General features: G+C 36.1%; 1 protein-coding gene across 1 annotated transcript; it reads right to left on the bottom strand.

Annotated features, from left to right (window-relative positions):
• Positions 1 to 9,222: 9,222 nt before the first annotated feature.
• On the bottom strand, positions 9,223 to 109,517 carry LOC145294067 (exocyst complex component 3-like). The gene is made up of 24 exons (XM_080141068.1): positions 109,325 to 109,517; positions 106,614 to 106,759; positions 103,580 to 103,636; positions 102,949 to 103,061; positions 100,797 to 100,887; positions 97,798 to 97,904; positions 96,736 to 96,817; positions 91,171 to 91,319; positions 84,472 to 84,585; positions 82,887 to 82,992; positions 79,570 to 79,653; positions 73,595 to 73,668; positions 68,518 to 68,613; positions 62,695 to 62,761; positions 59,852 to 59,944; positions 59,076 to 59,169; positions 56,968 to 57,038; positions 54,806 to 54,990; positions 50,521 to 50,598; positions 46,168 to 46,320; positions 22,186 to 22,297; positions 21,048 to 21,125; positions 11,472 to 11,564; positions 9,223 to 9,455 (listed from the first exon to the last, which is right to left on the bottom strand). Exons 2-24 carry the CDS (start codon positions 106,713 to 106,715, stop codon positions 9,381 to 9,383), a joined length of 2,274 nt encoding a protein of 757 aa, XP_079997194.1. The 5' UTR covers positions 106,716 to 106,759; positions 109,325 to 109,517; the 3' UTR covers positions 9,223 to 9,380.
• Between the last annotated feature and the right edge of the window lie 9,440 nt (positions 109,518 to 118,957).

Consider the following 118,957-nt stretch of genomic DNA (forward strand, 5'->3'; position numbering starts at 1 on the left):
TCCTGGTAATATATAACAATCAATAGAGGATTTATTCTATAATAATACATACGCAATCTGCATAAATATCATGTGTAAGCATATGGTATGACCGGGTAATGCCAGGTGGCCAACTAATATATATATATATTTATATAGTTTTTAAAATATAATTATCCACTGACATGTGTTTTGTCGTCTATGACTCATCAGAGTGGCTGAATCAAGCAAGATTCGAAATCGGGACCTGATGACAAAACATGTGTCAGTGGATAATTATATTTTAAAAACAATATATATGCCACTCCCCATTAGGGGGTACCAAATTGGTCAAAACGAAAATTATTCCTAACTCGCATTTAGGTAAAAATGTACTTTCGTATAAATAATTGAATCCATTCAAAACATATTGCAAAAACAAATAAAAAATAAACACACACACACACACACACACACACATATATATATATATATATATATATATATATGACAAAACAGCTATATTCCAAGATGTTATTCATCTTACCATTCATTTCTTTCCACATATCAAAATGTCCACTCTTGACAGTATGTGTTTCATAGCACAGAAACAATCATATAATTATTGCATTAATTTTGAATTTTTCCCTTACAGATTCTTCAGAAAAGTAGGAATTTTTCAACTCTAAAAAAAGAAAATAAAAATAAAAGAGCATGATCACATAAATCCGATATTGGATCCAAACAGATAATGTTAAGCACAGACATTTTGACATATGGAATGAAATAAATGGTAAGATTACTTACATATCGGAATTTGGAATACAGCTGTTTTGTCATCTATTTGTATATGCTCTTTGATTACATTTAACATAAGTTGAGCTTTATAAATAAAAGGATTGGTATAAATAAAGGGTGGGATACAATTGAAAAAGCATATTTATTCCCATAAACATATATATATAAGATTGGACAGTTAAAGGCGCGTTTCTCATTTTTATTTACTGTTTAATTTTTAATTTTTCGTTTATATGTGTATATGTACTGTGTGCATGTGTGTATGTGCGTACTTATATGTGTATATATATAAAACTGACGTGGCACCTTCTCATTGGCTATACCTCCTCCTCCTCCTCCTCCTCTTTCTTCCTTCCTTTTCCATTCCCCTTTTCCCCGTGCATTCTCATACTTTCACTACACCGATGAAGAATGAAGGATCGGTCGAAAATTATGTACCTGTAAAAAAAGTTTTTTAATTTTTTTTCATAATATTATTTTGTATTCCTGCACGTCACCAATTGAAAACGAATAAAGAAAAGTTATAAGCTTTTATACTTTTTGTATTCTTTTTTATACATTTCCATTCATATATATATATATATATATATATATATATATATATATATATATATATATATATATATATATATTACATTATGTAGCCAGACTTTATGGGTACCGTGTAGATTATGTAGCCAGGCTTTATGGGCACCCTGTATATATATATATATATATATATATATATATATATATATATATAAAATTATTACTATGATAATTTTTTTAATACCTATGGACATTAATGTGTCATCCTTTCAGGAATCTATCAATGCAGGGAGTTATGATTACAGCTGGTTGGGAGATTCGAACCTGGCCACAAAACCATCTGACTCTATTAGCAAGGAACAAACCACACGGCCAACGTGCCCATAAAGTTTGGCTACATAATGTAGTCAGACTTTGTGGACACCCTGTATGTATATATATATATATATATATATATATATATATATATATATATATATATATATATATATATATATATATATGAACAAATGATTAATAAAACATGTTAAAAGACATCTTGAAAAAGAGTTAAAAACATATTTAATTTTAAAAAAGGAAACACAAGATAAGTGGATAGTCCTTAATCAGCAGAGTTTCGAAGAAATACTCTCCTTCTCATCAGAGGGCAGGAATTAGCAAAATGCAGGATCGGATTTTGCATATAAAAGTATTTAATGAAACTACAAGTAAGTCACAGATCTTACTTGGTTAAAAAAGGGTGAGGTAAGGGGAACAGGAGGCAAAATAAAAATAAAAATAAAAAGATTTCACATGAATGGACAGTCCGGTGAAGGGTAAAAATCCAAAAATGGTAACATTTAACATGTTTTATTAATCATTTGTTCATATTATAAGCTCTATTTCCTTTTCGGTTTTATTGAGCTTTTACATCTGGCTGAGTTTATTTTACTTGTAAATATTAACTCTTTAATATTTATAATATATTTTAAGTTTACCATTTTGATTACCTTGGTAAACTTATTGTAATTTTTATTATTATTATTATTATATATATATATATATATATATATATATATATATATATATATATATATATATATATATATATATATATACGTATATATATATTTCTGTAGAAAATGTAAAGGAGAATGTGTGTGTAAGGACATTTCTCAACCTATATACACAACAAATTTTTTATCTACAGACTTGAAATTTAGTATAAAGGATATTCAGATATGTAGAAAAGTTTTTAATCCGCTTTCATCATGAAAAACGGGATGCTAAGGGATCAAAATTGAAAAATTGGTACATGAAGCGGGTTATCGGATTTTTATGTTTGACAACAGTTTCATGAAAGAGAAAGAAAATTAAAAAGTTGAACTTTACAATCAAAATTTATTGTTGGACTGAATACGCCAAAAAACAATTTATAAAGTCTTTATTCCGCGGAGTTTCAAAGAAAAATATCCAAACAATTTCTATTATTTCAGCTGCTTTGAAAATTTTTCAATCAGACTATATGCATTACACTGGATTTAATTTTGGACTTCATTCTCTCCAAAGAACTATTTTCGCCTTTCGGATTACCTTGAGAGGATCTTCATGCAAGCTGAAGTATTATGCCCGGTTTGTTTTTATATTTTTTTTTATATATATCCAACATTTTTTCACTTGTTTTTCTTAGCAATTTATGACTATAATAAATTGCGGTTTCACTTAATGCCATAACCAGCAAATTCTAGCATTACTACAAATATAATTTGCTGATTTCTTTCTGTCCTCTGATAAGAAGAATAACAAGAATAGCATTCTTTGAAACTTTTTTGGGGGGAATATTCAATCAAACAATAAGTTTTGATTGTAAAGTTCAACTTATAGTTTTAATTTTCTTTCTCTTATAATAAGCTCTACTCTCTATTGCGTATTGAGCTTTTTTTATTTATTAAGTTTGGATTAAATTTTCTATATATAAATACTGTTATTTATATTAGATTGAAGTTTACCATTGCGTATATCAGGTAAACACTACAACCTTTTGATTTCATTACTATATATATATATATATATATATATAAAATATATTTTTAGTCATCGACATCACTATACTACTATATTACAAGAGAACTCAAATTATGAAATCGATTCCTAGTGTTCTCTCTCATATATATATATATATATATATATATATATATGAGAGAGAACACTAGGAATCGATTTCATAATTTGAGTTCTCTTGTAATATTCTTCAATATTCAACTAATATATATATATGGTGGTTGTCTACTACTCTTCAGAGATTTTTCAGGCTTTGTGCTCTTGTGTATCAAAGACACCATACACAGAAACTCAAGAGAAGTAACTGCGCATGATTTTCTTTACAGTGGAATTAAGCTTGCATGAGATACAGAAAGTCCAATGACATTGAATGAGATGATTAGTTCATACCACAGTCGAGTTTTTAGTCAAAGTTTACCTTTTTTTTAGATAGTCTTGAGTTGTAAGCCATGTTTAGTTTCAGAACAGTTTCTGATGAGTAGTTATTCTTTACAAGCACTGGAGATGAAGAATTCTCAGTGGACAGTTGTTCTGTACAGGTTACAGACTTTATAACTTTGCAGCTAAAGTGCAAAAGATCCTTCTCGTGTTGACACAAAAAAAATATGTGCAAGATTGCTAAAAAGGTTTAATTTTTATGGAACCATTCTGGTTTCTGATTGGTTGATGGCAGAAGATGAATTAATTTGATTCGTCAGTTCCTAGCAGCAGCATTTATAAATAAAATCTCCCAACTCTGAGGGACAATACCCCCATTACTCGTGATGGGGATGAGTTTCCTAGTGGCTTCGGCTGCAGGGAGACTGAGTAGAGTACACGTCAAGGATCTGTTCTTGACACTCGGCGAAAATGTGTGTTTTTGCGTGCATTTTTTTTGTATGTCCGACAAAAGCTTTTTTCAGAAGCGGGGGGGGGGGAGGGGACCATTTCTAAGAACTTTTTATATACTCCCTAGATTGTAATATCTGTGATTTATGAAAGGAGGTAATCTCTATCTTTTATTTGAGCGACTTTTATTTTATAAAATTCCCGCTATTCTGCCTTCTTGCGTGTTTGTTCATGTTTTTGGTATAAAAGCGAAACTAAATCGAAAGCATGTTCTCAGCCTTTTGGGCTGGGCATCCAGAAAGCAATGAGCTTTGATCACTCTGTGGAACACCCCTCATATCAGACAACTGCTATTTATTTGGATACTTGGGAGTGACCTTGTGGCGAAGAAAATAAATACCACGAGAGATTTCATTTCTTCACTGACTCCTGACCTAATTATCAGTGAGTCAACAGCTTTTCATTAATGTCGCTAAATTTAAAGGCTTTTCACTTCCTTTGTTGTCATAGTGCAATGGTAACATCTCAGGGTTTCCACCTTTGCATCACAGGTTTGAACCTTTCTGCTGACCAACACTTTTCTTTTTCCTTCTCTTACACCTCCAAACACCCCAGACAATGTTGGGCACCCCTGCTAGTATATAATAAATCCCTATACCTGTTAGTTTGTTTATTAGTTTACAATGACATCATGGATGACGTCATATCATTGTGTATATATAATATATATATATGCTATGATATCACGTAATGTCATGTATGGGTGACTAAAAATGAAAGTAAAGTTTCCCCCTGGCAATAGAATATACATATATAAAAAAAACGTTTATATATATAAAAAAAAAATTGAACCACTTCTCCATGATATGTTTTTTCTGGAAGCATTATTTTACTCTGAACATTTATAATTCTATTTTTTTATGGATTATCAATGGATTTTCAATGGACCTTTTCTGGATGTTTTCTGTTCTGGATTTTACCGTCCTTCTTATTGTATTTTGACTATATCCGTTTTTTTCCTGTTTCTTGCTTTCTTAATTTCCTAAACTGTCACTAACTGTTAAATAACTGTTTTGATGCAAGTATGATTAATTTCATATTGTTTGTTTACTTCAATGCATTAACCTGCAAAATTTCTTGTATATTTTGCAAACCTCTTCCCTCTAATGAGAAGAATTTCATTCTTCAAAACTCTATGGAATAAGGCTTTTCTTGTTTATTTGAACTCCTTGTCGGATAATTAAAGATAACAGGTTTAAAATCTTTTTTTGAAAATTTATTCAAATTTTCAAAAAAAAGATTTTTAATCTATATTATATATATATATATATAATTATATATATATATATATATATATATATAATTATATATACCAAGTTAAATGTATTCAAGAGAGAAAACTTGTGCATTTAATGAGGTTATTAAGAGTGCTCAATAAAAAAGAACAAGATATATTTTTATTGGAATAGACAAATTTACATGGTTGCGACACTAGACATGCTAATGTTTTGGACAGGTGGTCGGTTAAGACAAGTCCTCGTTAATGGAAGACAAACTTTATTAAGTCACCTGTCAAGGACTTGTGGTCTTAACCAACCACCTGTCTGAAACATTAGCATGTCTAGTGTTGTGACCACATAAATTTGTCTATATCAATAAATATATACGAGGGGCGTGCAATAAGTAATGCGCTTGAACCACTTCCAGTTGTCTGATCTTGCTGAAATTTTGCATGTGCAACGATTTATATCTCTACGAGTTATGTGGCAAATTACAGCTCTGAACTAATTGTGGTTTCTGTTTTACAGGTGTTTGAACTGAGTCAGGTGTGAAATGGAGCCTGTTGAATGTTGACCAGTGATCCGGTTTTTGTATTTGAAAGGATGCACACCACAGGAGACTTTTGATGGAATGAAAGAAACTTATGGTGATAATGCCCCATCATATGACCTTGTAAAATGCTGGCATCGTGAATTCAAACATGGCCGGAAGTCTGTGGAAGCAGCTCCCAGACCTGGTCGCCCCCCCCCCTCCCTTCTGCCATTGATGAGGCATCTGTCAGTCAAGTTGAGGCTGCCCTTTTGGAAGATCGGTGCATTACTATTCACCAAATAGCCCAAGATGTCAAGATTAGTACAGAGTCTGTGGAAACTATCATTCATGACTGACCATTTGCATATGCATAAGGTGTCTGCCAGATGGATTCCCAGGTTGCTCACACCATTCCAGAAGCGAGAACGCGTCGAGTGCTCGAGGATGAATTTGGAGATGTGCCAAGAAGATGAGTCAAAGTTTTTCAAAAGACTGATTACACAGGATGAAACCTGGGTCCATCACTATGATTCAGAGACCAAAGCCCAGTCAATGCAGTGGAAGCACTTGGACTCACCACCTCCAAAGAAGGCAAGGGTGCAGCCCTCCGCTGGCAAGGTCATGCTCACAGTCTTCTGGGACCAGGACGGAGTAGTGATGACAGATTTCCTGGCAAAGGGTAGCACAATTACAGGAGCCTATTATGCTTCACTTTTGAGGAAATTAAGGGAAGCTATCAAAATCATGAGGCGGGGCAAGATCAGCAAAGGTACCCTCCTCGTGCAGGACAACGCTCCAGTCCACAACTCGCATGTTGCCAGATCAGAAGCACGAGCGTGTGGTTATGAAATCCTCTCCACTCTCCTGATCTTGCACCCTCTGACTTTCACCTCTTCCCAGCCATGAAGTTGTTTTTGAAAGGAAAGCGTTTCCTAGATGATGCAGCCTTGATTTCTGAAGTCACATTGTGGTTGGAGGACCAACCTGGGGTGTTCTAAATTGTCTATAAAAGGAAACTTTAATGGATTTAAATAATCTTTGACTGCTCACAAATGAATTTTTTTACAAACCTGAATTACACATATTTGGATTATTACAAATATTTTGGATTTCTGGTACTAATGATAAAAAGTTTTGTATTATTTTTAACAACCAGTTGAAGTAAAATCTCCCACCCACCAGTGTATTTTTTACATTTTCAAAAATATAAGCATATAGTATGATGATTAAAAAAAAAAAATAATAAAGAACTTTATAGCTTAATATTTAGAGGTTTTAAAAGAATCGGAATCGATAATTGTATTGGAATCAGGAAAAATATTGGAATCATCTCATCATGAACTCAAAACCCTATTTTACAAATGTGCAACTGGCCCTTTTTTGTTTTTTTGTTTTCAATCTTTTTAATTTTGGAAAAAACTGTTAAAAAATGCATTACTTCCAAATTTAGTATGAATTACAGTTGACTCATACAAAAATCAAAGCTATAATACTACTACCACTATTAGTAATAGTAGTAATAGTATTAATAATAACCGCTAATGATTTAAAACTATTGAATAAAATTTCCAAGTTAGCATAAAGAACCCTTAATCATTTATGCTGTGAATTATGATGAAGACAATTAAAAAATATGTATTGTTAATTTTAGTTAGTTTAAAGAGTAATGATACTATGATTTTAAGACTTTTACTATAGCAATCTTTCATTATGAAGTTCAATAGTTAAACTATGACTGAGAATTTTTGCATTTCATAAACTTACCTTGATTATTATCTATAGTGATTGAAACAAGTGTATTTATGATAACAAACGAAATTCTTCATTCTCTGAGACAGATGATAGCATACTAAGTGTAAGCAATCTACAGGTATCTGGCATCTACCCAGATACTGAACTAATACATAAGGCATGTTTGAATCAATTCTCACTTTATTTATGCCGTTATATTTATATATTTACAACTGAACAAATTAGTTCAACCAGGTCATAAACGGTTAAGATGTCAGATGGTTTCAATGCTGATATAAACATACAAAGCTACAGTCAGTATATGCATTTTCTCCTTTAAGAGATCAAGGTTGACTTTTTTCATCATCATCCATTTTATGGTCTTATTTCCCTTGGTCAGAGCTGTGACTTTTTCTAGCATCCTGCAACCTGTGTCCAAGTTTGATGGCCTTGATGATTAATTTTGTTCAAATTCCACCATCAAAGATCTTTGTTGTTGGTTTGCAAGTTTTCTTGAGTCATCCAATTTTCCACCAATCAAAGTCTCTGCATTTTTATCCAAAAGTTGCTTCTCTCAACGTAGCCAAACCAATGTAGCTGACTGATCGTCAAGAATTAATTAAGCTTTTATATATTCAATCTCGCTTGATCTGACCTGACATTGCTTAAAAATATCATTTAAATTTAAACAACAAAAAGAGTGAAAAAAAAGTTAAACAAACAAGACATTTGGTTTTCAACAGAGTATTTCTTTTTTACATGTTTTAGCAAGCAATATAAAGTCAATATTTGCGTAATTGGACTATTTTTCAAAATCAATCTTACCCAAGGATAGTCATGATTTTATTAAAAAAAATTTTTTATTTATTTTTTGTAGACAAAGCAATTTCATTAATTAGCTATCTGGGCTAATCAGAGCAAATTCAGAGAGCAGTTTAAAAAGAAATGCCCACAATTAAAAACTGACCTCAGACACCATCATTTTTTATTTAACCAATCAAATCAAACTTGGGCACTAATCTGTTTCAGCAAATTAGTCGTAATATTTGAGATTACCTTTCGTATATTGGGAAAGTCTAAAACTGAATTTTTACACCACCAGCAAAACGCACAACTCTTCATCTTCAGATTATTAACGTCTGGTTTCAGAGGATTTGATAGTTTTGTTTTATGGCATATCAACTCTTTTCAGGTTATTAATTGTCAAATCTGTTCATTTTTGAAGAAAATTTTTATGCTTCAAGTTCTTTATATCTTCAAATATTTATTCATGGTGTTTGGTTTATTTTAGTTGTTTTGTAGAAGAAAATTGTTGTTTTTGTTTTTGATTTTGTTGAACATGATTGAGTTTTTCAAAGGAAAAGGAAAACATAATATCAATGTTTGGTGCATTTTAGGTTAGGGAGTTGGTATCTTCAGGCAAGCTGAATTCTGTGGATCAAATCAGATCAGATCATGCATTTTGATTCTCCAAAGCTGCTGCTAAAAATAATAATGGTAATAATAGTAATGATAATAATAATAATATAATAATAAATAATAATTATGTTTAATGTTTCAATATTGGCCATTGACGCACACATAATAAATGGAATTTTCCAAGTTTTGATTGTATGCATATTTTATATTGGGGGGGAAAAAGCAAGAGGATATTCATCACAGCCTCAAGATCGGAATGGTATGGATCAGTTTGGAATATCCGAGAAGATTCCCTTCTCCTTTGGACGCAATTGTTCGTCTCCTAAGGTGTCGCGTACCAACTGAAAAATGAAAAAAATGAGTTCATTTAAAATCTCGGAAAATTGAAAATCAGATTTACTCTAAATATGAAACCCTTTTAACAATGCCGTGCATATGTTCGTAGAGTTACATTTTGTAGCAATAAATCGAAACATCGGAAGAGAATTCTGGAACTACTTTCACATAAAACTCCAGCTGCAAACAAAAGCAGAATTTTTATAAACTGATACATCATGAGTATCAAAGCCAGGGTTTTTCCCTCGGCACCAAAACTAATAGACATTCTAATCATTGTTAAAATTACTGTTTTCCTGGTGACTGAGGTATGATTCTATAAGGTTTATCCTCCCAGGCTTTGCTCTCTTCTTTTGAGAAAGGGTTAGTTTATTTTTAATCGCCTGACGTGCTCCTACTGGTGAATGCCAACAGAGCTGCTCAAGCATTTATTGCAGGTAAAAGGGCCCTTCCTCTACGAAGCTGGCTTTTCACAGTCCGCTTTCAGAATCTTGCGTCACATTACCCCATTATGGGTAGCGGGAATGAAGATAACATGATGAGTAAAATAAAATACATATCAGGTACATTTGAAAAGCAAATCACAACGCAATATTACGAAAATAAAACAAATATTTTACTTGTTTGAAATTTATAATTTAACTATATTTCGGAGTCAAACACCATCCTCAGTATTTTGTACATCTTTTTTTTCTTTTTCTTTCTTGCCATGTTATAAAATCGGGGAAAAAAAAATCTGTTAGTAAATATCCGTGTGTTTTCTCCCAGCGGTTGTATTTTGAAATGCCGGAATGGTGTGATGGCTATGCGAGATTAACGTCCAGGGGGTGAGTTCAGTTATTCGCATGGATCTTTACTAACAAACTGGCAAGAAAGAAGAAGAAAAAAGATGTACGAAATACTGAGGATGGAGTTTGACTGAAATATATTTAAATTATAAATTTTAAATAAGTAAAATGTTTGTTTATTTTCATAATATTGTATTGTGATTTGGTTTTCAAGCATACCTGATATGTATTATATTTTATTCAAATTAAATCAATGCTTCTATAACGGAATTCAAACCCCTAACATGATGAGTATTATATTAACCATCATCATCATCATCATCATCATCATCATCAATTCCTACATTAGTAAAGAAGCACTGACATAACTTATGAACCTATTTAATTCTTTCATTCTTAGAATCGATTTTATAAGAGAGTGATATAGTCTGCTTGAAGCATTGTGTGTAATATATATATAATTTACAATGTGGAAATATACCAGGTTATAAGAAGGAAAAAAATTAACACTTAATAAGAAAGCATTTTCTTTTTTATATAATTAAATCTTACTTTCTTCCAGATTTCTCAGCGGTTACTAGAGTTGCATATGTGATGCTTGAATACGACAATATTTCGTGAGTATCACCCCTTTCTCAAGTGTTACTATTTCTTTATCTCAAGGGCAGCTACAATGATAGATTTTATTTTTTGTTAAATTTTATAAATGTAAATCTACGTATAATATTCATACTAGTTAACATAATCTCTACCTACTGGCATAGGTTCCCAATATAGAACAGCACATACTAACATGTAAAACCAATATTAAGTTGAATATGATGATGCTGTTTTTTGCCTCAGTCATATATTTGATGACTATGGAGTTACTGATATTAAGGGCCACAACAAACAATATGTTGCAGTAAATCAAAGATTAAATTCATTGTGTAATGAAAACATATGTGAAAGGTGAATATTATTTTAATTTATGTTTATTTCATTTTATTTATTGTATTTTATCTAATTAGGTTATTTGTGCATTTATTTAATCATATATTTTGTTCATTATCTTATATTTGCAATATCTGATGAAATTGGATGGAAATTAAAGCAACGATATTCAATGTTATAGTATACTGTTTGAGGATATTCAATATTATAAATCGATTTTATGATATTTTTGTACAACAAAAAAGCATTCTGATAACATTCACAAAAACAAAGAATAAAATTAAAAATCAAACTAATCACCTGCTGTGCTTCCGATCGAGACAGATCTCCACGGAAAAGCAACAAGTTGATCAACTGATCACGACGCATGTCTGGAAATTTTTTAGCCAAGCCCTGCACAAAGAAAATATAAAGAGCCAATAAAATAAATAAAAATATAAATTTAAACTCAAATATTCTCTATATCCTGATGACGAATTATGTAATTTGAAAACGACAAGGAGAAGGAAGAGGATTGAACACATGATAAATGTTGGAGATTTCTATAAAAGTAGTTAGCTCCCTGGACAAGTTGATAAAATCTTAAACAAAATTTTGATTCTTCAAAACGCGTGTACATAAAGAAAACGTTTTGAGTATTTCTTTCTGGAAGTTGATCCAAATATTGGAAATTCTTATTAATATGTTTCGAATTTTTTGTATTGTAGCCTATTATTAATATAAAAAAGACCTAATCGATAACCTTTTCATTATTAAGCTTATGTTTAACTGCAATATGAAAACGTTTCATTAGTATAAAATAATATCATTTTTTTCTTTTACATAAAATATATATGCATGTGTCTGACTTGAGAGAATTCAACAATTTTAGTTTATCAACTTAAATTTTACTTATATATATATATATACACACACACACACACACATTTCCCCCCAAAATTCTAGCCTTGACGGAGGGGAGACTAAAGCTTGATAATATGATTTCAAATGATCTGAAATAACAGCAAGGGGTGACTTGATTCCAAACTTTTTAGATTATTTTCAATGCTTGTCAATAGTTTTGTTTAAATAAATGTATATTAAATCATTTCTATATTTCAATTGATAGATTTAACACATATTTATTTCACCAAATCTTTAGACAAGCATTGAGAATAATCTAAAAAGTTTAGAATCAAGTCTCCCATTTTCTGTTATTTCAGATCATTTGAAATCATATTAGCAACTTTTAGCTCCCCCCTCCATCAAGACCAAAGGTTTTGGGGAAATATCAGATATTTTGTAATTCAAATGCAAAACTTGAATAACAAATAACAATGATTGAAACATTTAATGTGCGACAGAAATGGCAAAGTTTAGACTTACTATTACATGAATTAACCTAAAGACTTTTCAAAAAACGTTAGTTTGTAAAAATCTAATGATCAGTTGTTTTATTTCTAAAAGGTTAAAAAAGTGCTAAAAATATGCTCTAGATGATGGATGATCCCCTTAATGTGCAACCTTAAGAGCAAATGTCACGTAGCACACTACACAATTCAGGTCATTACCTTTCCAACAAGCCTTTATTTGTTAAATTCTGACCAATAATTGAGATTTGGAACTGATAAAATTGCCAAAAAAGTGGTATATCTATGGATGGATGGATATATATATATATATATATACATACATACATTGGTAGCCAAACTGAATATTGAAATGTTCATATCTTTGGTTCTATAAGGCGAAACTACATGAAAATTTGAAGGATTTTTGAAAATTATAACACTATTCTATGGTTAATATTTTATGATAATTGATTAAAAAGAACCTATATTTTCAAACCAATAAAATATACCCAAATTTGCCTACACTTGTACATATAGTGTCCTGGCAGGCTAGCTTCAGTTTTACTGCTTTGGGATGAATTTTGCTTAGGGTTTTTTTTTTGCTTGATTGCCTCCCCTGTGGCCTTGCCAGGCCACAGATATATAGTAATTTATGAAGATGTATATGGCAATTAAGATACATAGAATTTTCCGTGCTTTATCTCTGTAAGGACTTGTTGGTCTAAAATACATGGGATTATTGTTACCAGGTCTCCATCGAATTTGGTATGTTAGTTCATCCATTTTTTTAATTAATTTAACAATGTATCGATGCTTGCTAGATGTTGGGATGTTTTTAAGTGATGTTTCTAAGTTAACCTCCTCTATATTTATTTTTTCATGCGGCGAAAAAATATAAGCGTTTCGCAGATGAAGAGATGTTACGAAGGCCAAACAGTGACTTTCACATAACAGTGTAACTAAGTACTCGCACTTCAAATGACTCCCAAGAATGGTTGCAGGGACACTTTGATGATTGTCTCATTAGTCAAAGTTTGGATTCTGAACATGATTCACATTTATCGGGCGGTAATTCACCAGATATTTAACCATGTAGTTATCGCAAAGATCTCACTCCTTTTCTACATGTTTAATGATTTACCAGAATGGCTAATTGTGTAATGTTACCCACATGTTTACACACGGGACCCACTCATTATATTCAGTCTATGTTGCAAAAGAGACCAAGACAAAGAATAACTAGAAGTCACTTTTTCATAGCAACAACATTTATTTCATTTTCCCACCTCACATGACTTCTCATTACGGCAGTGACGTCACCCACCTCTCTAACATGCTCTCTCTCTCCTTTTTATAATCCTTTTCCTTACAGTGACGTCATTTTGTATTTTGTATGCATTTACATGTGTGCATGCATGCTCTGTTATATTTGTTTGTTTGTCTGTTTATTAGTTCTTTTTCTTCTTCTTCTCAATGTACAGATCTCTCTCATTGCATAAGTCCCCGCTATGGAATCTCACGGATGTTCGTCTGAGGTGAGGTCTTTGATGCACTCCACTTCCTATTTGTTTTTATTACCGTTCTTCTTCTGACAATGACTGCTCTGCTGTTGATGCTGTATCCAGAAGTATTGATAATGTGTAACAAAGCTGTCGACACTGGCAGCAGTAGATAACATATTTTTGTGATGTTAGTATTTGAATAATTGACGAAGGAGAACGCAGTAACAGTTAAATAAAATTGAATTAACGAAAATACATGAAAAAGGTAAATTGAGCAATATCTTTGTTCAACTACTGAGCTAGTTGGTGGCAACCATACTTTCTGTGTGTCCATCTCTGACTTCCTCAATCGGTCCTCATTACCCGGAAGTGACATCATGGAACAGTTCATTCTTCCAGGCAGTAGGGGTGCGATCCCAATACATATGGAAATCACCAAGTCAGCTGCACAATGTTACTGCTGTAACATCACCAACGTCTCTAACATGATTTTGAACATCATGTCTATCGAAACAATACCCAAACTATTCTAGAACTGAAGAAGCTAATACAGCTCAAATCAGGGTAATGCCAGAAGAACGTTTCAGAGTTATTGAAAAATTGTTCGTATAATATCCAGTAGGAGTGTACAGATTAATCGGCAGGTGATCAGTAATTGGCCTAATTGGCCACTTTGCTGATTAATCGGTTGATTATTTACTTTTCTCTTTCCTATTAAATTTAAATCATTTCATCACTGCCAAGTGACACATCAGATAGCTTTGACAGATTAACATAATAACTGATAATTTAACTTAACAGTTAATTAAATGTCTGGCCACTATTATGGCTTTTTGCTTTTATTAACTAAAATTACAAAATACAAAGTACAATTTCCAATTCTTAAATGAATATAATTAAACAATCAGATAAGAAAAAAGAAATTACAAACCAACTACAAAGTACAAATTGTAATTTTTAAAATTATTAACTATAAGCTGAAGTTCCTCACATGCTGCTGATCTACTTCTATTCTTGCTGCCTCCTCTGCTCTCATAATTTCCTCAATATTTAAAGTTGAATACTTTTAAGTTGTAATGTAAATTCTCAGTCTGTTTCTCATAGGTTCATACACAGATTAAGGTGGTGCGCTTAAATATTTTGAAGCCAGTTTACCCAGCAGTGGTAAGGTCTCCTATGTCTTCTTCCATTACTGAAATGGATCATCACCTCTTGCAAGTAGTTGTAAAGCTACATAATAAAGTTCTTTTGTGCGCTTAACTATAAGGGATTTACTCCTTTTGAGTTTAGATTGTGATTCTTGTATTTCTGTTGTAGTTGCAGTCTCCAAGTTTAACTCAGTTTCTACTTGCTGTAAGTTTTGATTTGTTAGTGTAGGTTTATTTGAAGTTAATTCATCAAACAGGTTTGAAAGAGGTGCAGTTTTACTTTCACTTTGATCTTCTTGACCTTCAACAGAGCTTAAAGAAATGTATCCTGCTGATTCTGCTTCATTATCATCAGTGGAAAGTAGATGTAGAATCCAATTCTTAGTGTTTTCCATGTCATTCTTTGGAAATTTAAATTTGAATCTTGGATGTAGGAAAGTAGACACAGGTTTTTATCATTTAGATGAGATGAAAATCTTTTTTTCATTGAATTGTTCAGCAGCAGTAAGGATTCCACTAAAGTCAGAAATATCAAAATTAGATTGGACAACTTTTGAAAGAAATAACCTCAAAGTTAAAATTATAGGTGATTTCTTCAAATTGACTCAGTAACTGGGCAATTTTTTGAACCAGTCCGCAATGGTAGGAATTTTATAGCGCCACAAATTCTTGTTTGGAAAAAAAAAAAAAAAAAAAAAATGAACAAATCTTTTATTAAAAAATCCAGTTTGTGTGCATCATTCTGCTTCACATATATGCCATGGAAACGTCATTTCTGATTAAGAATATTTTGAATAACAGCCAAGTTGGTTTGCTTATTTTAAAACTGGTAAACATTAATCAGAAGGGCCTTTTTCTGGGCATTCAATGTAAAGCAGAATGCACAAACCGGAAATAAATCATGTGTAAACAATCACAGCATTAAGCTGAACACATTCAATACAAAAATAAAACAAAGATGTTAAAACAATAAAAAAAATAATACTTATGCAGAGAACTTTTTGGCAATTCATGTGGAGGAAAGAGTGTTTTTTTTTGTTGTTTTTTTTTTAACTAGCCTGTACTTTCACCTAACAATTTAATAAACAATACAAAACAAGTGATTTGTGCCACAAGCTTTGAAGAAGACAATTGAAGTTTTTTCTCTGTATGTGTTTGACTGGGGAAGGTGTTGAGGGAACCACCTCAAATGGACGAATGTGATCAGTGCCAAGTGAAGAATTCAACAGAATCACAAAGAAATACTAATTGTTTAAAGAACTGTTGATGACATGCAGCTCTCTCTCTTTTATTAAAGTTAAATTGCTGTTGAACATCTACAATTGATGTTGAACATCTACAATTGATTAGGCATGCAATATCTGTATCTTTTAATAGGTTTTGTCATATGTGCTTTTGAAATTAGTATATGTTTATGACATTTGGTAATTTATTTCTGCCACTAAAATTTAACACCTCAGCATTTTTATCGACTTATAATGAAGTAAATTGCAGCTGGAATTGTTTTTAAAAAAAATAGGCATAATAATCATTATGTATGGAATTATATTGAATGTTCATATTTACTGTCATTTAATTCAATTTTATTTGATGATAATTGAAAAATTGTCAATCAGTGCAATTTTGCTATTATAAATGATTCAATGTTCACTTTTCACATCTCAAAAATTGAAGGCCGAAATTGAGTTAGAAATAATTGTACTTTTTACTTCCTATTGTCTTCTTATACTTGGAGTGATGAAAACATCTTTTGTGACATTTTTACTGTTTTCTTTTTGGAAGTTGGTTTCAAAGTTAGACGAAGGCCAAAGGAATAGTTGGCCGAAATGTTGTGAAACAACAACTAAGAAAGATGAGGATAATAGTCCACAATGAATTAATAAATAATACTCATCTCAATAATGAATTCCAATTAAATGAGCTGTATTCTTAATCTTTGGATTGACATCAAAATACTTCCAGCAGAAACTGGTTGCCATAATGGTTGAAGGTTGTTGTCAATATTCAGTTAATTTTTTACATATTTAAATTACTTATGTCTGATATCTAATTAATAATGTATTTCAATAAAATATACATCATGTAAACCAGAAAAATAAAAATATGTAATGGTAATAAGAGTCCGAAAATGAGGAACAAGAGTATGACTGATGAAGAATGCTTTATTTTCAGTTCACACATCATCACAATTTACTATACAATTCCTCAACACAAAAACTGAAAGATGAAGCAATAATTTTCTTTGACAAATGATTTAAAGTAAAAAATAATAATGTTAATTCGATAGAAAGAGAAAGGAGGGAAATTTTCCACATGCTTACATCTATTTGCCTCAAATTCATTCCAGTGGTAAAAGTCACAGTGCATCATACCTATTATTTGATAATAAGATGTAGACGATGCATGTCTTTTTGTTAAATTTTCACTGGCAAGCAAACAAGAGATTAAGTTATCTTTGTTTATAATATAATTAATATTAGTATTATTTATGACGACAAAATTTTCTGATAAATTGTTTTTTTTTTTTAATTTTTTTTTTTTTATTCAATTTTCACCCCAAACAAGGCACAGTGCCACTTTGAAGTAGGGGGCTACTATCAGGGACTTAATTAGCAGGGTCATTATGAAGGGAGATGAGTAGAAAGATGCTTGTTCATATTACACTTGAACTTCTGCATATCAGTACAGTTGGGAAAGCAGAATCCCGGAAGGGAGTTTCAAAAACCTGCAGTTATGGGGAAGAAACTATTGGAGTAAAAGGCTTTCTTGCACCTAGGGATCTCTACTGTAAAGGGATGAGACTTAGTAGTTTGTCGGGTTTGTTGGGGGTAGTTACGTCGAGTGAGTGAGTGTTTGCAGTTCGTCAGAGCATTCGCCATTAAAGTATTAGAAAACCTGTTAATCAGCTGATTATCAAAAGCCAATTAATCGGTAATCGGACAATTCGATAATCGGTAAATCCTTAATATCCAGGTGTGCGTATCATTAAATGGTGATAAAAAGACTTGGACATTCAAATTAGTAATACCAAATTGTTTAGCGCTGGACAAGATACATTTTGCTACAACCATAGTTTTTAAATCAGTAATTGGTAGATTTCTCCTACGTCAATCAATACAAAACTTACATGACTGGATTCAAAATAAAATTTTATTTAAAACTAGCAGGGGTACCCGGCGTTGCCCGAGTGTTACAAGGTGTGTGTGTGCTCTTAAATCAAAAAGAAATCCAAGGGGGAGGGGGGGAGGCTAAAAAAAAGTTTTGGTAAGTTGGTAGGATCAAACCCGAAGCCCTGAGGCGAAGTTGGAAAATAAAATGTGAAAAAAAACATGACACGTTAACCGCTCGGCCAGCCAGAATGAGTTACTAAAAGATGTTTGAATTTATTTAAGAAGAGAATTGACAGGTGCCCACACGGAAGTCGTAGAGTTAACATTTTGTGCAAGCGTTACGACGATGACGACGTAAACAATAGCTATTTAGCAGTTAACATTTTCTGCGGGACAGTTTTTAATGAGGTCAGTAACCCGGTTTGTTTGTTTTTACATAACTTTGGGCAAAACCAGCTCCCCGTTTATTAGGGGAGTGTCTCGTCTAGAAATGAAAGCAATTGTCTGATATGACGACGGTAAGCAGACATTAACCAAACGTAATATCGCTTTCTAGAGACTACTGGCCGTGGGCCAGGGATTCGAATCGAGTTTTTCTTTTTTTATACCGAAAAACGAAAGCAAACATGTGGCGATCCCAAAATGTTGAATATTTAACGTTTCAAAGTCGGGCAAATTAAATAGACAGGCGACCCCCGTGGCTAAGTTGGAGATATTATCATTTAGACAGCATATAAAAAGTTTTAAAAATGAGTGACGGCCTCGAGAAGCCGCTGGAAAAATCCTTTTGCGGACATACACAAAAAGCGAACATACATACATAGACACATTTTCGCTTTTATATATATGGATGGTATTTTAATATTTTTGTTGTGATTTGTATATTTCAAGAAATTGTGATTTAATTTTGCCTATTAACAACAAAACACACCGTCATGGTGTGTCTATGAATGGTAGATGACTTTTCGGATGTACGCTTTTAAGGTTTGTTTATATAAATATTCAACATGGAAGTTCTACTAGTCAATGACATTTCATATTTTTAAAACAATAAGAGGAAAAAATTGTCTTTACCACAGAAACACATACAACTTTTCAGTCAAAAGTTAGAACATCTTGAACTTTAGGCTTTCTTGTACAAAAATAAATCAAGATAGAAACTTCATTCAAATGGTATGCAGTAGGCAATATATTTATTTTGTTATAAAATTTGAAAAGAATTTGGTAAGAACTTTGTGTACGCATCGATAGAAATGATAGTGAGCCCAATATTTTATTGTTTTTTGAATCCCATCTGTAACGTGCGATGCCATCATGTAAATTCATAATAAAACTTCTATTTACAAAGTGGCATACAGCAATGAGGTACACATTTTTTATTTTTATTTTAAATTAGTTTTAAAAAACATCAGTTTTTGATTATGAAAAGAAAAGAATATTTTTGGTCATGTTCTATTTTAGTGCTGGAAAAAAATTTTTGTCAAAAATATTCAATTCAAAGAAAAATTGAATAGAAAGTTTATTTGTATAAAAATAAATGAAAATCACATTTAAACAGGATAAGAATGTTTAATACAATAAATAAGACATGCAATAATGTTATCATTTTTATACACGTTTATATTATATTCTGTCATTGTTAATTAATAAATAATGAAAATTTAATTGAAATTGGTTGATTTCCTGAATTTTGGTAAAGTTTTAAGAGGGGGGGGGTGAGGTCTGCGACTCTAAAACAGTCTCTCTCTCTCAGTTGATGATTTTCTTATTTTTTCATGCTGTTGTAAAACATTAATTACAAATGTCCTTATTCATAGAGGAATGGCGGACATGAGGCAAAATTGGACAACATGGTTGTCTATCTATACTATATGACATTCACAACTGAAAAATAGTAGACAAGTCATAGACTGAAATTCATTTGAACCAAATTGGATTTTTTAATTTTAATAACGATTCTGTGCATGACATTTTTTAGTTAGATCACCCGATGACATCTTAACCCTTTATGACCTGGTTGAACTAATTCATTCAGTTGTAAATAAATGAATATAACGGTATAAATAAAGAGGGAATTGATTCAAACACACTTTGTACTTATTAGTTCAGTATCTGGGTAGATGCTAGATACCTCCAGATTGCAACTGTCTATTGCTTACATTCAGTATGTCGACATCTGTCTCAGAGAGAGGAGGATTTTGTTTGTTGGCATTAACACACTTTTTTTCAAGCACTATAGATAATAATCAAGGTAAGTTTATGAAATGCAAAAATTCTCAGTGGTAGTTTAACTATTGAACTTCATAAAGAAAGATCGTTATGAAAAAGTTTTAAAATAGTATCATTATCCTTTAACTAAAATTAACAATATTTTTTAATCATCTACATCATAATTTAGGTCATAAAGTGTTAAATTAATTTAAAAATACAAATCTATATTTTCTTTCCATTTAGAACAGCACAACACATTCCAGTGATAACAAACATAAACATATTCTTTTCAAACATTCAGCCAAACTTTACTGCTGAATTTCCGCTTGATCTTGAATTTCTAATGGATTTGTGTTTTAAATGTTTTTCACTAATTTCTTGAAGCGTGTATCTTTTTCGTCTTGAATCACGTGGCAGTGCCGCAACAACTTTGATCAGTCATTTCCATGTAGAATTTGTGAAATCAATCACACCTTCAAAATTAAGTGCACAAAAGGAGATGACCATAGCTCCAAAGTATTCGCTATTATTCATGTTACTGACTTAATATAAAAAATATAGAAACTATACTTACTGTAATTTCAAGAGACATCATAGACGTATCTCGGAGACGTATCACCTCAGCCATCATATTCAACACAGCAAATGCATCCTGGAAGAATCAAACAGAAAAGAAATGGAAAACACATTCTGAACATATCAGAATGATATGATGGGTGTATAATGATGTCTTAAAGACAGGCTTAGATCAGAGGAAGATTCTGGACAGTAATGGAAATGTTTTTTCTCTTTTTTTTTTTTTTTTTACCAGGGAATCATCACTCATCAAATCGACATTTGAGGATAAGGCTTAATGGGTGTAAGGTGGTCAGTAAGACAACAGTTCAGTGATCGTTTTTGGTGGGAATTGGGCAGAATTGGATTATTTAAGGAGACGAGATAGCAAGAATTTGTTCAAAGACAACCATGTTGTAGTCAGCTGGAAAGCAGGTAATTGGAATAGAGTCCCACAGACAGACAATTCTAAGAAGGAAGCTTTGTTTTATGCATTTAGATTTAGGCATTGATAGAGAATGGGAGAAATTGTTGGTAGTGATTGTAGCTTGACAAATGCTTTTTGTGAAAATTTGGCAGGGGTGGAGGGACTATTAAGTAAACTTTAGATGAGAATTTGCCGTAAAAATAACAGTGGAGCAAAAATAGACTTGACATGTCTTTTCTGTGGAAAAAAGGTTGCATGGAGGAGAAAAGGGCATCAGTTATTAGGTTTTGAAGCCAGTTTTGAACTCTGTCAAGGCAGGATTGGGTAATCTAGGTAACACCTCCCTAGATGTAGCAACAATACTCAGATGTGTACAGAACAGGTGAATGAATTGGGTTAGCAACACATTGGGTGCATATCAATTTCAATATTCTAAACTTTTCCATATAACACAAGGTGCATATCAATTTCAATATTCTAAACTTTTCTATATAACACAAGGTGCATATCAATTTCAATATTCTAAACTTGTGTGATACCAAATATCTCCATCTTGATATTCCTCCAACAATCATATCAAACCCCTAAAGATAATTCCAACTGAGAATAACAAAGGAACTACTACAAAATGGAATTGTCTCAATTATAAAATCATGACATAACATAATAATATTTCCAACTCTATAGCTAAAAGAAAAGTATAAATGAACAAGCATCCAAAATGTTGTACCTTTGATTTATTAGTTGCCAAGTGATGGAACAATTCTTCCAATTGTTCTGCTTCTTTACAAATCTTTTCAGCTGCTGCTTTTCTTTCTTCATAATTCTTGAAAGAGATTTTCCTGTCAAAAAAAATTAATCAAATTATGAAAATAATTACTAAAATTAATTTTAGTAATTTTGCCTCCTAGAAGAGACTGAAATTTGAACAGAATGAATCCTCTAGACTATCAAGCTGACAGACCGGTTCTTCTTCGTTATTGTAGTAAAATCTGACAGCTGAAAAAAATGAGTTTTCATTAAAAAAAAAAACAAAAAAAAAACAATGATAACAACTTACTGTTTTTATAAATTTTAACAATAAGCAATGTTATCTGCATAATTGTTATGTCACAATTAATTAAATATTACTGCATTATTGCATAAAACATGTACTTTGTACAAATAGATGATTGTGTGACATCCACCATTATGGACCGAGTTACTTCCCTTGATTTGATGTTGTTAATTTATATATACACTTGCAATTTTTTTTTTCGAAAACTATTTTCATTAATTTATTTTTTAATTGTCTTGTGTAATTTTTGGATATTTTTATTACTGCGAGATGACAATTCAGTAGATACGATTGATTTCACTTGAAATTCAATATTTCAATTTTAGAATTTTGCTACAATGATGAAGAAGAACCGGGAGACAGATTATAAGTTGTCAGAAAACATCAGGTTTCTAAGCAATGGATGTAATAAATGATGGTCTTTCAACCAATATTTATCAAAAAAAAAAAAAATGTTAAAATTAAAGTACAATTTAAAAGATCAAAAACTTTCCAACAATAAACGTTAGAGGGAATAGATTTTAATCTAGAAAACAGCAATTCTTACCTCTTTTTCAGAAATCTCGCTCATGGGATTTGAGGACTAACAGACAAAATAAAGAAAGCAAGAATTATGTGGCTATTAAGTAAACTAAGTAAACCCAAGATCAATTTTCTATTCTCCTTAATGTCACTTTTCTCTTGCACAGAGCTCAGGCGTTTTCTGGTTGGATCCAATTTAAGATTACATATCCGATTCTGATCAGCATCGCACACCTAAATCAGTTGTTGTATACCCTCACCTTGCTAGTGAGATGGTTTATTCGGTTGTTGTTTTCCAACATATCAACCCTTTCAGGGTTATTTAATGCCGAATCCAGTTATTTTGGAAACAGTTTTTATGCTTCAAGTTCTTTATATTTTCAAATATTTATTTGTAGAGTTTGGTTTGGTTGTTTTATGGCATACCAACCTTTTTCGGGTATTTAATGCTGAACCCAGAAAAATTTTGCAAATAGTATTCATGTTGCATCCAGAAAAGTTTTGGAAATAGTATTCATGTTGCATCCAGAAAAATTTTGGAAATAGTATTCATGTTGCATTCAGAAAAATTTTGGAAATAGTATTCATGTTGCATCCAGAAAAATTTTGGAAATAGTATTCATGTTGCATCCAGAAAAATTTTGGAAATAGTATTCATGTTGCATCCAGAAAAGTTTTGGAAATAGTATTCATGTTGCATCCAGAAAAATTTTGGAAATAGTATTCATGTTGCATCCAGAAAAATTTTGGAAATAGTATTCATGTTGCATTCAGAAAAATTTTGGAAATAGTATTCATGTTGCATCCAGAAAAGTTTTGGAAATAGTATTCATGTTGCATCCAGAAAAATTTTGGAAATAGTATTCATGTTGCATCCAGAAAAGTTTTGGAAATAGTATTCATGTTGCATCCAGAAAAGTTTTGGAAATAGTATTCATGTTGCATCCAGAAAAATTTTGGAAATAGTATTCATGTTGCATCCAGAAAAATTTTGGAAATAGTATTCATGTTGCATCCAGAAAAGTTTTGGAAATAGTATTCATGTTGCATCCAGAAAAGTTTTGGAAATAGTATTCATGTTGCATCCAGAAAAGTTTTGGAAATAGTATTCATGTTGCATCCAGAAAAATTTTGGAAATAGTATTCATGTTGCATTCAGAAAAATTTTGGAAATAGTATTCATGTTGCATCCAGAAAAGTTTTGGAAATAGTATTCATGTTGCATCCAGAAAAATTTTGGAAATAGTATTCATGTTGCATCCAGAAAAATTTTGGAAATAGTATTCATGTTGCATCCAGAAAAATTTTGGAAATAGTATTCATGTTGCATCCAGAAAAGTTTTGGAAATAGTATTCATGTTGCATCCAGAAAAATTTTGGAAATAGTATTCATGTTGCATCCAGAAAAATTTTGGAAATAGTATTCATGTTGCATTCAGAAAAATTTTGGAAATAGTATTCATGTTGCATCCAGAAAAGTTTTGGAAATAGTATTCATGTTGCATCCAGAAAAGTTTTGGAAATAGTATTCATGTTGCATCCAGAAAAGTTTTGGAAATAGTATTCATGTTGCATCCAGAAAAGTTTTGGAAATAGTATTCATGTTGCATCCAGAAAAATTTTGGAAATAGTATTCATGTTGCATCCAGAAAAATTTTGGAAATAGTATTCATGTTGCATCCAGAAAAGTTTTGGAAATAGTATTCATGTTGCATCCAGAAAAGTTTTGGAAATAGTATTCATGTTGCATCCAGAAAAATTTTGGAAATAGTATTCATGTTGCATCCAGAAAAGTTTTGGAAATAGTATTCATGTTGCATCCAGAAAAATTTTGGAAATAGTATTCATGTTGCATCCAGAAAAATTTTGGAAATAGTATTCATGTTGCATCCAGAAAAATTTTGGAAATAGTATTCATGTTGCATCCAGAAAAGTTTTGGAAATAGTATTCATGTTGCATCCAGAAAAGTTTTGGAAATAGTATTCATGTTGCATCCAGAAAAATTTTGGAAATAGTATTCATGTTGCATCCAGAAAAGTTTTGGAAATAGTATTCATGTTGCATTCAGAAAAGTTTTGGAAATAGTATTCATGTTGCATCCAGAAAAATTTTGGAAATAGTATTCATGTTGCATCCAGAAAAGTTTTGGAAATAGTATTCATGTTGCATCCAGAAAAGTTTTGGAAATAGTATTCATGTTGCATCCAGAAAAGTTTTGGAAATAGTATTCATGTTGCATCCAGAAAAATTTTGGAAATAGTATTCATGTTGCATCCAGAAAAATTTTGGAAATAGTATTCATGTTGCATCCAGAGAAATTTTGGAAATAGTATTCATGTTGCATCCAGAAAAGTTTTGGAAATAGTATTCATGTTGCATCCAGAAAAGTTTTGGAAATAGTATTCATGTTGCATCCAGAAAAATTTTGGAAATAGTATTCATGTTGCATCCAGAAAAATTTTGGAAATAGTATTCATGTTGCATCCAGAAAAGTTTTGGAAATAGTATTCATGTTGCATCCAGAGAAATTTTGGAAATAGTATTCATGTTGCATCCAGAAAAATTTTGGAAATAGTATTCATGTTGCATCCAGAAAAATTTTGGAAATAGTATTCATGTTGCATCCAGAAAAGTTTTGGAAATAGTATTCATGTTGCATCCAGAAAAATTTTGGAAATAGTATTCATGTTGCATCCAGAAAAATTTTGGAAATAGTATTCATGTTGCATCCAGAAAAGTTTTGGAAATAGTATTCATGTTGCATCCAGAAAAGTTTTGGAAATAGTATTCATGTTGCATCCAGAAAAATTTTGGAAATAGTATTCATGTTGCATCCAGAAAAATTTTGGAAATAGTATTCATGTTGCATCCAGAAAAATTTTGGAAATAGTATTCATGTTGCATCCAGAAAAGTTTTGGAAATAGTATTCATGTTGCATCCAGAAAAGTTTTGGAAATAGTATTCATGTTGCATCCAGAAAAATTTTGGAAATAGTATTCATGTTGCATCCAGAAAAATTTTGGAAATAGTATTCATGTTGCATCCAGAAAAGTTTTGGAAATAGTATTCATGTTGCATCCAGAAAAGTTTTGGAAATAGTATTCATGTTGCATCCAGAAAAGTTTTGGAAATAGTATTCATGTTGCATCCAGAAAAGTTTTGGAAATAGTATTCATGTTGCATCCAGAAAAATTTTGGAAATAGTATTCATGTTGCATCCAGAAAAATTTTGGAAATAGTATTCATGTTGCATCCAGAAAAATTTTGGAAATAGTATTCATGTTGCATCCAGAAAAGTTTTGGAAATAGTATTCATGTTGCATCCAGAAAAGTTTTGGAAATAGTATTCATGTTGCATCCAGAAAAATTTTGGAAATAGTATTCATGTTGCATCCAGAAAAATTTTGGAAATAGTATTCATGTTGCATCCAGAAAAATTTTGGAAATAGTATTCATGTTGCATCCAGAAAAATTTTGGAAATAGTATTCATGTTGCATCCAGAAAAATTTTGGAAATAGTATTCATGTTGCATCCAGAAAAGTTTTGGAAATAGTATTCATGTTGCATCCAGAAAAGTTTTGGAAATAGTATTCATGTTGCATCCAGAAAAATTTTGGAAATAGTATTCATGTTGCATCCAGAAAAGTTTTGGAAATAGTATTCATGTTGCATTCAGAAAAGTTTTGGAAATAGTATTCATGTTGCATCCAGAAAAATTTTGGAAATAGTATTCATGTTGCATCCAGAAAAGTTTTGGAAATAGTATTCATGTTGCATCCAGAAAAGTTTTGGAAATAGTATTCATGTTGCATCCAGAAAAGTTTTGGAAATAGTATTCATGTTGCATCCAGAAAAATTTTGGAAATAGTATTCATGTTGCATCCAGAAAAATTTTGGAAATAGTATTCATGTTGCATTCAGAAAAATTTTAGAAATAGTATTCATGTTGCATTCAGAAAAATTTTGGAAATAGTATTCATGTTGCATTCAGAAAAATTTTGGAAATAGTATTCATGTTGCATTCAGAAAAATTTTAGAAATAGTATTCATGTTGCATTCAGAAAAATTTTGGAAATAGTATTCATGTTGCATTCAGAAAAATTTTGGAAATAGTATTCATGTTGCATTCAGAAAAATTTTAGAAATAGTATTCATGTTGCATTCAGAAAAATTTTGGAAATAGTATTCATGTTGCATCCAGAAAAATTTTGGAAATAGTATTCATGTTGCATCCAGAAAAATTTTGGAAATAGTATTCATGTTGCATCCAGAAAAATTTTGGAAATAGTATTCATGTTGCATTCAGAAAAATTTTAGAAATAGTATTCATGTTGCATTCAGAAAAATTTTGGAAATAGTATTCATGTTGCATTCAGAAAAATTTTGGAAATAGTATTCATGTTGCATCCAGAAAAATTTTGGAAATAGTATTCATGTTGCATCCAGAAAAATTTTGGAAATAGTATTCATGTTGCATCCAGAAAAATTTTGGAAATAGTATTCATGTTGCATCCAGAAAAATTTTGGAAATAGTATTCATGTTGCATCCAGAAAAATTTTGGAAATAGTATTCATGTTGCATCCAGAAAAATTTTGGAAATAGTATTCATGTTGCATCCAGAAAAGTTTTGGAAATAGTATTCATGTTGCATCCAGAAAAGTTTTGGAAATAGTATTCATGTTGCATCCAGAAAAATTTTGGAAATAGTATTCATGTTGCATCCAGAAAAGTTTTGGAAATAGTATTCATGTTGCATTCAGAAAAGTTTTGGAAATAGTATTCATGTTGCATCCAGAAAAATTTTGGAAATAGTATTCATGTTGCATCCAGAAAAGTTTTGGAAATAGTATTCATGTTGCATCCAGAAAAGTTTTGGAAATAGTATTCATGTTGCATCCAGAAAAGTTTTGGAAATAGTATTCATGTTGCATCCAGAAAAATTTTGGAAATAGTATTCATGTTGCATCCAGAAAAATTTTGAAAATAGTATTCATGTTGCATTCAGAAAAATTTTAGAAATAGTATTCATGTTGCATTCAGAAAAATTTTGGAAATAGTATTCATGTTGCATTCAGAAAAATTTTGGAAATAGTATTCATGTTGCATTCAGAAAAATTTTAGAAATAGTATTCATGTTGCATTCAGAAAAATTTTGGAAATAGTATTCATGTTGCATTCAGAAAAATTTTGGAAATAGTATTCATGTTGCATTCAGAAAAATTTTAGAAATAGTATTCATGTTGCATTCAGAAAAATTTTGGAAATAGTATTCATGTTGCATCCAGAAAAATTTTGGAAATAGTATTCATGTTGCATCCAGAAAAATTTTGGAAATAGTATTCATGTTGCATCCAGAAAAATTTTGGAAATAGTATTCATGTTGCATTCAGAAAAATTTTGGAAATAGTATTCATGTTGCATCCAGAAAAATTTTGGAAATAGTATTCATGTTGCATCCAGAAAAATTTTGGAAATAGTATTCATGTTGCATCCAGAAAAATTTTGGAAATAGTATTCATGTTGCATCCAGAAAAATTTTGGAAATAGTATTCATGTTGCATTCAGAAAAATTTTAGAAATAGTATTCATGTTGCATTCAGAAAAATTTTGGAAATAGTATTCATGTTGCATTCAGAAAAATTTTGGAAATAGTATTCATGTTGCATCCAGAAAAATTTTGGAAATAGTATTTATGTTGCATCCAGAAAAATTTTGGAAATAGTATTCATGTTGCATTCAGAAAAATTTTGGAAATAGTATTCATGTTGCATCCAGAAAAATTTTGGAAATAGTATTCATGTTGCATCCAGAAAAGTTTTGGAAATAGTATTCATGTTGCATCCAGAAAAATTTTGGAAATAGTATTCATGTTGCATCCAGAAAAATTTTGGAAATAGTATTCATGTTGCATCCAGAAAAAGAAAGGGTAAATCAGAAGGAAAAGGGGGCAAAATGTGGGTTGTTTTTTTTGTTTTCGCAGAACATAAAGTTTTGCAAAAGAAAGTAGAAAAACAAAAAGCATCAACGTTACGTGCATTTCATTTCAGGAAGCCAATATCTTCAGACAGCCTGATCTGGTAGCACCAGGCTAGTGAGATCGATAGCTTATGATGTTAATCTTGAGTTGAGAGCCATTCTTGTAATCGAAAAATGAGCCCAAAAGTGATAGCGAAAGAAATAACTTTATCGATGAGAAAAGAAAATGATGCAATTACGAATATTTAATGCATTTGTCTGAAGCAACATTAATCCAAAGATGCTTTGAATCTTAAAGAATTCCAGGTGAAGTATTAATCCAGTCATTATCAGCAGAGCATGGCTTCTTTCTAGCATCAAGATGAAAAGCTATGACTGTAAATTCAAAGATATATATTCAATATATTTTATACAGCGATTCTGCTAGCTCATTGGTTTAATCTTATTAACCCTGACTATAATTATAATTATTCAAATTTTTATGATCATACTCATACCAATTATATTTTTGAATGTTTGAGATGAGGACTGATTAGTTATACTATTTGAATTCCTGACTACTGTTCTTATAAAAAAAAAAGTTTTTTTTTGATTACATTATATATATATATATATATATATATATATATATATATATATATTAGTAATAATATGCAAGGATATATAATGATTAGTAATAATATGCAAGGATATATAATGATTAGTAATAATAAATAATGATATATAATGATTAGTAATAATAAATAATGATATATAATGATTAGTAATAATAAATAATGATATATAATGATAAGTAGTAAGGTTGTACATCTAGAAAACAAAAGGTTTAAGGCTCTTAAGATTCATACTAGAATTGTCTGCAAGGACATGTGGCATAATGGATAGTGTACTTGATAAAATTCAGTTCTTCTGGAGGTGGAAGGTTCATTCCTCAGTGTGGGTGACACTCAAAATACAATTGTAAATTGCTTCGGATCATCATAGTACACCCATAGATTTACATAAGGCTGACAAAACAAGAGCATGCTACCCCTATGAATTAAATAAAGGGTTCCATTCAAAATTCAGTGCAGATTTCTCATGTTCCTATTTACAATGCCTCCCCACGGGACAGAGTTAGACACCAGGGTCGTTTTTTAACATGGAGAAAAGGAACAAAAATAAAAATTGTCTCAGTCGTGAAGGATTTCTCCTCCACTGACAGAGAACAAGAAATTGATGTGCAGCATCTGAAGAACAGATGGTATTTATTTGCTCCCCCACTGAGCAAATTAGGCACAAGGCCGTTTTTAATGTGAGGTAAAAACCAGCTCCCCTAAAAGGGGTCACTCTGGTTACCAAAAATAATAATTGTCCCAGTATAGAGGGTTTCCCCTCCATTGACTGGTACAAATTATCTTAAGTGCAGTATCTGCCGGAACAGATACTACACTTTGATCTTGTTTATATATTTTATTGAGAAAGAAAAAATTGAACATAAAAAAACGTACAAAAAATTCAATTCAACAAAATTAGGCACAAGGCCCTACAAGAAGTTGGGAGGGGGAGGGTACAGGGTCTTTTTGACTATGTAACAGATGAGACTTTGAAGTCTTACTCTTGACTGGCAACATTTACCAAAATACCTCAATCACTCTGTGGATCCTAATCTAACTAATAACCCCAGCGTTCAATGTAAAATTTAACTATGTACAATTTGTATATTCATTTCTGTATGTTGTGTGTGCATTTTTTTTTTTTTTTTTTTTTTTTTTTTGTGTGTGTGTATGTGTGAGAAAATAAAGTTCGATTTCATTAGAAAGAGTTCTTGAATTAATTGGCATAAAATGTTCGTGGAGTGGGAAAAAACTAATGAAAATGTTCATTTCAAAAAAAAGGAAAAAACTACTAATGTGTTGTTAGTAAGACCCCCCTGTACTATTCTATGTGGCTAGATCCCCCACTGTTTTCCGGGGAACCGAAAACAAGCAGAGCATCCCTAATGGGGTTTGGGGAAGTGGCCTTAATGGAGGTGGGAGAAAATAAAGCAACGGATGGAGGGGGTAGGAAGGTGACCTCTGAGTAGGGGGATGACCGGGAGCATCAGAAAATAAAGATGAGGAGCAGGGGGGTTGGGCAGACTCAGAGGTTCTCTAATACCAAAAAATAAAATCAGGAGCAGGATCTCATTTGTACCACCAGTCAAGAGTTACTTTACTGAACTTATAATGCTAACCTAGGCGGGATGGGTTCCGTAGGACCCAGCACCGCCCATGCCATGCCTAAGGAGGGAACACGTATTGAAACTTGGCTCCTCGACGGATGCACAAACTAGTGCTGTGCACCCACCTCTTGTCAAATTCCACTCTAGGCAACCTCTTCCAATCGCATCTGATCTTTACTTTAAGCAAATGTTTAAAGTAAACGATCAGATCCCGATCAGGAACAGATGTCCCTTCGTGGACCAACTTGAGGCGCGCGATCCAAATGGTCATGCGCGCTACTGCTAGGATCGCCAGGAAAACCAAACTTTCCTCCCTGGGGAACGGCGGCTCCATGTTGTACACAAAAGTTCCTACGTCGAGATCGAGCAGACACTCGGCATCGATGCGAGCTGTTACCCCCTCGACGTACCTTAATAGGGGCTGTATCCGGCTGCAACTAAAAAACGCGTGCTCGATTGTTTCGGGCTCGCGTTCGTCACAGCACGGACAGAAGCGGCTGGTATGTTCTTTATACCGGAAAAGTACGTCGAAGAGGGGCAGCGCATTTCGGACCAGTCGCCAAGTCAGGGAGAATTCCGAGTTATTCAGAATCTCCCGTCCCGGCGCCCAACGCCATTGAGAACGGACAACCTCCATCGACCATCCCATCCGCCTACAAAGTGGATCCTTCGCGGTCCCCTCCACTAAATCCCGATACAGTTTCTTCCTTGGCTGATCGAGGACATTGGTCCCCGGCAAAGCTCTAAGAGCGGTTCGGCATTCGGAGAAGAACTTGGACTCCCCCTTCGGTCTACGACGACCTTCTACCGAAGGGTTGGGTTTGAGGTTGGGAAACGAGTTCTCAACCACAGGGACCCAAGGAGCGTCTCCTTCAAGCGAACGACCCAGGAAAGCCAATCTCTCGGCGTTTCTATGACACAAGAGACTGGGCTGACCCAGGCCTCCCTCGCTCGGATTTTGAACACAGACCTCTCTGCAGACATAATGCTTACCCTCGTTCCACAAAAGTGAATCGAGGCGCCCTTGTAAGCGGGTTAGTCGTTCTGCAGGGAGAGGAAGTACAGACAAACGGTAAAGGATGAGCGGAAAGACGTATGTAGCACACGCTTCCGCCCGACCCTTCAAGGACAATTTCCTTCCAATCCAAGTCTTTACTGACGATTTGACCTTAGACTGTACTTCCGACCAATTCTTTTCCAGCTGAAGTCCCGGTCCAAACCAGACACCGAGAATGCGGACCGGTCCATCGGTCCAGCTGAAAATACCTGGAAGCGAGTTTACCCCGGTCCAGGCCCCCAACCGCAGGCCAACAGACTTGCTACGGTTGAAGATGGCCCCTGTTACTTCTTCGTATCGAGCGAGCACCTCGACCACCGCTTGAACGTCCGTGAGGCAAGACACGAACACGGTGACGTCATCGGCGAACGCGGAAACCCTGGCTCGTGTGCCTCCAGGGAGAGCTATTCCGCGCAGGACTGGTGTAGCCGCCTCGTCCCTTAACTTGCGAAGGAGGGGTTCCAACGCCAGGACATACAACAGAGGCGACAGCGGACAACCCTGTCGCACCGACCGAGAGACAGCGAATGACTCCGACAGCTTACCGTTGATCTGCACCGCTACCGTCGGCCTGTCATACAGAACAAAGATCCACTTGCGGAAGTCCGGATTAAATCCAGCGGCCTCTAGCACAGATCCTAGGAACCGATGGTCGACCCTATCGAATGCCTTGGACTGATCCAAACTGATCAGCGCGGCTTCGGCGTCGTCTTCTGTCCCCTCTATGATCGAGCGTATCAAGTGCAAATTGTCTTGAATCGATCTCCCCTTCACAGCATAAGTCTGGTCCGGTTCGATCAAGTCAGTGATGACAACCTGCAAGCGATTCGCAAGAATCTTTGCCAAAATCTTTAACTCTGTGTTTAGCAGAGTCAAGGGCCTAAAATCATCAAAGTTTTCCCTCCCACCATGCCGTTGACCTTTCCTCAGCAATGTGATCACACCCTTGGTCACCTGTCCAGGGATGGAACCCTGGGCAAACCAATGGTTGAACATATCCTTCAGAATAGGGACCAACATGGGCGACAGCCTCAAGTAAAACTCGTAGGGTAAACCATCAAGACCCGGGGATTTGTTATAGCCGACCTGCTTCAACGCAGTAATGACCTCATGTTCAGTAATAAGACCATCACAGCTAGCCGCCCGAGCCGCCGTGAGGCGGGGCGAGTCAGCCAAATAGCTGCCAAACTCATCAACCCTGAGTCCGGGTAGTTGGGTGAAGCGCACCGATAGATGCTCCCGAAACCCCTCGCAGATCTCCCGAGTCGATACTAAGGGGTGTCCTTCCAGGTTATGTACTTTACGAATGTACCCATCCGAACCGCGCCTTAAAGCAGCCTTACGCTCAACAGCGTCAACATTCACAGCCTCGTTAGAAACTTTGTTTAACCTAGCCCTAACTACTTGACCTTCATACCGCTCGCTAGCCAAGCGGTTGAGATCTTGTTTAGCTAGTGCTAACTCTAGGGGGTCCCCCCCCTCCACCGCCCGGGTCAGCTTATCCTCTAAACGCTTCTTTGCCTTAGCCTTATCTATCGCGAGGCGTTGGCTATACTGGACAGAGAAGCGCCTAATTTTGGCCTTGAGACTAACCCACCACTTACTCCCTGTAACCGCCCCCACTAAAGCCCGCTGAATTAGCTCAGTGACCTTCAACCGGTAGTCCTCCAGCTCCAACAAGGTGCTGTTGAACTTCCAGTATCCGGCCAGTTTAGGCCTAGCACTTAAGCTCAAACGGGCCATAACAAGTTTATGGTCCGAGTGTCCTAGCAAGTGGAACGTGGGGCAAGATAGGAAGTCTACATCGCCTCTTCTAACTAACATCCGATCCAAGTAAGTGCTTGGATGGGAAGGCACTACAGGATGCCACGTCCACATCTCCCGCCCCGGATGATCCAGACGAAATCTGTCGACGAGATCGCACAAGGCCATCAGGTCAGACAGACTGCTGTCACACCACGCCGACCCGCTAGTCCCCCCGACCTTATCTATTTTGGGATCAAGGATTGCATTCCAATCCCCCATTAAAACTAACCGTTCCGGATCCACTAAGAAGCCCTCCAACCGTCGAAAAAAGGTTGCCCTCTCTACAGCAGCATTGGGAGCATAAACAGCAACAATCCGAAAAACACTACAATTAACAGCAACATCAACAACAAGCGCCCGCCCGTCCTCGCCTGCGTGAACAACATTCACCGACGCTGACAGGGTGCGACTCACTAGCAAGGAGATTCCACGACTATAGGTATTGCCATATGCTGAGTAGACATCGTAATCGTTTACCAGCACCTGACAATCCCCGTCACAAACAAAGTGGGTCTCCTGGATAGCGGCGATATCTACCTTGAGGGACACCAAGTCTCTCACAACGCGCGAGGCTTTGCTTCGACACCTGATGCCCCTCACATTCAATGTAGCCAAGTTCAAAGACATGATCACTTACCTCAAGCACTGTCACAGACGGGTCTGAAATCCTGGGCAGTGAGGACATGGCAGGCCTGGCCAAGGCTGCCGGTTAGTAAATCCGATGAAGGTGATCCATCCTTGGCCACGCCCCCCACGTCCAGGGGGAAGGTTAGTTTGAGTGCCCTGTATAGCGATGGGTGTACATACATGGGGATTCTACCCTCACATTTAAAGAAAATGTTGGTCAGTGAAGGATGGTCCCTATCCACCAGCTGCTGGCCTGGGATCGCATTCTTCGCTGCCCTAATCATTGCCCACATTCCTCCAGTCCTAGCGTCCTTGTTGACCCTAACGAAAGTGGTCAACAAGGGAGCGTCCTTGAATTTAGTGGGGTCTGTTACTAGGTTTCCACCGACTTTTTCAAAGTTTTTAAGTTTATTGTACCGGACCTTCTGTTGTCCTTTAAGGTCCGGAGCCGGTTGGAGAGGGTCTGTTTCACAAATCCTGCTTCCTGGCAGGAAGGGGAGCTTTTTGGTCCGTTCAGTGCGGACTTTGGGAGTGGGGGAGGGGATCTCTTTTGGTTGATGGGGAGGCTGAGCGCTTGGGGAGGGGGTAGCCTGCTCGTTTTCTTCTTTTTGGCTCCTGTCACGGGATGAGGGGCGGGAAGAGTTTCTTGGGGCCTTTATAGGAGAGGGGGAAGGTTGTTCAGGTTGCTGGGGTGTTGGGATCACAGGGGGCTCATCCTGTGTTATTGTTGCGAGGGAGTCCTTCTCAGTCTCAGTGGGGGTAGGAGGGTTTGCGCGTGTCTTGCGGCTTTTCCTCCTCCTGGCCCTCCTGATCTCTGTTGCGCTCAGGGCCATAGAGACTGTTGTTGTCTCTTCCTCTGCCTCTGACGCGGCCTCCTCCTCAGATTCTGGTAGTTTCCTCTTGTTTGAGGAGGAGGGTGTCTGTGTGTCCATTTTCTCTGTCTCGCTCTTCGGTTGTTCTTGGTCTTGGGTGACTGTCTGCAAGGATGGCTGTTTGTTGATCTTGCCTTTCTTTACGACCGTCACCCAGCCTGTCGGTGCCTCTGGAGGATTTGCGGCCGGCGCGGGATCCGCGGCTTGATTTGTTGTCACGCTTGTTCCCGCCGCTTTTGTGGGCTTCTTCCCTCCATTCCTCTTTGGACAGTCCTTCGCCATATGCCCTTGTTGTGTGCACAGCCAGCAATGAGGCCTCCTCCCTTCCACTATAAGGGAGAGTGTCCACTCTCCGAACTTGAGTGTGGCTGGGATGGCGTAGAATCCAGCCTTTTCCAGGACCATCTGTACTTTGTAGTCCCCGGTCATGATGTTTCTTAATCCGCGGACCGGGGTGACTTCCTCTACGTCTCCATACTGGCTTAGGATAGCCCCCAGTTGTTTGGCCTCCATATAGCAGGGGACGTTTAGAGCAGAAACATTTGCTCTCCTCTTGTTCATATAGATGGGTTGGAGCTTTATGTTCCTGCTCTGATGGCAGGTCCTGGACAGCCTGACTGCGTCTTCGGAGGTGGGGAGCAGAACATCCCACTGTGCGTAACTCCTTCTACAGATGTAGTTGGCGGGAATGTTCTGCTCCAGCAACACGTTCATCATGGTGTCCTTGTTGACGCCCGTCAGACCCCTTGTCTTGGTGTCTGAAGTTATCAGCGAGAGCACTCTTTTCTCCAGAACTTCCACTTGACCCGGGAGGGGTTGGATGTTGTTCCCCTGGGTATACTCCTTGTAAGTTGAGTCGAAGAGTGCTCTGTAGTCTTCGGGCGTCAACTTCCCTTGCTGCTCTTTGGGGCCCCATGCCGGTCCTCCATCCTGGTGGGTGTCAGCTGGACTCGGGTTGGGGGGCGTAGCTGGTGTTGTGGGGCTCTCCATTGTTATGGGCATTTTTGGTTTCGGAACGGGGCCGTTACCAGGCAAAGTAGGCCATTGTGTCTTTGGCGTTGTTTCGTCCTGGCTTGGTTTGCTCTCCGGGCCGCTCCCCTTTCTTATTTTCTTCCTTTGCTGGGTGGCTGTCCCCTTGGGGGATGGAGGTGTCTCCCCTTCTGGTGCCGTGTTCCCAGCTGGAGCGTTGGTGGGTACTGTCAAGGGTGTCTCTCCTTCCAACTTGCTTTTGTTACCACTGGCCGGAGAGTCACCCCTTTTCCGTATTTGGTCCTCTTGGGGAGTGTTGGGGGGCCAATCACTGTCTTCCCCGCCGAATAGTGAGCAGATGGAGGCTATTACGTCTTCATCCAGCGCCTCGGTTTGGTCCGCGGTGCTGTTTTCCTCCTTTTCTGTTGGGGAGTCGCCCTTTGGGGGAGCGGGGGATGGGTTCCCCGGTCTTCCTCCCTTGGTTCTGCCGTCCTGGGGTGCAGCTGGTTGGCTGGGTTCTGCACTTTCCCCAGCTAGTGACTTAACGGCAGCTTTTTCCGCTGGGTTGTCCTCGTGGGGAGCGGTTGCAGGTGCTTTTCGGGGGGTCGCCGCGGGCTGCGGCCCTACCCTCCCGCTTTCTTCCAAGGTCGCCGCGCGCCGGGGCCCTACCTTGTTTCCTGGCGCCGTCTCGCCGGGAGATGCATCAGCTCCCTCACATAGGGAGTCGTTAGCAGTTGAGATGCTGCGCATTTGGGGTGACGTACCCCTCCTGCCTGGCATCGTGGCAGTTGCACTGGCCGCTGGCACGGACCAAAGTGTAGTGGGGGAAAAGAAAACCCAGGGGAATGGAGGGGGAGGAGCGGACTTTGAAGAAATTAGAGTTTTTGACTTCCCCTCACGGGGATGTCGGGTTAGCAGCTCAGATCCCCCCGCGAGGGGGGAGAGCAGAGAAGAAAGACGCAGTGGGTGCTAGCGGGTCAGAGTGCCGCGTCGCAATTAAGAGAGAGAGGGGATAGGCATCCCTGCCCACAGAGGGGAGCAGAAACGAAGCACCCGCCCTACCCCACGTCACCCTACCCACTAACTTACCCCAACGGAAGCGAGAAAGAGAACCCTGTCTGCTCGATCCACTGGGAGAGCAGCGAAGATAGACAAAGTTTGGGCCTGGCAGGTCAGAGTGCTGCTCAGGCAATTAAGTGTTGAGAAATTAGACCATCCCAGTCTCGAGAAGTGAGACCGAAACGAAGAAAAAACAACATGCAAAAACAACAAATGAAAAAAGAAGGTCTCAACTACCAGCGATAGTGGTGTTGGTCCCGAGATTCCAGTCTCCCAAAAGAGGGGATCGGTTTCCGGGTCCAAGCTCCCACAAATGTGGAGTCGGTCCTCTAGGTCCTGACTCCCCAAAGGAGGGGGTCGGTCCTAACTAACAAAGGTTAGTAAGAAAAAACACCTTAACCTAGCCCGAAAGCCCGGTGGTGGGTCAAGTTTAGTAACTGAGAGAACAGATACTACACTTTGAGATATTAAATCTTTTATTCATGTTAAAAAAATACAGTAAAATTAACGGTGAACAAAAAACTTAGGCACATGGCCAACTCAAAAGGGGGGATTTTGGGGGTCGTTGGTCATCCTTGTCGCTCCAGAACTAAACAAAGTCAAAAGTTTCTCCCAGCTAGTATCTTCTTTCACCATAATACCGCATTCACCCTTTCATCTTGGGGGACGTCCTAGTAACTCCCAATTTTTAAAACATTTTTTATTGACGTGTAAAAACAAAAAAGATAACAATAAAATGGTAACAATAATTCATTTGTGTCGAGGGAGGGGGAAGAAAAAACAAAAGGTGATTAGTAGGACCCTCCCAACCCCGTCTAGTTGATAGACTGCCCGTTCCACTAGGTTTGTAAAAGGAACCTCGCTTCTGCGGGTCAGTCTCTAGGTGGGGATGCCCTCTAGATGGGGGTGAATGGAGAAAAGAAAATTTTGTGGGTAAGGGATGGAGGTTAGTTTGTATTTCTTTTTCTCCAAGATGGGTAAAATTTAGAGGAAGGGGTGAAAAACAAAAATTGCAGGTAAGAGGGGATGGGGATCTTGGAGGCTTCCTAATCGGGGAGGGATGGAACACACACTCAGCTAGCTGAGAGACTACTTGTTTAATTTAACTTTACAGAACTGCGCGTTCCACACCTAGGCGGGGAACACGTATTCGAATTTGGCTCCTCTTCGTACACACAGACTTGCCACATGTATCCATCTTCTGTCAAATGCCGCGCGATGCAGCCTTCTTCTATCACATCTGATCTTCACCCGTAGTTGGTGTTTAAAGAACGCGATCAGATCTTGATCAGAAAAAGACAACACCCCCCGGCAACCTTGCAGACGCGACGTCCAAATCACCATTCTCGCCACGGCCAGAATCGTAACGTAGACCATTTGTCTTTCCCGGTCCCACGGCGGCCTCACGTTGTCCACAACATTGGATACAGTAATTGGGCGAGGATGCTCAGGATCGATGCGAGCCGTCACCCCACTGACATACGACCAGTACTGGCGGAGTTCGCGGCAATCAAAGAAAGCGTGATCCGTAGTTTCCACAGCCGTTGTCCCACAACGGGGACAATCGGGCGACTCCAGAAACCCAGAACTGCATTGTATGTTGTTGAGTGGAAGTGCATTTCGGGCCAATCGCCAGGTCAGAGAGAACTCCGAATTGTTCAGATGACTCGAACCTGGCGCCCAGCTCCACGCGGAGCGGATCCCACTCTGCTGCCACCCCAAACGCGCGCATAGCGGGTCGTCAGCGGCCTCCCTCACTAGATCCCTGTGGAGTTCCCTACGGGTAGCAGTCACAAGGTCACTGGACCTTGGTAGTCGTTTTAGCGCGGCTCGGCACTCTTTCATGTAGGCAGATTCTCCCCGCGGCCTGCGACGGCTCTCGATGGAAGGGTCGAGAACGAGGTCGGGGAAGGCGGCAGTAACCACGGGGTGCCACGGTTGGTCCTCCTGCATATAGTTGCTCAGGAAGGCCAGTCTCTCAGCATCTCGATGACACTTCAAGTCCGGCATTCCCAAGCCTCCCTCACACGGACGTTGAATACAGACCTGTCTGCTCACCCAGTGTCTTCCTCTGTCCCAAAGGAGCGAGGACAAGAGTTCGACGAGAGCTTTTAGGTGTTGTGCAGGCAGGGGAAGTACGGCCAGTCGGTAAAGGATGAGAGGAAAGACGTAAGTGGCGCACGCCTCAGCTCTACCCTTTAAGGAAAGTTTCCTAGGAAGCCACGAACTGACTGCAGCCTCCACCTTTGACCGTACCTCCAACCAATTCTTGTCAAGCTGGAGACCCGGTCCGAACCACACGCCGAGGATCCGGACCGGGCCATCTGTCCAGCTGAAGGGCGCAGGGAGGTTTGCGTTGCCACTCCATGCGCCCAACCGCAGTCCTACCGACTTGTTGCGGTTTATCTTGGCCCCTGTAATTCTTTCGTACTGTGTGAGTGCCTCCGACACGACCTCAATGTCTCTGGAGCCCGACACGAAGATCGTGACATCATCGGCGAACGCGGATACCTTGGCAGCTGAGCCGCCAGGCAGAGCCATTCCGCGCAGGGCCGAATTTGCCTCCCCATGTCTCAGCTTGCGGAGAAGAGGCTCCAAAGCCAGGACATAAAGCAGGGGCGACAGCGGACAACCCTGACGAACCGACCGAGAGATAACAAAGGGTTTCGAGCGCTTTCCGTTCACTTGCACGACAGCCATGGGCTGCCGATACATTATGGAGATCCACTTGCAAAAGTCCGGTTTAAAACCGGCGGCCTCTAAGACAGATGCCAGGAAACGATGGTCGACCCTATCGAAAGCTTTGGACTGATCTAAGTTTATCAGCGCGGCTTCTGTGTCGTCATCTATTCCCCCCTCTAGGATCATGCGGATCAGGTGCAAGTTGTTCTGAATCGATCTCCCCTTCACAGCGTAGTTCTGTTCTGGTTCAACCAACTCGTCGATAACAACCTGCAGCCGATTCGACAGGACCTTGGCCAAAATCTTCAACTCTGTGTTTAGCAGAGTTATGGGCCTGTAGTCATCTAACTCTTCCCCTCCATGCCCGTCACCTTTCTTCAGCAATGTGATCACTCCCTTGGTCACCTGCCCTGGGATGGATCCCTGAGCAAACCAATGGTTGAACATATCCGTCAGAAGAGGCAGAAACATGGGCGACAGCCTCAAGTACAGTTCGTATGGCAGACCATCAAGTCCTGGCGATCTGTCACAGCTGACCTGCTTCAGCGCAGTAAAGACCTCCTGCTCCGTCACCCGGCCCTCGCAACCAGCCGCTCTAGCCGCCTCGAGGCGGGGAGAGTCGGCCAAATAGTCGCTAAACTCAAGGACCGGAAGATCGGGCTGCTGCGTAAAACGCTCCTCGAAATGTTCTCGAAACCCCTCGCAGATCTCCCGAGTCGATTCCAGGGTGCGTCCATTCGGATGTTTGATTTTTGCAATATATTTGTCCGAGCCACGCCTAGAAACCTCACGGCGCACGTCTGCATCAGAATTGACTGCTTCGTTGCCTATCTTTCTAAGCCTAGCTCTAACTACTTGGCCTTCGTAACGCTCGCTAGTCTCGCGTAGAAGGTCCTGCTTAGCTAGTTCCTGACTAACCCTATCACCCTCCCCGGTAGCCTGGGCTAGTTTCTGCTCTAGCTTCTTCTTCGTCTTGGCCTTATCTAGTGCGAGGCGCTGGGCATACTTGACGGAGAAGCTTCTGATCTTGGCTTTGAGACCTAACCACCACTTACTCCCGGTAACCGCCCCCACTAGTGCCTTTTTAATCAATTCTCTTAACTGATCTTGGAAGTCTTGTATCTCCAGAAGGGAGGTGTTTAACTTCCAGTACCCCGCTAACTTAGGCCTATTTCCTAGCTTCAGCCGGGCCATAACTAATTTATGGTCCGTCTGGCCTAGCCAAGTGAACGTGGGACAAGATAAGAAGTCTACTTCGCCTCTCCTAACTAACATCCTGTCCAAATAAGTATTTGGATAGGAGGAAACACTATTGGTCCACGTCCACATCTCCCGCCCTGGATGCTCGACCCGAAACCTGTCGACCAGACCGCATCTAGCCATCAGATCAGCCAGGCTGGACTCGCACCTCTCCGATCCTCTAGCTCCGCCTCCTACCTTATCTATGTCGGGGTCTAAGATGGAATTCCAATCCCCCATTAGCACTACCCGCTTCCGACAATCTACAAACGCGTCAAGCTGACTGAAGAATGAGACCCTCTCACGAGCGGTGCTGGGCGCATGAACCGCAATCACCCGAAACACAGAATCTTTTACGGCAACATCGGCCACAACCAGCCTACCCACTGCATCTCTATGGACAACGTCGACCGTCGCCGACAGGGTACGTTTAACCAGCACGGAAACTCCCTTCCCCCGCGGGCTGCCATATGCTGAGAAAACCTCAAAGTCTCGGGCCAGCACCTGACAGTCCACAGAGGAAACGAAATGCGTCTCCTGAATCGCAGCGACATCCACTCCCAGGGACAAGAGGTCGTGCCGGAGGCGAGCCGCCCGGCCCGATGATCTCAAGCCCCTCGCATTCAGACTAGCCAAATTCAAAGCCATGGTACCTACCTTAAGGTGTGTTACACTCAGCTCCGAAGTCAGCCGGGGAAAGGACACCGACGTTGTGTGCAATGCTCAAGGTGGTCAGGTTTTTCATGTCCTGACCTTCTCTCACAATGCCGCCGACATCCAAAGGGTAGGTCAATTTAAGGGCCCTATAGAGTGACGGATGGACCAACACTGGGACCCTTCCCTTGCATTGTTTTGACAGTTCATCAAGAGAAGGGTCATTTTTTTTAACCAGTTCAATTCCCGGAAACGCCCCTTCAGCGGCCTGCAGCCTTGTCCACAAGTTGGTCTTGCAGGCCTCTGGAGTTCTGACAAAGGTTATTAGGAGTGGGGCGTCCGGGAAATTTGAGGGGATATTTACATCTTTCCCCTCTATCTGTTTGTAATCGAGCAGAGGTTTTAAGTTTTTCCTCTGCCGATGGGAAATGTCTGTGGCCACAGATAGAGGGTCTACATAACATAGTTCCTCAGGGGCAAGGACCTTTGGTCTGCAAGAGGCAGAGGAGTCTCTCCTCTCCCTCGGTTCATTCTTTTCATTTTCTTTTTGGGGTAGTGGCTCAGTTTGCCTTGGTGTGGGGACGGGTGTTTGTGTGGTGCCTGGTGTTGGTGTTGGTGTTGGTGCAGTGTTTGGTGTTGGTGCGGTGTCTGGTGTTGGTGTTGGTGCGGTGTCTGGTGTTGGTGTGGTGTCTCGTGTTGGTGCGGTGTCTGGTGTTAGTGCGGTGTCTGGTGTTGGTGCGGTGTCTGGTGTTGTTGCAGTGTGTGGTTTGGGGGTGGAAGTGGATTTTGTTGTTAGGGGTGGTGTATGTTCACAGGGAGTGGGGGCCACCTTTTCTTCCTCTTTTCTTCTTTTGTTTTTCTTTTTCATTCTTTCGAATGAACCGGGGAGAGGTGAGGTTGAGTTCCTCTCCCTCTCACTTGCGGATTCATCCTCAGAGGAGCAGTCTTTTCTCCGCTTGATCCCCGTCTCGATTGGTGTGGGGACCGTTGGTTGTGTCTGCTCCTCTATTTGCTGCTGCAGCTGTTTTTGTTGTTGCTGCTCTCGCTGGTGTCGTTGCTGCTGCTGCTTCTGCTGCACTTGCTGATTTTGCTGTTGCAGTAGTTGCTGCTGCAGTTGTTTCCGCGGCATTGGCTGCGGTGGCTGTTGTTGTTTCTGCATTTGCAGAGGCTCCTGCCTCGATTTTTGGGCTGGTGGTGGGACGGTGGCAGAAGGGATTAAGTGTTTCCGCTTTTGTCTCACTACCGTGCTCCATTCTTCCCCCTTGGCCTCCTGGGTGGTTTGAGTTTTCCTTGGAGCTGGGGTTGGTGCTGCAGTTGCAGGGGTTGTTGCCGCCTGTTTTGGTGCGGGCGTTGTCTCAGTGGATGTGACCGCCTTTTGGGTTATTGGATTAGGGGTTACCCTTTGGGGGCAACTCCTAGCCATGTGGCCCTGCTTTTGGCAGAACCAACAGTGTGGACGACGGCCCTCCACCACTACCGTTATGCTGGCGTCTTTGTATGTCAGCAGCGGTGGTATTGCCTGAAAACCTTTCCTCTTCAGCCTCATTGCTATTGTGTAGCAGCCCAGGTGAGTCCCAGTTTTTGACCGTATTGGGGTCACCTGTTCTACCTCACCGTACTGGCTGAAGAGGCATCCTAATACTTCCGCAGGTATTTGGGTTGGCACATTAAATACCTGCACCCGAGTCCTTCTCTTGCCCTGGTATTCAGGTGTTAGTTTGACTCTCCCATGCTTTATTTCTTGGAGGGAGAGTCTCTCTGCATCTTCCTTGGTGGGTAGGAGGATGTCCCACATGGCGTAGCTCCTCTGGTACAGGTATAATACCGGGATATTTAGCTTATGTAGGAGCCCTGCCATGTCTTCCTTTTTCATCCCTAGGAGGCGGTTTTCCGGCATATCCGAGATGATGAGGGAGAGCACTCTGTCTTCGATTGCCTCCCAAGCGCCTGGCACTGGTTTAATTTCTGCCCCCTCTATGTATTGTCTGTACTTGGTCAAGTACAAGTCTTTATACTCTTGAGGGGACAGTTGCTTCTCTACAGTCTTCCCCCATGCCAACCCTCTTGTTGGTGTTGGATCTTTGGTGAGGTTGGACTGTTTTTGCTGTTCCTTGGCGGAAGGGTTGCTATTTTGAGGGGCATTTCCCTTTCCGCTTTCCTTTGGGACCGACTCTCCCTGCTCTATACTTCTTCCAGGAAATACTTCCCTTTTTGGGGAGTCGGCCTCCTGGGGAGCATTGTCCTTGGGAGCTTTTGCCCCTTTTGTTTTGGGGAGGTTTAGGCTGTATGCCCCCTCGTTTTCTTGATTTGCTCCCCTTTTGGGGCAGTAGCCCTCCTGGGGAGCACTGTCTCTCTTATCGTCCTTTGGGGCTACTGCCTCTTGATTTTTGTTGTCAGAGCGGGATGCCCTGTCCAACATTGTTTTTTCTCCCCTTTGTGGGGAGTCGCCCTCTTGGGGAGCTGCTGGTGAGTTTTCTCCCTTCTGGGGGGCGTCCTTCGGTTTCGTGTCCGGGCGGTATGCCCCGTTGCTTTTTGCTTCCCCTGTTGGGGAGCCGTCCTCTTGGGGAGCAGTTTTTCTTGTGGTAGCCTCCTGGCTGGGGGTATCTGTATTGGTGGTCCCCGGGCTGGGGGTGTCCATTTTTGAAAAAAGCTCTCTCTCTTCTGTATAATTCACCAAAATGAGTGACGTGGAGTCGGCGTCCAAATTGGGAGCCGACTTTGGCGCCAAAAAGAAGTGGCGCCAAAGGCGGCAAGAGGGGAGATAGAACTGAGAGAGGGAGTGGGAGGTTAGTGGAGGGAAGAGAGAAAGTGTTTCCGACCCTCCCTCGCGGGAAGGTCGTAAATTATCAGCTCGGATCCCCCCCCGTGGGGGAGGGGGGAGAGCAGAGAAAGACAGACAAAGTGGGGGTGCGGACAGAACGCTACCCAACAAGCTCTCCGGGCACGAGAATGTGTCGCCAGAACACGACTGCCTATCGCTGTGTATGTATCAGAGAACAGATACTACACTTTGATCTTGACCAAAAGGCCAAACACCTGAAGAAGGTCAAAGGTTATATCAATTGAAACATTATAAAAATAGCACACAAGATGAGAACAGTTTGAAGAATCCACAGTAATTATGCCAAAAATATTGCAACAGTCAGTGACCATTTGAAAATGATTTGAGACTAACTGACAGATGAACGAAACTTCTTCTGGAGATTTGTGGACGCATCTAAAAACATTTCATAATCATTAAAACAAACAAACATCGCACATGGGAAGCACATGCGTTTTAAACAAATGCGTACTTGTGCATGGTGAATGATCCAAAAACACAATCAAGTAATAAAAATATCTTTGTTTTACATATGTGTGTGGCTTGGTCTTCATTCTTGATTGTCACTTTTTCAATATGGCCATTACTTGTATCTTCTAGTGGTTGTGATCAACCATTTAACTCAAGATGAATAAAATGTATGCATAGGAACATAAGACTTGTTGGTGGTTTTAAAGGTTTTATTAGGGAGAGATGTTCATTCGCAAGGGAAGAGACCAAAATTAATTTCTTATAAAAGATGGACTAAAATTAATTTCTGCTTACTTAATTAAAAATTGGTCAATGAACAAACAGAGGAGATTCACTTAGATTCCTACATTGTAGGAGCACATCTGGTCTCTTGACTTTGCCAATGCGAAATGTGCAAAACTCTGAGTCAAATATGTAATGCAATTTCCATCTAACAATTTAACACTTGCTTCCAGCATGTTCTGTCTAGGCAGCTGACCCTTGACACTTATTGTCTCACACACTGGGTCTATTTCCATTCACCACCAGGTCGTTCTGATATGGACTTCATAAAACACTCAAAATTCATGCTAGCTGACATAATCTCTACCTACCGGCATACATGTAACACTATTTCAAACTTAAGTATAACAGACGGACAGACTAATCTTCTAAAAGAGAGCAAGGACGCATTAAAAAATAAAATGTGTTTACCGTTGTAAGATTGCTTTTAAGTATTGCTGCAGGACTTTTTGCTCAGCCTTCACAATAATTTTATCGTAGGCTTTAGGTCGAAGGTGCTGGAAATCATTATTGTAATCTTTTAGGGTGGCACATATTGTATTGACAGCTTCATCTCCAGTCATCCTGAAAATAAATCATCTTTTAAATAATGATGGCTAGAACAACAATTCTTCACAGAAATTGCAATACGAGTTTAGGTAAATAACAATTCAGAAATTTTACATTTATTATGAATTAGAATATTTCATATTTTTACAGGAACCACAAGTTTTTATTTTTTATTTCTGCATTTTGCATATAGGTGGTTGCCATTTTGTATGTTGTGTTATTGTTTTTTTTGTTTGTTTTTTAGATAGGAGTCACCACTTATCAAGGTCTGGAGGCCACTTGAGGATAGGGGTTAATGAGTGCACAGTAGTCAATGGGATAATATCGTAGTAATCGTTAGTAGTGAAAATTTGGTACATTGGATTATTTAAGGGGGACAGTTCATCAAGAATTTGTTTACATTGGACTTGAAGACTACCAAATTGTAGTCAGCTGGAAAGCAGGCAAACGGAAGAGAGTTCCACAGGAGTGCAGTTCTAAGAAAGAATCTTTGTTCATGGAATCTACATTTAGGTTTAGGCACAGATAAAGAGTGGCGGAAATTATTGATAGTGGTTTCAACTAGAAGAATGCTTTTTGTGAAAGTTTGGCGAGGCGGGACAATAGATTGGAGCTCAGATGAGCGCTTGCCATAAAAAAATGATAAAGAAGTGACATCTCTTCTGTGGGAAAGAGGTTGCAGGGAATAGAAAATGGCATCTCCCACTAGGCCACGAAGTCTATTTTGAACTTTGTCAAGGCAGAATAAGGTATTTCTAGCAGCTTCTTCCCAGATGTGGCAACAGTAGTCTATCCTTGGATGTCCCTGGCTTTTATATAGGTAGAGAATTGTATCAGCAGTGAGATATCTTTTATATAGGTAGAGAATTGTATCAGCAGTGAGATATCTTTTATATAGGTAGAGAATTTTATCAGCAGTGAGATATCTTTTATATAGGTAGAGAATTGTATCAGCAGTGAGATATCTTTTATATAGGTAGAGAATTGTATCAGCAGTGAGATATCTTTTATATAGGTAGAGAATTGTATCAGCAGTGAGATATCTTTTATATAGGTAGAGAATTGTATCAGCAGTGAGATATCTTTTATATAGGTAGAGAATTGTATCAGCAGTGAGATATCTATTAGAGCGGTAGAAAGATTCCACCATTTTTACAGCAACCTTGGCAACAGATTTATGTGTTCCATTTCAAAACATGCAGCTTCCCCAAGACGAGAGCCATTCATTTCAATTGATGCCAGATGGGGATCGGAGCATTGATGATGTAAAGATAGAAGCTTAGTTTTAGATGCATTAAAAGTAACCAGCTACCACTTTCCCCATTCTACAATGTGCTCAAGATCAGAGGAGAGAGAATCAGAGAGAACTTGGTCATTTATGGCCGTTGACGTCTTGCCATAGATGTAGTGTTGTCAGCATAATGTGCAGAACATGTGATGGTTGAAAAATTGTGTATATATATATATATATATATATATATATACATATTTCAAGGTTGTACCAGTGGTTTCATTGCGCTGAATCAACCACAGGAGGTTTAACGGTTTTTTGTTTTTTTTTTCCTGTTTGTTTAGTTTGCATTGTTTCAGTTTTTCAATGTCGGTGATGAACTTGCGCTGACTCTTTCCAACCTCTTATGGTTGATTCAGCGCAATGAAACCACTGGTACGACCTTGAAATATGTATATATAGTGTTGTAATAAATATTGTATCTTCAGCTCTCACATCCACGATCGAGCACTTTATTGGATTTTTTTCATTGCCTTCTGACACATACTATATATATATATATATATATATATATGTATGTATATAGTTATAAATGTTATATAGAAAGCATGGAGACTAACAGCACTATGAATTTATCAATGTTAGACAAACAAGTTCAGATACGTGAAGTAGTTTTTTTTTTTTTTTGTCAAAATGAAAAAATGACTCAGATCTTAAAAAGAATTGCATTACATGTGGCGTAAGATGCATGATTGCAAAGAAAGGCTCCGTAAGTGACATATGTCAAACCTTTTCTTAAATGCGCAAACCTTTTCTTAAAATTTTCTTGACAAAAAGAAAAAAAAATTTTGAAAAGAAAAAAAAAAGAAATATTTGAAAATAAAAATTTTTTTTTTTAAATTTTTGAACCTTTTTAAAAACCTTCAAAGACTAAAAAAAAAAAAAAAGATTGCTTTGAAAAAAAAGAAAAAGAAAAGAAGATTGCTTTGAAAAAAAAAAAAAATTTCTTTTTGCCGAACATTATCAAAAAAAAAAAAAAATGGTTATAGTAACACCCTGCCCTACATAAAAAATGTTTGCCATAAAACATTAAATATATAATAAAGCAAAATTACAGCAGGTCGTCATTTTTTTTTTTCTATTTCTATGATTTCCATAGTTTTACTATTTTTCTGTTTTGTACCATTGTTAAGATTTGATCATTAGTCATGCTTGGCATAATCCGGTGGTTGACATCATGTTCTGGGCAAAGCCAAGCAGACGTCTGGTTCAAAAACTGCACAAGTACCTCTGTGTGTTCTTTTAAGCTATACTGATTGTTACTATGGTGAAGTTACGCATAACCAGTAATATGGTAAAGCTATTTACTGACGTGGAAATGTGACTGAAGAAATTGAGGTTGGTGGCGAGACTTCAGAAGTTGGATCATATACTGAGGACTGCTCTTCTGTGTGTTTTCCCATTGCCGAAAATTTTTATGTGATAAGTTTCATTTCTTTTTATGGAAATCGCTCTAGACAAGGCATGAAGCCACCTAATATAAGGAGCTAAAAAAAAAAAATTCTACTTAAGGTAAAAAAACTTGCCAATGATAAATGTTAGATGGAATAGATTCTAACCTAGAAAACAGCAATTCTTCCCTGTTTGTCACAAACATTGTTCATGGAATGTGAGGACTAAAGACAAAAATAAGGGAACGAATTACATAGCTGTCGAAAGTAAACATAAGATCCAAGATTATACTACTAAACTTTCGCTACATGTGAATAATGTTAATGGTATTTTTAGGGGCTTATTCAGAATAATAACAGAAATTGAAAAATTCAATTTCTACTAAAATCAATGTTGTCTACTTAATTGTCATGTCAAAGTTAGTAACATTGTGATAATATAGTCAACCCCAAGTGCTAAGAAGCATGAGATAAAAGAAAAAAAGATATTTAACAAAAGAAAAGGAAGTAGGTTATCGTATAACAAAAGACAATAGGAAATAGGATTTATCACTAGACAATAGACAGTAAGGTAAACAAAAGAAACTTGACATATCCAGGATGGTAACAAAAGGGATCAAACAATGAACCTGAGATATATTTAGATTTAGCTTGTGCGTACTTTAGGATTGACAATGAGTTTTATAATGCTAGGGATTGACAAGGGATTTTACATTGTTTTATACAGTAGTGCATTGGATACTTTATGACAGTCAGTTGAATGCTTGACAAGTTCGACTTCAGGTGTGAGCTGGATACAGCCAAGAGCAGTTGTTTGCATGGAGGTCCGCAAGAGAGATTGAAGTAAAAATTGGTCAAGAGTAGATCAAGCTGAGAAGAAAATCAGTGGAGACTAATGCGACCAGATAGATCAGTGGATGTCAGGATTTCTACTTCTATGTTATGTATAATACACACACACACACACACACACACACACACAGCGCGACTCCAAGTATTTGCATTGTTTATCATGGCGCAATCATGAAGGTGATTGGACTACAACATATCCAAAAATTACAAAAAAAAAAAATGATAAAATAGAAAATTAATTATTAATGAAAATAGTTTTTGAAGAAAAATTGCAAGTTTTCCTAAAATAATAAACAGGGAAGGTAACTGTAGTCTATTTTACTGCAACAGCCAACTTGGGAGTATCTTCAATTTAATTAAATAACTTTAAACCGAGTTACTTCCCTTGTTTAAGTTACATTTTAAAAATAATACTGGTGGATCAATGGATTATAAAATCGTGAAAATACATATTTTATGTAATGATATAGTAGCATGTTACTAATTGCAACATGACAAGACAATTAAGTAGAAAAGATTGATTTTAGTTGAAACTGACATGAAAATTTAGATACCACTGGTTTTGATTTGAAAATCAATTTTTCGAGTTTTCATTTACGTTGTTATTCCAAACAAGCACCCAGTTTTCATCATTGATTATTAGTAAATGTTTAGATGTAATAAGAAAATAGCTGAACTCACCATTGCTTGGAAATAAGCAAATCCAAATGGCCACTGGTACGTAAGTCTAATAGCACAACTTCCAGCAAAACATCCAATCTGAAATGAAACCGTAACTACAAATATCATACAGAAAACAAAACAAAAAACCGATTCTTTATAGAAGAATAAAATAATTGTTTCTGAATTTTTGAGATGAGGATTAATAATTTGCATTATTTGGACTAGTGTTAACATGTGACATAATAAAGTACTAAAAGTGACAGTCTTCTGGAGGTTGAAGGTTCAATCCTCAGTACAGACAAAAGTCTAAATAGAATTGCAAATTGCTTAGGACTTCTAACCAGTTTTGCTGATGGAATGAGAGCATGCAAGCCCCGAGGATTAAATGAAGGGTTCTGTTTGAAAATATATGCAGACTGCTGAGTTCAAAAGATACACCTAGAGAAGGTCAGAAGTTACATCAGTTGAAACATTGTGAGAATATCACTGAAGATGAGAACAATAGTTCAAATAATCCAAATAAAATAGTTGTCCGTTTACATAAGAATTTTCGGTATATATTTGAAATAGTAAATGCTCACTAAAAAACAAAATGCAAGACAATTATTAGAATGTGTGTGCACTGTAACAGAGCCGCTAGTGCTGTTAGCAGCAGCAGTTGTATGACAGCTAAGATATGCAAATGACCAAGCTGATTGTGCGAAGAGACATCACAGCAGAGACAAAAGGACATACGTAGCCGGAGAAGCAGTAGTGTTCGAGATGTGTCCAGAGAACTACATGCTCAACACCTGGCCAGAGAAGCAGGTGTTCGAATCATGGCCAGAAAATAACAGTGAGTGACACATTGGTGACAAGAGCATCTTAAAAAGATATGTTGATCTAAGAAATGAACTGTTTCAAAAAAAAAAAAAAAAAGGGGTTGTTGGAAATACCAAAAATAAATGCCTTTCGTTAAAAAAAATAAAAAATGCTGAGTTAAATTTCTTTCCTTTTCCTTTCTTTTGTTTCCTTGCAGCAGAGTCTACATATTAACATCTAACATTATAGTATACTCCTTATAGAATCTTCATTTAGACCTAGGCACAGACAGAGTGAGAAAAATGAAAGAAAAAATAATCATTCGCAGCCAGCATTTATATAAAATAACATCTGAATCAGTAAAGTTAAAAAAAAAAAAAATCTTAAACTGGAAAAAAAATTTTTTTTAAATAGGGAACAAGAAACGGTTCTTATCCAAAATCCCTACAATATTAAAAAACAAAAAATAATACAAATCTGTATGATATACGTTCCCCTAATGAAACGAAAATATATTTTTAAAAAATCACGTAAATTGATCTACTAGTTTTATTTTTATAAAGAAAATTAAATTTTATGATTATCTGAGGAGCAACCGTCTCACCTGCCATTTTGAAAACAATCTCAAGAAACAAAGTTTTAACTCAACAATAATTCAAATTTGTGAGATTTTCATTGTAATGCTTAAGATTTCTCATTAATCGCTTAAAAATCATTTTCGTTATAAAAATAAATCTACTTGATTAATTTACACGATTTTTGGAATATATTTTCGCTTCATCATGGATACATACATTATACAGATTTTTATTTATGTTCTTGTTTTTTTAAATATAGGCATTCTGTACAAGAACAAAAGACATAAATTGATACAAAAACAGAAAGAAGAAAGGAAGCATCTCATGGAAATATGTTTATGGAAATAATATGCTTATTCAATTATATTTCACCCTTTATTCATAACGATCCTTTTTATTTATGAAGCTCGGTGTTAAGAGAGCATAAACAAATAAATGACAAAAGGTCTATATTTCAAATTCCAAGATCTTGTTCATCTTACCGTTTATTTCTTTTTGCACGTTAACATGTTCAATTAATTACAGCACCTGTTTCATAACACAGAAACAATCATATAATTATGTCAATTTTTTAATCTTTTCCGCTCTGACTCATCAGAAAAATAAGAACTCATCAACTTTAAAAAGAAAAGAAAAAAGAATTTGGGCATGATTACATAAATCTGAAAAGATCGAAAGAGCAGTTGCAATTATGTTTTATGATATTTATGTTTTATGATACTTGCACCATCTTTGATTTTTATGCCAGAGCCATCTATGCCCTACCAAGGTATTAAATAATGTGATTATCTCATTATGGAAATAGATCGAAGGTGAAGACAGTTTCTGCTTTGTTTCATCAATTCCTCTAAATACTCAGCAGCCTTTAACTCATTAACTTTTATGTGACAGAACAGGTACAAAAGTAAAGCCTCCTATTTTTCTGAACTCAAAAAGTTGAAGAGTCACGAAGAAAGAAGTGATATCACCAAAACGAGCAACCTTTTGTGCTTCAGAATTTATTTTTTTTTTTTTACAAGGGGAATCACCACTTATCAAGGCCCAAAGGTCATTCAAGGACAAGAGTTAATGGTAATGTGGCAATGTAGATTGAGTAGAATTTGGATTATTTAAGGGGGACAGCTCAACAAGAACTTGTTTACATTGGACTTGAAGGCTACCATATTGTAATCAGCAGAGAAGCATACCAGTGAAACAGAGTTCGAAAAGTGGGTAATTCTAGGAAAATAGGGGTACTATAAATTTTTAGAATCAAAATGAAAAAGAAGTGCAACAAGATAATGACATCCATCACTTTTTAGAAAAATACTCAAAAATTTGAAATTTTTATGACAATTCAAAAAGATTGGTCGATTTATAAAATAAATAAGACACTTTTTTTCATTGTGGTTTGATCTTAAAGTACACAATTTGGATTATTCGGACAATTATTTTTGTCTTAGTTTTTATATTCACAAGGTTTCCGATAATGTAACCCACAATTTTCCTCGGGTACATCTTTTTGAATTTGGGAACCTTTATGTTAGGCTTGGAAACTTATACAAAATTTCAAACTTAACCCTTCATTTAATCCATCAGGGTAGATTACTATTGTTCAATGAACCACGAGCAGGTATAAATGTTAATTATTTTGTTAAATTTATTTATCACCTGTAGTAAATAAAATAATAAATAAAACTGTCACATAGAACTGACTGTTAACACCTTTATCTGTTGCACCATAGGTTCATATGAACATTTCTAAATAGATGTGAAAATAACAACCAATAGTCCAATCATCTATCATCATTTTATTTGGTTTAATGGCAGGTGTTGGATGGCTTTTAGAAATTGATTTCTAAACTAAACTAGCTTATCACTGGCCAGGTCATTACTTAAACTACATAACCCGAAATGTGACAGATTTTCTTTGGAAGTCATTTCCTTAGTTGAAGCAAAATTCTTATATATCAGATGCCTACCTAACACCTACTCAGTGATGTGATGGGGGCCAGTGTTTTATTGCTTTTACAAGGGAGTCACCACTTATCAAAGCCTGAAGGCCACTGAAGGATAATGGTTAATGAATATAAGGTGATAGTGTAGTGATCGTTAATGGTGTAGATTGGATAGAATTTGGATTATCTAAAGAGATGGTTCAACAAGAACTTGTTTACATTGGACTTTAATGCTACCATATTGTAATCAGCTGGGAAGCAGGCCGGTAGAACAGTGTTCCACAGGCAGGCAATTCTTGGGAAGAAGCTTTGTTCATGGAATCTGCATTTAGACCTAGGCACAGACAGAGAGTGAGGAAAACCATTGATAGTGGTTGTAGCTAGTCGAGTACTTCCTGTGAAAGTTTGGCAATGGGAGACCATAGACTGGAGCTCGGACATGTTTATTGAGGCACATTATCTAAGACTAAAGTGTGCTTCACGAACCATTAAAACAAATTATCAATATTCATCAAAAAATACAAAAGTTTATGTCTTGTAAAAAATAAAAAAATTAAAAATGGAAAGTATAAAAAGTCATAAACAAATAGAAAACACTGATGGAATAAAAAAACTAATAATTCCAATATTTTTCCTGATTTCGATACTTTTTAAACCTCTAAATATTTAGCTATAGAGGTTTTTGTTTAATTTCTGGATTACCATAAAAATGCATGCAATATGTGCATATACTTCTTTGCAAATGTAAAAATACGCTTGTGGAGGATGATCTATAGATTTTAGTTTTACTGATAGTTTAAAATCAATAACTATTTATTATCAGTCCAATTAATGGAAAATTAAGTTTTAAACAACAACAAAAAAAAAACAATTAGAAAAATTATCTTTGGCATCAGAAAACAGGCACAAATTTTCCCACTGGGAAAAGTTCCAATTCTCCCTTGCTTCTTGATTTGAATTGTCTTAATTGAAATCAAGAATACATACCCAAAATCTCCAACGTCGATAAACTTGTCAGCAAGTTGAAAGAATTGATCCTTGCGAATCATCATGGCATCTTCATCTTCATCATCATCCTCTTTGACTTGTTGTTGGCATTCCAACTCCAGGAATTGTGTACGGAGGCGTTTGACATAATTGGCAAATGCTAAGCAGTTGTTCACATGACCAATCTGAAAGTTTGAAACGTGTGACAAAAATATAAATTATTTTGGTGAACGTTCGATGGTTAAATGCTCACTTTTGAAAATCTTCACTACTGAGTATTTCACAAACATTTCAATCTATGACTATTAAGCATCGTTTGCAGATTATCAAAGAAAATTTTCAAGAAAAATAAGCAAAACAATTTGGACCAACCAGCACTTACAAATTCTGGTGCTTGTTTAGATTGGTCATCTTTTAAACCAATGCATTTCATGTGAAAACATTACATGTCATGGCAATATTAGTATAAATTCACAAAATCACAAAAATGATTCAGTAGAAGATATGCTACATGTATTTTTTAAACAAAATATCAGCCACAATTACGTTCTGAAAAGCATTGATTCAAAAATAGCGGACACTTAATTTATCAATTAAAGTCAAAGGTTATCTCCCTTGTTTTTCATACTGAATTGGTTATACAACTCTTTCCCATTAAAACATATGATAAAACTCAATAATTTGATGAATTCTATTTTTAATTCTACACAATCATTTTTTATAATTTATACTAATTTCGCCAGGACATGTAAGTACATAATGTTTTCACCTGAAATGTGTTAGTTTAAAAGATCAATGTAAACAAGTACCTAAATGCCACTTAACATTTGGTCTATTATTCGCTAATGATTGAAATTCAAAAGTGCATAAATTGATTCGAATGCAGAATAGTTAACATTGGAGTATTTCAGAAAACTAACACTTTCGGAAGCTACTTGTATTAGATCTTAGACATTACTTATGACATTATCTCTCTCTCCTCTCTTCGTCTGTATATTCTTTTAAAATATAAAAATTAAGTTTGTCAGATTCTTAAAGTTTGATAGAGATAACCTTGAATCTAACAAATCAATATTTGCTTCTGTCCAATCAATTTGTCAATACACTAACAAAAAAAACAACATTGATAACATCAGATGTCTAACGTTATTACTTTGTTAGGATTCTCATCTATCATCATTTTATTCGGTTTAATGGCAGGTGTTGGGTGGCTTTTAGAAGTTTATGGTGCTCCATTGATATCTTATATGTTTTTATGTAGAGTGATGTAGTTCTTGGTTGATTAATTGTGTCTAACTGTGTCGGATATATACTTGAGAGTCAAAACAATGAAAAGAATATGCTGTTGTCACAGCCCTAGTTATTACTTTTAAAAATGAACCAAACGTTGTATGTAAAGATTTACAAAGAAAAGAAAACTTTGACACAGACTTTTATTTTAGGTGAAAGAAAATTTATTTATTTTGTACCATAAATATTACTATTCCTTGGGTAGCAGTAGTTCTGGTTGCACTCATCAACAATCTAAGGATGTAGTTCTTATAAAAGCTTTGCTATGCAGATGACCACATATATTTAATGGGAAAGCATAACTGTCTCAGAAGCATACCATGAAATATGGTTTCATCTGCTGTGAATACAAGTAGCCATTCAGTTGATCCAGTGATGTCATTTTGCATGCATTTGCATACGTGCATCTGCGCTATGTTACACCTAGATGCTGGAAGCCTCTATACTCTAATAATTTCTTCCCATAAACTACTAGACTTTGAAATTCCCTCCCAATCTCCATCGTCTCTAACTGTGCTGACATGCAGAAATTTAAATGTAATGTGAACAGACATCTTGCTGCCTAACTTCCTATATAGTGTTCCTGTAGACATGGTCTAAGTGGCAATATGCTTTGCTTGGGGAAAATAAGCATTTAAAAAACAAAAAACTTAAAAATTAAGTACAGGTTTAGGAAAGAAGAAAAGTTTAAGTGCTATTAAAAAATAAAAGTTATGAAAGTTAATATTTTGTGAATATTTCAATTCTACAAATTTGATACTCAGGGTATTTCAGCTACTTTAATTGTTAAAAAAAAAAATAGAAATGTTCTCATTTAAAATCATACAGAAATAATATTTAAATAAATTCAAGAAAAATAAGAAAGTTTTTACCATGTATTGAGGAAAATAAATGGATTCACTGCGGTTGCTAAGATGTCTCTCCTTGTAGACTTTAATTTCAACTGCAGAAGAAAAAGAAAACTACATTAAAAATAGAAAAGAACATTTTTTATAAAATTTAAAGACATGTTTATAGTATTTAAAGATATTTTTATAGTCTTTAAAGACATTATTTATAATATTTAAAGATATTTTTAAATATTTAAGGACTTTTTTTATAGTATTTAAGAATAATTTTCATAATATTTAATAACATTTTATAATATTTCAGGTCATTATCGAATATGTAAAGACATTTTTTCCTAATGTTTTTAAATATTTTTATATTATTTAAGAACATTTTTCATAGAATCTAAGGTCATTTTGTATAGTATTTAAGGATATTTGTTATAGCATTTAAAAGGACATCTTTTATAGTATTCAAGAATTTGGAGCCCATATAGACTTTCAAACTAAAACCTTTATAAATACATAAGGGTAGATTGCTTTTGTTCTGTTAGACATGATTTGCTAGAAGTGTAAATCAATTATCGTGTTATTATTAGCTACAAGAGACGTTCCAAAAGTAATGCCTCCTATTTTTTATTTTACCAAAATGAATCAGAGAGGATTGCAAACTGCATTGTTATGATGATTGAACTTATGCATTCATGACCTCAAAGTTTCATCTTTCCATTGCATATATAGAAGGTAGATGGAACTCTCTTAAGCTGTGGTAGGCACCCCATCTAGTGATGGCGTCACAATAAAAAATTTCCTTGATAGCCCTGGTGAAGCATCACGTATTCAGCTAGAAACAAGATTTGAATTACACTACAAACAAGATTTGAATTACACTACAAACTCGTGTAGTGAGTTCAATCTTGGCTACAGCCGCGCTGGATGGATGGATTGCATATATTGACTGTGTGAGACTAAGAAAGCAACCAGTCATGAATGTGTGTCAGAAGCACAGATGTGTCATTGAATTCTTCCATGCAGCAAAATTTGAACCGATTAACATACATTGGTGTCTGTTGAATGTTTATGAAGCCAATGCAGTTGATGTCAGCATAGTTACAAGATAGGGTCTTTGATTTCAGAGTGACAATAGAGATGTGAGTGACATAGCACGCTATGGACTTTTATGATCAAGGCATCAAAAGAGACTGGCAAAAGTGAATTAAGAATGGTGGTGACTATGTAGAAAAATAAATTCTAGAGCACAAAAGGTTGCTTGGTTTAATGGTACCACTCCTGTCTTCATAGCTCTTCAACATTTTAGTTTTTGCGTTAAAAAAAGTAAGAGGCCTTACTTTTGGAAGGACTCTTGTATTATTTCCTGAAGTAAAGATTAAACTTTTAACTCCCAGAATTGTGTTATCTAGAACTGATTGTTAACCAATGCCTTTATCTGTTGTGCCAAGTGTTCACGTGTATAGGTTTCAGATTTTGATATAAAGATTCCACAGTTCAAAAAGATATAGATGAAAAAGGTCAGAGGTTACATTGGCAGAAATTTTGTAAAAACAACAACCAAGATGAGAATTGATGCCTCTGTTGAATCTCAAAAGACAATGGACCCCCCACCCCTGTAAGGATAGCTGCACGTGTAATTGTGAGGCAAGGGTTGTGCACTATCTAACCACACCACTCCTGAATCAGCACTGCTTAGACCCAGTGGCAAGGAGAGGCCCAAGACTAACTGGAAGCAATATAGAGATAAATGGATAGCATGAAGAGCCTCTGGAATTCCCAAATGGTCACACATTTTAGTACTGACCAGACTCAATGTGGCTTAACTTAGATGATCTAACAGGAACCGGTGTGTCAACGTGATTATGCCGTATATAAGATGAGAATTGTATCCAAATAATTAAAAATTCTTTTGATCAAAATCAAATTTCAACATAAAAAAAAAATTCCTTGATTCTCTTTGCAGATGATTTGTCTTTTCATTTTTTCCGTGCCTTGCATGATACAAACTGTAAAGTTATGGAAAAATTTAAGAAAGAAAAGAAAGGGATTTGTGGCATTAAATTTTTATGATATTCAAAATGTTTTTTTTATATTTTTATAATCAAAGTGAAAAAAAATGATACAAAACATTAAAGGCTTACATTTGTAATCATTTACAAAACCACTAAGATTTTCCACAAACAATTGAAGGATTTTCTTGACTAGATCGACACTGACGATTTTGGCAACTTGTAACTGTAAAGAATAAAGGAATGGTTTAAATCGATAAGGAAAGTAAAGGAAATAAACAATGAATAAAAAAGAGAGAGAGGGAGATTTGAATCAAGGAAGGTAAAAGAAATGAACTATGAAGAAAAAGTTGAAGAGAAAGAGAAAGAAAGGGAGAGAGAGAGAGAGAGAGATTTGAATCAATAAAGAAGGTAAAAGAAATAAAGATCAATCTTTCTTTTTTTCACCTTCTTTATGGATTCAAATCTCTTTCTCAAAGGGAGAGGGAAGTGCGAAGAGAGAAATTCAAAACAAATGAGAAAAAGAGAGAAATGGAGAGATTTGAATTGATAAGGAAAAAAAGACAATGAAGAATGGAGAAAAACAAAGGGGGGGGGGAGGAGAAAGAGACTAGAAAAAAAAAATGATGTCATGTTATTGGGACAATGATCATCACTTCTGTCTAGGCAGATTGGCTCAAGAATTAAGAGATTGTTTTTTTAATGTTAGTATTTCAAATTAACATGAACATGAAGCGACCAAATGGAGCATATTTTTGTATAGACATTTTATTTTGTGTATTTCTTTTCTCTTTTTTCTTCGTTCACACTTCTTCTGCCTGAGTGGAAAAAACAATTTGGCATAATTCATGAACAACAAACTTTCTTTTTCTTAGTTTCAAAACAGTAAAAATAAAAAATATACTTACATTTTGATCAACCATGTCAAATATTATAAGTGCCAACGGTGTGTTATAATATTGGTCTTTGTCTGTGTCAGGTAGTTTTTCTTTATACCAGTCCTGCATATATAAAACATAACGAGGTGAACTCAGCATGCTAATTCTATCTTTATTCTTATTTTTCTCAAAAATATTTTTGCATGAATTCGACAAATGAGAAGTAAATAACATTGTTTTTTTTTAGAACTACAGGGTCGTTCCAAAAGTGAAACATCTTATTTTTTTAACTCAAAAAAGTTGAAGAGCTACAAAGACAGAAGTGGTATTATTGAAACAAGCGATCTTTTGTGCACTAGAATTTATTTTCCTACATAGTCACTACCATTCTCAATGCATTTTTGTCAGAAATTCAATGATGCATCTCGGCTTCTGATACATGTCCATGACAGTGGTTTCTTTCTTAGAGTCTCACACCATCACCATTTGCAAAACAAAGATGAAACATTGAGATTATGAATGCATAAGTTCAGTCATCATAACAATGCAATTTGCAATCCCTTCAGCTCCATTTAGGTGGAATAAAAAATAGGAGGCATTATTTTTAGAATACCCCCTATATACATATATATATATATATATATATTAGTGCAAAATTTTGTTGAAAATTCAAAGACTCATGTTTTCTTTTTTATAACCTTTGTTTATTTCCTGGATTTCTCCATTACAACTGTTTCATTAATGAGTTGGCAATTTTACGATTTATGTTTCCGCAAAAATATCCTGTCCCCACCAACTTCTTCAGATGTTTATCCATTAGATTTTTACAAAAAATGGTATATTTTTAACATGCTGGACATCGTATTCGGGTAAAAAGATTTCCACAGCCATGCTTCCTCACTTCCTCCATCTTTTGGTATTATGTAAAGATAGTTTTCCGTTTTAACCCATACTTTCGTATTTTTATTTTTTATTAATTATTTATTTTTGTTTAATTTTCCCTGTTTTTCCTATTTGTTTTTTTCCAATTATCATATAATTTTATTCCTATATTTATGCGTGTTTATTTTAATATTGTTTTTTTGCTTAGTGTTTGAATTCGTATTATATTACCCGATGCATATATATATTAGTGATGGAACGATTCCAATATTTTTCCTGATTCCGATTCTTTATAAATCTCTAATTATTTAACTATAAGATTGTTACTTTCCCCGATTTTCATAAAAACACACGTTAAATATGCAGACATTTTCCTAAATGTCAAAACACACTTCTGGAGGATGATCTATAGATTTTAACTTTACATGTATTTTAAAATCAATGAATATTTACTAATTTATCAATATTACCAGCAATAAAAGATTTTATTTGAAATAAAATCAGATAAAAAAAAAGACAATTAAAAGAATCAATTTGACATTGGAAAATAGGCACCAACATTTTTTATACCGATTCCTCCAAACGTTCTAATTTTTATGATTTCCGATTAATCGTCCCAACATTAATATATATATATATATATATATATGCTTGTACATACATACAGGGTATGGATAATATTTGGTTGCAAGATTACCATTTCATATTTTTATATTTATTCCTCAAATTTTGGTAGTTGGTTTTTGTGACTTGTCTATCAATTTCCTCAGTGAGCCTGTCTTTGGCTTTGATAACAGCCTCAGGGTAGGCTAAGAACAGGCCTTTGTCATTGTTTTCAGGCATAGGCTTCCAAAGGCTCTCATGATCCTGATCTTTCAAAAATATTGTCTTTCAAGAATTTCAAACTGAACCCTTCATTCCAACTACACGAGTAGATTGCTCTCATTCCGTCAACCATGACCGGGTAAAAGTCTTAAATAATTCTTAAGTATATTCTTAGTATCTCTGAAGATCAAACCTTTAATCTCCAAAAGACTCAATTAAAACTGATTATTATTTAGCACTTTATTCATTGCACCACAGTGCTTGGACGTTACATCGACCAAAACTTTGTGAGAATAACATCTAAGATGAGACTACAAAGTTTTTCAGGATCTTTACATGTAATCACCTCCCCGAAAATAAAACCTAATATTTTTTGTTTTGGAGTGGAGGGGCTGAACTAGCACAGGGTCCTAATGTACAATAATACCTTAATATCAAATAACATTCACAATAATTAGTCTTTATCCAGTTTATGACCCAATTTTTCATACTTTGTATTGGCATCTTCCAGCAGATTACATAAGCAGCTTGATTAGCCAATCAGAAGTTTCAATGAAAATGTAAAATTTATTAAGTGAAAAAAAAACAAAAATTTTCTAATCGAAAATGAGAACAAAATGTCATCAGGAATTACCTCCCTTTCCCCCATGTTAAAAATGTTTTTTTCTAAATAAAAAGTCATTTTTAACATGGGGAGGGAAGGGACTGCTGAGTTTTGAATTAATCATCTGGCAGCATCTCCTGGCTGCTTAGGTGATGAGCTGTCAGAAGATGCTGATGTGAAGTTGCAGGAGAGATTTTTTTTTTTTTACACAGGCATCACCACATTATCAAGGCCAAGAGGCCACTCGAGGATAAGGGTTAAAGAGTGTACAGTAGAAATTGGACAATATAATAATCAATTCGGTAAATTTGTTAACTTATATGGAACGGCTCATCAAGAACTTGTTTACGTTAGACTTGAAGACAACCATATTGTAGTCAGCCGGAAAGATTTGGTCATAAAGTGGATAAGTACCTAATAGTTTGTAAAAAAAAAAATAAAACCAATAAACTCAGGAAATAATGATTCAAAAAAAATTTTTTTTTTAATTCTATCCGAAATTATCAAATATATGGATTGGGAATGTTGTCGATGTATGACAAGTTAAAAGAGATAGTTTTACCTGCTGATCGCTTTTCAGGGCATTGTGGCTCCATTCAATAATGTCTTTTCTCTTGTTTTTTAGAAATCTAAAACGATAAAAAAAAAAACAATGAATGAAGGATGATTATTATTTATTTGCCTCATCAGGAGGGCTGGATGTGACATGAAGTTGAGCTTAAAATAAGGTCCGATTAATTTTTAATACCACAAAGGTATATAGAATTGAAAGACAAAGTCTTATTCTAGATTTAAAACAACTTTATTGAGTCATCTTTATTAACATGCAAATAAAAGCAGAAGCGCTTCTACACTATTGGGACGAAAGTTCAGAAATCGTAAAACTGAATTTCACAGAAAAACAATGGTATCTATGTATTCCTCGTATTTTTAAGATCATTACATCCAAAAATTACGAAAATCGATAAGGTAGAAAATTATTTATTAAAGAAAATAAAAAATAGAATTTGATAAAAATGATCATAAGACACAGGAGAGTTCAAAAGAGAAGTAATTTTCTGTTTTGATTTAAACAAGATGGCGGCAATTTTTTACCTGTTAACATGATTAAATTGTTTTGTTTAATAATTCAGTAATGTTCAGGTAATTTCGATTGCATAATTTGGAAGCTACCATTGTAACTTATTAGAATTGACAAAAAAATCAGTTGAAACCATTGTTTTTTATCTGAAAACTCCATTTATTGACTACAAAATCCTGTCCCAATTCTGTAGAAGTGCCGAAGCAGAAATTAAAGAGAAAGGTGTCAGTACAAAAATTAAAGACAAACGTTTTAGCACAAAAACACATCCAAGATGAAAACAAAAAGGTTAGAATGTTCGCACGATATTAAATAAATGTCCCAGTAGTATAGAAGAGAGAAAAGTTAATATATGAAGGTTAGGATGAATGTCCCGTTTCTAAGGAGCGGAAAATCTCTACTTATGTATAAAGGCATGTTATCTGTGTGTGTGAGAGTTTTCTAGGGACTCCAAAACGGTTTGACCATTATTTTTTAAATATCACACAAATGTACTTTATATTCTTAAGAAAGTTCTTAGATAGATTTTGTATCAGAATGCCTCCAATAAGTATTTAAAATCGATAACTGACAAAATCCCATTAAAGAAGGAACAGTTCGATTCTGGCCAAATTTAATATTTTTATACAACCTAACATTACAAGAGCATTTGAAAAGTTTTATCCCCCACAAGCAGAAGAGTCCGACATATAAAATCAACAGTAGATTCTTTAATAAGGTAGGGGCATGTTTGAAATGAATGTTTGTTTAGAACACAATTGAACCATGATACAGGACTTTTGCATTTTAAATTTTAATTCAAATTATTATATAAAATTAATTTCATAAAATCGATAGTGGGTTCTCTATAGTACAATGTAGACTACAATGTATCATAGACTAAGTTACTGCAGGGAGGCATGTGAAGCTTCCTCCCGGTGTACCATGGTGGGTTCCCAACTAGAGCAAACAACTAATAGATTTGATTGACAAATGAGTGATTTTACCAATTTCAATGACAAGCCGAGCATGCAGGGTCTCTCTCCACGAATGAATAAGTTTGGAAAGAGAATTTCAAGAGTAACCAAGATATAGAAAAGGATTGCTATGTCAAGGAGGGTGGATGCTGTAAAAGTGAAACATACCTTGTACGATGCATGTAATGCAAAGAGACTATTTTCCTTAGTGTGCATTGTCATGATACGCTAAAGGCTGCAAGAAGCATTTATGCTATGATTGTGATGAGTTGACAAAAGGAAAACTTGCCACGCACAGGTGAAATCCTTGGACCGAATGCTGTAAGTTTGTCATTGAAGGAAATGATTGCTTCGGGCATGTCAATCATGATGAAACTGTATGTTGGGAGTGTTGACTAGTGAGCCACGTTATGTCTGTGATTGACGTGAAAAATTGGATTTTTTTTTTTTTTTTTTTTTTTTTATTACATTTTCACCCCAAACAAGGCACATTGCCACTTTGGTGTAGGGGGCTACTATCAGGGGAAACATCTACTGGGGCACTATGTAGGGATTAGGGCAGCGAGATGTTGGTTCACGTTGCACTTGAACTTATGCATGTCAGTACAGTTGGGGAAGCAGTGACCTGGAATGGAATTCCAAAGTCTAGCAGTTCTGGGGAAGAAACTACTGGAGTAGAAAGATCTTTTACATCTAGGGATCTCTACAGTGTGGGGGTGGGATTTTGCAGCTTGTCGGGTCTGTCGAGGGTGTTCACGTCGTGGGGGCACAAGTGCTTGCAGTTCTTCAGAGCATTCACCATTATAATACTTGTAGAACAGGCAGAGGGATGCAACGTTCCGACGATGGGACAGAGGCTGAAGTTTTGATGCCAGTTTAGGGCCTATCAGATTTGCGACTCTCTTTTGAACCCTGTCAAGGAGAGAGAGAGACTAGTAGCCGATGCACCGGCCCAAATATGACAGCAATACTCCATACATGGGCGGATAGTGGCCTTATAGAGGTACAGGATACTTTCGGGTGTTAGAAGTTTTCTAGCACGGTAGAGAGAGCCCACCTTCCTCGCAGCGGCCCTGGCAATGCCCTCGATGTAATTGTTCCAGCTCATGTTTCCTGTGAACGTTAGGCCAAGGAGCTTGAAAGACGTACTCTCAGCTAAAGAGTTGTTGGCCATTGCTACTGGGGCACTATGCTATAGGTGGTAGAGAAGGTTTCTTGTAATTATTGAATGAAACCAGTTTTGTCTTGGTGGCATTGAACGTTACCATCCATTTTTGTCCCCATTCCACTACTGATTTGAGGTCATCCTCTAGTGTTTCTGCCATTACTTTAGATATATGTTCATTTGTTTTCCTGTCGTGCCTGCTATAGAGTGTGGTGTCATCAGCATATATACCCATCTCAGAGGCAATTTTATCGGGGAGGTCATTTATGAATATCAGGAACAGCAGAGGACCAAGGATAGATCCCTGGGGCACTCCGGCATTTATATTATATTGTTTAGACGTACGACCGTCGAGGACAACCTGGATTTTTCTCTTATCTAAGAAGGATTTAATTATGTTAAGTATTCTACCAGTGATACCGTAAGATCTAATCTTCCTGAGGAGACCCTCATGCCATACCCTGTCAAAAGCCTTAGATATATCTAGAGCTACCGCTCTGCCCTCTCCCGCTTTGTCCAGTGAATGGTATATGCGTTCAGAGATTACAGTGAGGATGTCTGCTGTGGAACGGGCTTGTCTAAATCCATATTGATGGTCGGTCAGAAGTTTAGCATCTGTAAGGTGCTGGACTAAAGCATGGTTAATTAAGGTCTCAAATATTTTGGCAAAAAGTGGGAGGAGGCTAATAGGGCGATAATTTAATGGGTCAGTTCTTTCGCCAGAATTCTTGAATACTGGTACCACAGAAGCAGTTTTCCAGCAGCTCGGAAAGCAAGATTCATTAAGGCATTTGTTGTAGAGTTTGGAGAGAACTGGAGCCACTTCGGCTGAGCACTTTTTTAATAGCACAGCTGGGATGAGGTCGGGTCCACATGCTTTGGAAGTGTCAAGGTTTTTTATGATAGCATGCACCTGAGCAGGGGTGATTTCCAGATCGTCTAGCTTGGCGTCTGTCCGCATAGGAAAGTCAGGTAGGGGGTGGTTTAAAGGGTCCAGTGTAGAGTTAGAGGCAAACCGACTGGCAAGCATGTTAGCCTTCTCGGTTGCTGAGCAAAGAACCTCGTGATTGTTGGTTAGTGGGGGAATCGTTGATTGCCCATTATTTACTATACTGTTGTAGATTTTCCAGATTTGAAAGGTTCTAAATAAAAAAATTTACTTTCACCATGACTAATGTTTGTGCAAATTTTTTTTTAAAAATCCAAGGCGTGGTTACTGAAAAAAGTGCAAAAAAATGAACAGACAAACGATTCGGGGACAATTTTACCTCTACAATGCCCGTTAAAGGGTGTAACCAGAGTTATCCTGGAAAATCCTTACTGTCAAAAATTTACTTTCATCATGACCAGTTTATGTGCAAAATTTAAAGAAAAAAAAACAAAAAAAAAACAAGGCATGATTATTGAGAAAAGTGCAAACAAACGAACAGAAGCGAATTACTATGTCCAATCCCGCCTTTGTCGGGGAACAAATAAAAGTATAGGAAGTATGGAATATTTGTTAATCCTCATTCAATCCTGGGCAACGTCCGGTCTCCCTGCTAGTAGTTTATATATAAAGAACAGTTTTCAAATACAGTTAGCAACAATTGAGTTTTGCTAAATTGGTTGAATATTTTCAAATTTTTCAGAAAATAATTACCTTCCTTGTTACGATTCAATTACTCTCCAGTTTCATTTTTTTCTCTCAAAACTCAATTTTTGCTACTTGTCTTTGAAAAATTTTTCATTAATAATTAGTTTTCAACCTAATCGTTTTTCGTAATTTTTGGACATGTTCATTATTGTGACATGACAATTAAGTAGATACTATTGGTTTCACTTGAAATTCAATTTTTTTTTTTTTTTTTTTTTTTTACACATTGATCACCACTTATCAAGGCCCGGAAGCCACTCAGGGATAAGGGTTATTGCAAGTACATTACCTTAGTGTGGAGCTTTGATGAAGTATTTACTTAAGGGGGCGGTTCATTAGGAATTTGTTAACATTGGACTTGAAGACATCCAAGTTGTAGTCCGGAGGGAAGCAGGCAGACGGAACAGAGTTCCACAGGCGGGCAGTTCTAAGAAAGAAGCTTTGTTCATGGAATCCGCGTTTGGATTTAGGCACAGATATAGAGTGGGGGAAATTTTTCACAGTGGATTCAGCAAGACGGGTGTTTTTAGTGAAAGATTGGCGAGGGGGGACCAGAGATTGGAGTTCAGACGAGCATCTGCCATGGAAATAACGATAAAACAAGGATAGGCTCGCAACGTGTCTTCTGTGGGAGAGAGGTTGCAGGGAAGAGAAAAGGGCATCCCCCACTAAGCCACGAAGTCTATTTTCTACTCTGTCAAGGCAGGATAGGCTGTTTTTAGCAGCTCCTGCCCAGATATGGCAACAGTATTCCATCCTTGGACGTACTTAGCTTTTATATAGATAGAGAATTGCATCAGTAGTGAGATATCTTCTGGAGCGGTAGAAGGATCCCACCATCTTTCCAGCGACCTTGGCAACAGACTTGATGTACGTGTTCCATTTCAGATCAGGAGTAAAGGTCAAACCCAGAAGCTTGTCAAAACACGGGGCCTCACCCAGACGAGAGCCATCCATCACAATTGATGCCATCTGGGGATCAGAGCATTGATGATGTAAGGATAGGAGTTTGGTTTTGGATGCATTAAAGGTAACCAGCCACATCTTCCCCCACTGAACCACGCGCTCGAGATCAGAGGAGAGAGAATCAGAGAGAACTTTGTCATTTACAGCCTTTGATGTTTTGCCGTAGATGGTCATGTCATCAGCATAGATGTCAACGAATGATTTAAGTATGTGTTTAGGGAGGTCATTGATGTAGATCAGGAAGAGAGTTGGGCCCAGGATTGACCCCTGAGGGACTCCAGCATTTATATTGCAGACCTCCGATTTTTGTCCATCTACCACTACTCTTATGAGCCTATCGGAGAGAAAAGATTTAATGATTGAGAAAACATTCCCAGTTATACCGTAGCTGGAAATCTTGTGAAGTAGACCCTTATGCCATACCTTGTCGAAGGCCTTTGATATGTCAAGAGCAATTGCCCTAGAAAGGAATTTCGCTATATTAACCAAGAAGCAGCATCTATTTTCACATGATGTTTACCATATCAGTATGCTTTTTGATTGATTTGAACTATTAAAAAAAAAATTAAAAAGGCACTTACTCATCCTGTAACATTTCCACAACACTGTTCTCAAGAAGAGGGCCAAGATCTTTAGTATCAAAATTCAGTTCTGGATCTTTCATTAATTCTGGCGAGCTAAAAGCAAACAAGAAAAAGAAACGAGAAAAATTAGTAAAAAAGGAAAGAAATTATTTCCTTTTCTCACATCAACTTTAATTTTATTTCGTCAGCATGATTGGCTAAAACTCCTTCTAAAAAGAAAAAAAAATTGTAAAAAGGAGTTTGGGATATCCTGTGACAGCTGCTAATATTTTTTTATTTTTTTTATTTATTTATTTTTTTTTACAAAGGAGTCACCACTTATCAAGGCCCGGAAGCCACTCAAGGATAAGAGTTAATCAGTGTACAGTGGTGAAAGGGAACATGTCACAGTCATCGTTAGTAGTGGAAATTTGGTAAATTGGATTACTTAAAGAAATGGCTCATCAAGAATTTGTTCACATCAAACTTGAAGACAACCATACTGTAGTCAGTTGGAAAGCAGGAAAACAGAAACATTTATATTTTTGCTGGAATTTGTTCTGGCTCAGAGGGTATTCCCTGAATTATGTAATCATGTCTACAGTAAAGCACACAGAATTAAGTAATTGGGGAAAGAAAGGTGAACACATGGATATAGATAAATATACAATTTCATTTTCAACAGGAATGAAATGCAATGAAAAAAAGATTAAAAGTTTTTTTTTGTTTTTTAATGTAACTCAAACATTGTTCATAGCATTTAACACAAATTTACATTGGTCTAAAAAATCAACCAAACCAAACATCCGTATCAAAATACCACATAGCCTTCCCTCCCTCTCTATTTAGTCTGCCCGATGATGTTAAAAAGAAAGACAAAGAGAAAGAAGCAGACAGCATGATATGCTATGATTGTCATACTCTCCTCCTCTCTCTAACTTGTAAATCTAGCTTTGCACACACTAATGCATCTTTGTTTCTGTTCAAAGTCAATACATAACTGCTTACATAACTTTTCATGCAATCTCTTGTTTCTTTACTGAATCATCTCTTTCTTCAAAACATCGCAATTCAAAAAAAAAAAAAATTCCTCAACTCTTTTGTTTCTTATTCAAATAATATTTTTCCTCTGATCTTTCTTACTCAACATTGCAAGCTGGTTTTATGGTGATAGCAAGAGTTAGGGTGGATGGAACAAGCTCATGGAACTTCTGCCATTAGTAATCAGCAGAGCGTTACCATTGTCGATCAAGAGAAGAGTCTAACAGGCATGTGTACGCAGTGTGATCATATATAGAAGTAAAACTTGCAAAACACTTTACTACTGTGCAATTATTAACCCTTGTCCTCGAGTGGCCTCTGGGTCTTGATAAATGGCGACACCTTTGTAAAAAAAAAAAACATTGCAAAAAATTATGAGAATGATACAGTAGATGCACAATGTAAATCTTAAAGATTGGCTTTGATGATGATGATGATGATGATGCTTATGATCTGAGAAGATGATTAAATCTAGGCAGTATAAATAGATGCGTACAACGTCCGAGGGTATCGTTACACTGAAAAAAAAAATGGATTAGACTTCTTGGGTTAGCAGATGTAGGACAGCTGTGATAGCAAGGTCAGTTGGCAGAGGGAAGACAAAGAAAACATGTGAGGAAGCTATAAGGATGATTTGGAGAGAAATCGTAATAAATATGGGAGATATCCTTTTCTCTTCGCTGCAACCTCTGTCTCACAGAAGAGATGTTGCGAGTTTGTCTCTGCTTTATCGTTATTTTCATGGAAAGTGTTCGACTGAGCTTCAATCTATGGTCCCCCCTTGCCAAACTTTCACAAGAAACACTAGACTAGCTGAAAACATTATCAATAATTTTCCCCACTCTTTATCAGTACCTAAACCTAAACATAGATTCCATGATCAAAGCTTCTTCCTTAGAACTGCATGCCTGTGGAATTGTCTTCCGTTTTCCTGCTTTCCAGCTTTCTATAATATGGTTGTCTTCAAGTCCAACGTGAACAAGTTTCTGATGAGCCGTTCCACTTAAGTTAACAAATTTACCGAACTTCCATTACTATCGATTACTATATTGTCCTTTTGACTACTCTACACTCTTTAACCCTTATCCTTGAGTGGCCTATCGGCCTTGATAAGTGGTGACGTCTATGTAAAAAAAAAAAAAATAAATAAAAATAATTAAATAAGACCTGGCCTGAGATATGTTAGTTTGGAAGTCGATTTATGAAAGCCATCTAATACATGTCAGCATATAAAATGCACGTTGAACAAATGATCATCGTAATCATCATCTTCAAGTCCAATGTAAACAAATTCTTGTTGAGTTGTCCTCTTAAATAACCAAATTCTACTCAATTTAACCCTTATCCCTGAGTGGCTTCCGGGCCTTGATAAGTGGTGATCACTGTGTAAAAAAAAAAAAAAAAAAAAAATCCCCATCATTACTCGTCATCATGGTGGTGTCTCACTGTCCACCTGAGACTCATTAACTTTTATTCTTGAGTGGTCTTTGGGCCTTAATAAGTGATGATTCCCTAGTAAAAAAAACAACAAGTTTTGCACTTTGCGCATTGCATTTCCATAAATGTTGACTCAGACTTGACTGGCAGCTGACATAAACCACCGGAATATGCTGATCAAGTTGATCAGCCAACGAAAAAGTGATAAGAAGTACACTTAGCCAATAAAAATCCAAGCAGACGACATAATAAATTGAGAAAAAATTTAGTTTTTAATCACACACAAATATAATCTATCCAACTCTAACCCTAAAAAATAAAAATGTCAACAGTTTTTCTAAAAATTCTTGAAACTTTTCTTGTAAAAAAAAAGTTATGGTAAGTTTTTTTTTTCCATTTTTTTCCCCCCATTGTAATTAGTATCCAATAAATGTTATTATTTATTTTTCTAGTGTTTTTTTTAATTTGATCGGCGCTCGGCATATTCTGCCACTTTATGTAAACTACTGGTTGAGTCCGAGCTAACATCCTAGAAATCTGATGTACAAAGTGCAAAAGTAGTAAAATATTTATTCCTAGATTAATAAAAGTCAACAATGAATCAATTTTGATATTGTTACAATATGGTTCAAACACATGACTACAGTTCACATACGAGGAAAGAAAAACTGGTTGGAGTCATCTGAAGCTGCAAGTTGGAATGTGAACACTTACTGGCTTGCTTGTCAACTCACTTATCAGTTGTTGCTACCTGACATGGACTTCTATTATTGTACCTAATGTAATAAATCTATTCTATATTTTATATACATGTTTTGTTTTCCACTATTTGTATTTTATGCTATGAATATAGCAGTTATATTCATAGCAAAAAATAAAAATATAAATTTGGAAAATTTCAATAACCACACATGCATGATACAATAACCAAAAATAAAGCGACAGGAGATGAGGTTTGTAGAAAGGTAATGGTTTAATAAGGCATGCAAAGGGCATCTAAAATGATATCTATGGAATGTGTCAAAGTTTGTGTATTTTTGTATTTTATTTTGCATTATTTATTTTTTAAATACTTTAGACATATTTCATTGAATTAAATAGAATTAAATACTTTAGACATATTTCATTGAATTAAATAGAATTAAATACTTTAGACATATTTCATTGAATTAAATAGAATTAAATACTTTAGACATATTTCATTGAATTAAATAGAATTAAATACTTTAGACATATTTCATTGAATTAAATAGAATTAAATACTTTAGACATATTTCATTGAATTAAATAGAATTAAATACTTTAGACATATTTCATTGAATTAAATAGAATTAAATACTTTAGACATATTTCATTGAATTAAATAGAATTAAATACTTTAGACATATTTCATTGAATTAAATAGACATTTGTGTCTACTAATTCTAGTTTGGATCCTTTCCTTCCGAATTAATGTTTTGTTTTTGGCAGAAACTGGCTAATGTAGTCAACATATTTATTGCAAGCCAAGTACTTTCAAATCTGTCTAGATTCATCATCAGAGATAATTAACCGGACCAGTTCTATACAATCTATAAAAGTTGTTGCAATATTTTTGATCTCTAATGGGGTATGATCTTTGAAAGTTAGGAGATTCTATTTATAAACGCAGATGAATCAAATTGAACCACGTTCTACTATCAGCAAATCAGAAACCAGAATTGCTCCATAAAAATTGAATCTTTTAGCATTGCAGCATATAATTTTTTTCATGTCAACAGGAGAAAGATCTTTTGCTGCAAAATTATAACGTCCAGAACCTGTACAGAACAGCTACCCACTGAAAATTCTTCATCTCCAGGACTTGTATAGAATAGCTACCTATCAGAAACTCTTCTGAAATTAAACATGGTTTCCAATTCAAAAGAAGTGTTGGTTTTCTTTGACGTTTTTATATATATGTGTATATTTTATAGTTATTTCATTGGTTAATATAGTAAGTTATTTCATTTCAGGCATTTCAGGATGTTATTTTTTTTTTTTTTTTATTACATTTTCACTCCAAACAAGGCACATTGTCACTTTGGTGTAGCAGGGGCAGCAACTACTGGGGCACTATGTTGGGATTTAGTAAATTTCTTTTATCGATATCTGGCGTTTTAGTTTTAATTAATAATGCTTCTAATATTTCCAAGTTGTTAGTAGTGTGTTCAAGTATAGACATATTGTCTACTAAAATTTTTCTAAATTGAAGCAAGGGCCACAAATGTTGATTAGTCAGGTGTTTTATTTTATACTTGTGAACCACTGCACGACCCCCGCCAGTGTAAGACACCCGACCACAAGAGGAGATGGAAAAGAAGATAATCATGGCACACAGGGTCAGCGAGCGTTGTTGAGCGAGGGAGCACATAGCGACACACTACTAGTAAACAAATAAAAAAAAATTAAATTAACTTAAAGCTTCTGTGGACCCTCGGGAGTGAATGCAGACCTCGGTTGTGAATCCCAGCTCTATAGCATCCAAAAATGTTATTTCAAACTGAAACATGACTGACTACCAGGCAAAATCATGTAAAGATGTAAAAATACACTTTAAAAAGGAAATGGAAATCAGGCGATGATGAGGATAACTTACTCATAACTGTTGAGCCAGGTGAGAAGAGTGATGAATTCATTTCCTTCAAGTTGTTGCTGGATAAGATCTTTTAACTGAAACACAAAACACAGAAGATTTGATTGCAGTACAGTTTAAACAATGTCAATTTGTTGAAAGGTTTTTTTTTTGTTGTTGTTCAGACTATTGCCCTGATTTTCTGCAAGAGAAACTCTTCACAGTCACTTAAACATTTCAATCTTTCTTTCTCTTTTCTTGATAAACTTGCTATTAATACATTTTTTTTTTTTTTTTTTTTACACAGTGATCACCACTTATCAAGGCCCGGAAGCCACTCAGGGATAAGGGTTATTGCAAGTACATTAAGTTAGTGAGGAGATTTGCTGAAGTGTTTACTTAAGGGGGCGGTTCATTAGGAATTTGTTAACATTGGACTTGAAGACATCCAAGTTGTAGTCCGGAGGGAAGCAGGCAGACGGAACAGAGTTCCACAGGCGTGCAGTTCTAAGAAAGAAGCTTAGTTCATGGAATCCGCGTTTTGATTTAGGCACAGATATAGAGTGGGGGAAATTTTTCACAGTGGATTCAGCTAGATGGGTGTTTTTCGTGAAAGATTTGCGAGGGGGGACCAGGGATTGGAGTTCAGACGAGCACCTGCCATGAAAATAACGATAAAACAAGGATAGGCTCGCAACGTCTCTTCTGTGGGAGAGGGGTTGCAGGGTAGAGAAAAGGGCATCCCCCACTAAAACACGAAGTCTATTTTGTACTCTGTCAAGGCATGATAGGCTGTTTTTGGCAGCTCCTGCCCAGATATGGCAACAGTATTCCATCCTTGGCCGTACTTGGCTTTTATATAGATAGAGAATTGCATCAGTAGTGAGATATCTTCTGGAGCGGTAGAAGGATCCCACCATCTTTCCAGCGACCTTGGCAACAGACTTGATGTACGTGTTCCATTTCAGATCAGGAGTAAAGGTCAAACCCAGAAGCTTGTCAAAACACGGGGCCTCACCCAGACGAGAGCCATCCATCACAATTGATGCCATCTGGGGATCAGAGCGTTGATGATGTAAGGATAGGAGTTTGGTTTTGGATGCATTAAAGGTAACTAGCCACATCTTCCCCCACTGAACCACGTGCTCGAGATCAGAGGAGAGAGAATCAGAGAGAACTTCGTCATTTACAGCCTTTGATGTGTTGCCGTAGATGGTCGTGTCATCAGCATAGATGTCAACGAATGATTTAAGTATGTGTTTAGGGAGGTCATTGATGTAGATCAGGAAGAGAGTTGGGCCCAGGATTGACCCCTGAGGGACTCCAGCATTTATATTGCAGGCCTCCGATTTTTGACCATCTACCACTATTCTTATGAGCCTATCGGAGAGAAATGATTTAATGATTGAGAAAACATTTCCAGTTATACCGTAGCTGGAAATCTTGTGAAGTAGACCCTTATGCTATACTTTGTCGAAAGCCTTTGATATGTCAAGAGCAATTGCCCTAGAAAGGAAGCCTTTGTCAAGTGATTCACTAATCCTGTGGGATATAACCGTCAGCACATCTGCGGTAGATCTTGCAGAGCGGAAACCATATTGTGTGTCACTAAGAAGGTTATTCCTGCTGAGGTGGTTGACTATTTCTCTATTTAATATGGATTCCAGCAACTTACTCATAACACAGAGAAGACTTATTGGTCTGTACTGAGAGGGAGATGACTTATCACCTGAATTCTTAAATACAGGGCAAACTGATGAGGTCTTCCAGGGGGTCGGAAAGCACTTCTCCTTAAGGCAGCGCTTAAATAGCTTCGTAAGTATGGGAGCAAGTTCTGGTTGAAGCTTTTTTAACACTATAATTGGGATGCCATCAGGGCCAGTTGCTTTACTGGAATCTAGGTTTTTTATTAGCTTGGCGACCTCATGCACGGATATTTGTATGTTACCTAGCTTGTTCTGTGTTATAGGAGGAAATATGGGGAGTTGATGGCCTTCGTCGCATAGGGTAGAATTAGCTGCAAAGTTCTTTGCAAATAGTTTGGCCTTGTCTGACGCTGACGAGATGACCTCTGGTCCATTGATAATGGTTGGGATAGAACGCACACTTCTGTTCAGGATCCTATTTGTTATTTGCCAAAACTGGTGGGAACCAAGCCGCTCATCAGCTACCTTGGATTTAACAGACTGGGCATATAGCTCTCTTGCATTTTTTATTACTCTTTTACATTGGTTGCTGGCAGTCCTGAAAGCAGCTTTAGTCTCAGTGCATCTATTATGTTGGTAGCTATGGAAAAAGTGATTTCTGTGCGCGATAGCAGCAGCACATTCTGGGGAGAACCATGGCTGGCTGTTAGGTTTTTGTTGGAATTTTTTAGATGGTATGAATTGGTCTATGCCTACAATTAACCATTCGGTCAGGTCTGATACTATAGAGGACACTTCCTTTTTAAACATGGAGTGCAGAGGTAAATCAGATATGAATGTACGGAAGCTATCCCAGTCAGCCATAGAGTATCGGTATACAGTACGGTGGAGGGGTACGTCTGGGGGCTTCTTACATTTCGTTTTTATCTTAACTGATACGACGGAGTGGTCGGAGGATCCTAGAGGAGAATGAACGGTACATGAACATAGCTCAGGGGACGTTGAGAGAAAAAGGTCTAAGAGGCTTGCATATTGATTGGGTGTATCGGGCACACGGGTGGGTTCGCGAACAATCTGAGTGAGGTCATAAGCAATGGCAAAATCATGACAAAACCTCCCCTCATCATCTGTCTTATTTGAATGGGTCAGCCATTCCACGTTATGGACATTGAAGTCACCACAGATGTGGATGTTAGCCGAGGGATGTGAAGACAGTATGTGGTCTATTTTCTCAGATATGCTCTTAAAGATAGTAACTCCGCTGTTGTGGGGCCTATAGAGGGCAAATATAAATGCAGTGGTGTTAGCAAGTGCAACCCTGAAGCACATATAGGGTAAATTAGGATCTTCTCTAGAGATATCCCTGCCACATGGGAAGCCATCCTTAATGTAGGCACATATTCCATGCCCATGGCGATCTTGGGAGTCAGATTTAGCTGTTAAATTGGAGTATCCATTAATTATGAACTCATCTAGGGAAGTGGTCGGCCCTATTCCAGTTTCACATAGAAATAATATGTCCGGTTTCGTCTCCTGTAATTGGGTTTCAACCTCTGGAAGGTTGGAACGTAGACCCCTGATATTGGAGAAGGAGACCTGGTAGTAGGGGTCTACGCTGGAAGATGGGGTTCTAGGTTTAATCGAGTTTTTATTCTGGAGATATTTCATGTTGAGGTTTGGGGATTTGTGGAATAGGTCGGCATACTTGGTTAGAGCAGTACAGAGAGGGAAAGTAAGAGAGAAAAAGACAGGAAAATTTTTTTTTTATTTGTAGCACATGAAAAGGTAAAGCCGTAACAATTACCCACTAGTATGGCATCGAGAGGCCCCACCAGAGACTACTGCATGGTCCAGATCCACTCACCAAATGGCAATACAGCAGTCCCAGTACTTTGCGCCTGCTGATAGGACAGCCTCCTTAGTGGTTAATCCAAGGTTCGGGTCCCTGACTATCAGGCGGATAACGTCAGCCCAGACAAAACGTTTACCTCCAGCACCCTTACTAGTGACATGGCAACAAGGACAGACAGAGACAGAAAAATATCCGACATCTCAGACTACTGGTCACCAAGTAGTACCGACATACATATATATCTGTGGAAATATGATGTAATCAATTATATTTCACTTTTTATAGATACAAATCCTTAATTTAAGAAGCTCAATGTGATTACAAAGCATACAACAAATAAATGACAAAAGACTATATTCCAAATTTCATGATGTTGCCCATCTTACAATTTATTTCTTTAATTCTGTTGACATTATACACACACACACACATATATATGACATGGTAAACAGGCGATGGTCCCATTTTCTAGTTAACAATTTAAATTCTTAATTGTTTTTTTCCATTATTGAAGGATTCTTCATTTAAAGACTTATGAAGATTACAGAGTAATTCTTCTTCCAGTTGCAATTATATAAATAATTATATATGTTATTTATACAGAAGCATTTTCATCTAATGCAGTCTTCATATTTCTCTTACCACTCACATATGATTGCTGTTTACATTAATTTGAAACATGAACAATTTCATTTTACTTCTTTTTTTTTTTTTTTTTTGCTAATTTTTTCATTTATATTGTTCTCTTTCAGATTATAGCCATCAATAACATTGATGTTTTCACTTTAATATCCTTAAGCTTTCTTCAGCTGAGGAGTCGAGTTATGCTAGGTGATGTTTTTCCCATATTAAAATACTACTGTTGCTGACTATTGATGATCGTTAATTTGTCTAGCGTACTTATGTGGGACGAACTGATAATTTTAACATCTGCGTTTTAATAAATGAATGCTCATTCATCACTGATTGTGTGAAACTTACATGGATATTCTAATAAATCATTATTACTCTCATTTCAAATGTTAAACCGTTTGCACGTGTCATTTCTCACAAATGCATACTTGTGCAGTTTTGCCAGTGAGCAATCAAGAAACTAATCAAATAAGTCTATTTCTTTTTTTCTTACATACATGCGCGGTCACTGTTTTCCCTTATCAGCGCTTTTCCATGTGTAATCTTTTTTGTGGTTGCGATCTTGTTTAACTCAAGATGAATTTACTCATGCATGGAACACAATGGAAACTTGTTGGCGTTCAAAGGTTTTATCTAGAGAAAGATTGTTGTTGTTTTTTTTTTTGTTTTTTTACACAGTGATCACCACTTATCAAGGCCCGGAAGCCACTCAGGGATAAGGGTTATTGCAAGTACATTACGTTAGTGTGGAGATTTGATGAAGTGTTTAATTAAGGGGGCGGTTCATTAGGAATTTGTTAACATTGGACTTGAAGAAATCCAAGTTGTAGTCCGACTTGAAGACATCCAAGTTGTAGCAGGCAGACGTAACAGAGTTCCACAGGCATGCAGTTCTAAGAAAGAAGCTTTGTTCATGGAATCCGCGTTTTGATTTAGGCACAGATATAGAGTGGGGGAAATTTTTCACAGTGGATTACGCTAGACGGGTGTTTTTTGTGAAAGATTGGCGAGGGGGGACCAGAGATTGGAGTTCAGACGAGCACCTGCCATGGAAATAACGATAAAACAAGGATAGGCTCGCAACGTCTCTTCTGTGGGAGAGAGGTTGCAGGGTAGAGAAAAGGGCATCCCCCACTAAGCCACAAAGTCTATTTTGTACTCTGTCAAGGCAGGATAAGCTGTTTTTAGCAGTTCCTGCCCAGATCTGGCAACAGTATTCCATCCTTATTTATTGTTTACAGTAGGAGAGACCAATCTAATTCTTATTACTTCTTTAATAGTTTTTTTTTTTCTACTTGGGGATTGAGAGATGCAGATGGCATCATCGGAGTGACATTCATTTAGTTTCTCTCTACATTTTCAAAACGCATTTAATCTCTCTCGCTTCCCGAGTCTGACTGTTAGAAACTCTTCTGTTCTCCAACCATGTGACATGATCTCTATCCCATCATTTGATACCTGCATTTCTAGCATGCTTTGTCTAAGGCGTTAACTTTTGAATCCATGCCTCAATCACACTGGCTTCACTGGCCTTATTTTCGTTTGCCGCCAGATTATCCTGACATCTATTAGATAAGCCTCATCGAAAATCATACTAGTTACGAATCGTTACTTACTGGCATAGGGTCTCAATGTATAACACACAGACTTCAAAAACTAAATCAGTTCTCACTTAAGTAGCAGAGAATGCAAGGGGACCTGATTCTGGCATACAATAATCATCAACAGGAACTTAAATCTACCTTTCAAGGAGTTTTCCACACCAGCTGTTAGCATTGGAGAAGTGGTTCTAACACGTGTCGCTACACAAACAATAAAATAAAATATTCTAATTTTCTAGAATACAAAAAGATATTTAATTTACTTACATGTACGGTTAAGCACTGGTGGTACATTCGAACGTAGAGTTTCACAATGTCGTATTCAGGTGGAAATATTGGCGGGAAAAGTGTCTATAAACAAAACAATAAAAAAGCTTATAAACTAATAAAGAAATATAAACAAAACTGGTTGAGATGAATTGCTAGAAAGTTTGGTTGTAATTCTGTGAATTGTTGCTTTTGGTAACATTATGAACTGTCCTCTATATCCAAGATAAATTGTATAACAGCTGTGTTAGGTGTAACATTGTTTGATAGTGAATGCACGACTCTTGCTCAGTCATCTGTTGCCTTTTGAAGTATAAAAATTTTTCCCAAAATTACTGGATTCAACATTAATATTTGAATCTGACTCAATAGGTTAAAGATTTGGTTGTTTTGCTTTACAACATATCAACTGTTTTGCAATTATTTCATGTCAAATCCAGTAAAAATCTTTATACTTCAATTTATTTACATTCTCAACTTTTTATTCATGGTGTTTGGTTTGGTTGTTTTGTAGAGGAAAATTGTTGTTTTTAACTTTGCAGAACATAATTGAGTTTTGCAAAGGAAAACAGAGAAAAAAAGACCAATAACATCAAGGTTTTGTGTATTTTTGGTGAGAAGGCCTGTATCTTCAGACGGTAGCACCAGTTCAGGTTAAAGGATTTGTTGAAAGCGTTACACTTGTCCAGCATGGAGGTTATCCTAAGGATGATTCAATTATGTGGGTGTGGTCATGTGGATTGTTCATCCTTCTAGATCAGGGGTTCTCAACCAGTGTCCACATAGACCCTAGGGGTCCATGAAATATTTCTGGGGGTCCACAGGCAAAACATAACAAAACTTATTATCATTATTATAATTATTATAGTTGTTGTAGAATACTTTATTTGCATTAAATTAGTTTTCATTTAAAAATAAAGCTTAATTATATAATATTTCTTTGATTATTAAAACCTCAAAATTTATATGAGTGAAAAATAGAAGATTTTCTTATGACCAATAGTTATGAAGGGGTCCACCAAGATAAAAAGAAGGGAAAAGGGGTCCATGAGTAAAAAAGGTTGAGAACCACTGTTCTAGATGAAGCATAGCAGAAGCATGAATGTCCTAAGTTACACAAAGTTTGACTGGACAAGGAAAACTTTGAGACAAATGATTTGACCTGATTGCACAGAGTAACATTTGAAGACTGCTGGCCTGCTGAATCAAAGAATGGAGAGTGAGGTGCTGTCTAATGTCTTTGATGGTTCAGGTATGCCACTCATCGCGATATAATTCTCCTACCTTTTTGTCTGGAGGAGGGGTACAAGCATATTAGTAAGCCGCTGAGAACCTGAGCAATAACCATAAAAAAGGTCTTTTTTTTGTTTTACAAGTCAAGGCCCACTCGAGGATAAAGGTAATAGTGTGTATGGTAGTCATTGGTACAATAGTATAGCAATCATTAGTAGTGGAAATTTAGTACAATTTGATTATTTAAGTGGACGGTTCAACAAGAACTTGTTTACGTTGGACTTGAAGACTACAATAATGTAATCAGTTGGAAAGCAGACCAGCAGAAGAGAGTTTCACAGGCGGACAGTTTTAGGAAAGAAATTCTGTTCATAGAATCCACATTTAGGCAGCGATAGAGAGTGGGGGAAATTATTGAGTGGTTTCAGCTAAACGAGTGTTTTTCGTGAAAGTCAGGTCGGGGGAACAACAGATTGGAGTTCAGACAAGCACTTGTGATGAAAATAATGATAAAGCAGGGTTCGATGGTGGAATGGCGACTGGTGGGGGCTTGCTGAAGACTACTGTCTATGGATTTTCATGGTTTGAGTTTTGAGACCCATAATATAAATAGATATTGGCCATTTCTTCTTATCTATCTGTAACACAATGCAACGAAAGATGATTAAATCAACAATACAGAAAATAACTTCTATACTTGAAATTTGTTGCTGAAATTAATTTTTACAAGAAATGAATAGCAGCAGGGGGAGGGGTGTGTGAGGCTATCCTATTATTTTTTCTTTTGTTTTCACATTCCATTTTGATGATGGTAAAAAAAGTGTTAACTTATTAGTAAAAAAAGAAAAAAAAGTTCCTTGTGAAATCAGTTAATGTGGTTCCCAGGTATCTTGAAAAGCTAGTGTCGAATGCTAGCACTGATATTGAATTCTAAATAAAACCTTGTGCTATACACTTTCTTATTATATTCATTTCTTGTAAGTATTTCAGTAATAAATTTATAGCAGTTACTTTCAAATCACCTTGTATAACAAGATGAATCGGTTTCTTGAAAAGTTGTTAGGAATTTCTATGACGTCAGAATAATGGAGAGAAGTGTTTATTAGGATTCGGCAAACAAATAAAGTTTCAGTGTATGTATAAAATTCCGACCAGAAAATATTTTTGTTAAAAACAAGAAAAATGCAAAGAATGTTTATTTACATCAACCAGTACATAAGAAATCGATCTGTATAAGATTCTGCTTGCTCCTTCCTTAGTCTGTATGTTACACTTTCAGTAATTAGATATTCGAAAAAAGAAGCTACATCTAAGGGAGGTCACTTTCATATTCTTATCCATGGTTGACAAATTAGCCTTTTTAAAACCAAATTTCGCAAATTTGGGCTTTTTTTTTTTAAAGTAGTTTGGATTTAAAAAATTATATTGGTTTTTCTGTGCAAAAATAAAAAATAAAATAAGATAACCTATTATTTTGTGCTACCCAGAAAAATATCAATATATCAATTTTATTAAAACATATTTGTTGATTAAATTTCATGGAATTTCCTCAGGTCCTCCTAGTATAGATAAATAGACAAAAAGACAGAGCAAGAGAGAAACGTATAGATAAATTTATGCAGCTAGGTACACTGCAGTTCACTTGTGACCACATACAGATATTCAAAGAACAGTTTGTCTACTAAAATAATGATGAACAAGAAGACTTTTGAAAAAAAAAAAAAAATGGTTGTACATGTTTTCTTTTCGTATTTTGTTTGAACTAACAACAAAATGACAACAAATTTAAACCTCATTTAAGAAAGTTAAGGGGCTACATTACAACCCTTCCTTTTGGAAGTGCTATTATACATATCAATAAGAGATTAAAATTGTTAATTGCATATATGCCATCGTGGTCCTCTAAAATGATAAAAAAGTAATTAGCCTTTAAACTGTTGAAAACAAAGTTGTTTCTGGCTTAAACTAAAAAGTCAAATGTTATCGTTCATTTGTTTTTATCAATTCTAAAAAATAAGAATTTTCGATCACTTTTGTATCAAAGAATCTTAATTAGTTAAATTTCTACAAAGAATGATAAATACCTTGACAACCCTAAAGTCTTCAATCATTAATTTCCGAGTAATTTCAAGATGGCGTACCAGCCACATTTTGTTATCACATCTTTCTTCAAGTTGGTTCCCTTCGATTCTGTAAATGGGAAAAAAAATGATGTGCTTGACAAGACAGTGAAATGAAGGATGGAAATGAACTATGCTATACCTCATGAATGAAGTGGCACTTGAGATTAATATCATTTGAAAGAATATTTGCTTGGGACAGTCTACTACCCTTCCTCCCAAAGATTAAATGAAGGGTTTAGTTTTAAATTAGCGGAAGGTTACTGTTACATTTGATAAAAATAAAGGTATTAGTGCATATTGTGAACCAGACGTACTTCAGCGTTTGCTTGGCTTTGGCTAAGACATGACATCAACAGCCAGATTATGCCGAGCAAGAGCTTGAGTTTAGCTGCTGTCTGACGTAACATGCCGATCAGTCAATCACAACATTGCATGCTGAATTACGAGTTTTATAATAAAAACAAAAAGAATTTTCTTTGAACCTTTTTTTTTTTTAATTATTGAACCCCCCCCCTCCAAAAAAAAATTAATTTTTACTTATTCTAACCTTTTCTTGGCAGTTATTATTTAAAAGTACAGGATAATCATGTTGACACTCTGGTACCTGCTGGATCATCAAAGTTAAGCAATGTTGAACCTGGTCAGTACTAAATGAGTGACTATTTGGGACTTCCAGGGGCTGTATGTGCTCTCTGCTTATCTTTGCATTGTTTCCAGTCATCCTGGACTTTTCCTTGCTACTGGATTCAAACAGTGCCAATTCAGGAGAGGTGTGTTTGGGGATTGCGCAACCCTTGCCTTACAATTACATGCGAAGCTGTCCCTACAGGGGGTATCCTTTGTATTTCGAAACTGAACGGAGGCATTAATAATTTAAAAAAAAAAATTAAAATAAATAATAAAACACCGAATTACGGTAAGATGTTTTATTTTTGGTTTCTACATTTTACATTTATTTTTACATGCTATTTTCTTTTACGTAACATTGTTATATAGGAGACAGTTTTTGTTAAAAAGAAATGTTTAGGTATGTCACTCAGATTATCGGCATCTTTCACATATTCAACCTTCAGGTGATATTTTAGAAGTTGTTTTTAAGTAAAAAAAAAAAAAAGTTGGGTCATCCGTAGCAAAAAATACCGTATTAAATGATAAAAAAATAGTAATAAACCTCATAAGCATCAAAAGAGACTGGAAAAAGTGCATTAAGAATGGTGGTGACTATGTAGAAAAATAAATTATGACGTTCATAAGGTCACTCGTTTTAATGGTACCACTCCCGTTTATGTACCTCTTCAACTTTTTTGAGTTTATAAAATATTTTTTAAATAGGTTTTGCTTTTGGGACAAAGTTTATTTTAAAGTCTTCCAATATTTAGACTATCTGTTAATTCTCGAAAGATTAAAAAATCCACTTCCTAGAATTCTTACAACTATTACACTGTTTTTTAAACCCTTGTTGATATAAACAAATTGAGGTAATAGGCTTTAAAGATAATCATTAACCCCCCCTCCCCCAAAAAGACAGATTATATTTTTTTGTTACCTGGCAGCAATAGCTTCTTCTAAAACTTCAAATGCTTTCTTCCGCCACTGTTTAGGACGTCCAGGTGGAAGAAATCCAAATTGTTCATCCTTCTTCAAAGCAGCAGCATCTATCCTGCAATTCAATAAAATTTTGCAAAAAAAGAAAAAAAAAATAAATAAATAAAATAAATAAAACAAGTATGCTTCAGTTGCAATGCAGGAAAGAGGGAGGGGGGAATAAAATAACACAAAAGAGGATACAGTTGCCTAGACTTGTCCAGTTTCACCTTGAATTGCTGTGTCATTGGAACGTCTATTATATTTCCTGAATGTTTATTCCAATGTTCATAAATCCTGATAGAGAAAAATGTCCCTTCTTCAATTCAATCAAAATTGGTAGTGAAATAGTTTCTAATAACGCCCATGCACCCCCACCTTCATAGTGCAGGAGTTAGGTTTAGGGAGATCATAATGAGCACTTGGGAGATTGGGCATGGCGTGAGTTTATTGCAAAAAAAAAAAAATTTTATATTAAGAAATACATGCTTCAAATACGTAAACATTAGTGTTCTTGGGTAGTTAACACCCCTATATCCAGGATAGTATGGATTCGTCTGGCACTATGTAAGCCAGATATTTCTGCTGTCGAGCAGAGAAAACACACATAGTTTGATTGCTCACAGTAAACACCAGGACTCTTTTAACTTAATATTGTGACCCCCTAAACAGGATCACTACAATTAGATAAAGTTATCCAGTATAACATAAAAGATGGCCATTTTGGAATAACTTTTTATTCTTTATGTTTACATATTTAAAATGTGTATTTCTCAAGTATTTTAATTGTAGATGTTCTGATGAACCTCCCCTTCTGATTGTACCTCCTCAACGTAAATACCTCCGACAAACTCAAGCAGCAAAATCCCACCCTACACAGTAAAGATTCCTAGATGTAAGAAAGCCTTCTACTCTAATAGTTTCTTCCCCAGAACTACTAGACTTTGGAACTCCCTTCCAGGTTCCTGCTTTCCGAACTGTACTGACATGCAGAAGTTCAAGTGTAATGTGAATAGACATCTTGGTGCTTAACTCCCTACATAGTATCCCTGCAATTTATGTCCCCGATAGTAAGTAGCCCCCTACATCAAAGTGGCACTGTGCCTTGTTTGGGCTGAAAATGGAATGATATAAAAAGAAGATTTTAACTCCAAAATTTCTCATATTGTGATATTTCACACACAAAAAAAAAAAAAAAAAAGAAATAGATATAAAACATTTAATCCCTAAACAAAAATATTTTTTTGTAATAAACTCACACTGTGATTTAATGATTTTTGCCAGAGATTGTATTATGCAAGTAACCTGCACACTACTACACAAGAGAAATAATTATTCCCAGCTTCTTAAATGAGAAAAATGTTTGACATACTTCTATATCTATATATATATATAAAGTAGTAGCATTTGTGTGTCTGTGTGTACACCTCTCCTACAGCCCACACCATTGTGATTCTTTGTAATTCAATTTTTACAATATAAGTGTACACTTTGATATAATCTACTTGTTTTAAAGTTCATAGTTGGATTTCAGTCACTTCAGGAGGTAGTTAAAAATTTTTTAAACACTTTAAGAAATAGTTACTCTTACAACATCCACTTACTGCAAGAGTGCCTGCGAAGCGTGGGTATCTTTGCTAGTAACCATATAAACTAAAGATGCACATAACATGGATGGACACACACTTTCCAACAAGTTAATAAGTACGTCCTTGTAGTTCATCTCAAAAATTGAATATCATAAAAAGGTAATATGATAGAGTTCCATAAAAAAAATCATTTTGTGCTGCCATGGCCACTATGCAACCCACATCTGATGTGGAAGAGACACGTTAAAAGAAAAAAATATTATGGGCTCAGTGTATGACGACATGAAGTTCCTCATTTAATCTTGGGAAACATTATATCTTCCTACTTATATATATATCAACACAACACAAAGATCTGATGAATCTCACTGATCCTGGTGAGATTAAATCTTGTATATAATAAAGGAGACGCAATTTTTCCCCTCTGGACGAAACTGTCGTAGGTTGACAACAACAGATTGCACATAAAAAATTATTATATTTACGCCATTAGCCATTACGCTACCTTGCTATAGAATGCAATTACATACACATTATTTCATAATATTAAAATATTACGTTAATGCCGAGGAGTGCCATGATCATCATCATCCTACCCTACAGAGGAAGTAGCTCAAATTTCACCATCTCTATACAGAGTCCTCTTACGACACCATTCTACACCAAGTGCATTTATACATTTCCTTACTTTCCTAGGTGTTAGCAATCATTAACTGATTACAGATTTGTTACACAATCACATATTCTTACCCCCTACATCATACACAAATAATGATTTCTCCCGTCCATAAATCCAGCACGGCTGATTGGCTGAGAATTATGCATTCTACAATTCCCTTATTCGGTTATTCAAACAATAAACGAACAGTTCTCAACTACATAACAGGCCATCATTTCTGTAAGAACACACTATTCTTATGTTTTATTTATACAATTCATGTAATTATTTCGCTTAGAAACTCTTAGCTTTCATTGTTTATTTGTGGAGATATTACACTCCAAAACATAAATCATTAACGATGCTATCCCATATATTCAGCATCATCAGCAGAACTCATAAACAGCTACGCAAAACTAATTCTGGTTAAGTCATTCGGAGGGAGGGACAGTTAGAGATAGAGAGATACAGAGAGTGAGAGAGAAATAAGCCATGTTACAGTATTATTTAGGTCACTCACACATTATAAGTGTTATTTCTAAATCGATTAAAGCGACAAAATAACTAAACAGATCATTGTGCATTTATAAGTTAATCCACACCTCCAAAATCTTTGATAAAATGATTATATATATTTTGGTAGGGAGGAAATGACATAGCGAGATAAAGGGTCATTTGAATACATTCACAATGGTTTAACTTTGTAATCAGAACAAAAAATATTTTCAGTTTCATCGTAACTATTCTGCACTTTGAATTTCTCTGTTGTCACAACCACACAAATTTATTTAATTATAAAACTCCTTGGGATATATTGCAGAGAAGTCTAAATTAAACCTTAAAAAAAAATACATAAATGATATCTTTTTTTTTATTAAATTGTTAAGTGAAAGATTAGTTACTGCCAGTTGAAGAACATAAGTGCACACAACTTAAAATAACATTTTTTTTTATTACAAATATAAATCATTGTGATTTTATTCAAACGGTCCTTCACTTTAGCAGAACATTATATTTGAAAACTGATCAACGACAATAAAAGTCATAACAAACATTTTTTTTTCACATTTTTACTTTTTTGGGTTAATTACAATTAATATTTTAATCGATGAGATTGACGTAAAATAAAAAAAATGTAAATCGTGGATTTTACAGGGGGGGGGGACTTTCATATGCATGTCCACCGAATTCTCTTTAAAAAAAACAAGAGTTGTAGCAGCCCCCTCTAGATTAGGGTGATTAGAAAAAAAAAAAAAAAAAAGATACAATTTCAAAATCATAAAAACTATTTTTATATAAAACAAACATATTTGTAAAAAAAATATAAAAAAAATAATATCTTTTTTTTATTAAATTGTTAGGTGAAACATTAGTTACTGCCAGTTTTACAACATAAGTGGATGCAACTTAAAATAACATTTTTTTATTACATTTTATTATTATTATTATTATTGTGAATCTATTCAAACAGTCCTTCAATTTAGTAGAATGTTATATTTGAGCTATTACTCTTATAAGTCATGGAATGAATATATATATATATATATATATATATATATATATATATATATATATATATATACACACACATGTACATCTTGAGAATTTTTAACTGTTAAAACTATATTACAAAAAAAAAAAGATAATCCCAAGTCTTTCGTTAGAAAATTATTTTGCCAGTAAGTAGAACTGCACGCCTGTGGAACTCTGTTCCACTTGCCTGTTTCCCTCCTGACTTCAACCTGGATGTCTTCAAGTCCAACACGAACAAATTCCTGATGAGCCGCCCCCTTAAGTAATGACACTTTATCAATTCTCTAATACTATTACTACACTATCCCATTGATTACTGTACACACAATAACCTTATCCCCGAGTGGCCCTTGGGCCTTGATAAGTGGTGAACTCCATGTAAAAAAAAAAAAAAAAAATTATCTCCTGCAATCACTGTATTAATTTGCTTCCAAGAATTTACACTAGTCCTAATATTATTTTAGGGATTTTTAGTTGGTTGGTTGATTGTTTTTGTTTTACGGCATATCAACCCTTTTCGGGTTATTTAATACCGAATCCAAAGATGTTGAAGAAAAAATTTTTAATAGAATATATTTGTTGTTTTCAAGTCAGTTTCTATTTAACCCATAGTTGGGACCCTAACAGGTACTACCACTTCGGGTCAGAGTGGACCTGGGAGCAATGGTAATTAAAGGGTGGCTCCACACTCCCCAAAGCCTGCAAGCTGAGGCCTCACCATTGGATATAGTTTAAGGTCATATCCAGGACCTAGGGATTTTTAGTTGTTTAGCATGAAACAAGGATTTAAAAACAAAACAGTAAATTATATATCTATAATATAAAGCTGAATGTCTGTGTGTGTATGTGTGTGTGTGTCTGGTCACGAATAGGCTCCTATATTGTTGACTATTTTAAAAAACTGATTACATATAATGATAGAAGATGTATCAAGACACAGGAATGGGTATGTTTGATCTAGCAGAACGGTGGTTCATTAAAATTGTGGGGTCTGCATTCGCGCCTGGTCCACAAAGTATGGAAAAAAAATTTAAAAATTAAAAAAAAAAAACGTTTACAAGTGTTTTTGATATAGATGTACATAAGAATACATTGATAAGCATGTTTCAACTTAAATAGGGATGGTATAATAAAATTGTGGGGTCTGCGTTCGCGCCTGGCCTCCATAGAATGTAAATAGGCACAAACTTTAATAAAGATTTTTCATATCTATCTGCGTAAGTATACTTTGATAACTATGTTTCAGTTTGAAGAAATATGGTATAACAAAATTATGGGGTGTTCGTTCACGTCTGACCTCCATAGAATGGAAATATGTCACAAAGTTTAACAAAGTTTTTTAATATAGATCCACAGAATATTGTGATAAGTGTTTCAGTGTGAACAGGTATGGTATAATAAATTATGGGGTTTATCTATTTTATTTTTACTTTCATCATATTTTGCTTTGGTTTTGATACCCCCAAATTCGAAGTTATCTCTTTACAATCCTTCCTTTTTATAACCTATCATACTTTCATAAATCAGAGTCCATTTTCTGTAGGCTGTTTTTGAACCCAGTCAACGATGGGTACTTTTGCTAGTGTATATATATATATATATATATATATATAGGCAGCAAGTTATTTATAAAAGTCTGACTGAAACCAATGGAAGTAGCTCCTTTTTGGCAAGGTTTTTAATTATTGTCTCAACTTGGTGAGCGAGTTTTTGTGTCTCTGGTTGTAATTCATGAACTGTGAATCAAAAATTAATTTTGTTATCTACCATCTCAAGTGTTTTTTTTTCAGCATGTTGTTGTTTTAGGTGTTACTATTATTTTGCTCAGCGTATTTGATGAGAAAAATGAATAAATGAAACGCTAATATACTTTAAAAAATTGAAAAATGAATGAATAAAACAGTAAAATAAAAATAAAAAGATAAATTAATAAATAAAATAAAATGATTTTATCTAATAACTAATCTCTATATATATATAATAATCCACATGCAATACTGTTTTGTTATATCACAGTTCATCAGTGCGGCTAGACAAGCAACTACATCAAGCCAGGATTGAAACTCAACCACCTAGGCAACAGTCAGCACTTCTCACCATTGTGCTATTTAGCTGCTGCTGAGATGGGTATGCGAAATTACAATGTTTAAACATTGTCCAAACGCCCAAGTTCTATTTGTTTACACAAAGAGCATTGCTTTTTATGCTAGCAGCAGTTATTTTGTTCCCCAATATGCTCAATCTAAAATAAGGAGCATTTATAGTCATCCACATACAGTACTGCTTCGCTGTAATACAGCTCATCAGTGCGGTACAATGGTGACTATATATATATATATATATATATATATATATATATATATATATTAGTGGCAAGGATGAGCTCAATGGCAAAGTGCTAGACCTCTGGACACCAAGGTCCCGAGTTCAATTCTCTTCAGGTCCAACTGCGCTGATAAATCATATGGCAAAGAAACATGTGTATGTAGCTAATATATTTTAAAAATATATATGACCTGAAGAATAATTTCTTTTGTGTTTCTTGTTTTTGAACTTTTCATGATGCAATAAATAATGTAAATTTTTTATTCCCCATCAGTTAATTTTCTGTTTTTTTCTTCTCTTCTGATGAGAAGCATTTAGCTTTGAAATGCCATAGACTAAAGTAGTTCCCCTCTTTTTTACCTTTTCCCCTACTTTAACTATTTTTAAAACCTTATTGACATGATAATGTAATAAAGTTTCTTATGTAACTTTAATCGCTATCTGAAGTTGACAATTTTTACATACTTCAGATAGCGCATAGTAATGAAAAGATTTAATGACGAAGAAAGATATCTTTGCAAATTTAATGGAAAGGGAAACTGAATGAATCTCTCACCGTTCCTCTCGTTCGATGATCCGTATAACAGTGACAATAATCGTTGGCTCTTGTCTCACGGATATCAAAGCCCGTTGTAAGATAAGCCAAAGCTGCTTACCCATGGCCTCAGAGAGCTTCTCAACATCTGCAAAATAATGCTTCAAAGTCTGCAAAGAGAAAAAGAAAAGAGAAATAAGCAATGCTGGAGTTATCTCCTCCTGCAATCACTACTACTTGATACATGATGACAACTATCATTCACAACTTTGTTGGATTTCTGGCGTGAATGAGTGGACTTTTAAATTTTATGAAAAAAGTGTAAATCTTGTCGACTTAAAGAGATAAAGCATTTTATTTTTTACTAACAGGGTTACCCAGTATTGCCTGCAGCAAAATTAAAATATTTCTTTTAAAACTTCTATCTCTCACTTTCTATCCCTTTCTCTTTTCCCCTACTCCATTTTCCACCTTTCTCTCTCCTCAACACTCTCTTTCTCCTATGTCCAGCCCATTCATCTTTCTGGATGCACACATATATACACACAAACATTTCTTCAATTAATGAGTCTGCGTTTTCTTTCCAAATCCGTATATATGACACTATAAAAAACAACCCAGTTTATTCCAGACAAAACCTGATCTGGTTGACCTCCAGAGAATGAATATGTTTTTCTGAATTTTAGATTATTATTCATCCAACTAATTAAGAACATACCAAATTTGTGGGTGTTCATTTTGTAGTTTTGACTTAGCTGGATACACAAACACAAACTGACCAAACATTTTGGACAAGAATGTCTTACAAATGAGACAGAATCAGAAAATAAGTCTGCTATGGAAATAACTAAAAAAGTCATCAAAAATACACCAAGAACTTTCATTGCAAAAAAGAAAACTGGAAGAGTGTGCCAACCAACAACTTGCCAAATATTTTCTGGATAAATTCACCCAGGACTACATAGATAAGGAAGTCTCTATAGACTGGTTAAAATGAGGATCGATCCATTATGATCAGAAGAGTATTATAATCACTGCCCAAGATCAAGGCTTGATGATCAATGCTTTTAAAAAGATGAGTGGCTCACCAATGACAACAAGTGTAGGTTCTGCAACACAGAAATAGAGAGTGCGAGCTACCTGACATCCAACTGTGAGGTTCTGCTGTGGGACGGCTTCTAGACAATGTGATACAATTAAATGCGCAAATATCTCCACTGGACGACCTGTAACAAGTTGAATATTGAATGCAGACAATAAAAAAAAAAAAATTTGTTTCCCTTTTTCTCTCTTACTTTCCCTCTCTGCCCTGCTCTAAGCAAGTCTATCGACCTATTCCACAAGTCCCAAATCTCAATCATGAAAGGTTTCCAGAAAAAAATACTCGATTAAACCCAGACTTTCAACTTCCAACGCAGACCTCCACAACCTTGTCTCCTTCTCCAACATCAGGGGTCTACGTTCCAACCTTCCAGAGGTTCAAACTATTACAAGAGACTAAACCAGACCTATTATTCCTAAACGAAACTAGTATTGGACCAACTATTTCCCTAGATGAGTTTGTAATTAAAGGATACTCTAATTTAACTTCTAAATCTGACCCCCAAGATCGCCATGGGCATGGAGTATGTGCCTACATTAAAGACGGATTTCCTTGTGGTAGGGACATCACCAGAGAAGATCCTAACGTACCCTATTTGTGCTTCCAGGTTGCACTTGCTCACACTACTGCATTCATAATTGCACTCTAACATCCCCATATTAGCGGAGTTACTATCTTTAAAATCATATCTGAGAAGATTAACTACGTCCTGTCTGCGTATCCTTCAGCAAACATTCACGTCTATGGAGACATCAATGTTCACAATGTGGAATAGTTAAGCCACTCAAACAAGACCAATGACGAGGGGAGGTTGTCATGATTTCTCCATTGCTTATTACCTCACTCAGATTGTTCACGAACCCACTCGTGTGCCCAACTCTGACGGCCAGTACGCAAGTCTCCTACACCTTTTCCTCACAACTTGCCCTGAGCTATGTTCATCCTCCATTCTGTTTCCACTGGAATCATCCGACCACTGTTGTATCAGTTAAGATAAAAACGAAACGTAATAGGTCCTCAGACGTACCTCTCCATCGTACAGTATGCCGATACTCTGTGACTGACTGGGATAGCTTCCGTACATTTATATCAGATCTACCTCTGCGTTCCATGTTTAAAAAAGATGTATCCTCTATATTATCAGACCTGACCGAATGGTTAATTGTAGGCATAAACCAACAAATTCCAGCAAAAATCTAACAGCCAGCCATGGTTCTCCCCAAAATGCGATGAATCACTTTTTCCATAGCTACCAACGTAATAGATGACAGATGTACTGAGACTAAAGCCGCTTTCAGGACTGCCAGCAACCACTGTAAAAGAATAATAAAAAATGCAAGAGAGTTATATGTTCAGTCCGTTAAATCCAAAGTAGCTGAGCAGTGGCTTGGTTCCCACAAGTTTTGGCAAATAGCAAACAGGAGCATGTGTTCTATCTCAACCATCATCAATGGACCTGAGGTCATCTCATCAGCATCAGACAAAGCTAACCTATTTGCCAAGAACTTTGCAACTAATTCTACCCTATGCGACAAAGGCCATCAACCCTTCATATTTCCTCCTATACAAACATCGACATACAAATATCTGTGCATGAGGTCGCCAAGCTAATCAAGAACCTTGATTCCAGTAGAGCAACTGGCCCTGACGGCATTACAATTATAGTGGTGAAAAAGCTTCAACCACAGCTTGCTCCAATACTCACAAAACTGTTTAAGCATTGTCTTAAGGAGAATTACTTCCCAACACCCTGGAAAACCTCATCAGTGTGCCCTGTATTTAATATAAGTCTCCTGTGTGTCATGAGTAAGTTACTAGAATCCATATTAAATAAGGAAGTAGTCAACCACCTCAACAGAAATAATCTCCTTAATGACATACAATATGGTTTTCGTTCTGTTAGATCTACAGCATGTGCTAAATGTTTTTCTCATAGGATTAGTGAATCTCTCGACAAAGGCTTCCTCTCTAGGGCAATTGCTCTTGACATATCAAAGGCCTTTGATAGGGTATGGCATAAAGGCCTACTTCACAAGATTTCCAGCTATGGTATAGCTGGAAGTGTCTTTTCAACTATTAAATCATTTCTCTCTGATAGGCTCATAAGAGTAGTGGTTGATGGGCAGAAATCAGAAGCTCACAGTATTAATGCTAGAGTTTCTCAGGTGTCCATCCTGGGCCCAACTCTCTTTCTGATCTACATCAATGATCTCCCAAAACACATACTTAAATAATTCGTTGACATCTATGCTGATGACATTACCATCTATGGCAACACATCAAAGGCTGTAAATGACCACGTTCTCTCTGATTCTCTCTCCTCGGATCTTGAGCGCATGGTACAATGGGGGAAGAGGTGGCTGGTTACTTTTAATGCATATAAAACCAAGCTCTTATCTTTACATCATCAACGCCCTGATCCCCATCTGATATCAATTGAAATGGAGGGCTCTCGTCTTGGAGAAGCTTCATGTTTTGACAAGCTTCTGGGCTTGACCTTTAATCCTGATCTGAAATAGAACATGTACATCAAATCTGTTGCCAAGGTCGCTGGAAGAATGGTAGGATCTTTCTACTGCTCCAGTAGATATCTCACTGCTGATGCAATTCTCTATCTATATAAAAGCCAAGTATGTCCAGGGATGGAGTATTGTTGCCATATCTGGGCAGGATAAGCTGCTAGAAGCAGCTTATTCTGACTTGACAGAGTACAAAATAGACTTTGTAACTTAGTGGGGGATGCCCTTTTCTCTTCCCTGCAACCTCTTTCCTACAGAAGGGATGCTGTGAGCCTGTCTTTGTTTTATCATTATTTCCATAGCAAGTGCTCGTCTGAGCTCCAATCTCTGGTACCCCCCTCGCTAATATTTTTCAAAAATCACCCGTCTAGCTGAAACCACTGTCAATAACTTTCCCCACTCTTTAACTGTACCTAAATCAAAACGTAGATCCCATGAACACAAATTCTTTCTTAGAACTTCACACCTGTGGAAAACTCTTCCGTTTGCCTGTTTTCCAGCTGACTACAACTTGGTTGTCTTCAAGTCCAACATAAACAAATTCTTGATGAACCACCTCCTTAAGTAATCCAATCTACCAAATTTCCATTAATAACGACTACTATGATATTGTCCCATTGATTACTGTACACTCAATAACCCTTATCCTCGAGTGGCCTCACAGCCTTGATAAGTGGTGACTCCTATGTAAAAAAAAACAGCAAGAACTGGGAACATATACCAGAAAGAAAAGTTCTGAAATAAGTTATACACGATCTACTATGACTATGCAATTCTTATAGCTACATACCGAAAAAACAGAGCTATTAAACCTGACATAGTGATATGGGACAGGAAGAAAGAAGCAACCTTAGTAGAAGTCAGTGTCCCCAATGATGCTGGATTAAACAGAGCTGAGAGTGAAAAGATAACGAAATACTAAGGTCTTATGTATGACATGAAAAGAAACTGGAATCTTAGGAAGATCTCCATCATTTCAATAATTATAAAAGCAACTGGATTCATCAAAAAGAATTAAAAAAACTATCTGGCAAATGTACCCAGTTAACCAAGTCCTAGTGCTTAAACATGATATTTTAATTCATGCAGTTTGTGTATATCTATATAATTATACAATTCAGATAAGTTTGCTTGCTTAGGCATTTAAACCGGTTTCTGACTTCCTGTTTCAAAAAGATTGTCTGCTTACCTATTTCATGGCCGCCCTGTCTTAAGTTCGATATTAAAAACCACTGCTGTTATTCAAAGCATACACAAGGTCAACAATATTTTTTTGTTTCAACTTATTTTAACGTGTTTTCCTTAAAAATAAATGTAATTTAACCCCATTGAGTTGAAAAACGAACTCAAAAAACTTACACACACACACACACATATATATATATATATATATATATATATATATATATATCAAAATTTCAGAATGTGAGAGAATATATAATTATTTCCACAGCTAGACAATGTCACAGCTCACAAGAGCCATAAAAGCCAACAAGTCGGAAGTCCAGGACTCTTGTTTGCCCTCATTTGGGCTCATCAGTTAGACACATCCGAACTCGGGATTCGAAACTCTTGCATGCGAGGCAAGCACTCTACCAACTGAGCAACTGCACAGCACACAAGAAAATCTTATTAACTATCACAGATCAAGTAAACCGCAACAAAATCTGACAATGGAATGAACCTACTTTTGTCTCATTTGTGTGTATCCAACTAGACTCATGAAAAAGATTTTCAAAAACTACCTGGCAAATATACCCGCTTAACCAAGTGTAAGAGAGATATAAACAATTGCATTTAATGTGACAGAATCTTTAAAAAAATCTCTTAGTTGAAATGTATGAGATAGCAGGTAGGATAAGAAAATTAATTCATTTAAAAAAAAAAAAAAAAAAAATGGAAAATATTAGAAATCTGTTTGCTCTTTATGGTTAAAGTTTAAATGAGACCAATGTTTAAATTTACATTTTTATCTGTGGGGCTTTGTTGTGGCTGCCGATGGAGCTCCATTAAGAGATCATCTCTGGCCATTTCCAAATCCATCAAACTAAAAAAAAAAAAAAAAAAAAAAAGGATAAAAACAAACATAGAAAAAGAAAAAGGGCAATAAGAATTAAAAAAAAAATAGTTGAGATGATATTATATGTAGACAGTGTTCTAATTCATAATGTGTTTAAGTCTGTTTTAAATATTACAAGAAAAATATGGCCCATTGGGTCATGCATCAAACTTGGGTTAGATTGTTTAAATCAGGAAAAAAGTGAGCTTGCAAAGTCAGTTAAAAATTTTTTTTAAATATAATGACAAAAAAAAAAAAAAATCAAAGTATTAATCTCTTTCTGTTTGCTGTATCTTTTTTTATTCTTTTTCTCTCCATCTGTTGTTAAACAGTATTACTACTTTTCTTGATGCCTTTCTTCATCAATATAGAAAGAGAGGGACTGGGTGAAGGTTTACAAGCAGCAATGGAGAGAAAGTTAATATCTTCTTGTGCTAATGAATAAAGACAATGGTAGAAACAAGAGCAAAAGGTAGCTTTTAAAGAAGAGTTGGAAGGGGCAAATAGCATACAGTCAGGAAACATTGAAAGTGATAGAAACATAAAAAGAGATGGGTCACTTGGTAAGTTAATTGCAAATTACGGCTAATTAGAACAATTAAAATGGAAGCTTTTTTTTTTAAAGTCTTCAATCTGTTAGTTTTATGCCTATACATCCATCAAAAACAAAAAAACAAACAAAACCATGAACCTTAATTGAAAAATACATTTTTTTAAGCAGCACTTATCAGGAGGTGGGTTGAGCCAGTTTCCTCCAAAGAAGTAAGTTTCATGAGAATATCAAATTCACAAGTGGTTTTTAGTCACTTGCATGTATCCACCAGAGACGATGACGAGGTTAGAGTTTTGCAGTTTTCATAGGGAGGCGTTGACATCCTCTTACATACAGCATCTGGTATTTTCAAATACGGATGAGGCTTAAATGGCTTAACTTTGGTGATTTAATGGAAACTCTGCAAAGAACTCACTGTTTGTGTGCCTGCAACAATTTGCCGTCATTAATTAATTCTTGGGTTTTTCTCACACTTTCCGGCACTTGAAAAATGTGCTTCAGATTTTCCACTGCAGCTGCCAGCTGAAATAAATTAAAGACAAAGTACAGAAAAACTGCTACAAGAGCCAAATACAAATTTTGAACATAAATTTAAATTAATATATGTACTAGTATATTCATGTTAAACTGTGTCATTTTTTACTATATTTATGCTTAAACTGTGTCATTTTTTACTATATTTATGTTTAAACGGTGTCATTTTTTACTATATTTATGCTTAAACGGTGTCATTTTTTACTATATTTATGCTTAAACTGTGTCATTTTTTACTATATTTATGCTTAAACTGTGTCATTTTTTACTATATTTATGCTTAAACGGTGTCATTTTTTACTATATTTATGCTTAAACTGTGTCATTTTTTACTATATTTATGTTTAAACGGTGTCATTTTTTACTATATTTATGCTTAAACGGTGTCATTTTTTACTATATTTATGTTTAAACGGTGTCATTTTTTACTATATTTATGCTTAAACGGTGTCATTTTTTACTATATTTATGCTTAAACGGTGTCATTTTTTACTATATTTATGGTTAAACTGTGTCATTTTTTACTATATTTATGCTTAAACTAGATCATCCATGATTTTGTTGGATCAGTACTTGGGATTAGTCTGCATGAATTAAAATATATTAAAGTGTATCTTACGACCGGGCAATGCTGGGCGACCTGTTAATTTGATATATAAAAGTCTGTCTGTCTGGACATTTTCAAACTCAATCTCCTCAGAAACTAAAAGTTCCAGAGTGGTGCTAGGACGTTCAAATGATTGGATTTTTTATGGATCGTTCTTTTATGAATTTTAGCTGGTTAAAATAAGGGGTCAAAAATGGGTCAAAATTTTTTAAAAATCCTTATACATTTTGTACATTTATCTTAATTCATTTTTACCCAGTTCATATGCAGGTCACGTTGGTACAGTGGTAACGTCACAAGCTTTGAATGCTAACGTCACAAGCTTTGAATGCTAACGTTTTGCTTTCAATTTTGATTCTTGCTGATGCCACCCAAATACTTTTTCTTTTAAAATCACGACTCTATAAAAATATATACGAAATCTGGACATATTAAAATATCATATTTAAGCATATTTTATGGCTGGGCAAAGCTCCCCGGCTAATCTATATATATAAAAGCGAAAATGTGTGTATGTATGTATATTCGCTTTTTGTGTATGTCCGCAAAAGGATTTTTTCCGGCGGCTTCTTGAGGCCGTCACTCATTTTTAAAACTTTTTATATCCCGTTGAAATCATAATATCTACGAGTTACGAACGGGGGTCGCATGTGTATTTAATTTGCCTGATTTTCAAAAGCTAAATATTCAACATTTTTCGATCGGCGCGTGTAGATTCGCCTTTTTCGTATAAGAAAAGCGAAACTGATACGAAGGTTGTTGCATCGTTCCCAGCGCGATTGCCGGAACGTCCAAAAGCAATCAGCTTTGATCAATACGGTTTTTTCCTTATATCAAACAATTGCTATTCAATTTGGACAATCCCCTTTTAATGGGGACCTGGTTTCCCCCCTCCCATCATCTTGGGGAAGCCCAAACTGCCCCGCAGTAAATGAAAAAAACGATCCCGCAGTGAAACAAAGTAAACAAACGCCAAAAAAAAAACTGCCCCGTCATCATAACGCTCCTGCGATGACCTCATTAAGCGTCCAGCTGTCAATCAAACCTCCTTGACTTAACTCAATTTAATCGCTCTTACATTAACATTGTCACCGTAGCGCAGATGTTCAGGCTCAGTCTATAGGCCTCAAGGTTCGAGCCCACATGCCCCCAACCCCATCTTTTTTTTTTTTTTTAAATCGCTATCGTTAAGTTTCCTTTTGGTTCTGATTTACCCCCCCCCCAACACACACACCTACAAACACCCGGGCAATGCCGGGTACCCCCCGCTAGTTATTTATAAATGTAAAATATATATGCATGTTTTAAGAAGCAGATTGTGTTATAAACAATTTATTGCATATCTTTGTCAATGATAACATTTAATGAAAACAAAACAAATAAAAAGGTAAATATTGAATCAACATTTTTCTTTCTAGTAGTAATAGAATAATTCACTGTTAGAAAGCACTGCAGTTTTGAAATTTAAATTTTAATAGCTCAGAGATCATACCAAGTGCAGATTTTTTTTTGAATAAACTTTTATTTAAAATTAAAATTTTCAACCCATATAAGAATGCTTCCCACCGACTCAAACATTTAAACCTCAATCTTCGTAACCAACTCAATATTGTACTAAAGCAATAACGACATGGCATGTAAAAATATAGAAAAGAAAATATTGTCAGTATTTTCCTGATGAAGTATTTTATAAGAGTTGAAAACTTGAATTTTAAATAAATGTTTATGAAAAAATATATCTGGTACTTGTACAGTTTAATCAAGACATTAAAAAATGAAAATATCAGAAAAAAAAAAAAAAAAAAGGTTATATTGTACGTTTTGAACTGAAGATCCCTGAAAAAAAAATTTCACCTTATTTGAGTAGTTTATTTTTTTTTTACGGCCAAAAAACATGTTTTTATGACTGCACGTTGAAGCCAGCCATCTGAATTTTTTTAACACGCCACGGGGAGATAACTCAATTTAAAGCACCAACACTCCCTCCCCATCTTTAATACTAGCTTTTCTTCCTAAAAAGCTAACCTTTTGCTATATAACATTATAACAATTATTTTCGCTGTATAAAAAAAAAAAAAAAAAAATTACCTAACGAAATTAACTGAAATTTATTTTGGAGAACTTCATTCCATAATAGATACATACAATATAACCTTTTTCGACATTTTCATTTTTTAATGTCTTGATTAAATTGTACAATGACCAAAATCTGTACTGGTCTTTGAATCGTTAAAATTATATTTTTCTTTCTTTTGATAAGAAATAAATCTTACCTGACAAAATGTAGAGTTTTCATCACGCACACGCATTAGTTTTTCTTCAAGTGATGTTATAGACTTATAGGATTCATCAATTTCATCCATGCTAAAACAACAAAAAAAAAACACGCTGATAACATTATTAAAAATGGGTTTATTTTCGGCAGTAAAAGCCCTTACATGTCATCTAAGCTAATCTTTTTCTTCAGTGTGTATTAATTTGATGCTGTAATAAATGGTTTCATCAGAAATCTAATTTATAAAACTCACTATGTCTGTCTGCCTCCATATTTTCAAATTATCTCTTCTGAAACAAAAATTGCTGCTAGAGGCCTCAAACGATTAGATTTTTTTATGCACCGTTCTTTTACGGGTCTTTAGCTGATTAAAATAATTTCTAAGGAGTCAAAAAGGGGTCAAAATTTAAAAATTCATCATACATTTTGTACATTCATTTTAGTTTATTTTTAATCAGTTCATATGCGTGGTACAGTGGTAACATCACCAGCTTTGAATGCTACAGTTTTGCTTTTGGTTTCGATTCTAGCTAATGGCACCCAAATACTTTTTTTTTTACTTTTGAAATCACGACTTTATAATAATATATACAAAATCTGGACAAATTAAAATATATTTAAGCGTATTTCACGACTGGGCAAAGCCGCCCTCCTCCCCCGCTAGTTAATTACTAACAAAAAGTTAAAGTCAATTGTATGTTCAACAATATACAATTTTATTACTAAAAGAGTGTTGACTTACAAGCAGGCCATGACACTATTCGTAAGTATAATGTTATTATATGGTTATCTTGGATATTTCTGGGTTTTTTAGACACCTCTATTTCTCCCATGTGATCAACGTATTGTCTAGTAGACATTCAAGTTCTCTCTTTAGTAGGCATTACACTGAAATGTTATATGTTATCTAAGGTAATCTTTTTCTTCACTGATGCTGTAATAAGGGATTTCATCAAAAATTAACCACTATTATTATATAGTCATCTTGGATGTTTCATTTTTTTTTTCTGGAAATCGCTCCATACAAGGCATGAAGCCACTTAATGTAAAGAGCTAATAAGAAAGAAAGATGATTGTAGCAAAGACAGGAGATGCCTATTAGCCTTAGTCTTGAAAAGACCAAGGTTAAAAGTATGGAAAAAAAACAGTCAGCAGGAAGAGAGTTCCACAAGCTTGTGCTTTTTAGAAAGATGTTATTTGAATAGGAAACTGTGTTACAACGAAGTATCAAAACAGCGAATAAGTCAAGACCACTACACCAAGGAGTTAAACGAGCATGAAAAAAAAAAAAAAGCAGGGAACAGATCAGACAATTCTGAAGAACATATACCATAATATTATTTATAAAAAAGACTGAGACTAGCAACATCACGTCTGTGAGGGAGAGGTTGCAAAGAAGAAGATAGAGTGGGACCAATTAATTTGCAGATATGTTTTTGCACATTCTCAAGAACTCTCAAAATGGGACAGAGATTCACTAGCTCAAATATGACAACAATACTCCATACAAGATCTAATAGTAGATTTGTAGAGATGGTCGCTCCTTGCCAATCTTTCACAAAAAACACTCACCTAGCTAAAACCACTATGAATAATTTTCCCCACTATCTGTGCCTAAACATGGATTCCATGAAGAAAGCTTGTTTCCTAGAACCGCCCACCTATGGAATTCTGTTCCACTTGTCTGTTTACCAGCTGATTACAAAGTTCTGCAAGTTTCCATTACTAATGATTACTACGCTATTGTTCCAGTGAGTACTGTACATACATTAACCTTTATTCTTAAGTGGCCTCCAGGCCTTGATAAATGGTGATCCGTTTATAAAATAAAAAAGAAAAGAATAGCCTCATATGTGCTCCTGATTCTAACAAGAATTGGAGAAACCAATGCCAACAACAGAATAGACCTGGTTAACAAAGTTGCACTATGATGATTCAGACATGTTGATTTTTATATATTTTAAGCATAGTAGAAATGTAATTATTTCTTGCAATAAATACATTTAAAAAAAAAAAATTTCATGGAACTTTTAAAATACTATTGTGAACTTTGCTATTTTACTCATGCGGATGCCCCATCCCTTCTAAAAAAATTATTTCAACCCAACAAACCATATGGACAAATGTCTTAAAAGAACAGTAGTACTGACCTCCTCTTGATCTCGTAGACATTCTGGAGAGCAGATTGGAGTTGGTGAAGTCCTGTCCTTACTCCATCCAACTGAGACTGAACGGCAGTTTTCAGCATTGCCTCCACAGAAGCCTGTACGAGAATGAAGAAAACAAAACTGAGAACAATGTTACATACATGCTTGAAAGTTAAACCGACAAAGGATCACAAACAAATTCTGTGGAAGACAAAAAGAGAAGCTGAAATACAATTTGTGAATATGTCAGCCATACAAGAGTGACACACACTTTTATGTTAGACATTAGTTATCAGAAGCCAGCCTCGTTTAGAATAAGAAAACTGTTTGTTATGGTGTTAAATGGTAATAAAAACGAAAGGAACATAGGACTCTTAGAAACAAACATGTATTCACATATATTACAGGCAAGGCAGGTTGAGCAATACCATTCCTCAACTGTTGGTGTTTTTGCACATGACCTGCTTAGCTGTGTACCAAACTCTGACTGCCAGGCACCGGTACTTGTTACCGGTAAGTGACGTCAGGAGATAGTTCATTAATCCCATAGAGGGGCATCTCCAACACTAGTAAATTATGTTTTTAATAGAAATCACAAGACAAGGCATGAGAAGAGAATGCCAAAGTAATTTACCTTTTTTTGTGCCACTCGTCTTCGGCATTGGTCCACTTTTTCCAGTTGTTCAGGACGCTGCAAGAGAAATGACAAAGTTAAAACAGTCAGTAAATGTTTTTCTGTTGTTTGTATCTATATAAAAATACAGGCACTTTGTGTTCACATGTACGCTATTAGCTTTCATCCATTTTGTCCAATCAGCAATGACTGTGACTGATGATTAATCTAACATAGCTAAGGTAACAAAATTCAACATTGCCCACTTTTAAATCAGTTGTTCCAAAATCGAATTCCTTCTTCTGTTAACTAAAATAATAAAACTTTAAATAAATAGATTTTCATAAAATTGTTTTGGACTGTTATCCTCATTTTAATAGTTGTTGTTATTGTGAAATAAAAACAACTATGAAGATGAGTCCGCAAAAAGATGAATACACAAATTATGAAACCTCACCTCAAAAGATAAAAAAAAAATTAAATAAAAATAATATAAGATTTCAAAAAGTTACATTCTTTTATTGATTTGAATAATGTTTATATATATATATATATATATATATATATATACACACAGGGTCCGCCAATGAATCAGGAAGATTTTAAAAATTAATTAATTATTGAAAAAATACATTTTAACAACTTCATTATACATAAATGGAATCTATGTTCGTTAGCATTTTTTTTTTTAAATGCTATTTTTTTAAAGATTACTTCTTTCAAATGGGTACCATTAGTGGCACGGCATTCTTGGATTCAGATGTAAAAGTTCTCCGTGAATTCTTGCAGCATATTTACCGGTATTGCCTCAATCTCGTTTGCAGTGCATTCTTTGAGAGCCAGAACTGTTCTAGGTGGGTCACTTTAGAACACTTTCGTTTTAAGATAACCCTATAAAAAATAGTCACAAGCACTCAAATCTGGTGAACCAGGGGTCCAAAGGATATTTCCGTTGCGAGAAATGGCACAACCTGAAGATAAAGCATTAAGGGCATCGATGGAAATTCTTGCCATGTGACTTGCAACTCCATTTTGTTGCAAAACAGGCAAGTTGAGGAGTGAAAAAGTTATTCATCTTGACATAGCACTGAGCATTTACAACGATTGCATTACCAGTCTCATTTTCATTAAAAAAAAAAAAAAATGGACCGATAATGCTTCTTGCAGACATAGTACACCATACCGTTACTTTCTGAGCATGAAAGGGCTCCTCAAGAGTTTTCCTCCGCTCAATACCAGATGCTCCATGATAACTCACGCCTGAAGGTAAGGTTTACCCTCCCTCCCACAATGCTATCCTCTATTGCTTCATCATTCAAAAAAATGGTAAAGAACATAGATTCCATTTATGTATGATAAAGTTGTTAAAATCTATTTTTGCAATAATTAATTAACTTTTAAAATCTTCCTGATTCATTGGCGGACCCTCTATATATATATTTTTTTTACAAGGGAGTCATCGCTTATCAAGGCCCAAATACTATTCAAGGATAAGAGTTAATGAAAGAATTAAATTACTGTAATTTGAAATAAAAAAGAAACATCAGACATACTTGGTTTGTTTAAAGAATATTTTGTTCTCATCCAGTATTCCCCCATATAAAAAAAAGAAAGAAAACTCTGCATGATGTATATACTTGTGACAAAACAATAATATTATATTCCAAAAATCATGTAAATAAATTAAATAAATTTATTTTAAATAAGAAATCCAAATTTGGATTTTCCGAGGAGTGACTGTCTCAACCCCCATTTGGAAAAATTTTTTTTCAAAAAACAAGGGAGATAACTCAACAATAACCATACTTATTATATTTCTGTTGTTATGCCTCTATTAAGCACCTTAAAATGATTTTCTTTATTTTTCTTTATAAAATAAAACTTCTCTCTTTACATCATCAACATTCTAATCCACATTTGTCATCAATTGAAATGAATGGCTCTCGTCTTCAGGAGGCCTCAAGTTTTGACAAGCTTCTGGGCTTGACCATTACTCCTGATCTTAAATGGAACACGTATATCAAATCTGTTGCCAAGGCCGCTGGAAAAATGGTGGGATCTTTCTATCGATCCGGTAGATATCTCACTGCTGATGCTATTCTCTATCTATATAAGAGCCAGGTACGTCCAAGGATGGAATACTGTTGCCACATCTGAGCAGGAGCTGCTAGAAAGGACTTGGCCTGCCTTGATAGAGTTCAAAATAGACTTCGTAGCCTCGTAGGAGATGTCCTTTTCTCCTCCTTGCAACCTCTATCTCACAGAAGAGATGTTGCGAGTTTGTCTCTGATGTATCGTTATTTTCATGGAAAGTGTTCAACTGAGCTTCAATCTATGGTCCCCCCTCGCCAAACTTTCACAAGAAACACTCGTCTAGCTGTAAACACTATCAATAATTTCCCCCACTCTTTATCTGTGCCTAAACCTAAACGTAGATTCCATGAACAAAGCTTCTTTCTTAGAACTGCACGCCTGTGGAATTGTCTTCCGTATTCCTGCTTTCCGGCTGACTACAATATGGTTGTGTTCAAGTCTAAAGTAAATAAGTTCTTGATGAGCCGTTCCATATAAGTTATCAAATTTACCAAATTTTCATTACTAATGATTACTATATTGACCAATTTCTACTGTACACTCTTTAACCCTTATCCTTGAGTGGCCTCTGGGTCTTGATAATGTGGTGATGCCTATGTAAAAAAAAAAAAAAAACTTGACCAATTTATGTGATTTTTGGAATATGATATTTTCGTATTTTGTTTCGTTATGGATACATACACTGTACAGATGTACAGATTTTTCTTTATTTTTGTTTTTTTAATATAGGGAAAATTTTGGATAAGAACTGAATATTTAGCTGAGAATAACAATGACTTACAGAAAAAGAAACAGTAATTTTTTTTTTACTACACCACATAATCTGATTAGTCGGGTTGCTCTCCATCAGAAGAAATAGAAATCAATGTTTATCACTACTACATATGTAGACAAATGGAAAAAACATAATTTGAAAATAAGGCAAAAAAGAAAAAGTAATATTTAAATGTAATTAGTCTACCTGAAATCGGCTTGAGACATGTTTTGCTGCATTGGCTCTGGCTTCTGCTTCCAAACGCCCAAGATCCAGGGGAGCAGGAGGTGAAGGACTGGGATCTCCCATGATGAGGACGGGTTGCTCACAGCAAGAAGACAATTCTTGTTGATCTAAATACATAAAAGAAAAGAAATGAATTAATAAATGCGTCTATATATGTATCATCTGTCTCTAAACTGTTAAAAGTTTGTGGATTTTGCTTGTTGTGTGTTAACTTGCTTGTTACTGTGCACACTGGATGACATCATGAAAGGTGAACGATGTAAAGAAAGGTTGAATGTTAAGAGAAGTACTGGGAGTAAGCAAATGATATACGTAAAAGAGAGGAGAGAAAAGAAGGTGTAAGAAGAGAGAAGAGTAAGAGAAGGAAGGGTAAGAGGATGAAAAAAAAGGGCAAGAAGAGGAGTGGAGATTAGACAAGGGAAGGGAAAGAAAATAGAAAGGGGGGAAAGAGGTGTGATATAAGAGAGGAGGATATAAAAGGGAGGGGGAAATAAAGAAGGGGAAAATGAAGGCAGAGATAAAGAGAAGGAAAAGAAGGGTAAGATAGTAGGGAAAGGGGAAAAAGTGGGTGAAAAAAGTAAATAAAGCTTGTGGATTTGATAACATTTCTGCTGAGCAAAGAGATGACCTTGAGCTGCTCACCTTTTGTAATCAAGTTTATCAATTAGATTCTAGGCGATCCTTAATCCTTTATTTTATGTTATTTTTGTATTACATTTTCACCCCAAAAGCACATTGCCACTTTGGTGTAGGGGACTACTATCAGGGGCAACAGCTACTGGGGTAATATGTAGGGAGTTGGGCAGCAAGGTGTCGATTCACGTTACACTTGAACTTCTGCATGTCAGTACAGTTGGGGAAGCAGGGACCTGGAATGGAATTTCAAAGTCTAGCGGTTCTGGGGAAGAAACTACTGGAGTAGAAAGCGCTTTTACATCTGGGGATCTCTACTGTGTGGGGGTGGGATTTAGCTGCCTGTCAGGTTTGTAGAGAGTGGAGGCACAAGTCCTTGCAGTTCGTCAGAGCATTCACCATCAAAATACTTGTAGAACAGGCAGAGGATGTAACATTTAGTCGATGGGACAGGGGCTGAAGATTAGAGGACAATTCAGGACCTATCAGATTGACAACTCTCTTTTGAACCTTGTCTAGGAGCGAGAGACTAGTAGTCGATGCACCAACCCAAATATGACAATACTCCATACATGGGCAAATAATGGCCTTATAGAGGTACAGGATACTTTCAGGTGTTAGTAGTTTTCTAGCATGGTAGAGAGAGCCTACCTTTTTCGCAGCGATTCTGGCAATGCTTTCAATGTAATTGTTCCAACTCATGTTTCCTGAGAACGTTAGGCCAAGGTGTTTAAAGATATACTTTCAGATAAAGAGTCATTGGCCATTGCTATTGGTGGTAGAGAAGGTTTCTTGTAATTATTGAAGGAAACAAGTTTAGTCTTGGCAGCATTGAATGTGACCATCCATTTTTGTCCCCCACCCCACAGATTGGAGGTCATCCTCTAGTGTTTGTTTATCACCATGATCAGATCCCATGAAGTGCAGAACCAAAGGTTATCTACTCCTCTTTCTAAAGAAGCAAGTCCTTAACCAAACAATAAACTATAAAGGGTTAACTCATCACAATTGCTTTCAAAATCCAAAATCTACTTTTGTTGAATTGCATTCACTCTGAGCTGGGCAAACCTTTCCAATAAAACAAAATTTATTCGGACAAAACAAATCAACAATTAGACAAATTCTAAACATCTGTCGTATGATTGACAGTGTAAAAGTCAAGAATCTTGCTATAATATTTAGTTCGCTGCACCTTATAAAAAGGTCCATACAAAATATCAGCCAAATCGGCCCAATAGTTTCCGAGAAAAAGTGGAATGGACAGACTACGAGATGGTACTTATATAAAGAAAGTACCGTGTTAAAATAATAACGCTAATATTTAGAAAGCCATTCTTAACATGGAGAGGAGATGGTATTTTGTAACTATTCTGTACTTTCACCTAACAATTTCATAAACAAAAGTCATTGTTAACGTGGGGATAGGAGGGGGTTTTGTAATTTAGCTTGAAAATACTATTAAGAAAATAGCACGTTATGTTTTCTGTATAAGCACCAGAAATATAATAATAATAATAATAATAATAATAATAATAATATTTTATTCTTTATCGGAAAATGTGTACAAATCCACAAACAAGGTAAACTAACGAAAGGGGTAGGTTTAGCGTCTGCAAATTTCAACCAAGCCGGAATTTGTTGTCAAAACTCAGGAATCTCTGCTAAATACGCCTGTTCTACACAAATTCATACTCATAATTTTATTGATAAAGATTTGTAAAATAAATGTTTTCGGTTCTTTCTCGGGCGATTATGCGATGTTTATTTTATTAATGTTTTTTACATTACAACGAAACTAAAAAAATTTTTTTTAAATACTGCAAACGAAACGAAGAATCCCTAAGCAACACATGCGTACACTAAATGTATGAATACAATTCGTATAAAATGTAAACAACCGTTTCATTTTGAATTTGTTATTATTAAAGAAATCCATTGATGGAAACAAAAACAGAAACCAAAACAGAAACACCTTTTTTTTTTTTTTTTTTCAAGTTTTGTGGTTTATAATTTAAAAAAAAAAAAAATTGTAAACTTACGTGATCAATAATAGTTATGATAAGCAAACTGACTAACGTACACCTTTACATGTTTGTGTGTTGTTGTTTTTGTTTTATCTATTTCTTTCGTATTCCTTTTTGGAGAAAACTAATTTCTAAATAGAAATTAAAATGACAAAAAGAGTTTAGGTCTCAAATGTTAAAAAATCTACTTCCGGCTCCATGAAAAGATAACTCTGAAGCCTCGACCGAATGGAATTAAATTGAACACTGAATTATCTCCCTTGAACATGGTTTAATGGTTACAGGCGCGGGCTCGAGTACAGGGTTCGAGTTCAGCCTGCATTATTTTTACTGAGAGAAACGTACGAACATTGACGTGCCGAAGAGGCAGGGGAGCGTAAACGACGTGCGAGGCACTTTGGGCGTCCAAAGTTGAGAGAGGGGCATCCAATCATAGTCAAAGTATCTTCTTTTTCTCATAATATTTAACAGTACTAGGACTTATACTTGAGTTTTTTGAAGCATACAATGAAGAACTTCGCCCAGAGCATCACCAAGGCATCACCTGCACATTCTCCTTACATATATGTATTAAATAGTAGGGTAAACTAGACTTTCAAGCCTTAGTAATGAAATTAGTAAACCAGAAGAAAAACTCCAAACTAAGACAATTGTCTCTTTTTCTCTTTCTCTCTGCTTATCCCAGCATTGTTTCCAGTTCTTCCGGATTTCTCCTTGCCACCGAACTCAACTAATTTACAGGAGTTACGCATTATTGTGTGAATACGCATCATGCATGTTCATTTTATTTAATTTCTTATCATTTTGTTCAAGCTGGGGATGGTGCATCCTACCAGATGCCAAACATTCACCCGCCATCTCATATATTCCAACCAAGAGATCTTTTTAAGAGTCCCTTTAAGTGAAGTTGCTTGAATCTCTCTTGCACTTAGTTCGCCGGGTGCATTTGCCGGGTAGTTTTTGAAATTCTTTTTCATAAGTTCAGTTGCTCCTATAATTACTGGAACTATAGAGATCTTCCTAAGATTCCAATTTCTTTTCATATCGTACATAAGACGTTGGTATTTCATTATATTTTACCTTTCAACTCTGTTTAACCCAGCATCAATGGAAAGACTAACTTCTACTAAAGTTGATGTGTATATGTGTGGATGTGTTTTTCAAATCTACATGATCTACACATAATTATTTTTTCATTTTTTTTTTATTAATCGATTATTTGTTGAAATCAAAAATACAAAAGAGAAAATGACTAAAACAAACCTTAAAAGTCCAATTGTAAAAATAGAAAAAACATGCCTTACGACACATGTATAATGTACTTAACTCTTTAAATAATAGCTTGTTTAAGATCTGAAAATTAGCTGGTAAGTATTGACAACGATTCTCATTCATGTCCGAGTATCGAGTTCTGTCGTTTGTCTGCTATCCTCTTCATTAATGTTTATGTTGCAATATTTTTTTATAGGAGTGAGGGTAGATATTAAGTTGCTGCCCATCTCAACAAGATGTCACATAAGGTTGGAAAGTAGGGCTGACCAGCCAGCACCCATAAACGAGGGGCATCCTGGCCTAGCAAAAATTGCCTGGGCATCCCCATCAGCATTCCTTTGTGGGGGCGCTTCAGGCAACAAGCAATAGACTGAAAGTCGAGTGGCAAGGCCTGGGAGGGTGAACCTCCTAGGTAATACCCAGGCAGCGTACCTCAATCCAACAGGTACTCGGCCAGTTCCGGGCCCTACACTTGATGTGCTGATCGTTAAGAACAGATTCTTGACTGCTACTTTTCTACGCAAGTCCCCAAGCAACTGAAGCAACAAGATGACTCCTCCTCCAACTTAAAAATAAGTGAGGATATGATTAAAGAAAATTCAAAGGTTCTTCTTATAGACACTGGTGATAGAAACTGACCAATCAAATAGTGCCACTTCGGTACTTGTGCATTTAACGAACCAGATGTAACTCAGCATTTGCTCGGCTTTGTCCGACGCATGACGTCAACAGCCGGATAAAACCGAGCGTTGCCGATTAAGCAGACGAGAATTTCGAAATCAATTGGAAGAGTGTCACAACACAAGAAACGCTTATTTGAAGAGAGTTAAAAAAAAAAATTGTTTTAAAAAGATAACTGACAAAATAATAATGAATATTACAAACCTTGCGGACCAGCTCCAGACCCCAGAGGCTGCACTAAACTTCAATGGAAATTGTTGGCAGAAGAGAAAAGGTGTTTACATTTTGGCCAGGATTGTGTACTTGCAAAGAGAACAAGCCTTTCCGACGGTTACGGTTGGAGGTGTAGAAGTGTAACATGTCGTCGATGGACCTCCATTAGGATTGGGACCTTCTTCTCAAAATCCCGACTAACCATCGCATGTATAATAAAAATAATATACTTATGGGCGTTCGAGATGGCATCTACAAAAAATCTCCATCACGAATGTGGGTTACGTTCTCGCCACACAATTGTGGATTGGAAATTTTTCCTGCGTGATATATGCAGGGAGTATTTTTTCAGGAATCCCCGGCAGATTGGAGGCCCTTGCCATACGGTAGAAACTGACGAGTCCGTTTTTAACCGCAGAAAACACAACGTCTGGGTCTTTGGTGGATATGACCCCGCCGAAAAGGAGGGTTTCTTGGTCACTGTACCAAATAGGAACGCCGAAACCCTCCTTTCACTAATAAATTTTTAAAAAAAAAGTCCTTGTTTCTGGCGAAAAAAAATGTACAAATAATCCTTGTTCCTGCACCCCCCCCAAATGCTTTTTATTGCCCCTTTTTGCCCCTTTTTTAGGCTTTTTCCATTTATTTGACATAAACAGTTGCAAAAAAAAAAGCTTAACTTTTACGTGTTTAAGACACAGACAATATGTTTTTTATGTTGAAAATTGAAAAAAACAAAAACAGTTCAGACAAAAAAAAAGTTTCCTATTAACTTGTTATATATATATATATTTTGAAAACAGAAAACAATTTCAAACAATATTAATAAAAAAAACGAACGGTAGGTTTTTGCTTTTTACTTATTTAATTTTTTTATGTTTCTACATTTTACAATTTCATTTTACAGTTATTTTGTTGTAGCGTTGTTTTTATTTTATCGCCAATGCTCGGTTTTATCCGGCTGTTGACGTCATGCGCCGGACAAAGCCGAGCAAATGCTGAGTTACGTATGGTTCGTTAAATGCACAAGGGCCGCCACTTCTAGTAGCAGCCAATCAGAAACCAGAATGGCTCCAGAAAAATATTACGTCTTTTAAAATTACTGCACATAATTTTTTTATGTCCACACAAGAAAAATCTTTGCTTTTTGCTCTTTGCCTGCAAAATTTTAAAGTTCAGGACTTTTACAGATCAGCTACCCACCGAAAACTTTTTTTCATCTCCAGGACTTGTATAGATTAGCTATCCATCAGAAACTCTTGTCTTATGTACGATATGAAAAGAAATTGGAATCTTAGGAAGATCTCTATAGTTCCAGTAATTATAGGAGCAACTGAACTCATGGATTCCATGAACAAAGCTTCTTTCTTAGAACTGCACGCCTGTGGAACTCTGTTCCGTCTGCCTGCTTCCCACCGGACTACAACTTGGATGTCTTCAAGTCCAATGTTAACAAATTCCTAATGAACCGCCCCCTTAAGTAAACACTTCATCAAATCTCCACACTGTAATGTATTTGCAATAACCCTAATCCCTGAGTGGCTTCCGAGCCTTGATAAGTGGTGATCACTGTGTAAAAAAAAAAAAAAAGAAGAAATTAAACGTGGCCTTCAATTCAAAAGTTTATTTGTGATCTAAGCCTTAATCTATGGTGGAAGAGCCGTGAACAGTATTCAAAGGGAAGGGTAATAGGACGATGAGATTGTTCATGCTGCTCTCTTTTTCTCTTTCATTTTGCCTCTTCATTTTTCCTTTTCTTGTCTTCAAAGTTTGTGATGCTTTGACGTGTTGCTCTTCTCCACATGTTCCAATCCCTGTGCAATCTCAAGTAGAAACTGGCAGAACTCCACTTCATGAACACCGCAATTCACACCAACAAATCCCAGCCTCGATATTCTCCCTCACCTGTCAAACTCACAACTGCCTGTATTACTCAATTCGTCCCAATTAAAGTAGTTGTTCTCCAGTGGGGGAAATTATTGATAGTAATTTCAGCTTACCCAGCAAAGAGACTCAGAGGAGCAGTAATGTTGCCTCATGAACACTTGTCAGTCAAAACCACATTTTTCATAAGGGAACTACCAATTTGACACTGGCCACTAGGCCAAGGGCTCTCAACAACTCTCGCAATGATTTCCATGCAGCAGCACGGCAGTCACTATTTTTTTAATAACTAGCAGTAGCGCCGTTGCAGTCTTGCTTCAACTATTATCACAATGATAGCCTTCACGTGGTCAATGCCGTCCTATTGTCTCACACGATGATTTCTATGTGGACAACTTTGCTCCAATTATCTTCACAAGATAATCACACCTATCTTTTCAATAACCCTATCTTTGACAATTTTTCTTCACTCTGATATCATCATGCATGATAATTTCTATGTGGACAACTTCATTCCAATTATCTTCACAAAGGAATCACCCCTCACTCTCCAACAACCTTCTCTCTAACAATGTTTCCTCACTAACAACAACTTCCTTTAAAGTTCAATAAATGATTGTGAAACAGTCAAAAATCCATCCTGTGTTTCGTCTATTTCTTTCTTATTACCATACGCTTTATTCATTATATAACATCGTCAAGGACTTTTGTCACTGACGTCCAGCCGTTATCTTGCTGGGTTAAAAGGGTAGAGTCAAAAAAAGGAAAGAGCACAGGGTGCAAAGGTTTTTATAGATTGGCTCACGGGACCCCTAAGGGAGTTGAGATTGAGATACCTGTTAGCCAATGGAAAAAGGTAACAACCAATCAGTGAGAGAGACATAAATGAATTCAAATACTAGAAAACACAACAAGTCATGGGAGAAAGAGTAAAAGAGAAACTAGATGAGACGATGGGTCGTCTATTATACTACCAAAACGTTTTTGAATTTTTTAGATGAGTTGTTACATTCATTTTTTTGTTTTTTTAACAAAGGAGTCACCACTTATCAAAGCTTGGAGGCCACTCGAGGATAAAGGTTAATGAGTGTACGGTAGTCAATAGGACAACATTGTAGTGATTGTTAGTAGTGGAAATTTGGTAAATTGGATTACTTAAGGGGAACGCTCAAGAACTTGTTCACGTTGGACTTGAAGACGATCATATTGTAGTCAGCTGGAAAGCAGGCAAACGGAAGAGAGTTCCATGGACGTGCAGAGCTCAGAAAGAAGCTTTGTTTATGGAATCTATGTTTAGGTTTAGGCACAGATAAAGAGTGGGGGAAATTATTGATAGTGGTTTCAGCTAAACGAGTGTTTTTCATGAGAGTTTGGCAGGTGGGTACAATAGATTGGAGCTCAGATGAGCACTTGCCATGAAAATAATCATAAAGCAGAGGCAGGCTCGCAATGTCTCTTCTGTTGGAAAGAGGTTGCAGGAAAGAGAAAAGGGCATTCTCCACTAGGCTACGAAGTCTATTTTGAACTCTGGAAAGGCAGGATAAGCTGCTTCTAGCAGCTCCTGTCCAGATGTGGTCACAGTACTTCATCCTTGGACGTATTTGCCTCTTATACAGGTAGAGAATTGCATCAGCAGTGAGATATTTACTGGAGCAGTAGAATGATATCACAATTTTTTCAGTAACCTTAGCAACGGATTTGAGGTAAATGTTCCAATTCAGATCAGGAGTAAAGGTCAGACCTAGAAGCTTGTCAAAACATGGAGCCTCCCCAAAGACAAGAGCCATTCATTTCAATTGATGCCAGACGGGAGTCAGAGCATTGATGATATAAAGATAGAAGCTTGGTTTTAGATGCATTAAAATTAACTAGCCACCTCTTTCTCCATTCAAGTTCAGAGAAGAAGGAATCAGAAAACTAAGTCATTTACAGCCTTTGAAGTGTTGCCATAGATGGTAGTGTCATCAGTATCAGTAGTCTCTACGATTCTTAAAATTACTGTTCTCGTCTTGTGTTATTTTCACAATGTTTTGGTCAATATAATCTTTGATCTTCTTCAGGTGTATCTTGTTGAACTCAGGAATCTGCATGGTATTTTGGATGGAACCTTTAGTTAATCCACCAGGGTAGCATGTTTTTGTTCCATCAGCCATGACTGGGTAGCAGTCCTAAGTAATTTGCAATTGTATTTTGAGTGTCACCCACGCTGAGAATTAAACCTTCAAACTCCAGAAGAGATTGACTTTACAGCTAAATTTTACCAAGGATTTTTTTCCCTTTATCATGGCTTCTTTGCAAGATTCACGAGTTTGACAAGATACACCTGAAGAAGGTCGGAGGTTACATCGACCGAAACCTTGTGAAAATAACACTCAAGATGAGAACAGTAATTGGAAGAATTCATAATAATATGACCAAAATCTTAATGTTGTTATCTGATTTGCTTGTCACTTCTGCTCCTTTACTGATGAGAAAATGTATGCCTGAATTCCTGTCAGTGATGTAGAAAGTGAGACACGTATGATGCCAGCCAGGGGCGTCAGTCGCATTTACCACCTGTCCATGTCATTTCTTGACAATCTAGATGTTTACGTAAATTCACAAGGCTGTCGACATCTCACAGCCTTTTCTCCATAATGACAATGATAATAACATAATCACATATCATTGGTGTTGACTCAACAAAGGTATCTGTCCTGACTCTCAGAGCATTGGTGATAAAGGCCATCCTGTTGCGGACAGTATGACTTATACTGCTTCATGGTTAGATTCCATATCTGGTTGTTTAACTCCTGTATGCATTTAGTTCAGTGTCCGTGGTGACTTCATTGGTTTCAGGTGCCGTGAGAGAGATGGTCGTTGCATCAGTCTGGTTGACTGGGGAGACTGACACTGAGACCTCCATAATTTTGTTGGCAAGGTCGGCCAAGCTTTCGACTGGTGTCATCTCTTGAACAGACGCGAGTATCATTTAGACTCTGGATGACAGGCTATTGATGAATAGCTGTTTCACAATGTCTGGTTGGAGTCTCACCTAGTAATTGTTTTATCCTTCTCAATTTTTGAGAAGGTTTCTGTTAAAATATTTTTGAGTAGTAATGAGGGTATGACCCCAATGCTATGGATGATCTTATTTATAACTATGGTTAGGACAATCAACCGATGAGAAGCCTCCGAAATCATTATAAAAATATTGAATTTTGGATTCAAGTCAATTCGCTGTCAACCTCCATCTTGAACAACTGAACCACAGCTGATCATCACTGCATTAATTCTTTGCCGATCTAAAGTCACTATCTTTATTCTAAAGAATTACTGAACACTCGAGATCATGACTGCATTGATTCTTTGCCGATTTGATTGACTACGGTCATCTATGTTCAACATAATGGCTCAACATTTAACAGTTTCCTATCCCTCAGTTCTTCTTCCATAAGGACCTGGGGGAAGCGTTTTTGTTATGAATCTGATGCTTGTTTAATCAATTCTGACAAAGGTGTCATATGTAACTGATCCAGTACTTCGGCCAGTATTTCATGTGACAGGGATGCTACAATGTGGTTGAATTTAGTGAGCTTGCTGTTGATCCTTTGCGTACAAAATTGTGCTTCTAAATGTGTTCTGGTCTGCCGCAATCGTTCAGTAATTCCTCGATCACAGTCTGTACACTGCAGGAGTTATGATTTACCAAATTTTGGCATCGTTATTTATTCAGTAACGCTTATTCAGAATAAGTGATCCCTGTTGTGCCCGAGTAGTCATCAGTTTCTGGATTCACGTGCAGAGTCACCAATTATGAGAATCTGAGTCAGTGGATGTGCAGAGATTGCATATTGCTTTTATAGTTGGGGTCGCCAATTATACAAATCTGCATTGGTAGCACTTAGGTTGCATGATGAATTTATATTTATATAAAATGAACAACAGTTATGATCGTGTTAGATGTATTGAGGCAAAATGTTCCCGATGTAAGGGTTTGCGAAGTAACAAAGGATTATTGCAATTACAGTTTTCATGCAGAATATGCATGGGAGTTGGAAATGTGCAATAGTATTTCACCAGAGTGTCCTTAAGATTCTGAACTCACGAGAGGATCACCACTTATAGGACTCTTGGCGGTGTCACCACTTATAGGAGTCTGTGCTAGAGTTACTACTTAGTGAGGGTGTGAGTCGGCATCCACCAATTCATAATTGGGATCTATCAGTTTTTAAGACCAAGGTTGCAGGTGCAGGAATTTCTAGAAGTCGAAAGTAGTAGAGTATCTGCAGGACCGTCAAAGGTAAATTTAACGAAATCTCCGAATGACAGAAGGTTTTCACCAAATCACATCCTCACATACATAAAATAAAAATATGAATAACTCCAGAAAATAACAACACTCAAGATCGCTATATTGACATTAAATAACAACATTTATTTATGTGTTAGAGAAATCTTAATTCAAATCGTTCCAATGTTAGTGTTTTCCTGTAATGAGTGTTCATTATGCAAACTTAACTAAATGAGGATCTTGTGAAAATGTTATGAAGTTTAAGATTACTGATTTTTATGAACCAAGTGACATATGTGGTTCGAATCTGGTTATTTTCTGGAGAGGCAAAACAACTATTAAACCATGTAAGCAAGCAAAATGTGTGTGTATGTGTGCGTGTGTGTCTGTATGTGTGTGCGCGTGTGTGTGTGCACGTGTGTTCATTGCATGAAAAAACATTAGTTCGAATTAACTTTATTAAAAAAGAAGATTTAAATTCCCGTTTGATGTGGTAATTTTCCATGGTGAGAATTTAAGATGTATGACGCATGCAGAGTCATGTTGGGTGATTTCACATCTCACAAGAACGTAGTTTCATTGAAACATGTTGGGCTGGAGAAATCTGAAAAGAAACTGATTTGATTTTTACGGACGAATCCTTATATAAAAACGTTCTGCCATATTCCAGCCTGTTTGCTGTATCGTTACGTGTGGAACGCAACATAGTTCCTTTATTGCATGTGTGCGGATGGTCAAATTGCAACATTGTGTGCTTACGTGTTCTGATATGCATGGACATTGAAACAGCTATTGCTATGAAAATGTCTCTGCCGAAGATTTGTTCCAGCCACATGTAGCGATCGCTACAAATATTTTGAAATTCCACAAGGTTTTCATAAATATTTACAAAATATTTCTTAAACATTTCTTGACCATTCTTGACTGACCCAACAAGTTATGGGTGGTATAGTAAAATTTAAGAAGATGGCTAAGACTGTTAAAAACGATTTTTCTAAAATTTTATTTTTTACCGAGAGTATATATATATTATCTATCTATATATATAAAAGTGAACGTGTTTGTGTGTCTGTGTACATTTTCCTTCGCAATAACTGTCAATTTTCAGTCTAAAGACTCGAAATTTGATATGCAGGGTACTGAGATTTGGGAAAATCTATATGATCGGTTTTAGGCCAGAAATTTGGATGTTAACGGGTCAAAGTTCAACGATTTGACCTTTGAGAACTCTACCAAACTCCTCCAACAATTTTGGGTTCAAACAATTGAAATTTTAGATATAGATTCCTTGGACATGGATCTAACTTAATAACCCCATTTGAGCC

Source organism: Euprymna scolopes, chromosome 15, assembly GCF_053919585.1.
Source record: "Euprymna scolopes isolate OS-2025 chromosome 15, ASM5391958v1, whole genome shotgun sequence".
NCBI lineage: Eukaryota > Metazoa > Mollusca > Cephalopoda > Sepiida > Sepiolidae > Euprymna > Euprymna scolopes.

Coding starts and splice junctions, on each gene's coding strand:
- LOC145294067 (XM_080141068.1), bottom strand. CDS start 106,715: ATGGGAGATCCCAGTCCTTCACCTCCTGCTCCCCTGGATCTTGGGCGT. Junction 68,614..73,594: donor ACCTGGCTCAACAGTTATGA/GTAAGTTATCCT, acceptor GTTTGCTTTTAG/CTCGCCAGAATTAATGAAAG. Junction 62,762..68,517: donor GTGGAAATGTTACAGGATGA/GTAAGTGCCTTT, acceptor TTATCGTTTTAG/ATTTCTAAAAAACAAGAGAA.